The sequence below is a fragment of the Astatotilapia calliptera genome, chromosome 18 (genome assembly GCF_964374335.1).
Source record: "Astatotilapia calliptera chromosome 18, fAstCal68.1, whole genome shotgun sequence".
In the NCBI taxonomy this organism is placed as follows: Eukaryota; Metazoa; Chordata; class Actinopteri; order Cichliformes; family Cichlidae; genus Astatotilapia; species Astatotilapia calliptera.
Window position 1 is genome coordinate 6,623,484 of NC_137439.1, and position 144,179 is coordinate 6,767,662.

Genomic DNA, 144,179 nt, shown 5'->3' on the forward strand with positions numbered 1-144,179 from the left:
TCCATGAGGAATAACGTTTTCATGCATTATACAATTGTAGGACAACATAGCAGAATAATGATCCAAATAACAGAGCACAAAAAGCAACAGATGTGTTTAAACAGGAATGATCCATATTCACACAAGACGTGAGAAAAGGCCAAGCCTGCACATGTCTGAGTTTTCATTAAGTGGCATAAATTATCTGTCAAGAAAGTTAAATATGGATTTGAAAGGGTTTTAAAGTTATGCACTATGATGGCGTTTTAAGCTTGAATTTGGCTGAAGACCAGGGGTTATCAGAATAAGGGGTAGATTGTATGGTGTGTAAAAGATGGATACAGCCAGTGTGATGCCATCCATCAAGCTGAGCATTTCTTCTGTCATCATCATGTTTTGAAACTACATGTGATGAATGAGGGGCAGTTCTTACTGGGAAACCAAGAACCACTTATTTATGAGATAGGTCCACCCTAAAACATGCCCTCCGAAAGCGTTTAGTCCAGTCACAGTTCAAGGCAGCACAGAATCATTTTCCCATTGATTTGTAATACCAGGTGATAGTGGGGAAGTAGAACTCAATAAGAAATAAAAACAGAATCGAATGCAATCTCACAGACTTGCATTTCATATACAATAGAACACAGAAAACAGAACAAAAGTGAGAAATTGCACCATTTTAAAAAAGACTGGTGCATTTAAAAAGAAAGTAAATGGTACAAAAAAAGAAACAATTTGCAACTAATTAGATTGATTGTTAACTTGTCATTAACATGATTGGATATAAAAAGAGCTTTTTAAAAGAGGCAGTTTCTCAGAAGTAAAGATGGTAAAAGGCTCAACTATTCACAATGTGGGCTAAATATATATATTACACTTAATATATATATTAAAATTACACTGTGACAGTTAAACATCTGTATCAGTTACAGTTTATTAAATGTCAGGAGTCAGTTAAATATCTTCAGGGTTGAATGTTTTTGACATTTACGTTACAGCCTTGATTAACACTGTTCACTTCCTCAGTCTCCTATTTTCATTTTTGCCAGCTAAAGAAAATGTTATAAAGAGTCAGTTTCCCCCTCTGGAAGACCGTAGTTTTCATACACAACAACCAGCGATGTGAAGTGCTCAGTCATCACCCTAACAGGGACCCCCTCATCCAGCCAGCCTGTTCCCTCTCAATTAGCAGCATCTTTGCCTCAAGTGACTCTGTCAGCTCCAATCAAGGCAGCCCGTCTTCTCAGAGATGACTAAACATCCAGCTCGCCTCCTCAAGGCTGGGCTCCAAGGACAAAAGAGCCAGCACGTCAAGAAGACATGAGAATGGATAAAAGTGAAGAAAACACGGGGAAATTACTAAAAGCCTAAATATGTTTCTTTTTATGCATGCATGTTCCATCTCTGATGCTAAGAGTCATTCATTTTTAATAGGACTGGGATTTTTGGAAGTTATAGTTGTAAAACTGTAGTTCGTTATCTTTTTAACACTGGTGTTTTGTTAGACATGATGCTCACGGTAAATTAAATCAGTGTTGTGGCATGTTTGCACGTGTAGTTTAAGTAGCATACAGGGGAAATTAGCTTTAAAATATCTGGAACAAAGTTTCCAGACTTCTAACACAGTTTCAATCAGATTTGATTAATGCAGTTTTTAAGCAGTTATGTTCCTGTGACAGTTAAGATGAAAATTATGGGTCCTGCTCTGTTTATTTCGCTATTAGCACAGTCTAATCACCAAAGGATGTCCACAATGGCTTCTGAGTGCTGAGACGTGCTTCAAGAAGGACTTTGGTATATACAAATGCAATATTTATGATAACTCTGTTTACCCTCATAGCCAGGTATTAGAGTGGGATTTGGCAGGTTGGGGAATCCTGAAGCTGTTTTTAAAATTTGAGAAAATCATGCCTGGATGCTTTTCATGGCTGCCCTTTCTCATACTGCAGGGAACATCTGGCTTCAGATGCTTTCTCATTACTGGAAATACTCTCCCACTCACTAGGTGCAAATGAACCACATAATCAGCAGCGCTACTCACATATCGACACAATCCAACATCACACTGGCTTTTTACTATGGTTAAGGGGAAATTAATCTTCCTCCAACATTTACAGTCTGACGTATAAAGTATAAAGTTTGGCACGCTTTATAATCAAAACCATTAACAGACTAAAACTCAGACTGATGACTACTAACCTAACAGTAGCCCACTCTGCATTAGGTCAAGTTATATTTATTTTAAAGTACAACACCGTATGTCAAACAAAAAAAATTGTTCCCTATTCTCACAGAGAAAGAAACACACTAATAAAGTGGCTGGCTTATTAAAAATCTAAACTTACACCATTGCTTTTTCAATTTTTGTTCTTTTTTCCATCTTCAGGATTAAAGTTGTCAGACTATGTTAAGGTTCTCCGTCATCCAGGTCATGGTAGTCTAACAAGCTTGGAAAGAAAAGCGTCTGGACTAACTTAAGTTTCTTGAAGACGTTTCACCTCTCATCTGAGAAGCTTCTTCAGTTCTAAGAGCAACTGAGACAGAGATGTTCACATGTTGGACAGAGAGACAGATGGTGTGAAAGACTGTGAATGACCATCTTTGAACAGAGGCGGAGGCTTACGACACCAACTGTCTGACATCTATAATCCAGTTTTGGGATCCCTTCCCAGACGCCTTTACAACCGCTCACATCCTGGGTCATTTGATCTCAGGAAATCACATGATAGGGTGGGGCTAGGTTTTACCAATTGGTTCACCTGAATCCTTGGCTGATTGTGACCTACACCCGTTTTCACACCTTGGTTTGTGTGATTAGGTAGAGGATCAGCAGGTCTATGACCCTCTAGGGGACACTCCCATAGGCTTAAAATCTGGGACTTTCCACCAATAGCTCTTAGAACTGAAGAAGCTTCTCAGATGACAGGTGAAACGTCTTCAAGTTACTTAAATAAGTCCTAACACTTTTCTTTCTAAGCTCCTTAGAAATGTTTTTATGCATTTAACTGTGTTAATAAAGTTTTTTGACATTATTTTGGACAAAACTATCAGATTTTTGTGTCTATTCATCAAAGGTCTTGAGCCCACATTAAATCATAGCTCCTTAATGCCTAGTCCAGTTTGCATAAAGCAACAGTGCCATCTTTGTGACTTTGCTTTTATTTAACTCACAGACATGAATGCATGTCTGGTCCTGCATGTTGGATTGTTAATTGAAACCGGCAGCACTTATCGGAAAACCTCATCGGGGCTCAGGCAGCACAGCTGCAGGGCATTTAAAAGTTTGTAAATGTAGCTGCAGACGTCATTTTGGCCCAGTCGATGTTTCATACTGCTGTGGTGTTTATTCTTCATTACCACCCAGACAAATATATATAAGCTATTTAGTCATCCAAACATGATCAATAGATCCAGTTTGGTGAGTGAAATCAGCTGAAAAGACTTTAGCGCACGGCACTTGTATTCACGACTAGTTTCTTCGACTAAAGCGTGTAATCTACACACTAATTAGTTCAAAAAGTCCTTAAAGCAGAACATTCGGACTTTTCTTCAGTTGAATTTTAAACCTTTTAAGCAATGTTAAAAAAATCGAATCAATGCAACACGGCTCTTTACTCTGACTGTAAGCAACCACATATTGGTAGAAATTTTATTCACGACTGTTCCTCAAACACAATATACAATATATTACAAGTCATGGCAAAGATCATGTCATTTGCATAATATGTCTCTTCCATTTTATTGATCTAATATTTCTATTTCTTTGAAAGAATTCAGTATTTGTGTCTGAAGCATGAGATGAAATCCATGATGCATTACTCTAATTAAAATCTGTTACATGTGAACTTCAGCTAAGGAGTCAGAGTGACCACAGTTCACTGCCCATGCTGTTTTTCTCTTATCTGATGAGAGGAATTCATCCTAATTAGAGGGCAGATAAAGGACATTTGTTAGACAGCATTGTGTAAGATGATTGGACCACCGATACAGTCTGTTTGTTTTGACAATAATATCATTACTCAAACAAACATTCATCTTCATTGCAGCTTTCAGATTTTAGCAACGTATAAAAGAGCAGTTCGAGACTACATACCTTCACCAACACGAGGCAGGAACTGAGTCCGTCAGTCTGGATTAGCTTCTGATATTTCCAAGACATCAAGACAGTGTGCCCAATTAGAATTTTAATAACCCTTGCACTAAATATATATATGAAAAAGAGTGTAACCCAGGATTTCATAAGCTTGTTATGTGTTTACTTGATAGGTTAGTAAGCGTCCACTGTGAGAAACCAAAGTTGTTTTAAACAACTTTTGCTTTGTTCTGATCAACCTTCAACCGCTGAAACTTTATAAAAGACTAAATAAACCAGAAGCAACAAAAGCAGTGCACAGAATCTGTTTATTTTTTTAATTTTCATTCAAGCTGTGCTTCCATTTCAATGTCCTTGTCACATGTTCGGATGTCTTTTAAAAGAAAACAGTCACTAATTTCCAACCACATCAATCAACAATGAGCTGCAAAAGAGTTTTCAACAGGCTAAAAATAATAATAATTGCAACATTTGAAATGTGCTGAAGGAGAGACTGCTTTAACACATTTTAGGAATCTTCTTTTGGGCTTTGTGAACCACAATGGAGAACTGCCTGCTTATTTGGGTACCAAATAAGAAAACAGGTAAAGGTAAAGACCAATTCATGGTTTCTGCGGACTAAACTCAAACAAGCAGATCTGAACATGTTATGTGCACTAGCAAAGGAGTCTATCGTGAATATGGTGAAGGCTGGATATTTTTAAAGTTCATTATAAAATGTAGTATTCCATAAATGGATACCATAAAGTACACTCTTTGTGTGAGCTGAAGAAGCCAACACATCAAATTTTAACCTTTGATGGTGTAACGGTGCACAACCTGTTTTTTATGCGCAATATTGCTAGAAGAGACAGACACAACCACACACACAAATAGCAACCAAAAACAAGATGTGGAAGTGTCATCAATAAAATATACATGGTGGAAATTTATGTGGTGCAAAAACCAGGTTTTTATGTAAGTTTTTTGGCACATATTCCGTTGTTTCCCTCTGAGGACCCAAAATTTGGGCTGTGCATGAATTTCCTCACAGCTGGCTATGTGGCCTCTTCAACATGGAAACCATGAACTGGCCTTGAGTCAGACTCTAAAATGAATAAATTATAATAAGGCCAGTAGCTACTGTTCTCAGGTGGAATAAAAGCTTCCACGACATTTATACAGCTAGGCTCATTCCTGTTTGAGATGAAGACAGTATCAGCACTGAAGGGGCCACCAACTGCTGGGATACGCTTTAGATTGTGTAGATCAGGAGTCTCCAACTCCAGTCCTCGAGAGCTACTCTCCTTCAGCTTTAAGATGCATCCCTTTTCCAACACAACTGAATCGAATGATTGGCTTGTTACCAGGCCTTTGCTAAACTTGATGGCCTGCTGAAGAGGTAATTCAACCATTTCATTCAGCTGTGTTGGAGCAGGGATGCATCTAAAATCTGCAGGACCAAAGCTCTCGAGGTCTGGGCTGGTGTAGATACTATAATGGGTTCAAAGATTTTAAAAGTAGTTTTCAGAGTCTTTGAATCACTTGAGGCTATTAGTAATGATGATAATTACACAATTTGCAAGCTTTTGAATGGTTTTGGTTCAGATTAGTTTAAGGAAGAAATGGATAAAACCAACCCCAGTGACTTCAAATGATTTTGAACTGCAAACAAGTTTGGCCCAAGTGTCTAGAATTTTCAATGTAATAAATGTTACCACCCAGAAATCATGTTCCTATCATTGAGGGGACAGACAAACAAGCAATATTAAATAAAATGCAAATTTCCAGAGAGTTACATTCACACAGTGCAATGCTTACAATGGTAGCCTTTATCAATCATCTTTTGCATGACATTCATGGTGTCTAAGTACAAATACATGTGTTCAGGCGACATGATTCGTAGCATCACGTCAGTAAACATTAAATATGAATTCACTCGGCAAGTCAACACTGTGTGGTGTATATGGTTTTGTAGACTCTCAATCATTTGTAGTCACATAGATGTTAAATGAGTACTTGGTAACACTTTCATTAAGGCAACAGCTTTGTTTTGAAATTACAACTGAAATTTCTGTACAATTAAACAAGTTTAGTTAAATTAATCGACATTGATTTCAATAGATGATCACTTGTTTAAATCGTTATTTAAACATGACCAGGTACAGCTTGTTAAGTGGGAACATTTACTTATTTAGTTTCTGTTTAAGGACCAAATAATTTTTTGACAAAATCAGCAGCAGCTGAGCTAAAACCTTAGTATGGACACCTGTACCCACCTGCTACTAAAACTGTTAATAAATATCTTAGACTAAATGATTGCTGTGTTTTTGTTTTGGTGTGCGAGGACATTTCATCTCTCTTTCAAGACGCTTGTTGGGTTGAGATGGGAGTGTGGGATGAATTGCCTGGTGGGGTTCTCAAGACTGCATTCTAGGTTACTGAGACCTGGTGTTTTAAGCCGCCACCTCTGTTTAGTGCTAACTGTTTACAGGAGATACAGACGGCCTATTTTACTCCTGTCACAGACACAGATGAGTCTGTCCTGTTGAGCTGGCTCTTTATGTTGTACCATGCATCTGACTGGTTGTAGGTGGATGACAATGACGAAACAGAGGGATGATATTTCTTCACAAACCAAAAAGTAATCCAGTAATCCAAGGTAACTAAATCCAAGTACTTAAAACTACCATGAAGTGGATTACTAAGAAACTACAAAGACATGTTACCATGAAGAACACAGTTGTCGTTATCTATACTATTCAAACATGCTTTATCTTTTTGCCCCCTCTTTTTTTGTCATTTCCTTTTCTGTCCCTTTCCAAATTTTTAACAAAGCACCATTTGCACCATAGACAGTGAATCCATGCTGCAAGTCTGCTCTTTAGGCATCTCCCTGTCTGTCTAATAAGTTCCCATAAAATAAAAGCATGAATAAAATCCCCAAAATAACTCTTGAAAGAGTAAAGCATCATACATTACTAGTAATGTAATATATAGTATTTTGTATCATCTGCTGATATGCAGAGGATACCATAAAAATGTAATAAATAATAATCGCTTTAAAAACAAAACAGAAATTTCAAGACTCATCTCTGCCTCAGTGTTGTTCACCCTGCAAAACACATTGAAATAAGTTTGGACAAATATCTGATCTCCTTCTAAGTTCTTCAAATTTTATGGACCAGATTATTTGCTGCTGCAAGTATGACTTTACCTCGATGTTTATGTGTATTTTATTAACTATATTTTGTGACACAACGCAAGAACTGAATGCTGATTTAAAATATAGGGACACACACATACACTTAAATTAAAGGTTTGAAGAGGAAACTACTAAAAATAATTCTGTATGCCTTAAATCAAGTGTCACCAGAACTTTTTGTATTGTGCTGACCATTAAATACAACATGTTAAAGAAAAATATAGCACATTGCAAAAAGCAAAAGTTTTCATTTTTTCGCGTTTTGTCTTGACAAAATATACAATTAGAATCTACAAGAAATCACACGTTAACAGCCGTTTACCAAAAGCAATCAAAAAAAGTCAAACACTGAGGATTTCATGCAACTACCACAAAACACTGGTTGCATGAATAAAACCAACATAAAGTAAAACATTTCATAGTTACTTGTATCCACCAGGCACTTCTGCATTAAGTGGTGACGGCCTGGAGGTTCTTCTGCTGAAACACATTAAATGTGTTTTGAAGCGAATTTCTATCATATAAACCTCTTTTTATGTAAGTAATTTTAAAGACAACATTATTTCCCAACACAGGCTCTCACGAACACGTCATCTTGTTAATTAAATGACATCTTTAAAGTGCTCGTCTGTGTTGTGTCTTTAGAACAGGTCACCGAGCACTGTGCCAAAACCATCAGAGCATGGATGAAGAGTTTGGAGCATGCTCAGGACTTCTCAGTGACAGCAGTTTGTTGACTGTGCATTAAAATGAAAGTGTTTTGGAGAACAGTTTGGATTAAAATTGGTACAAAACAACCCTGTGTTTACCAATGGTTTTGTTTTGTTTTTAACCATAAGCCCAGAAACACTGAGCTCATGTGCTGACCTGGGTCAAAATTACGACTTATTCTTACCAGTAATTTTAAGTATCAAATGGGTGGGTGTGGCCACTGTGGACTAGTAAATGATTCACTGAAGTGACAAGTTGTCACCTTTCCCTGTATATTTGTAAAAAATCAATCATTAAAACTGACCTTTATGTGAAATGGTTCGAAAAAAAAAAACTAGGAGAAGCTTATTAAAAGAACAGCTAGAGACACTAGAAGTAAAAACCTAATGTTTAAAAAAATATTTACAAATCAATTTTTACAACTTTATTTTTTTTTTAAATTTACATAACCAAGTTTTTCTATTTAAATGATAATAAATGTACTACCTATGGCCTCCAAAAGGGATAACATATGCCCAAATTTGGGTTTGGAGACAGCTGTGGTAAAAAGGCAACAACAATGACTTGGTACTGGAAGCAAATGCTGTGTTAAAGTTGGGTTTGGACACCAGCATTTCTCACAGATTTTTGGAAATATTCCCATTAGGACCCAGTATGCAAACACAACAGCAACTGACAGGAGGGTGGCGAAACACAAGAGGCTTTAATCAGGAATTTGATAACTTAAGGTGCTTTAAAGAGTGACAGCCAGCTAGGAGCACCAAACAACAGGAGAACATTTGGAGGCTAAGAGTCTATTTTTCTAAGACAAACACCATGGAGAGGGAACAGATGGACTCAATCAAGACAATAATAAGAATAGGAAATTAAAAAAGATTGGAATTAAAATCGACCACATTAAGATCATTCTTTCAAAGCAGGGATTAAACTGAAACAGGGTGAGGAACAAACTCACACAGACACCTGTGATAAGGCTGGGAGAACACAGGAGGCACATGGAAAAGGATTGAAAACATATAAGAAAGAACTAAGGTGAGTAGTTTTGCAGGATTTAATGACAGGACTGTCACTTTGCTGCGTTATTGCATACAGCATGCACGTTCTGGAAACTAAATCCTGACACGGCTACCATGAGTTTTAGGTCAGTATCAAACAAAAAAGTATTGCAAGGTTTCCCATAGCCAATCTATTATATTTTACAACATGGCTCCAAAATGACAGCTGGTAAGACTGCAGCACAGTATTACCAGCGGTGTTAAATCGCACAGCAGGCAACAGTTATATAAAGATTTGTATACTGAAACAATCACCTGTTTTGCTTTCTGTTAAAGACAGCAAAAATGGTTCTGGGTTTTTTTGCATTTTTCGCAAGAGCCAATTTAAAGTCTGCAGCACCTAGATCATGCTGTTTCTATTACACGTATATGTTTGTTCAAAAATATAGATTTCAATGCATGCAACATTCAAGTATATACATTTTATATCTCATCTGTGCACAAAGTTCCAGGTAAAACAGTTTAAGGACGTTGCACATGTTTTTCTCTGCTCACGCAGCAGACATCATAGCATAAAGACTGCAAAAAAAAAAAAAAAAGGCTCTTAGCAGCAAACACAGTAAACCTCACTGGACAGATCTGAAAAGTTTTTGATCCACTAATGAGAAACTTGAAGGCTTGCAGAGATTTGTAAAGCTAAAACCAAAATCTGCACTACAATGATGTGCAGGTCCCACCCTTGTGGTACTTCATTTCAAAGTACTACTTTTTTGTATTTTCCTAATAACTTTGTAAAACTATTGGACCCAGGTCAATCTTAAGACTGCATTTTTTTGTATGTTTGTTTGTGTGTCAAAGACCTCGTGTTCTCACAGCACCGAGGTCTCTGTCTGCAGAATGGACTGGGTTCTGGAGTTGCTGTGAAACTGCACCATGTGCTGTGAACCGTTTCTGGAGGCGAAGGTGTTGTTGTGGCGATTCCTGCTCAGACGACAGTTCAGATACATGCTCCGCCATTTTCTTTTTAGCTCACCTTGAACCTTCAGGAACAGGTAAAATAAAAAAAATTTAATCATTTGGATCACCTAAACACCAATATAGCTAAAAAACTTGATCCAGTTAGTCAATGCATCTCATCTGCCACTTCTGGGGGATACTAAAAAATGGGAGACACAGCCGTGTGTGTGTGTGTGTGTGTGTGTGTGTGTGTGTGTGTGTGTGTGTGTGTGTGTGTGTGTGTGTGTGTTTAAATAATTTGATCCATTTGGTCCAGCAACATTTGGCATGATTATGTCTGATTATCTGTGTGATCATCTTATATAAGCCAGGATAAATCAGCCTGCTTAGTTGGTGGAAAATTCAGTTTCCCATTCCCCAGTTTCAGTTGGAGCTCGGGGTTGCAGAATGGTGGCAAGAAGAATGCTGTGAGACCAAATTTAGAAAATCTTTCTCAGCATTTGCATCAATGAGCACCTTCCACTTTAGGAAAAGAACAAGGAAAAGATGCTTCCTTGTTATTTTGTATCCAGTTGATCAAATTGCCTGAGTGGCATCTTAAATCTATAAATACTTTCCTCCTTTTTGATATCTGCCATTCATCTTTGTTTTTCTTCATATTCTCCATGAGTATCTATGGAGAACATAAAACTTTGCTACAGTTCAATCACTACCTCATTCCAAATATTAATCACACATATCAGTTACATGCACAGTAATTATTTGGGATCCCGGGCAGCTTCTAACTGATTGAGCGGAACTTCCTCCATCTGTCAAATTCACCACTCACCAGTATTTATGATAATGTAATGGAACACATCATGATACATCCAATGATTTTACATAAAGTCAAAAGGTGTGACAAATTCAGCTAACACAGTGTAGCTAAGTTTATTAATGAATGGAGTCTGACTGGCAGATAGAAGGAGGACACTCAGCAATCAACACTTTGCAGATTTTAATTTTAAACACTTTTTAATAAACGAATATAAGGAAAACACGTTTTAGCTCCAACAAATGTAATTTATTAAATGTTTCTATGAAAGTTTGACAAAATTAAGCAAAACAGGCACACTATCAGTTGAGTATAGAAACATTCATGGATAGATTTTCTATTTTGCCTCACAGAAATCACTTTCATTCAAATGTTTTACTGTTTAATCAATTTGGCTGCTCATTAAAATGACTAAATCCATACTTTGTATTTTATCAGTTCACCTGATAACTTACCTCACTGTTCAGGAAACAGTAGAGAATGGCCACGACCAGACCCTAAAAAAACAAACACTTAATGAAGTAAAGTTTTTTCAGAAAAGTTTCAGAATCGCTGCTTTAAAGGATCAATAAGGTGAAAGACACTTGTTCAGCACCTGAAAAGATCCAAGGGCAAGGTCAAAAAATATTTTATAATCTTCTGCGATGGATTCACTGAGAGTCACGAAGACCACATAGTGGATGCCAAACAAAGGAATCAGCAGGAGTGTGGATTTGGCCAGCCTCCTGAGAGAGAAACAGTCATATACAATTATTTTATGATACAATTTAAGAATAAGACATGATGCAATGTTTCTTTTAATTGTTAATTACAAGACCGATGCAATAAATCAGTTAAACATGGATGACTAGGGTGCCTAATTCGTCTGACACGGATTCTTTTGTAGGTGGTCCAAACATACTTCACCATACTCTGCTCACCTGGGCCTTGCAGCCTGTAAAAACAAGCCTCTGTATTCACTCTTTCTGCTGTCTCAGTGTTAAACATAAAAATACACCCAATGGTAATGTGAGGCAGTGAAATAGTGGAAAGATCTAAGGAGCTTGGAAAGAAAAGCGTCTGGACTTATTGAAGTTGCTTGAAGACGTTTCATCTCTCACTGAAGTGTCTTCAGTTCAAAGCGCAAATGGAGGAAAGTCACAGATTTATGTGGACATAAACAAAGAAGCCTGTCGGACTTTTTTAAAACTGAGCTCGAACTGTTCTCTTGAATTGAGATAACTCGCTGCATCTGCTGTCCAGGGTTCTGCTGGGAGGCTCACACCATCAACAAATCTGATATCAGAAGTAATCTTTCCAAAAACCCTTTACATCCCACTGCACCCATCCATCTGTGCTCTAACACCACGCTTGCTCATGAGTATGGATTTATTTCCAGGGTGATACCAAAGTATTCCCAAGCCAATTAAGCCAGTCAGTTGTAGTGTTTCCCACTTCTGCTCCAGGGTCTCCTCCTGGCTGGACATGCTTGAAAGTCCTCTGCTAATTTGTCTTTATTTATTATTTTATTTATAATATATGTTATTCTATTTCTTTGTGTATTTATTGTATGCACATTCCTCTTTTTGACTTGTCACATTTTTGTAGGACTTTAATAAATTCTTAAAACTTTGCCATCAACCTTCTTTTGTGTTGACATCTTCAGCACTGCTGCTGCACGTAGATCAAGGATCTGTTCACTACACTTTGTTGGCTGTTTGGCATCAGTTTGGCTCATTTAAGGAACTTTCTTGGATACAATTCCTATTTGTCTCTTTCACACTGTGATTATGAGTTCATAGAAAACCCCATATAAAAATAAATTGACATTGTTGGGCAAAGCCTTTCAACAGTGGAAATCTCAAAAAGTAAGAAAGAAAAGTCGCACTTTTCCACGTGGCATCGGGATACAAGCGGACAATCAAACTGCTCATGCAGCACACTCCCAAAGAAAACGGTAAAATCCTCTTTTCCTTCATCACTCCCAAGCTGTCAAGTGTCAGCTCAGTCTTCACCTACACCAACAAGAGATCCTGCAGCGAAACAAATTGGGCTTACCCACCACCTCTCGCCACTAAATCGTGGATCCCTGTGGACATGAAGAATACTTGACAGCTCAGCACGAGTAAGATTTCACCGGAGAGGAAAACTGCCTGAAGATTAAACAAAGCAAAGCCTTAAACAGACACTAAACTGCAGAGAAAATGTGGCTCCACAAAGGAACAAAGGTTCCCCCCCGTTTCATAAGAGCAGCATCCTGAAACGCTGTCTTGTCGAATGAGCGTTAGCATCACTCTTATCTCAGTCAGCAATACTAGAGGATAAAAAATGGTCTTGGTGTCTCAGATGATCATGTTTTATACTTTGAAGAATTTAGCTGACTCTTTTATCCACAGCAGCTTTTACTGACTGAGCAGGTGTCATTTACTTGATGACACAACAGTTGACACAACCTGTCACCTTTTGTTAACTTGGCTTCAAGTGCATGTTGGAAAAAAATGAAAATATAACAAAACGAGGATCCAGGAAGGCAGAGGTGCGGTTTCCTTTGTGCTCATGCATCAAATCGAATCCTACCTGTACTGTGATTGGTCATTGCCGCCCACGTCAGGACACCTCAGCTTCTGAACCAAGATCCGAATGATGCAGATGAACTGAATGAAGTTTACCTTGGGGGGAGTGAAAAAATAACTTATAATCCATAAGGGGTGATTTTTATTTTGCTGTGTTCGATAATTTGCCACCCACCAAATCCAAGAAATAGGAGGTCATGATATAAACGCAATTTAAAACAGGAAGGCCTTGTTCTAAATAAAAAGCAGCCTACTTAAGTCTTTTTTTTTAAAAATGAGGGATTTGTGTCTCATCATTGAACAGAGATTTTTTTTGCTTGTTAGGCAAATGTATAAAGTTCTTCCTTAAATACGTAAAAAAAACCAGACTGAACTTGTTTTCTGTTACAGTTATTTTCTGTTGTTTCAGATCTTTTTTAAACATTACAAATGGAAATATTTTTGCAAAAACTAGCAAAATATCTCTATCGCTGCATAATGCCATCATTCTAATGTTTAGTGTTATGTTTTTCATGCTAGCTAAAAGGCGATCATCAGAGAACTTCTAATATAATCTAGAGCTCCCGTTCTCTGGACCTCTGGTTCCTTAGGCGAAACAATCCAGAATGAATGGGATCCTATGGTGCTGTAGTCCAAACACAGACATTTTGGCAGGCAAACATTTTCCTCTCACACTTCTCATCATGTCTGTGACAGAAGAAGGTGACAAAATATAGTCCTGAGGAAAGAAAATATTTTCACAAGACTCTGTGCAGAAATTAAGAGAGTAAGTATCTGCCAGCTGGTCTGACCACATCTATAAAAACAGAAGTTTTGCTACTTTGTTGGTCTGGTGTATTTGTGTGTTAACAATATGCCGCAATCTTCTCAGGTTAACACCTTGAGACATGAGGTACTAACACATCACACTGCTGTTTTTGGACATTACACAGAACGCTTGGTCATGAGTATGAACTTATTTAAGACTTTCTTTCAGGTTTTAAAAGATCTTAAAATCAAAAGGCTCACAAACTCTAACACTTTAGTGAAATATACCGGGAGAAACAACTGTAATATCATCCGGTAATGCTGTTTGCTGTCTTCTTGATACATTTTATTTTTCTTCACGTGTAGCTGAAATTGGAAAAGGACCGATTTTAAAAGACTACTGTACTTTAAATACAGATCATTTCTGTAGAATGTTATGGAATAATTTGAAAAATATATGGATGTATCAATGGGAATTTAGAAAATCGTACTAGTGAGATCTGAAACATTGCCATAGGTTTCTAAAGGGTTTTGTATTATAGTCCAAAACCAGATTTAAAAAATGTGAATAAGGTCAAAGACAGATATTGTTTCACATGACGGACTTATTTGTTTTCCACTTTATGTTTTCAGTATTTGTTTTTTCTAATCAACCAGTTTTTCATTATAGGCAACTGAATGCTTTTTTAACCAATACGCAAAATCTGCAGGTAAAAATGAAAGCAATGGCTTACCATAATGGAGAATCCAATTGGTCCGTTGATCACCCAGTTGGGTATGGGTTGGTCATTTGTTTCCCAGCACCTGAAGGTCACACAAAAATATGAATGTAATAGTTATGTAAATATTATATATAACAGTAATAAAAAATGGGCATTTTAAAAAACAGAGGAAGTGCTAGTGGACCAATAAATGTTGAATCACTGCAAAAAGTACCATAAGATGGAAAGAACCTGGTCTTCACTGCTTAACTTGAGCACTAGTAATTTTTCTACAAATTTGGAGGAAGCCAGATGGTAATAGATCCCATCTTACTGACTCCTTTTGTGAGAAAACATAATTCTAACTCTATGTTTGATCTCTACTAATGAAGCTCATTTCTGCTGCAGGCAATCCTGTGACCTTCACTTAAAGTCCAAACCTTTACGTGGGGCGTAGATCAGCTAATAAACATTCCAGTTTATAGTGACAGTGTCAATATTATAACTGAGCCCCCAATGTGCCAATCAATCTCTTTTGATTTCACCTATGTAAAAAGGTACAAGTTTGAAATCTCAAAGTTCTTTTAGATAGATCACAATCCTGAATGACTACAGACTTGTCTCAAATCCCCACCACCACAACCATACCCCAATTAGGCAATGCTGTTAACCTGGCACTGCACTTCATCCTCCAGCACATAGACCTCCAGTAACTTATGTCTGGTTATTTCTGTAGACTTTAATTCCTATCAGACTCTCAGATCTTTAGTAACAGATCTCCCCAAGGCTGTGTACACTCTCCCCTGCTTTTCTCCTTGCATACCAACCGCTGCACCACCAGTCACCAGTCTGTCAAACTCCCGAAGTTCACAATAGACACCACCCTCATCAAACTCATCTCAAGGATATGTGTGAGGGTGCACTGACAACCTTATGACCAATTCAGAGACAACAGCCAGGAGCTCTGTGCTGTTAAATCAGTGGGGATGATTGGGGACTTCAGGAGGATCCCATGCCCAACATAAGCCTGCATGACTGCCTGGTGGATACTGTAGGTCTTGGGAGATGAAGACTTCAAAGTTGAGGCAAAACATCAGCTCCCTCATTACAAGACCACAGCAGAGGATGCACCTCCTGCAGCAGCTGAGGAAACCTAAACTCTGAAGTCAGTGCTGGGATACTCCAACTCCTCCTCCCTTGAATCACATCCTCTGGCAGGAGGCTGCGGTCCATCAGGACCAATACTGCATGGTACAGTTTCTTTCCATCTTTATCACTTTATTATTAATGTTAACACTCCCATAATCAGACCATTAAAATCTTCACAATGGACTCCATTGCATGCCGTAAATATTGAGTATTTTTACAAAATGTATATGTTCTTATGGTTCTTATGACCAAAACCATTTTGTTCATTTGGGTCAAACTCTTCACTCTCTTAAGGTCATCGTGTCTTTGGGGGTAAAATGACACATTTAAATATGACAGATTGTCCTAACAATTAAATATTTAAGCTTTCTGGATATTTGGATGGTATGGTTCAATGAAATAAAAGTCAAGGAAACTAAATGACTCACTGTTGTGACTTAGTCTCAGTCTTCTTCTTGGCTTTGGTAATGAACTTAAAACTTAACAAATTTCATTATCATTCTCCTCACACTCTGGAGTGATGTCCTTACTGTCCTTTGCTATCAGACCCTGCCTCAGTAATTGTTATAGACTTGTTTCAGAAGCTTGTTTTTATAGTTCGCCTACACGGCATGACTCATAGATAATGAGCTGCAGTGCCAGTTGCAATAACGTGCAACAAAAGCCAAACGCCACCAGGTTCCTGTGATGACATCTCAAAGCAAACCCTGTCAGCTAAATTATCCAATAAAGTGCACTTTGACATGTGAGATATTTCTCTTATTAATTGAAAAACTGGGCCCCCTTCCTGCATGGTAATGAATAACAGTCTAATCAATAAAATGCAATTTGAGGCCCTAACGAAAAAACAGAGGCAGTGGCTGTTGAATACCAATGCATGCCTCTCTTTAATGTAACTGGAGCTGCCTAACTTCTGTCAACCTTTAAAGGAGAATATAATAAACAGCTCCAGAGAGAGCATGACACATAGACACATGTCAACTTGAAGAAAAACAAATTGCAGACAGACATTCAGTCAGAATGTAAATCTATTTAGTAAAATATAATCCATGAATGTTTAACAGACTTTATATAGTTCATAAATAACAAACCTGGATCGCGTTTCTATGGTGATAACTCACTCTCTGATTGTTACACTTACCCCGTGTCTTCCAGATAAATCCTCGTTATCACCCACGCAGACACAAACACAGTGGGGATTCCTGTCAACAACCATGAAGTATAGAAAATATTATCACATCGTGTTTGCATTTCTTATTTTTTTTATTGCTAGTTACGATTTAATCTTTCTGAGTAAAGTAATGTGAGTTCCATCCATGTATTAAGACTCTAAACAGATTGCTTCAGTGTATATTAAGGCTTTTAATTGTTTGTTGATAAATTCCATCTCAAGCTCAAAACTAGACGGTGTTATACTGTCTTTCAGAGGAGGAAAAATGGAAATAAAAGATGAACATTGCTTCTGGAAACTAACAACCAGCAGGGGAGAAATCCTCTGTTTGGGAAAAGATGTCCCATGGGGATTACCATGACAGTTTCTCAGTCAGACCTAATCTTTTCTAACATCTGGTTTTAAAATACCAAGAAGGCAACAGCAGAAAGGCTCAGTTCAGTTATTATGCAACTTCACTAAGGTCTCTTTTCCATTAGTACCTAATAGGATCGCCTCGCCACGACTCGACTCGGATTAGCTGGCTTTCCATTACCATCGAGTAGCAGCAGCACTGCAGACCACGCCCCACCGCAGTTAGCTTCAGCATTAATGCACAGCTTTTACTTTGTACTTTTTCCCTAGCAACCAGAGGTTGTTGGTGGTTTGCCAACCAGTCTGTGTCCTTGTTTAACTGAAGCCAAACCACGTTGAGCATATATTAAGTTTCTCCTTTTCCTTTACCTTGAGCCATTTGGTGAACTTGTAACTTTTCAGTCAAGCATTATATCAAGTTTGAATCCGTAGGATAACAAATGTAGCACGGTATTGTTGAATTTGAGGGAAAAAACATTTGGCTTATTTGCTTAAATAGCTGCCTAAAGTAATGAGAGCTCTGATATCTAATCAAAATCATAACTAAGCTGCTAAACCTGCAGCTATAACAGAGTGAAAGCTCCCACGTGGCCATTTGACTCAAAATCAAATAAAGAATAAGAAAATGTACCTACCCCAGCCGATGAACATGTAGACAATAAAGTGTCGATTTTCCGAGAAAATGACAACCAGCAGAGTGTGGAGGTACAAACCCTCCACCAGCAGCCAGAAGAAGTTGGCCATAATGAAATACTGGAAAAACACCAGGCTGGCTTTACATCCCACCTAAAGAGAACACAGAAAGAGTACAAAGATGTTAAATAGGCTTTGTGTATACTTAAACTATATAATATCAGCCTTGACTGTACATCGCTGACTGTATGTGGTTAATTGTAACCATGAGCACAGTGTAGGATAATCATGTATTTATACTTGGTATTCTGATATGTGGGTATACATTTCCATTTTTCCACTGGATCTGTCAGAGAGTTCACCCAGAGCAGATTATGACGTCACAAGCACCGAGCAGATGAGTGCATAAAGGTCAGAGTGCCCTGACAATCAGGGTGAGTGGAGGAGGAACGTCATGAGGGAAGAGTCAGGCAGCTACTGAGGCAAGGAGAGTATCAGATGTCAGCTTTCTGCTGTCAGTTTATTAGCTGAAACTAATACAACAGTCATGAATTAAAACCCGCCTTCATGAAGGTATAACTGGATGATACTTTTGTGGTGTTTCTGGTTTAAAGCTAGTGTGTTTATCAGTCTGTGTAAAGCGCATCAGTGAGCATACATACATACAGAAATAACAGAAACAGGTTGCAAATTTTGTCCTTTATCTTTTGCCCGCCACACTGCTCTGAACAAGCTGCGATCTTCCTAAGTCGGGATTTATAACGTATTGAAATGACGCAAAGGGTAATGGCGCAGATCGGTGAAATATCCACCCTGTTCTAATCCAAGAGTATGACTGTTGTTATCCTGTCAGATGCATTTGGTGCTTTTTGCATTGACAGAAATATTAGCGATAACAGACTTCATCTAGAGGCAGAGAAAGTTTGCATCGCCATAGAAGGTTCGGAGGTGGCAGTTTAAGTGCCAAGTTTGCCAGACAGAAAACTCAGTAAGGCATACTCCTTTCTGGAGAAAAACACCCCTTGTGCAACATCAGCCCTGCAGAATGAAAGACCTGCAGTAAACATACTAGGAGTAGGTCTAAAATTAGAGTTGGTTGTGTCAGCCTGGGAAAATTGACATTAACATCACTCAAGTGGGAAAAGGAACATGGAAAATAGGCAATAACAAAAAAGTTGCAGAGTTACTGATGCCACACTAAAACATTGCAGATAAATATTTGGTTGATTGCATGAAAAATTAGATCAGTGCCACAAATCTATTCAAATGTTGACTGTGCATTGTAATATGGTTTTAGGTCATAACAGTTAATTGCTATCCAAATAGAATGATCTAGTTTATAGTAATTCTAATAAATCAGGCAAAGCACCCGGTAAAATACAATATCCTTGTCTTTGTAATGTCCAGGTTATTTTCATGTTCCAATTTTTTAAAGTGTACTAACGCAACAAAGTCGGAAGAATCTCATTCCAAAATGGGAAATCCTACTATCCAAGGAGCACATGGATGCAAGGTTAGAGCACACCAGAGCACCAATGCCAGGGATACCGAGTATCTGTGAGACACCTGTAGCTTTGACAACATTGTATTATCAATGCTTTGGCAATGAAACTGGGCAGCAATGCAGGCTTTTCTATACACATCAGTGCTGGGTAACTTATAAAAACAACAGTGTAACACTAGGGCATAGTTTCACATACTCTTGCTCACTCACTCAGCACAAAAGTGTCTATTACGCAGTGAAGATGGTGCACAGTTTGCCCCACGGAAGCTTTAAGGATTTTCAGGCTTTTGGATTTGCTCCCATGTTTGTGTGGCTCACTGTATATCCCGGGTGTATTAGGAGGACTGGGTACCAGATTACAACCTAACTCCTCGTGCGTTTAATGAAAGCTGCTCAGTGGTGCATGCAGTAAAGTTTTTTTTCCTCTTGTCCACACTTCTTCCTTGATGTTCCGCATGCTTCCACAGTTTTAGGACCAGAAAGCACGCAGGCTACTGGCCCTCTCAGCTAAGCAGATAGGGAGCATGCGTGACTGGCTGTTGTCTCACCGAACACATGAATGGGCTAACTGCCAGAAAATTCTGCAGAGCCACCTTCAGAAAATGATTACTTGAATCTGAAGAACAAACTGTCACAGCAGAACGTTTGACAGTTTGAGATGTTAATTTCATATCTGAAGCATGCAGACCTAATTCCCATTTATTATTTCATGCTTTAAACTTTGTCAGGCTTTACGCTGAAACATTTTTCCCGTTGTGACAGTTCTGCTGTTAACACATGAGTGTGTAGCTTTCTGTACTCAGTGCTGCATTGTTGGCTTCCCTCGGGATATGACTCTGCTCGCTGAGGACAGAGGTGGTGACCTCACCAGTGATGGCTGGTTTGAGCAGTGCGAGTTTCGGTTGAAGAGGATGTCGTCTTTCACCAACACCGCCACGGCTCTCAGAATGAAGGAGAAGAAGAGATTGAGGTGGATGTAGTTTCTGGTGCAGTGGAGCTTCCTGCAAACATGTTGGTAATGAAAGAAATGTAGCATAGTGCAGTAAATGTTAAATAAAGATGCTACTTTTTTTTATCTTAATGTTCTGATTTAATAATATTTTAGTATTCAGTCTTACCTGAATAGGCAGAGGATAGCGCACCCTGTAGTGAGGGCAATTAAAGACAGACTGTGACCCAGAGTGTACAACGTCTGCACGACCACGTAGAAGACCAGCTGCAGACAAAGGGGGAAAAAGAGCTTTTGTTAAATTATTAATGCATGTATATCATCCTTAACATATCACTAAACTGGGCCTCAAATTGAGGTGAAGATTGTGAAGCATATTACATTGCCAAAAGTATTTGCTCGTCTGCCTTCATGTGCATGTGAACTCGAGTGACATTCCACTCTTAATCTGCAAGGTTTAATATATCAGCCCACCCTTTGCTGCTATAACAGTTTCAACTCTTCTGGGAAGCTTTTCCACAGGGGTTAGGAGTGTGTTTACTGGATGGCTCGCAGTCTTGGGGTTGAGGTCAAGCCTGTCATGCTCATCCACAGCTTTATGGACCTTGTTTTTTTGCACTGGGGCACAGTCATGTTGGAACAGAAATGAGCCATCTCCAATCTGTTCCCACAAAGTTGGGAGCATGAACTCCCAAAAAACAACCCCACATCATGATCCCCCATCCACCAAACTTTACGCTTGGAACAAGTGCAGTCAGACAAGTTTTGCATCCACCAAACCCAGACTCATCTTGGACTGTCAAATGGAGAAGCACGATTGTCACTCCATTCTCCACTGCTCTAAAGTGCGTGGCAGCATGCTTCACATTGTTGCATCTGATGCTTAGCATAATGCCAGATGATGTAAGGCTTGGAATCAGGTGCTCAGCCATGAAATCTTATTTATAGAGCTTAAATATAACTATCCGTTGTGTTGCTGAATTATGAAAAATCAAAAATAACTGATGATTTCCAATGCACTTTTATGTAGTTTGAGGTCTTTTATGTAAGTAACACTTACATGTTTTTTATTACAAATACTAAAGCAACAGAAAAATAATCACATAATTCTTGAGGGTGAGATGGGAATGTTTTCCAGTTTTAGATGAAATGACTCTATTCAAAGGGAGATTTGTTTGGGCAGCGTGAGACAGAACCTAACACTCGGTGTCTCACACCAAAAATGTGAGAGTTGGCAATCCTGCATCAACAGCTGTCAAACTGCAGGCAAGTGTAATCACAATAAATCACTTTGATTTAACAGAAATTCTGGACAGAAACATACACAGTATGTGGCTGAATAAACAATGATAAAAGTGCTTTAAACAAATCAGTGTTTTGAAATTTGGCGTAGACACAAGTACTGACTAAGTGTGTGTTTAATTTGAAGATAAGATAAGATGTGCTTTATTCCTGGGAAATTCCAAACTAGCTCAATAAGGAATGATTTACCATATCAGTGTTACCATTCCTGATATTTGCATGCTTCACATGTGTTGTACTTATTTGTGTTTGTTTGTTTATTTGTTTATTTATAAGGAACCCCAATTTGTAGCATTATTTCTGTTCTGTTTTAGAGAAACCTTAGACAAGATAAGAGTTAAGATAATATATCATATTACAGAAACAATAATTCTATTAAATTCAAACTTAATCTAATGCTGACTGCTTTTATTATTATTTCAACTTTATTAAAAACTGTAGATCTGATGATATCAAATTTGCTCTGAGGAAGATTTGTGTCTAAATCAAATGAAAAAGAGGACGTTAGTGACAAGAGGGGGTGTGGTGGAGAGAGCACGGGATTAATAGAGACAGAGTGAGAGAGGCAGGACAACACAATGGGCGATTCAGCTGCACTATTCGTGACCCAAAACGGGTCACGAATAACAAGTGAACAGGATGAAGCTGCGGTCACACAACAGTAGCCAAAATATATGAACACAATGGAGGACAGGTGTTTCAATTCACAGCTAAGTTGTTCTCCGTGTCAGGAAAAAAGGCACCAAAATTTAAAACTGAAAACTAATTTAGACTCTGTGATTTTTAGAATCTGCACTTGTCATCAGCTCACATGAACTGGTGCACAGTTTGATCCATACATTTGTAAGAGAAACTGAAGCCCTACCCCATACCCTAAACTTAGCTAAAGACGTGGTGAGGACCATAACCATACACAGGAGGAAGAATCTAATCTCGAATGCTTGAAACACTCAACAACAAAACTAACAAAAGGCAGGAACAAAAGGGTTTGCACAAAACTGGCAGGAGAACCTATGAATCCAACAGACTAACCTAACCTTAAAAACTGAGGAAGAAGGAAACTGACAAAAGTTAAGGGCCGAGTTGGAAAAGCTGACAAGGCTGAAGAACGGATGATTTAACAAAGAAAACAAAGATTTTTTTTTTCTCCCCCCCTTTCTCACTGTCCCTCTCCCCTTCTGTTTTTCATTTCCTTCCTCTTTCTTTCTCCCTTTCCTATCTCTCACTCATGTCTGTCCCGTCTGTAACATCTGAAAATAAAATATAATAAATAATAAAAACAAAGGTCGATCAAATGGACCAATACGGCAATGCCACGATGATCCATTTGGCAAAGTAAATCCATTGGGTATCCTTGTTGGTCTTCAGACAACAATTCTGATGGCTAAAGAACCAAATGGGACAGGCCAAAAAAAAGAAAAAACAACAACAAAGAAAACGCTTTTTCCTTCATATCAAAAATGGGAAAAGGTTAAAAGATTTAGTTTTTTCCAGTTATTCAGGAAGAATACTGAGTATACTGAAAAGTACATTCATATATATTGAGTAGTTGGTTGGGCTCCTTTATCATTAATTATTCATTACTGTATTAGTGTGGCATCACATGGAGGTGATCAGCTTGTGTCAAAGCTAAGAAGGTATTGAAGTTTACTTTTATTGTAGCATTTAGCTTTTCTGTATGTTTGTCAGGTGTTTCTTATTTTCCTCTTGACAATAATCCATAGATTTTTCATGGGTTCAGTAACATTATAGTCAACAAACTATGTTGCGATAACTTTGGCACTGAATGCAGGTACTACACCCTGCAGGAAAAGGAAATGTCCATCTCCATAAAGCTTGTAAGCAGAGGGAATCATGACGTGCTCTAAAATGTCACGGTAGATGAATGTACTGACTTCAGATAAAACACAACGACCCGGCCACCATCAACACCAGCTGACAACTAGGAATGTTTAAAGTCCGGGGCCCAAATATCTCTTCCACTGCTTTACCACTCTTCCTCCAGAATCAAGGACTGTGACTTGCAGTCCTGTCTGTGAACAGCTCTCTGTGGACAGCCAGCCATTTAGCCAGGACCTTCTTTGGTTTAGCCTCCATATTGTGGGATGCAGTGATCAACATCTGGACAACTGTCGAGTCCGCAGTGTTCCCAATGACTGTGGTTGTGTGTACTGAGCTAAACTGAGAGATACATGACATTTACACTGTTTTAATTTGCTGAAACTCTAAATTAAATATTACAATAATTTTAAATAACAGAGGCAGGCGAACCGGCAGAAACAGAGAGACAAGACAGAAGACAGCGCATGCAGGAAACACTGGGGGAAAGGCTAATAATACTTCTATTGATTATATACAGCAAAAAACACAGGGTCAAAAAACTGAAACTCTGCAACACTACAAATAGTCACGGGAAAAACAGTTAAGTCAAGACTAGAGCAAAGACGCAAAATATTAACAAAACCCCAAATGTCAACATAAAGTACTCAGGACTACGAGATATTAACTGTATGAAACAAATCAGGTTTCCGATATGAATCAAGTAGCTACACCCCCCAACATGTTGTTGTTGTTATTTGTTATTCCATGTTTAGTAGTAAAACGTAGTCAGTATCTATCTCTGTGTCTATCGGCAATTAGGGGCTGGTTATCAAATAACTTCCTGCTTCTAAATACTGATAAGACAGAGTTGATTGACACCGGCCACAAAAATTTCAATACTTGTCTCAAAATTTTATCTTGAAAATTGGTGACTATGTCATAAATTGCAGGGACAAGGTTAAAAACTTAGGCGTGTGGTTCGCCAGGGTACTGTCGTTCGAATGTCATGTAAAAGAGACAACAAAGACCGCCTTTTATCACTTAAGGAACATTGCCAAAATCTGTTTTATCTAGCGACACTGCAGAGGTTCTTCTCCATGCATGTGTGTCTTCACATATCGATTATTGTAATGCTCTCCTTTCTGGGCTACCAAAGAAAGGTTTTAGAGGTTTACAGATGTTGCAAAATGCAGCTGCTCGCATTTTAACTAAAACTGGAAAATTTAAGCACATTACCCCTGAACTAAAATTCCTTCATTGGCTACCTTGTCAGGTTCAAGCAGATTTTAAGGTCCTGCTGCTCACTTCCAATTCTTTAAATGGTTTGGCGCCTTCATACCTCCCCGACCTTTTGCACCTTTATGTTCCATCCTGTCCTCTAAGAACTTTTAAAAGGCCAGGATTCTGGCCTTTTAAAAGTTCTTAGAGCCAGAAGACTATAAAAGACTATTGAAGAGTGTGGGGTTTTCTTCTCGTGCCCCATTTTTGTAGAACAACTTCCCTGAAGATATTAGACAGACATGCTCTGTGGAGGTTTTTAAAGCTGATTGAAGACCTACTTGTTCACCGTTTTTAAATTTTTATTATGTTTTTAACTTGTTATTGTGTTTTTAACTTGTATTGCTATGTGTCGCTTTTATTTATTTATCTCTTTATTTTCAAATAGCTGTACAGCACTTTGTTTGAAAGTGCTTTATAAATAAACTTATTATTATTATTATTATTATTATTATTATTATTCTGAGTCACTGCTTAAGGGGAATTTGACTCAGTTACTTAATGACGACACATTAATAGACATTTCACCCTAAAAACAGGAAAACTGCAGGTGGGTAGCAGCGATGTGAAACAATAGACAATTACAAAAATGGACGAAATCACTGTTGGCAACCCAAAATGGGTGGGAAAATACCAAATGATAGCAAAGATTACTGTTCCCAGATATATGACAGGTTCAATGCTTTAAAAAGTTACCAAGGCAAAGGGAGTTTGGTCCACTAGTGACTGTCAACTACAAGGCAACAGGCAACACAGCCATGGAGGAAGGGATTTCTGATCTATAATGCTGCCAGCCACCAGGGGGTGATGTACTGGTCTTGCTTCTGGTAAGCTGGCATGTCATCCCTAATATACTAATGCTAATTTTGCTGACATTCAGTTGGAAGCATTTTAACCAGCACTAAGCATCAGAACTTATTTCACTGCATCTTATAGTGGACTTGACTGTTTGTACTTCACAGCAAACTCTGCAAAAATCAACGTCATGGCGGCACCAAGGGAAATAAACAATGAAGCAAAAGATAATTTGAATAATTTGTTGAATAAACTTCATGAGTAAAAAACAAAGAGAAGAAAAGATCTGAAAGTATTTTATTTCTACTCTATTGTACTTTATGTGGTGTGTTTATCACCCACTGCTGTTTGGCAGTTATTTTATTCTCTGCAGTACATGTGGTCTGTATTCTCTGTAACCTCCTGACCTGCTTTCAGCATGGATTGCAAAATGGCTTGTAATGTGTCAGCGTTAATTAACTGGGTCAAATTCCTTTTACTCTGTAATTTAGAAAAAGGAAGCAGTGACAGGCGATTTGACCTTTTTTCCTTCAACCTAGCGAAAGTTTCATAAAAGCAAAGACCCAAGGACAAATTCCTGCAACGAATTATTTGTACAAGAATGAAAAACTGACAAAAGTGATGTCTTAGACATTAGTTTAACCCACAAGAAGTGGGAGGTGTAACACAGTTTAGTGTTTCAGGAAAGAACGTGAAAAACACCAGGAAATTCTAACAGAATTATAAAGTAAATAATGAAACAACAATACCAGAAAATTTACACAAAATGTGTTGTTGTGGACATGTAACTGATTACAAAGAAGCAGGTGGGTTTCATGCAGAAATGTGTCTGGTCTCTCTCCTCCTGCGTGATCACGAAGCACAAAATTATTATTTACAGTCTAATTTTAACATTCTGTTCATTTGTGGTCTGATTTTTTGGTGGATAAAATATGGGTCTTTGTGTTTGAGCACAGATGTGATGCAATAAGGCCTTTGTGTTTTGTAGAACCCCATTATACCCTTAGTGCTGGAGGAGAAAAGCGAGCAACATTTATTCTTGTTTGAAAGATTTTAGTATCTGTTGCATTACAAAAGAAAACAAAACAAATGAAATCCGACCATACATGGTCCGTCACAGGCTCCCACTCCCTGCCTCTCTCTTTTCGTCTCTCTCTCTCTGTTTGCGCTGTTATCTTGTTTCCTCAGAAAAAGACGCTGTAGGTTGAATTTCTTCCACTGGCTTCTTTCGGCAAGAACATCAAAGAGTGTTTGTTTGATGAGAAGCCAGGATGCCAGACTTCAGTCAGAAAGGGAAGGTCCAGTCCTGTTCGGGAGACGTGTCCCAAACCATTTATCATCACTCCTCCTTACCTCAACCACAACTGTGCCTCTTCACAGGGTTCCCACCCTTCTAGGAATTCTTTTTTTCCAGTGACACAGGGCACAAGAAGTTGGATGGAATGTTTTTTTCTCTGTGTAATAAAATGGACCATACCATGTTACATGAAGTTTCCCTTTTTAGCTCACAGCTGCTTTGCCATGCTGCAGTAGCATAACTCAAATCCTTGTTCATAAAAGTAAAAAGTGTTTGTTTTTATGAACACTGCATCTGCTAATCATAAGGAAACTGTTCAACATTTCTTCTGCATTTCATAATAACACTGACTTCAGTTTAAAATAAGTCATTGAAATGTAGATTTATACAAATAAAAGTATGTGAGTGCCTCTGGTGTCCGATGCCAAGTGCAAAATTAGATGTTTTTATAATCATGAAACTACAGTGACAGTGACTCAGGTTATATTACCATGAAATAATCTTGATTCTTGTTTCCCGCTGAGTTTCAAACCTGGATTGCTGCCCGGGTGCTGCCAAACTGCAGCAACAGCGAGCCATGCACGATGCACGATGCACTTCAGCGTGTAATATGGCTTAAATGGCATTTCGCTGCAATATCTCCAGTATATCGTAGACAGATCGGATCCAACCGACACTTGGGAACTATAAACAAAAACCTTTACTCTGTCTGGAAAAGCATACAAAGAAAGATATTTTTCCCCTTTATTTGGTGAAGTCTTGATATTTTAATGAAATTTTAAATAGACTCAGCTGAATGAAAGGTTTTTAAAATGTTATGGTTTGACCTTGAGTCTTTGTGAAAATCACAAGGACAGCCGGGGCACTACTTGTCTAGTGTGGGATGACCTTGTAATATAGAGATTTCTGTGGAAGGATCATCTTCAAAAGTAGATTACCTTACCTGTTGTAACACGTGCTCATGTCAATTTCTATAATTAGTGTATTCTTATTTAAAAAGGAAACTCTTATGTAATTCCTTATTTTCTTATTCCTTATTTTATGTCATCTACTTACTGTTTCAATGGCTGCTGCCCAAAATAAACTTGGACAAGGTTTCAAATATTGATGTCAGTGTATGTGCGAGTAATCCTTATGAGCCCAAACCTCAGACTTCTCTGAACACTAAACAGTTACAGACATTTCTTTTCTACTCTGGGCTCTATGTTAAATAAGACATCTCAGATACACAGCCCTGGCTGTGCACACAGACTTTCTGTTTAGTAAGGAAAAATGTATATGTATGTCACTATATGCAAATTTGTAAAACAGATTAATATCTAAATAGAATTCATTCCTTTGTTTGGACACAGCAAAGCCCAAACATCCAGGTGAAGAGTTCATCAGTTCATCAGCATTAAACTTGTATTTCTAAAACTACAACACTGACTATGTGTGAAAACGCTACAATAAGCCACCAGAAAAGATGCGAATAAAAAACAGGCATCATTTAGCTGCTTTCCATCTTTTTCTTTCTGTTTGCTTTTTCCCCAGTGAGCTGTAGTAAAACCTGTAAACTACTTTAATCAGTATTCCCATGTTCAAAATTCTCCTGCATACTTTACATTAAAGACTAAGGAGCTTGGACAGAAAAGCATCTGGACTTTCCCAGCTCCTTAGACTACAATGGCTTGGATGACTCAGAACCTTCACAGACATATTGCAGTTTACATTAAAGACACTTTTTTGGCAGCTGCCTGAAAAACGCTGGATTCTTTTTCCCTTTTTCAACTTTCAGTGAACAGTGAGAAATAAAACAGAACATTTCTCTTCCTTTATAAAGTAAAACGTCTTTGATTTTAGCTCAGTTTAATTACGCTGCAAAAAAAATGTATGACTTCTGTCCATGAGACATTCCCAACCTACCAAAGTGTTTTTAAGTGAGTGAATGTGTATTGGTTTATTTCCCCCATAGGGTTTTAGTCCTAATCCCTCTCTTGTTTGAATTATAAAAGCTCACTTTCTATTTATGTTTTGTTAAAATAATGTTAAGTTCTCAGGTCTTTGAACCCTTTCAGACACCTGCTCAACCATTTCTTTCTTTGATATGCAAAATGACAAAAAGAAGATGGACAGCTGATGCGACGACAGTGCCGCATTATTCCCGAGTACCTCTCTACTCCCTACTGAAGACAAGAAAGACAGAAAACCACAGCAAGGGAAGAGTGTGAACCGAGAAGCCGTGCAGAGCCAAAACTGAAAAGAGAGATGGATGAACAATTGCACAAGCACAATGGGCGATTCAGGATACACAGAGTCGAGACCCAAACTGAACCACAGAAGAGTGGAAGAAGAGGGGAGCAGCAATTACCACAGCAGAGGCCAAAAAAGGCTACACTCAACACACCAAAAACTCCAGTTTGGTGACCTGTCAGGACGACCCAAGCTGAACCTAATTGTAAAGGAAGTCATTTGGCATCTGTCCTGCAAAACTATTGTTTAATCAGCATTTCAGTAACTGTATTTCAATATGTAGTTAAAACCTTAAAATGTTCCTGTTGTGCAATCAATTTGATGTCTGTGTAGGATGAGCAGGGAACCTCACAGACGCCTGTTACCTCTTAGTTTGGTTTGGACTACATCAATTAAATAAAGTGAAGCTTATGCTCAATAAGGAGGAAGTGTAATCACTCATCTGCCTGCTTTCCCAGGCGTTAGAGTGTTTGTCTGTTCTTTACATCACTACCACTTTCCCACACTGGCAGTCTCAGTACTGACATCATTACTCTCATCTAATCATGTTAGTGCACATCTTCTTTGAACCAATCAGCTCAAAGAAGGCGTGCAAGACTAAGCCTAGTGTAAATCCATGTTCTCTATCATTCTTCCTCCCAGACTCTCATTTCTGCAGCCCACCTCCTCCCCATCTCCACCTCACAGACGCCTCAGTCAGAGCTCCATCCATCCTCAGTCTTCACCAACAGCATAAAAACTCGTCACTGCTGGAATTTTGTTTTGTCGTGTTGGGTCATTGGAACCTAATCCCCTTATCATGAAGTAAATCCTGTTCAATTCTTGCAAGTGACCTTATTGAAATAATATATACAATTCGCTGCCTTCCACTGTAACATAAGGAACTGGAACACATGCCTACTTTTTACTACACTTAGGGGTTGTACCGAGCGCAGTGCAACTTCTCCACTTTCCCAGTTGTTTGCTATGGCATTGCCAGGTTTTTACACTGTGCTAAAAGAACGGAGCATCTTTTTTAGCACTAAGTGTTTGGCTATTTTATTTCAGGTCAGCATCTAGTGAAACACTGCACTCCACATAATCCTCCTCCTCTGTAAATATCCATGTCTGCCCAGCTGAGATCCACAAAGTATCATAATATTGATGTAGAAAGTTCATTTTTTGATGATGAATCATTTGAAAATGTCCAGGGAGCGATGGAAGAAAAACAAGACGCAGTTAGAGTGAGCTGTTAGATGAAGAGCTGCAGGATATTGGCTGCATACCTCCAATTACTCTGTGCCATGCTGTTTGCAGACACATGTCCTGTGCTGTCCTGCTTGACTCCTACTAAAGTTGCAATGTTTTTCTTGCAATCATAAGAACGGAGCATCTTTTTTAGCACTAAGTGTTTCTCTTGCAATCATAATTTAACTGAAAGTCTGCCAGAAAAACAATTGCAATGTAATGATAACAAAGTTTCAGATTCTGTGCTCAGACCATGAAATCGTGCTGTACATGCACATGTACATGTACATCTCTTGAGATGTTTTGGGACTTTTTGACGCCTGTACATTACAGTTATACATTCACAAAAAGTGATTCTCTCATACTGAACGTTTCATCTGTGTGGACAAATTCACCACCACTTTCCTCTGCTTGAAAACAGAGCTAGATATAACTCAGAGGCGACAAGACCAAGTGTCTGATACAGCGATGGAGGCGTGCTGTGCAAAAGTCTTGAGCTCCTCACTTCACATTTTCAAGGAAAAGTGGGAAAAGGTGCCGTGATTTATTGAAACGTGCAAACATACATGGTGGTACAGTATATAAGGCAAACTGCAAACTGAATGTGCACATGTAGTGGAGACCATCTTAAAAAATGATTGTAGATGCCATGCTACAGGTAGATGGGATACCAAACATAGAAGAAAAAGAAGAATTAGCAACATGTTGTATCACCTTGTGGCTATTTTGTACAGATATGAATACAATGTGTGTAGAAATATTTGCAAACCACCGGCCCGTTCCTATTCCAAGATACCCAACTGTGTGAAATGCATAGAATTCAACCAAAGCAATCTTATAGTGGCAGTGTAGTTAAACTGTATGACCTGAAAGCCGTTCAGAAAATTTCCTACCTAGATAAATGGCTGCTATTATACAGATATTCTGGGAAACATAAAATGACGACCCTTTAACACCAAATTGCTTCTAGAGGAAGGCTAATGGTGTTTTTTGTCCATTAAACGACACAAAAAACTAGACAGCAGTGCGCGCAGACACCAAATTGCTCACATTTAAACACGTATCACTCTACTGTTGGGCATATTGACCTTTTAAAGAAGCAGTCTTTCACCACTAACTGGTGTTAATTAACAGCCAACCCCGCGGGCTTCGTCAATTAGGGGCCACTAATGGTCCATGTTGGGGTCGCAGCTTCTTTTCCTGTTCCACAGTCAGAATTCATTAACATCCAGGTGACATTTACGACACACAAAAGAACAAAAAGCAGCAGTTAAGATGTTTACTGTACCTTATCCTGGCTCGTGTCTGCCCCACACACACTGGTTATGTTTGGGAAAACATCAGACCATCCAGCTGTTGTACAGTTTCTGCTAATGTTACCTGCAGGAGAAGAAATGCACACACAACTCAGTCTCTCTTTAAGCATATTCAAAAATAAATACAGACCACTTTTTCCTGCTTTGTCCTTTTTTAGCAAACAGAAAAAAAAATGTAGGTTTCACTGTGTCAGGTTTTGCTAATACTTCCTGGGGTTTTTTGCCTCTGTTCTTTGATTTGAGCCCAATCAGAGAGGTCAGTCTTTGTTTGTTCTCAATGGTCGATGCTAAGAACCCCTGAATTAATGTGGGTGTCATTTTTATTTGTTTAACAATCCTTTGTTTCTGTAAGTTTTCATTAAACTTTGCACATAAAAACATAACCAAATGGCAAAAAGCAGATTCCCTCCTCACACTCCAGTCTCCCCCCACTGTCCAAACATCTGAGTGCTTTATGGCTAACTGCAACACACTCATCTTCAAAGAACACAATTTGCATTTTCTTTATGAACTCTGAATGCAAATCCCTGCAAAGACATAAAGTCATAGAAGACAAGAAATATGTACAAGACTCAAATGAAAATGTATAACTTTTTTTTTTACACCACATCAGGCTTGTTTGGTTACATTCAATTAAATTTAAGCACGTGAAACAGGTTTCAAAATAGTTGTTTGGTAGTGTTCTTGTAATCAGAGTGATTTATTTTACTTCACTAAATGTCATGAAGACAGAATTTTTGTAGACTGGTTGAGGGCTTTGTAAGCTTGTAGGTGAAATGGTTGTATGAAGCTCACATTTTTGAGTCAATTAAAAGCTTAATGCAATTCTCATTTCCCATTTGTGGCCCTAAGTGAAACTCGGTTTCTCATCCCTGACTTAATTCAATTTTAAGGTTTATTCCTGAGGAGGACCTTGATAGTTGGTCATCTATATTGAGTCTGAGCCAAAAATAAGAAAAACTGCTCATCTAAATGCACATTTAAATCACACCAACATCTCTAATGTCATCAGTGACCAATAATCTGACTTTTTCTGGGGATTCGCTGGCAGCGGGGCACCCTTAGAATTTTCTCTTTTTGTTAGGTTTGTTCATCCAAGCACTCCAAGCCATATTCACTCAACTCTTAACTGAGCAAATTTATGATGAATCACTCATTTCAGTTTGATAGAAGTATTTTGTAGCATATCAGTGTTTCAATGAATTTTAGTACTAAAAATGAGTGGCCACTGTGAAGTTGGATGCTAAAAATATCTTTGTAAAGCATGATATATGAGAGCCAGTCAAAATGATTTGTCATGTAGAATGAGAGGATAGTATAGCCTACAGTAGACGTTACACTGACAGATGCTACTGGACAGAAAGCCACATGAAACTCTAGAGGGAGCCATCAGGCATGCACATTCCCAAAATGTTAAAAATGGAAAGTTTGCATTACAAATGGTCACAAAATTTAGGTTATTGCTTATGTTCCCACAGTGTAAAAACACCATCAGTGTGTCTAAAATGAATAGCATGCACAGTGGACAGTGAACCCCTGAGGCAAACTTGCAGGGGGGTGCCAGTGCCAAAATCTCTGCAGTGCACGGCAAGTTCATCCTCCTTTTGTAAATTCCCAGTAAAAAGCACGAAGCATCATTTGTGCGCTGACTGGAAGTAACATCAGCATACTTCTGCCTCACTACACACTCAACAAACCCGGTCCACTGTATCACAGAGGGGGGAGACACAGTTGAAGCTAAGACACCGATTCATTAAGCAACAGTGATTTGCATGTACAGCATGATTACTTGCAACATTTGAGCTGCGTGCACTGCTGTGTTCGCTCTAAATATAACAGCAGTCTTGAACACAAGTGGTCACCGATGTGCAGAAGTCAGCCAGAGATGTGGATTAAAGCTTTGGCAAATACAGCATGCAGTTGAGAAAAATGGTGTGGGGGGGGGGTGTTTCAGATCTTTTACTGAAGTAAAAGTATTAACATCACACTGTGACAGCACTCAGCTTGTTTAAGTATAATGAGCACAGTGTGGCTGAAAAATAAAAAAAAATAAAGCTTTAAATGCAGGGGAAACGACTGCTTTCAATATTTGTATATGGATTCAACTGCCAATTTTTATTAAAGATTTACTCGACATTTTCCATCTAAACTCACCTTTACAAGATTTTTTTCCTTTAAGATTATAGGAAACGTGAAAAAAATCAGAAGACTCAAACTATTTATGTCTTCATGAAAACCAACTTAAAAATGAACTTCTCTTAAATAATAGTATAACTGAATAGACTCTACTTGTTCTGAGTATTTACTTGTTTGGTTAAATCCATAAAAGCATTCATGGCTCTGTCACATGGTGATTGAATGGTGACCGCGCAAAATCTATTGGCAACCACTTTGAATCAAAAGTCAGTTGCACAAGTTGTCTGGTGGGAGGCAACATGTCTTCAAACAACTGCAGTCCAGCTCAGACCGACTACAATCGCTGGTGAACGGGTTTGCAAATTAATTGAAGTGTAATTCATAAACTAAATTGGCAGCACGATGCAATCAGTCTGAGGCAGTCAAGGCAGCAAAGTTATCAACTGACCGTATTCTGGTTTTAATTCCTGACCCTCGGTCATTTTGCTGCTAATTTACCGTCCTGCAAAATTCTGTTTTGGTTTCAAATTAAGTTCTGAGTGGACTCTAAATAAAATAGATCTTTATTGTTACTGTTACAAGAAGAATGAAAGACAGTTTGGCATCTCTCTGTTAGCAGTATGTAGATTTTTACATTAAAATTCTTTTAGAATAGAGAGAATAAAGAGAAACCATGAAGTAGACTTAAAGGTAAAGAAATGTATGTAATAATATAAGTATATACACAGATTTGTACAAGTTATATACAGGTTATATATGCCATATAAAGGAGCAGTTGCAAAACAAGGAGCAAATCCACACAGGGCGAGGAAATCTACAGTTGTAGCTCATCAATCTTGTTGTTTAGTGACCGTGAGCTGGTGAGGAAAAGACTCGGAAAAGCCATTCTGTGTGGGTTAGCCCTTAGCTTAGCCCTGATTATTAATCTCTGGCTCTCTTCCACAGTGTTTCTTTTATCCCGTCTTCCTTCTCTCACCCCAACCGGTTGTGGCAGACGGCCCCGCCCCTCCCCGAGCCTGGTTCTGTTGGAGGTTTCTTCCTGTTAAAAGTGAGTTTTTCCTTCCCACTCTTGCCAAAGTGCTTGCTCATAGGAGACCATATGATTGTTGGGGTTTTCTCTATTTTCTAACTGTAACTGAAAATTAAGTAGTTGAACTGTGAATTTCTGTGTATATAGACAGCAAGTGATTTATAACCAATTTACCACAGTTAAATACAACATTATCACAAACAGACTACATTCAATTGTCAGTTTGACCCTATTTAATCACAAACTGATATCAGACTGACAGACACCAAAGTCACTTTGAAGAAGTTCATTGTAGTAATTTTGGTCGTCTCCAACTGTTGTTTTCCATAGTGTGACATTACCATAATTTCTAAACTGATGGTGAGTTGATCTTGATTGAAATACTTAAATAATTAAATTGTCTGATGAACAGTTTTTTTAATGGCTATTTTTGATATCTGAGAAACTACACAATATTCACATTTAGGAGGCCATAAAAAACATAAAATATGTTTTCTTTCAGTTTACTGATCAGTCATCTAAACAGTTGTAAAGTAAAGTAAAGTAAAAAAAACAGGCTTCTAAGATTGGAGACATTTAGTGTAAAAGTGGGGTAAAAAAAATGACAAGCTGGAACAAAACTGTGGGAAGAGCTAGGTGACAAATCTCTGTTGGGTCGGGTGTTTTTAAATTTTTCTCTTAAAATGTTAAAATTGTCCACCAATTTTATGGACACTGACACACCACTCAGTTGTGTAGTTATGTCTCAAGTACAAGTGACAAGTTGTCATTTTTTTTTGTGCACGTTTAATGTTGCAAAGTCATTTATTTTCTGAGTTATTATTGTTTTTCCCCCTTTTTTTAGTTCTGTTTACTTAGTTAAACTAAACCTCTCGCGATGCTATAATTAGCAGTATGAAGGTGAGCTGCCTAAAATTAATGTAGACTAAAAGTAAATAAAGAGTTTCTCTTTCAAAGTTGAATTCATGGCTTTCTCACTGGTTTCGTTTAAATGACAGAAAAAAAGTATTCGGTAACTCCAGGAAGGATGTCTTTACCATTTCAGTAAAACGTAATAACTGTAGGGTGTCTGTATCTGTCCCAGACAGGGGAAGCGTCAGGGTGAGCTTTGGCTCCGAACAAGCCGCTGGGCGCTTGCATAATGTTTAGTCATCAATGTAAATCAGAGCACACTCAGAGCGGAAACCCAAACTGCCATCTGGTCACTGGCTGGAAAATCTGATGGATTCAGGAGGGAATCCACTGACTGCACACATTCACACAACTGGGAGATGAACAATGTCAAACAGGGACAGAGAGCCTTGAGTATTAATGCTGAACCCATCTGGTGAGTGACTTAAGTGCAGCTCTAGATAATGTGAAAAGTTATCTGCAGATATTTAAGCCTGGTATCATTATATCATTATATTACAGGAGCAGCCTCATAGAAAGTGAACAAATGGAGGAAGAAATTCTGTACAAAAAGAACAATTTTTAAAAGGTCTGCTTCTCTTCATGCTCCAAATTTCATTGTATGTTTTTTGTGTGAATGTTTTTGTAAAGCAGCTGCAAAACAAAAGTAATGGAGCAGAAGAATGCTCAAGTAATATATAAACACATCAGTTTTTACTTTAACTCTGATGTCTGTGTTTTCATGGCAGTCCTTCAGTGTAAGGGGAGATTAGGACAAATTGTTACCCATACACTCTAATGACAAAATTGACCTCAGTAAGACTGAAGTGTACACTCACAGAAATCATAACAATGGTTTAAGTGAGTTACTGCATTCCAGTGTTATGTTAATATAAGACTATAGTCATGTGATCAGCAGTTTAGGCAAATAGCTACCAAAATTTGAACTTTTAAATGTCATTTTTCCTCAACTTATTTATCTGCGGAAACACAAAAACATCAGTTAAAGAGATCCTTTACATTCATTTATGAATTAACCGTACTCACCATCTCTGCCAAACACAGTCCTGAGGACTCGAGGGCAGGGGATGGTCACGGTCTCTCCAAACTCCGCTCGCTCCCAGCATGCTATGCTGTCCCAGTCTCCTTTGCATCCAGGGCCTGTGAACGGTGGGTGGGTAGTTAGGTATACAAAGATTATTGTAATGTGTCAGATAACGATATAAAGTTATAAACTTTACTGCCATTGGTTGGCTGTGCTGCATAAACTGATGAGAAAGAAAATTAACTGAGAGATCAAGGAGGCTTGGAGACAGTCTTATCCAGGACAAACTCATTTCTAAAATCTGACCAATACTCAGGGAGGAGTTTAACAACCTTAACCTTAAGCACTTTTCAGGTGTAGACCCATTAAGTCGACTACAGATAGGTAGACAAACTGAGTGGTCACCATTGCATAAACATGTTGGTGTTTCAGCCGGATTTGTTAAGAAACACTGGTAGACATACAGACCACAATACTGGAGGGATACTGGGGTATTCCCAGACCAGCCAAGAGATGCAATGCTTCCAGGATGTCCTGGGTCTTCCCCAGGGAATCCTTCTTCCAAATGGACATGCCATGAGGTGCCCAGTCAGACCTTCAAGCTACATCAGCAACAGCTCTACTCTGAGCGCCTCCAAAATAACCAAGTTCCTACCTTTTTTTCAAAAAGTGAGTTTATACACCCTGAAGCTCATTTCCACAGCTTGCATCTGCAATCTGTCACAACCAACAAGGTGAGGCTGCAAATGCAGAGTGATTTGTCACTCAGCTCATGCAGCTTTGTCTGCATAATCGGTCAAGTCAGTCTCCCACTCTGGAATATCTCTCCAAGCTCTTAAGCGTGAGCCTTAATGGGTGTGAAAGTGCTGATGGCAAACTGAGCAGTCATATCGGCTTTTTAGCAACAGATGAATGGAGACGGCGTGCTTATTAAACGCACCCCTCCTCCCCAACACCCCTGCTAAACATCCATGCTGCATGAGCATCACACACACACACACCTTTTAATACAATAACATATTAAATCTGTTTTTCTTATTAACTTGTTTGTGTGACTAGAGGGGGTGGATATGAGCTTCTACAGAAATAATCCTCCTCTTCTCCCCGATTGAGTGCACCTCTGTAAACACCTTCATCCACAGTGAAACAAGACAGAAAGAACATGAAAATTTGAAGCTCACAATTTTCAATTTGTTTTTTCTTTTCATATTATTTCCTGTTTCTCATGTTGCATTGTTCCATGCTCACTTTCATATTGGTTTTATTTTTTTCTGTATTGCATTTAATCCTTTCCTTTGATTCTTTATTTCTTGCTATGCAGTCATCTTTGAGTCTATTCTACATTTATTTTCTGTCTTTAATTGTCTTATCGTCACATGCGTTTCCTGTTTTACTTCCCCTGTCTTTTCCTTATCTGTTTTATTGTTATGTTATTGCAGCATATCATACAATATTTATTTATCCTTCTTGCCTTCATGTCATATTATGACTTTCTCTTTGTGCAATTGTCTGTTTCCTGTTAAAAGACTCACTTTTTCTTATGTGTTATTAACTTCTATATTATAAAGGTTTAAAACTCCAGAGATGGGAAGGTTTTCAGGTATCTGTACTCTACTTGATTATTTTATACAGTATTTTACTGTCATTACTTTGGTCCTTATCATACGACTGTCGTAAAAGACAGAGATCAAAGAAACATATTCAAATGAAAAATCATATAATTTATGCATCAGTAATTGTACCATACGCAGGGATTCAAGTGGGTCAGAATCATCCGGAACAGCATTGGAGGTGCAGAATAAGTTGTGGGTGTGGCACAATCTAGCTACCTAGAAGAGGAGGTAAAATCAACCACCTTCAATGTGAACAGAAACCAGAGCTCGTTTTCTTCTTTTTTGCTCTATTTTTCTCTCCTGGTGTTCAATGTAACACACATTCAAGCTGAAAACATTCAGTCTAATCAGAAATTAATGTGAAGGAAGTTTCTTGCCCCTTAATAAATTATTAAGCGACTAGGAATTTATTAAAGAATTATTATTATTAACATAGAAGGTAAAGGTTCAGCAGTCCAAAATACTTGGCGGAAGAGCTGCTTTTTGATGAATCAGTATCAGTTTGTTTTTTTTAACGCTGTTCTTTTACTTTAGTGATGAATGTTTGTACTGTTGCCACCTCTGCTGAACGCATGCCCTGGTCTCCCGTGTATGGGTCCTTGATTCTGAAATGGTTACATTTCCTTCCTTTGTGAATTTGGCCTAGCTTCCAAATGTAGGAACCAAAGCTTATTCTTGTCAAGACCTCTCTGTAAATAATCTGCAAGACGAAAATGCTAAATTCAGACACCATCCTTCCTTTAGAGTACTAAAAAGAGGAACAGCCAGGGGGTGGAGGGGGTGACGGTGAGAAGAAAAGTCGTAAAAGATGGGAAATAACAGACAGAGAGAGCAAAAGAGGGCAAAAAAGGAGAGATGAAAGAGTGAGAGAACAAATGTCTTTGGGTAAAATGGCTCAAACACAGATTTGAACTCATTGGTGCATGAAGAAAACTCCATCTACCCGCTAAGTGATCCATCCTTTCTCTGAGCGCTTTCATAAAAACACATCAGAGGACCAGTTTTTAAGTGACCAGGCGGCAAAAGCACAGCAGTACACATCTGGAGGGATGTCGTCTTTCTCTGCTTTATGGTCTTTTTTTTTTTTAATTTCCCAGTCAGTACAAAGTAAAGGGTGACTGAGCCTTTTGGATTTCATGCAGTGAGTTTTTAAAAGTGACTTATGTATAAGTGGGTAAATATATTCCATTAACCTCCTTCAGTTACAGACATGTTTTGAAGGAAAACTTTGCTAAAACTCCATTTTTGCTTCAATTTGACATGCAAAAGTTTCCAAATACTCGCAAATGTCAGAGTTGGTTGGCACTTTATTTCAGACAATTTTGACACAAATGATGTGTTCGGTGGTGGCCAAGTCAGTGAGGGATCACAACATGACATTATAGACTTTGTGATTTCAAGCTGCCCCTGATGAAAAATGACCAGTGTGAAAGAATCTGTCATATCTTTGGTTTAGCATTCAAACCCACAAGCTCAAGTTGACTTAGAAGAGGTTTGAAGTTGTCCATCTAAAGACTGAGTGTCAAAAAAATGAAGATGGTTGAAAATATACATCAAACTTGCTGTTGTATCCAAGTTTATTTGATTCATGCTGCACAGTGTGGCTTGCAATAAACTTGCTGAATTCAAAGTGCCTGAGGAGTACTTTGCACAGTTTTCCATATTTTCCATATTTCATATTTGATACATACAGTTTTGTTTTAATTTGTCAACTGGTTCAATAAACTATTTCATTTCATGTGGCAGTTTGTTTAATGAAGGCAGCTGAGGCTGCACAACCTGAAACAAACTGAGTCTGGTGATTGGTCACTGCAGCACACACAGTAAAAGGCTCATTGCCCCAGGGTGGAGGTCTGAGCAATACATGAGACCCTTTCTATTCCTTCTATAAAGCTCCTCCCATTCTGACGTTTGAAACATTTTAAAAATCGACACATGCACATGGACACTTTGCAATAACGTACACTTGCAACAGTCCTGATTATTACTACAGTTTTACTTATAATCGGTTCTTTGTTATCACTTAGATGATTTAAGGATACATGTAAGCAAAAGCAGCATATGAAACTAAAACAAGAAGTATGAAAAAATAGTCATCACTCTGGAAATGGTCTTCTTTTTTAATGCCTCGTTCTTTAGAGAGGTCGTCACAGCGGCTATATCTGCATATCTGATGCCCATCATGATACTGCCATCCCCATTTATGCAGACTTGGGACCAGCAGTGGCTCATGTCCCCCAGCTGACACAGCCACCCATGTTTGCTGACCAGGTTGAGTGGAAGTAACCCAAAAATAGGCTAACTAACGCTGAGGATAGACACTAAATATGATGACAGACAGAGGGCAATCATGTGTATTACAGTATATATTATTGAAATGTTATTTAAGGGATCAGCATAGACCTCAGAATCAAATTAAACTTAAGGTCAATTTAGAAACATTTTTGCTACTTTTAAAGGTCAAATGTGAGATTCTTGGTTTTCACCAGGGCTGAGCGAGTTAAATGTCAACTGTTTTGTGTCAAAACATTAGCGGGGCTACAGCATCAGATAAGATCCTTAGAGATTAGTTATAATAAAACTGCTCTCCCCAGCAGATTTGACCCCGCAGAGGTTTTCAGCCGTGTTAAATCTTTGTTCTCGTTCGTGTCATTGAGCTTTAATTAACACAGCAGGAGCGTCCAAACTCATATCACAGATGAGGAAAGTCAGACTCATCAATGCTGTGCAAACTGTTTTGGGCTTGAACATAACAAAATAATATTTTTATGAGCTTTTCATAGACAAACTGTGCATTATGCATGCAGACTTTTGTGCATTTTAGACATAGATGCGTAGTTTAAACTTTAATGATGGAAAGGGAAAGTTTGCTCAAGATTTTCTGGCTAATAGAAACATCACTGGAGACGTTTCAAATGTGCTTCTGTTGGATCTGGTGACTTTCACTGAGAAGATGGTACACTGTGGTCATAAGGGATGGACATCAACACGCAGGTAGGCTATGGTGTTGGTACTTAGGGGCTCAAAGTATGTCAAGAAAAGCAAAAAAAAGCGATGGAGATTGATTGCGTTACACCACCAAAAGCCTGTCTCTTTAGTACAAGGCGGGAGGCCTCCATACTTTCATGCTGTTTACAGAAAATTCTAATAGTACTATCCGAAAGTCGCAGCACAAATTGAGACTCATGGGATCAGGAAATATTACCTTATATTGTCCAGTTCGGCTGATTCTTTACGAACCGTAGCCTCAGTTTCTCATTTCTTAGCAGACAAGACTGCCCGTGTCAGCGATTACCCAGTGACAATCGGTGCGGTCTATTGCTGCTGCTTCAAGGATCAATGTGTTGCACATTCAGAGATGCTCTTCTGCAAACTTTGGTTGTAGCAAGTGGTTGTTTGAGTAATTTTGCATTCCTATCAGCTCAAAGCAGTCCTTCTCTTACAGCTGATAAAGTATTTTTGCCACTTACCTGAAAGTTTCTATTTTTTGGAGGATTCTTAGTAAAGCCTAGTGACAGTTGTGCTGGAAAATCGTAACATATCAACAGTTCTTTAATACTCGGACCAGCCCATCTTTCAAGTCACTTACATCACCTTTATAGCCCTTTCTTATGCTTGTTTTGAACTTCATCAGCTTGTCTTGACCATGTCTTCATACCTACATCTGTTGAGTCGCTGCCATGTGATTGTCTGATTAGACATTTGCATTAATGAGCAGAAGAACAGGTGTACCTAACAAAATGGTCAGTAAGTGTATGTGTGACGTCGGCATCATTCCTCGTATACTTGCTTGCACTTTCCCAGTGGAGGGGGTCTTGATGCATTCTCAATCATCCAGGAAAGTAAATCTCCAAAAGTTGATTCTGTTCATCTGGACGTTGCGTTTTGTGACGTCCAGATGAACAGAATCAACTTTTGGTGATTTCCCAGTGGAGGATTGAAAGGAATACCCATCGGATTATTATTCTTATTCTATTAAGACATTTCATGACTCGAGAAGTAACAATATTGGGCTTTTTTTTTTTTTTTTTTTTTTAAATAGCAGCATAAACCTAGCTTAGGTTCTTCACAAAAATGTTCACCTGTTGCTACAGAATCAAACCATTTTTAAATGTAATAAAATGATCCTGCCATTTTAAATGACACATGCAGAGTTGATGTTTATTATTGTTTAAAAAACATCATTATATACAGGATGTAATGAGACTGGATGAGAGTGCCACCCGTGCTCCATGCATTAGAGTTACACTGTTGCAATATGATGTTGTATAAATTGCATTTAAATAAATTGTACACAATATAAAAGAGGTAGCTATACCACATGTATCCCTGCCCACGGCTATTGCACGAATCATGGTATTGGCATGTGAAGTGACATATTGCATAAAATATAATAAAATATTATAGAGAGGAGTGACATGTAACTCAAACATGTGGCAGGGGAGGTGGGAGCAGACTGAACAATACTCTGGGATCTAGAGAAGTAGAATTTTGTTTCCAGTGTCTCGGAGAGAGGCAAGAGGACAGCCAATTATTTTTTAGTCCATATCGATGACCTTCTGTAGACCTTTTTTTAGTCACCACTGAGCATCCAGCATACCACAGCGCACCACAATGTGAGGCAGTATGTTAAGACACTTCCTACTGTGGAGCGGTTAAAGGTCACCAGAGCTTTACTTCAGGATTCTGAGAAAGTGTAAGAGTTGCTGCGCCTGCAGACCAGGAGAGACTGTCTGTTCTGCAGATTTCCAGGAATTCAAATCTGTGGTCCACGCAGTCTCAATTCATCAAGATGGGGAGGGGGACTATCCTGCAGCTGAGTTCTTTTATTTGTTTATTTATTTATTTTAATTTTTGGTCAGCTTATGGACCTCCTCTCTCTAAGCAGACTAAAGGAGGAGTCGGACTAATATTGATATACTTCAAAATTTGAAACACGTGTGCTACAAATGTTCTGACGTTAATGGTACTGTATATTATTATAACATCTGACACAATTTGCATAGAAACTACTCACTCAGAACATTAAAATACATCACCAGATTTACTATGTTGTATTAAGTATGTCCCAGCTGAGGTTCAAACACATAAACTGTCTCCATCTGTTTACATTTTTGACTGCGGTGGCCGGATGACGGATGATTCGACTTTTTCACTATCCCTCACTATGTTTCATGTGGCTCAGGGGCGAAGAGGTTAGAGATTTTTATATCACCAACTCTCAGTCCAGTATTTCTCATTATTTTTATGTAAAAGTGGTGGATTTTTCTTTATGGATCATTAAAAACGCTTACTTTACACTTAGTTTAGTTCAACAAAAATATATAATCAAAAGCTCTTTAAAGGCTTTTCTCTTCAATTTTCTCCCGACTCCTTGTACTTTCTGAGCTGTGAACTTCATCAGAGGACCACATTCGGTGTATTTTCTGTGGTAATTAGCCTCTTTTGCAGATGGGCACGTAGGAAGATAAAGTCTGGGTGAGACCAATCAGCTATTTTGAAAGCATAAGTCAACATTTGGGAAAACTGCTGAGCTGCTTTTATATGCAGCACTGATGAAAAGAGAACAGAACTGTTAGCCTGGCCATGTCCAAAGTGAGGTCATCAAGGCAGAAGTCTTTGTACACAACCACAGAGGACTTCAAAGGAAATCAATGCGTGAAAGAACTGAAGACTTTCAGCTTTAAATCAAGGGGTATTACAAAAGTTTTGCAGTTTAATTCTTAGCTACCAGTCAGTGTTGTGTACATATCCAAAACAGAGGCTTGTTCTCAGTCGGTTCAAACATTTTTCAAACCTGCTCCTCTTGACAGCACTATTATTAAAGACCACCAGAAGCAATATCTTACGATCTTCAGACAAGAGACCCGACCAAACCTTGAGGTAAGATTATTTTGTCACATCAATAAAAGTCAAGCTTGTGTTGTAAATGATAAACAACAGCGTCCTGCAGGATCCTTGGCAGAAAAACTTACACACAAACTCATGTAATCAAATGATAATGAATTAATAGCAAGTCTGGGTTTCAGAAGAGCGCTTGGGTGTTTTTGGAGAAAATGTTTTTGAAGAAAATGCCTCGTTGCTGTCACAAATCACCCCTGACACTCGTCTCCGCCCTGCTCCACTCTCGTCTTCACCTCTCTTGTGAACTGTCTGTTGCTTCAGATGTTTTTCCCCAAGCGTTTAAACCTTCTCTATGTTCTACTCTTTGCACGTTTACCTATCTCAGTCTAATTTCAGGGTGTCAAAGCGTGGCCCACAGGCTAATGGTGGCACTTGTTAATATATTATTATAGTAAAAGATTTACTACTGTGTTTAACTCTAAGGATCAAGAATGAAGAAGTGTTTCTCTTTTGTTGAACCACCACAGCAGCTCCCTGAGCAGCAGACGTCCATGGTTATCATCCTCTGGGCTAAATCTGGTCATTGCATGCATCAGCCTCTGTGGATTCAATTACTGTGTTAAAATTTTCCTCAAAACAGAAATTAAAGATATTTCATATGGGAAACTGCCCTTAAACAAAACTTTATTCAACAGTGAGGTTAATAATCATTACAATCAGGACCTGTGAGGGGTAAGTCTCTGTTTTCTTTTTTGTTTTGTTTGATTCAAGTTTAGATGGATAGTTGGCCATTTCAACACTATAATTGAACCCGCAGGCACTGAGGCTGCAGACACTTAACTAACTTAATTTATTTAAGTTAAATTTTAGGTAGCACAATGTGCCACTGGAAGAAAATCAGCCCTTACAAAAATAAATGATTATTTGTCATTTTTATTGTAGATCACAAAGTAACCCAAAAGTTTGAGCAGCAGTCTATACTTCAGGATAACAGGCTAAATTTGTGATTCGTTTTTTTCCTGAATTTGGCAGAAACAATCACACATCTGTCGTGATTTAATTCAGGAATGATTTCGTGTGAATCCATTCCCAGCTGCAGAGATTGCACAGATTTTCAGTGCACTCGGTGAAAGCTAAGTGACCTTTACGAAAGCTTTTCATGTTGTGTAGAAAACATGGCTGGACAGAAGACAAAATATGGGCTTAAACTGTGTTATGAGATCTAATCATGTTCTCACATGGTGTGATTACATGTACACACTGTATGCAGGGTCCTTCGTGCTTTTGCATATCAGCCTTCAGACTGCAGGGTTTACTTTTGCAAATGTTTTCTCTTTATCTGAGCCTATTTCAGTGGAACAAAAAGCAAAACTTCAACTTTATAAAAAGAAAATGAATAATTATAAAAGTTCATTTGAAAGTTTGACTCAAAGCAAACACTAAATTACTGATAACCCGATAGCTAAATGCCTGAGGGATTTCCTTCTAAGGACCGCCAGGAGAACTGCTGTACTAAACGCTGCATTGGAGCTGGAGTTGTTCAACTACAATACAAGAGACACACTATATAAGTAGCTGAATGATATCAATGATATGAATAACTTTTGCAAGTGGAACCCGGTTAGCTTACAAATAAGGAAAGGAAGGACAGGAAATTAGCTGGTTAGCAATAATTTTAGTTTCATGATAAGAATGAAGGAATTTATCACAACTATAGATATTTAATCAATCCTGGGCAAAAAATCAAAAATATAAAATACAAATAAATTCCAAACAGTGACGTTGCCACAGCTCTTTAACATTTATACCAATCATTAAGCTGCGAATACTCGCTGCAGCAAGAAGTGTCACCAACAGGCAAAACCTCAGTATTAGCACTTGTATAGAAGAAGATGTTTCCTATACCAGTCAAAACCTGAATCAAAGAAATAAGAGCTGCCACTACATGAAAGCACAGTTTGCACCAGCAGATGTGACTTCAGTTTCTGTGTCCTCACCATTCAAGAGGGCAAACGCGGCAAAAATAATTGTCCCAGAAAACAATCTTGGAAATCGTGCCAGAGGTCAAATAGACCAAAAGATTCCCCCCATCACTTTTTCCTAATAACGTTTCCTTCACTTTGAAAACCTTCATAAAGAAAGGAAAGGAGAAATTTATAAAGACTTAGGGAGGAAAATGCAGTGCACCAAGACTTTACTTAGACAAGGCTCTTTGATGTGACAGTGAATGTTCTTGATGAGGGTCTGCTATGCTGAAACTTTGTCCCAAGTATAAATTACAAAGAGCACATCAGAAACTTAACTCCATTGGCTATGATGCTGTTTGATATCACTCACATACAGAGGACAGCCTGTAAAAATAACATTTTATTTGTAATGTTAAAGAAAAGTCTATAAAACGAGATGCAATGCTTGTCACATTCTCATCCCGTCTGCTGACATTTCCTCTTCCCACAGGAGACATGATCCAGTATAACTCCTGCCTTTTAATTAATGACAGTCTTAAAGGCTGGGCAGTATAGCAATGTGCAAAACTAATGCAAAGTGAGTTATGATAAACCTTACATTCATGTTGACCATCTTAAAATAGATCATAATCTTTATAAAGCTTATTTATATAAGCTTTTAAGCTTATATAAGCTGATTTTATTACAGCAGCATGACACTCATAGTTCACCTTTGGGTTTATCAGCCTTTCACTGAAGGTTCATAACCTATCAGGATGTCATGGCTTATAAAACAGAAAACACTGTTAATTAACATCTACACAATTTGTGCTGCTTCCCATGAATTATCTCATTTTCTTTCCTTTAGTATTTAGAGACTCGGTCTGCAGAGTGAAAGCTTTCCACAGCCACAGGTGTTAGCAAACCGGTGTGCATGAATGAATACGCAGGATAATTAGATCAGTTGCACCAGATGTTGATCCCTAATGCAGTCAGCATAATGGATGATCGAGGGAGCTAATTTTGGTATTTCCTCAAACACCTGTTGTCGGGGGAAAGGCAACGTTAGCATGAGCCATGGAGCCACAACGGCCACGTTAATGCTTGAAACAAGCCAGATTTAAAGATTCTGTCCAGCTACACAAAGTTTTTCCAAGTTACTGTTAGAAGATATCTGGTTTCTAACAGTTGTGCTTTGAGTGATTGTGACCTTTATAGCTGCTGTTGGCCTGCTTCTCCCTCAGCTTCTTTATGCACTCGGCCTGGTCTCTCTCCACCTCCAGCAGGAAGTTACAGGTTGGATGTCGGCCGTCAACCTGCAGTGGAAGCAATAAAAAGAATACAAATTGTAGATTAAATATTTAGGCTATGTCAACCTTAAAACAGTCTGAGAGTGTGAAGGAAATCAGGTGTCCATATCAACAAAGATGAAAACTGTTATACACTGTCTTTAACACATTTTCTTACACACGTGGCAACAACTATATTAGCAGCTACCAAGAAACTTTTTGGAATTTATTTGCATTTTCTTTTTACATCCATCTGACAGAATAATGCTTTAATGGCAGACAATCCCCTCATGTCCACTGTGCACGTGCAAGCAAGCTCCTGCATATACACAATCCAGATCTGCTGCTGCTTAAGATAAGACACTTGTAAATAAAACTACAAGGAGCAATGAGGACTCTGGCACCTTGGTATACGTCACGCTCAGGCACGCTGTGGTTGAGGAGAAATGCCAGCGGATCGTGTTGCAGTAGAGGCATCTCATGCAGTCACTTTAATGAAATTTAATTGACTGTGGAATAAATGAGTTATTTATCACTTTGTGTTCTCATTAGGTGGCTCTGGAGAATTTCCAGTTATTATTTGTCATATTGCTTCATATCACATCTGAAACCCTCAATGAAAATGTTATGCAGTAAATCTTTATATTGTCAGCAAACATAACTTCCTGTTGTCACTAGGTGGCACCACGACTATGACTAAAGGTCAATTAGTTTGTCTCCTTACTTTTCGCAGTTTTGCATTGTCAGCATAGCTGGACTGGCCATCGGGCCGATGGTGATTTTTCGTTTTTACAGGTCTAAACAATCGAAGGTTTGTCCAGATGCTGGCCGATGTGTAAAAATAACTCAGTTGTTTGGTGGTGGCTATGGCGGCGCTTCCACAGAGGCCAGCAGGTGGATGAGGGAAAGGGGAGGCAGGAGGAGCAGAGACCCGAGGCGGCCGCCGGTCCGAGTGCCAGGTGAACTGAACTTCAGGTAAGAAGTTATGACCTGCAGTCCATCTGGGTCAGATATGAACCAAGTTTAGGTGGAGTTTATTTTCGTTGTGCTGACTTCTTACAGTCAGTTACAATAACTCGTACTGCGTACTAGCTAGCATGACGGAGTTTCTATACAGCTGGGCAGGTGCTATGATCTTACTGATAGTGAACTTTATTTAATTCATAAGGTTAGTTAGTAGAGTTGCCAACCGTCCCGTACAAACATAATCGTCCCGCATTCAGAGAAAATATTAACTAACTATTAACCCAATTAATTGGGTCCACTCCTGCCTGCACACAGCCTTCACATAACATATTAAGATCTGAACTTTATTTAGATTACTTTTAAGGTGGACGTGATCAACCTGTGAGGAGTACATCAAAGGATTGCTACAACTGTCGCACATAGATAGTTTGTGGCAAATCAGATAAGGCGGTAAGTTGTTGGTGGCTTTGATCAAACTGCTCGGATCAGTGGATTAAAGTGTAAAAACTGTCATTTCATTAAATATCGTCATACATCGTTTATACCAGGACCAGATTGGACAATGTATGTCTGAATCACTGCAAATTTTGTGCTGAATAATCAGAGGTCCCAGAGATGTTTCTGTACATTGTGGGACGTTACATGTGTACATGTGTACCAAATTTCAATTCAAAGTATGTTTCTCAGGCATATTTTACAACCCCCTTGTGCAAAACCCATGAAATGCATGAATATCACCAGACCTGATATGTGTGCAAAATTTCATGATTTGAGGCCATGGTTATGCACTCACAAAAATGGTAAATGGCCTGTATCTGTATAGCGCTTTACAAAAATAACCAAAACTAAAAGAACAATGACCATAATGACCATTAGCAGATTGTATGAATGACTTATGTTTCTGAAATAATTGTGCAAACTTCTCACTTAAAATCCATGAATCCACATGGTAGGATTTGTAAAGAATTTATTCGTAAATTAGGGTGGAAAATAAGTATTTGGTCACCTCAAACAAGGAAAATCTCTGGCTCTCGCAGACCTGTAACGTCTTCTGTAAGAAGCTTTTCTGTCCCCCACTCGTTACCTGTATGAATGGCACCTGTTTGAACTCATCATCTGTATAAAAGACACCTGTCCACAGCCTCAAACAGTCAGACTCCAAACTCCGCCATGGCCAAGACCAAAGAGCGGTCGGAGGACACCAGGAAAAGTATTGTAGACCTGCACCAGACTGGGAAGAGTGAATCTACAATAGGCAAGCAGCTTGGTGTGAAAAAATCAACTGTGGGAGCAATCATCAGAAAATGGAAGACATACAAGACCACTGATAATCTCCCTCGATCTAGGGCTCCACGCAAGATCTCATCCCGTGGGGTCAAAATGATCATGAGAACGGTGAGCAAAGATCCCAGAACCACACGGGGGGACCTGGTGTATGACCTGCAGAGAGCTGGGACCAAAGTAACAAAGGTCACCATCAGTAACACACTACAACGGCAGGGAATCAAATCCCGCAGTGCCAGACGTGTTCCGCTGCTGAAGCCAGTGCATGTCCAGGCCCGTCTGAAGTTTGCCAGAGAGCACATGGATGATACAGCAGAGGATTGGGAGAATGTCATGTGGTCAGATGAAACCAAAGTAGAACTTTTTGGTATAAACTCAACTCGTCGTGTTTGGAGGAAGAAGAATACTGAGTTGCATCCCAAGAACACCATACCTACTGTGAAGCATGGGGGTGGAAACATCATGCTATGGGGCTGTTTTTCTGCCAAGGGGACAGGACGACTGATCCGTGTTAAGGACAGAATGAATGGGGCCATGTATCGTGAGATTTTGAGCCAAAACCTCCTTCCATCAGTGAGAACTTTGAAGATGAAACGAGGCTGGGTCTTCCAACATGACAATGATCCAAAACACACCGCCCGGGCAACAAAGGAGTGGCTCCGTAAGAAGCATTTGAAAGTCCTGGAGTGGCCTAGCCAGTCTCCAGACCTCAACCCCATAGAAAATCTGTGGCGGGAGTTGAAAGTCTGTGTTGCTCGGCGACAGCCCCAAAACATCACTGCTCTCGAGAAGATCTGCATGGAGGAATGGGCCAAAATACCAGCTACTGTGTGTGCAAACCTGGTAAAGACCTATAGTAAACGTTTGACCTCTGTTATTGCCAACAAAGGTTATGTTACAAAGTATTGAGTTGTATTTTTGTTATTGACCAAATACTTATTTTCCACCCTGATTTACGAATGAATTCTTTACAAATCCTACCATGTGGATTCATGGATTTTTTTTTTCACATTCTGTCTCTCACAGTTGAAGTGTACCTCTGGTGCAAATTACTGACCTCTGTCATCATTTTAGGTGGGGGAACTTGCACAATCGGTGGCTGACTAAATACTTTTTTGCCCCACTGTAAGTCCATCCATCTATTTTCCTAACTGTTTATCCAGTGCAGCGTTGCAATGGGCCTGGAGCCAGTCCAGCAAAAATCCACCCTAACATAAAATAGGATGGTAGCGTAAACTCTATGTGCAGAGTTCAGAAGACAGTCATTTTACAACACTGCCAAAAACTGATATTATTCCAAACCATTTGCAACATTTATTTTACACAATATGTTTGCATTTTTCTTCACATTCGTTAGAGATGGATGAAAGTGTTATAAGCTCATACACAGAGGAGAGCGAGGGTTATGATAGACAGATGAACAGAAGGTCAAGATAAGCTGCTTAAACCAACCAGCCAGCACTCCCTCTCTTAATATTTGTGTGTGTTTAAACAGAGGAGAGGCACATGAATCAACAGCGCGTAAATCCTGAGGAGGAAATTGTGATCGAGCCAAACGGCACATGACAAATGAATAACCATCTTCTATATTTTAAGTCATAATAGCACCTGTAATCAAACATGTTCTGCACTGTGTCTGTGTCTGATCTGATTTTAGTAGTATCACTGACTCATGTAAACTCCACAGCCTCGTTACTGCAGTTACACGAGTAAAGTTCTTGCATCAACAACACAGAAAAACTACCATTAACAATTAATTTGTTGCTTTTACTGAGTCAGCACAAATAAAACACTTTAAATTTTAACACTTGTGCAAAGTTTTATTCATATCACTTTGAATATAGATTTACCTCAGAGTAAAATATCCAATTCAAGTATTTTACGACTACGTGTCATTTCTCTTATTTTGCTCTTTAATAGGATCAACAGTTTTTAAACAGCTCCCAATGTCCATCACTCAATCAAAATATCCCATAGAGGCTGCAGCTTTTTATCCCCTGGCATGAAGCAAGGCTGGGCATCATCCAGACAGCACACACAAGCATGCACACAGACTTACACAACTATGAGCTTGAAGTGGCAGCTGAACTGCGATTTGACGCATCAAACACAGAATATTATCCAAATGTGAGCAATAGATTATTATTCAAAAACAAACTCAGAGATCCTCAAAAGTCTCCTGTCAAACCAAATTAGCTGAGATGAACGCAGCTAAAAATGAACGTGGGAATGACGGACGTGTTTCAGAAAGTTGTCGGTAATGTGACTAAAACCAAACACTTCATTTACTGGACAAAGGGTGAGGTCAAACACACAGAAACATTTGATATGTATGTAAAGGTGGAAACCAATAAAAGTTGTACAAAACATAGTAAACGCTTGAGTATTCCCATCAGCATGCACTATTTTTGTCTTTGACAGTTCTTACACCTCATGAATGAACAAATATACCAGAAAACACACAAATAGAAAGTCTTAGCTTAGCAGATTAGCTTGGGTGAAAGACCGAAAGTTTAGGCACACAACGATGTGTGCCACTGGTAAAGTTTCTGGGCTGCCTTTCCTCATAACAGCCATCCCTCAAGATTTTCTCCATTTAAAGCAATGCATTATTAGGGATTGTAACATCGAGTCATTTTACTGAATCAGTAGACAGTTCAAAAACATTCCCACACCACTCGTGCTGATGAGTCCAAAAAAGGAAGAAAAAAGTCCATGAGTGACGAAACCTTTAACTTTTTTTATTTCACTACGTATCTTTGAAATGTTTTTATATTACATAAGCACTTTGGCTAGAAAATCCAAATCCAACATTATGTTAATTTTGTAAATCATGGTTCCATGTAAACACACAATCAAGCAGGATATGATGAAAGGTGAGGCTAGCTTGGTACTGTATGAGCTTGTAGTGTCTCTCAGTTATCAGTAAGCTCTATATTACAGCGGGTTATTTAATCATTCCTAATACCAACATGGCAACAGTGACAAGGCTCAGCTTGAAGCTTCTAACTAATGGGTGATATCAGGCAGCACATCATTTCCTTTTTCATCAGAGCCTTTTTGCTTGCCAGCAGTTGTTTAGGTAATGGATAAACTCTAAGAAATGGATATACACCAGACTGAACTGTTGTTACAGCTGCCAGCAAAACTGTCACCTATTTACATCTGAAAAAAAATGATTTTAATGTCCGGATGGAGACATGGTTTTGGTTTGGTCTTCTTCGGTTTGTCTCTCACACACTCAGGTAAGTCGATTTATGTCAGGTGTTGCATTAATGTGCTCCAACCAGAACCGCTTCTTCTTCCATTTTAGTCTGCCAACTCTTTCCTCTCTGCTTTTTCATCTTCTGAAGACATATTAAAGGTACAGTCAGTAGCAGGTTTGGCGCCCTGGGCGAACACTCCCTCTTACTCTTCTTATATTTATTGTTTGTTTACTTGCACTGCTGTAACTGGAGCCTCGTCTCGTCTCTCTATATACTGGACTGTATGTAGCGGAGATGACAATAAGGTTTACTTTGACTTCAGCAGTGAGCAGGTGCACCGAGGGCTCTCGCGCTCAATTTTCGTGTATAAAATTTAGAAAAAACATCGGTGCAAATGATAAGTCTGTATCATAATGTCTGGTGTTTTCGTTGACATGTCTAATCTCCTGACAATAAGTAATCACAACAATATCGCCATGTTTATGCACACACATCAGAGGTTACACAAAGTTTATGACTGTGCATCAATTTGTTGGGAAGACATAACCACACACTAAATCAATGTATATTTACGACTACAATAAATAAGCAGTAACTATCTTACTGGACCTGTAAGGTCCTTGTTCCCACACCTGTCTGAGAGCTGTGCATGGACATGCAGCATGAATAGCATACTTTACAGCTAGGCTGACATATTCATCATAGTTGCTCCAGACAGTTCAAATGCTCCATGTTACAGAAGTTTGTATGTATGTCGGACAAATGCTGAAAACAAAAACTCCACTGGATGGACGGGGAACACGGTGACACCTTGGAAATTTTCATGTCAATTTCAGGCTAAGTGCTTGTGACCTTCATTGCAGGGCATGTCAAATCCAATAGCACACCATTTGCTCACTCACTTACTCAGCAGGCTGGAAAGTATACAACAACTAGACAGTGCGACACAAAGAAGTCGAATTAATGAGTTTACCGCGATGAAGATACAGCAGAGTCTGGACATGCTGGGCAGCCAGACACAGAAAACAATATGTGCACGTGGTTTAACATTTCTAACCTCACATAGACCCATGGTGTGTTATCTTCAAAAGTTTGCAGCATTTTAAAAAATTTCTTTAGGACAAACTTAAAAGAAATTAGAAAACACCCAAGGTTTGAAAAGAGGGGCCAGTGCTCAAGTGTCTTAAACCTGCTTTTATCCTGTTTGTTGACACACATCTGCAGTAAATCACATTTTTTATTTTATTTTTTTCCTTTGATTTCCTTTCCTGCCTTGTTAAGACGTAAGTTACATTTAGTTCGTTCGTATCCCATTAGCCTTGTTTGCTAAAAGCACATATGCAAGCAGCATAAGAATAGAGGAAATCAGGAATAAAGAACCAGACTTAATACTGTTTTATCTTTGCAATTGATATCGATGCACCTACATCCACAAATTAAGCTTTGGGAACAAGGTCAGGTGTGACTGAGTAATCTCTCGCTAGCACACATATTACTCTTCCTATGGAAAGTGAGAAATAAACTCCTCGTGTTTCCCTCGGTCTCTCTCGTCTCTCTGCCAGTGTGCAGAGCTTAACATACTTTTGTTGTAATTTTTGGTCCACTGCACACTAAGTGATTGGTGTTAAAGCCAGTGGATACATGCACTACACGAATCAAGTGCAACATAAGATAAGATAATGTGAGATAAAATTATTCCTCTAGGAGAAAATCAGCAGGAGAAAATTGATTTATCTACTACTGCATCAACAGGAGAAAATGTTAAACATCACAGTAAAACCCACTTCAGTAAAGTGTGCCAGCTATCTTTATTAACCTGATCACCCTGTGTGTGTATATATAAAGTGTTGTCTTGCCTTTACCCTTTGTCATGATGTGTGTTATCCTGCCTGGTGTCGTCTCCTTCTGTTTCTTCTGTGACTTCTTCTGGTTTTGGCTTCATGTTTTAGACTTTATGCACTGGCGGCTGGCCTAAAAAACGTCTCTTCTTGTGTTAATTCACTTGCTTCCTGCATCTTATTATCCTGCACATTATGACAGTCCAGTTCTTTTGCTGATTAGTCCTCAACACAAAGCATTCTGTTTTTAGTGCTTATTAGTTTTCCTGGTATTTGAATGTCTGTAAGAAATCTCACGCCACCCATCTCGCTGCTGCGGTGATATGTCAATAAAAGCTCAAACTGAAAATGTAGTGCTGGTGGAGTGTGAACAAGGCAGGGAACTGGGTGCCAACTCATTAAATTGATTGGTTTCATTTTATATTATAAGTATCTTTGTCCTTTTAAGTATATTTCACTGAGGTAATGTTATGATTTAGCAATGTAAAACACTGAACTGAACTAAGCCCTGGTGACCTGTTTTACGTCCACTAAGTCTCACGGCAATCTCACAAATGTCTCATGAAATATTTGGTCTGGACCAAACGACACCACTATCGTAACTAAAGCAGACACCACCTGTGTTATAGCAGATGCACTAATTGGTTCGATGACAGCTGCTTCTCCACAAAGCTGCCTCCAGCATGATGCAGATCCAGAATCTACTCTAATCGGTAGATGATAATGACTAACTCAAGTTAGCCAAAGGAAATGCAAACAAGGGCATTACTCTTTCAACACACAGCTCTGCAAACAGCAAACAAATTGCTGAGGTAGTGTCTGAAATTTTCATAGGATATTTGATTTTTCTTCCACTGGTTTGATATTCTCTGGATTGTCCACGTGAGGATCTTAAATCTGCAGATCATGGTTGATGAACTTATTTTATTCAAGAGACAAAGAATTCTGTCCTTTTTGATGTTCTTTCAGCAAAAGGATCAACGAGAAAGTTCCAACAATACAAACAAGCACAAGGAAGTGTTTGAGTAAAAACCAAAAAAAGTAATGCAGAAACACTTCTGTATATAAGTTCTGGCATAAATGAATAGCAATAAATAAATAAATAAATAACAGCAAGTGAATTTTTATTAAAAGTCTCCTTTTAGTTAATGACAGAGCTATCTAAATGCTAATGAATCGGTCTTATCAGCTCTTTTTCCTAATGTGTTTTCGTGCTCTGGCTTCAATCAGCAGTGATGCACACCACTAGCTGGCCACCATCAAATGAGCTTTAGGAGATGATGATGCTGCCCTGAGTTTACCTTTACTCAGTTTGATTTTATGGCAGAGGTTGGCCCCAAGAACGAGCGGTAAAAGAGCTGCAGTGACAAAGAAAAGAAAAGAAAACTAATGAAGTATGAGAAACTCCCAGAATCAGCAGCAGAAACTCCCCAGCAGGCTGTAAATACAGTGGGGGAAATAATTATTTGCTAAAAGTTTGCTCATTTGCATAAGAAATAAACACTCTAATTTCTTTGGTCGTTTCAATTCAACCAAATTTCAGAAAAAACACATTACATAAATGTTATAAAGCAATTTGCATGTCATTGCAAGCAAACATGACTTAGTACTCGGTGGAGAAACCCTTTCTGCAAGCACAGCAGTTAGACGTTTCTTGTAGTTGGTCAGCTGGTTTGCGCATATCTCAGGGGGGATTTTGGACCACTCTTTACAGCAACTCCAAATCCTTTAGTTTTTTGGCAACTCAAGGTTTTAGCTTCCTTCACAGAAGGAAGAATATAGAACTGAGGTCTGAAAACTAGGTAATAAACCCCATGACGTCAATGAGCCTCTTCTTTAGCCACTTCTTTGCTGTCATATAGGAAGAACCATGCATCATCTTTTCTTTTTCAGGAGGTTCTTGTATGGTACATGGCCTCGTCCAATGGCTCCTTAAAGTCACCCTTCTCCCTTAGCAGAAAAAAAACTCCAAAACAATGTTTCCACCTCCATACTTGACTTTTGGGATGGTGTTCTTTGGATCATATTCAGCATTATTCTTCCTTCAAACACGTTGGGTCAAAAATGCCCTGAATTCAATTTTGGTTCATCTGACCACAGCCCTTTCTCCTACACCTTCTTTTAACAATTTAGATGCTTATTAAGCAAATCTAAGATCGGCCTGTACATATTTCTTCTTGTATGCCCTGCAAGATTTCAGTGCATTAGGGCGTAATGTGTTGCTGATTGTGTAACTGCCTTCAGCTCATTAACAAGCTAGTGATCATTATCACCCAATGAAGTAAGATCCTCAAGGATGCCGAACAGAGGGTGACCGATGATCATTTTATATTTCTGCCACTTCAAAATACAGGGAGTGCAGAATTATTAGGCAAGTTGTATTTTTGAGGAATAATTTTATTATTGAACAACAACCATTGTCAGGGGTAGACATTTGTTCAAACACAAGTAAGAGAAATGAGACACTGTAGACCGACTCAGAGAGTATTAGAAACGTGCGCACGGGTGAATGTCTTGAGAAGACACACACACCGAGTGCAGGCTTGCTTGCTTTATTTATAGTGAAAGTCAGTTACATAGTACTTCCTCTTTTAACTGAAAAGGGAGAGGTCAGGCATTATCTCAGCTTATCTGACCTTGCACACATACACTGAAAATAACAATGCAGAAGTATATCATGCTTATCTGACATCACACACTGAGGTAAGGAATGCATTATGTTCTCTTTAACAATAAGCTTGGTTATGTGAAAATATATGAACACACAGAATATAAGGCACACTTGATTATATTGTATTATAGAGATTTGGTTATATTGTATAATGTAGAAAAATCTCTTAACAACCATGTTCTCAATGAACCCAAAAAACTCATTAATATCAAAGCTGAATGTTTTTGGAAGTAGTTTTTAGTTTGTTTTTAGTTTTAGCTATTTTAGGGGGATATCTGTGTGTGCAGGTGACTATTACTGTGCATAATTATTAGGCAACTTAACAAAAAACAAATATATACCCATTTCAATTATTTATTTTTACCAGTGAAACCAATATAACATCTCCACATTCACAAATATACATTTCTGACATTCAAAAACAAAACAAAAACAAATCAGCGACCAATATAGCCACCTTTCTTTGCAAGGACACTCAAAAGCCTGCCATCCATGGATTCTGTCAGTGTTTTGATCTGTTCACCATCAACATTGCGTGCAGCAGCAACCACAGCCTCCCAGACACTGTTCAGAGAGGTGTACTGTTTTCCCTCCTTGTAAATCTCACATTTGATGATGGACCACAGGTTCTCAATGGGGTTCAGATCAGGTGAACAAGGTGGCCATGTCATTAGTTTTTCTTCTTTTATACCCTTTCTTGCCAGCCACGCTGTGGAGTACTTGGACGCGTGTGATGGAGCATTGTCCTGCATGAAAATCATGTTTTTCTTGAAGGATGCAGACTTCTTCCTGTACCACTGCTTGAAGAAGGTGTCTTCCAGAAACTGGCAGTAGGACTGGGAGTTGAGCTTGACTCCATCCTCAACCCGAAAAGGCCCCACAAGCTCATCTTTGGTGATACCAGCCCAAACCAGTACTCCACCTCCACCTTGCTGGCGTCTGAGTGGGACTGGAGCTCTCTGCCCTTTACCAATCCAGCCACGGGCCCATCCATCTGGCCCATCAAGACTCACTCTCATTTCATCAGTCCATAAAACCTTAGAAAAACCAGTCTTGAGATATTTCTTGGCCCAGTCTTGACGTTTCAGCTTGTGTGTCTTGTTCAGTGGTGGTCGTCTTTCAGCCTTTCTTACCTTGGCCATGTCTCTGAGTATTGCACACCTTGTGCTTTTGGGCACTCCAGTGATGTTGCAGCTCTGAAATATGGCCAAACTGCTGACAAGTGGCATCTTGGCAGCTGCACGCTTGACTTTTCTCAGTTCATGGGCAGTTATTTTGTGCCTTGGTTTTTCCACACGCCTCTTGCGACCCTGTTGACTATTTTGAATGAAACGCTTGATTGTTCGATGATCACGCTTCAGAAGCTTTGCAATTTTGAGACTGCTGCATCCCTCTGCAAGATATCTCACTATTTTTGACTTTTCTGAGCCTGTCAAGTCCTTCTTTTGACCCATTTTGCCAAAGGAAAGGACGTTGCCTAATAATTATGCACACCTGATATAGGGTGTTGATGTCATTAGACCACACCCCTTCTCATTACAGAGATGCACATCACCTAATATGCTTAATTGGTAGTAGGCTTTCGAGCCTATACAGCTTGGAGTAAGACAACATGCATGAAGAGGATGGTGTGGACAAAATACTCATTTGCCTAATAATTCTGCACTCCCTGTAAGAAAACCAGCAGTTGTCACTTTCTCACCGTCTTCTAGCCCTCTGCATGTCTACAGTCTTCTCCCTGAAGCCCCTTGACAGCTGTTTGGTCTTTGCCCGCGGTGCTGGAGAGGCTGGATTGGAAGAAATTGATTCTGTGGAGAAGTGTGCTTTATATGCAGCTTCATCTGTAATTGATTGATTGATTGATTGATCTGTGGAAACCAGAATTCTTCCTGGGTTGTAAGAATACAAATACTTATTTCAAAGGATGAAATGCAAATCAGTTTGCAACTTTTATGTAATTTGAGTTGTTTTTCTGGATCTTTGGTCGATCTGCTGTCTCACTTCATTAAATTTAAAATATGATAAAAATTAGAGACTTGTCATTTCTTCGTTAGTGAGCCACTTACAAACTCAGCAGGGTGATCAGATAATTATTTCCCCCACTACACTAACTACTAAACACAAGCAGAAAGTTAAGATGATTTAAAACAATGTACCAAGTGTGCTGTCACATGACTCCTCCCTGTCCATTCTGGAACATGGAAACATGGAGGAAAATTCAAACAGTGAGCAAAATGTGCAACCCAAGCAGCTTGCACCAAATAACAATAACGTGTCTGTTGAATTGACATATATTTGGCTTTAGTAAAGACAACATTGAACAAAAAGATGAAAACAGAAAGCCCCGTATTACCAAAGGTGATACCACCAGTTTGTGCCACACTTGGAGCACAATCGTGTAACAGAAAGAAATTATCCCAGCTTGTGAACTATGAGCCTGAAGTCTCAGAGTGAAAGTGTGATAAGCTCACAAAGGCCCTGTGGGACTTCCAGATACAGACTGGTGATGGCTAACCAACAGGACATAGAAGTGATGGACGGATGGTTTCAAACCCGCTGTAACAGCACTGTGCATCAGGACTGTTCTTCATGCTGCTTTGGATGTCAAAAATAGCTTTTACTTACCTATATTCCTTTAACTTTTAAAATATCTTTCGCTTGGCAAATGTCTGCAACTAATGCCTAAATAAGTAGCAGTACAAGGGAAAAAAATCCTGAACTGATGATTACATGCCATTACGTCTTCAGATGGACATGATTTATGTCCAAAGGACAGAAAATACGTAAGTGGGTACATTTTTACCGAAGAAGGTAGAAAAGGCGACAAAACTAAAAATGTCTTCAAAATAATCCTCATAAGTGTATTTCTGAAATCTACTGATGTCTTGATGCACTCTCTCACCAACTGTGTGCTTTCTGTTAACGTCATGAAATTAAAAAAAAAAAAAAAAAAAAAATCAGCAGCACAGTTTAAAAAGGTGAAAAGCTGAAGAACAAACTTAGCATTTCCCCTGATAATGTCAGGTGAAAAAGAACAAAAATGAGGACTGTTTAATTACTTATCACGTCTCTTTCACTCATCCCAAGCAGGAAATCATGTTTAAAACAGAAACGTCAAAAGGAAGAAAGATTTTTAAAGTCAGCTAGAATAAAAAAGCCTGGCTACTTCCTACACAAACTCAGACTTCTTCCTCACCAGGAGGGCAGCATCTCTTATCGCTGAAGCAATTCAAACAGCACTTTCATTAACTGTCTGATCCACAATCAACCTGACACTATTAAATGCAGCAGCCCTTATTATAGCTTGAATAAAGCTTAAATTATCTGTCAGTTCATCACTATGACAAAACCCTTTCATGCTGTCAAACTGTTTTCAAAATATTACATTGTTTCTGAAGACATTAATTGTTGCTTATTTATTCGTTGTGTATTGGTTGGCTGAGCGGAACATTGTTACCATCCCTCTTAAATAGCTACATGTCCTGAATATGCTGTCAGAACAGGTCTTACTTGGCCAGGAATAATCTCTAATAAGCCTTTCCACCTTAACGGTGTGGCTGCTACTGCCTAACCTAAACCAGGTTTCACGTCTCACCACCAAAAAACGGGAGCCTGTTTCAGAAAGTAAGCGCCACAAGTCGACAAAAAGTTCAGAGCCACCGACAGCAAAGACCGACAAATGCTGAACACATATTCTGTCTGCCATCATTTTCTTTTCTCAGCTTCAGCCAGTGAAGGGAATATAATAATCAATTCTCAAATTGTGGGTTGGTTCTCAAAAGGCACCTGAGATAAAACCTGCTCTGAACCAGCAGCACTACAGTACTCAGACCCCAAGACATTAGCAGCAGATCTTTTACATCCTGCAGTCTCTCAACACTCTCTGCACACTTCATGGTTTGTTTTACCTCAGACTCAAGTTGAGATTCATCCCTGATAAACCAAACACATCCCGGGACCTTCACCTCTTTTTTAGTTTGGCTGGAACAATTTGATGAATGGACTGGTTCTTATATACTGTAGTGCTTTTCTACTCTACCCGAGCACTCAGAGTCTGATTCACCTCTCATTTACAAAAGCACATTTTTTCCCTATGCTTCAGAGCTTTCTATTTAACATACACATACATACTCTCATGGATGCATCGGAGAGCAACTTGGTGTTAGTACCTTGCCCATGGATATTTGGCATGCAGACTGGAGCAGCCAGGGATCGAACCTTGTGACCTGCTCTGCAGTCACCCCAGTCATCTCAGACACCATTACTTTACCAGTTAAATCACCTGAGACTGTGCTGCTGTATGACATGTTGCTGATACCTGAATCACATTTCTCACGTTAGCCTCGACTAACTGTGATATCAGACATTAACAAAACGAAAACTGCGTTTGTGTAACAGCTGCCCAAGATAGTCCTAAAACACCGTTCACAGTCCTTATCAGAGTCTCTGTGTTTGTGGCCAGCAAAGACTATTAAAAGAAAGGGTTCACGCAGTGCATCCAATTAAACAGATAGTGGAAAATGTTGGATTGTGGTTTCCCTTATCACAGTAATCACACTGCAGGGGAGACTCACAGCTCAGTCAAGCTTCTGCGTTTCTCACAGTTTACTTGATAACATCTCACAGTTACATGTGACATGGGAGCTTAATTTTAATATGAGTTGTGATAAGAAAACCAAATAGGTCTCGACTTCAGCAGCTTTTGCTAAAATCACATTATACAGTATAAATCTAACTGGGTCTGCTGAAGCTTCACAGCCTCGGTCACAGGCGCTCTGCAGGGCAGGTAGCACCAAAGAGGGAGCAGGCTCCCACTCATTTATTTCCAACTGCCCCAAATGTATGTTATATAAATAAAACAAGACCCTGTAAGAATCTGCAGAAATCACTGCTGACCTCTGATTTCACCCTGAAGCAAAGCTCCAACCAGGCTTCACCATCTGCTCCAGGGTTGCTCCGTCACTGTGATTTTAACGCCACTGCCACACGCAGCATTCTCACTCAGCTTTTTATCAGTTTTTATAGTAATACCAATGAACAAAGTGCTAATCTGGAATTTAAAAAAACATTTTCTCACATTGCTTTAGGTGTTAAGTACCTTTTTGCATTATCGTGCTGATGGAGTGCATTAGATACAATTAACTGACACTGTACATTATGTACACTCATATACAGCATGCATTAGGTCCCTCCAGTGATGCAGCAGTTAACACATTTGTTTGGTAAGTGCAAGCTTGTTGGTTCAATTCCAGGCAGAGACACAAATCTGCTTTAGGATCGTGTCAGAAAGGGCATCCTCAGTAAAACTGTGGAGCTTCTTACTGTGGTGACCATTTGTGGCAAAGGAGAAGCTGAAAGTAACTTTCTATACTGCAGTTTGTGCTATTAAATGTTATCCATCCATCTGTTTGTCTAGTTCAGGGGCCTGGCAGCTTATCCCAGCTTTCATTTGGCAAGAGGCAGGATACACCTTGGACAAGTCAAGAGACACACTGTGGCCAATCACCAATGAGCACCTCGTGCATGTCTATAGACTGTGGGAAGAAGCGAAAGCAACCAGAGTGAACCCACACAGACACGAGGAGGACGAGGAAAGACCCCAGAGATTTGTGACTTGGACCTTTAACTTTGAGTAGTAGTGACAGGCTTTGGATCCAGGCAACTAACAATGTGATCACATGATATGCACCAAATCTGTGAGGAGAACTGTGATTCAGACCATGGATTGCGATTCTGTTCTGATATTATCCTCTAACTGAGAGTATTACTGAGAACAAAAGCAGGAAAAAAATGTGTTTGGGACAATAAACAGTGTTGATCCTATTTAGTTCTATTTAACAGATGCTCTTATCCAGCCTGGTTTACAGTTGAATTTTAAACCAGATTAAAAAAATAGACTGCAACGCTCACAGCGCAAAAGCAAGTGCGGGTCAAAAAAAAGTACAAGGCGAGACAAATAGTGCATTTCATATGCTGGTGTAGATTCAAGGTGGTGTTTCACGGAGAAGGAAACAACCCAGCTTAAAGCAGGGGGAGGAATTACAGCACTATGCTTTTTCATAATGGGCTATGCCTCACTGCTCAGCTGTGGCCCAAATACAAAGACAACAAACAGTTCTCTACAATGAGATTAAAAGAAGGGTGAATCACTTCAAACGCCACTAAATTAAGGGTTTTCTGACCATATTAATTGTTTGAGATAAGTTTTGAAGAATCGTCTGAGGGATCAAGAAGAGCAGAAAAGACTTTCTATTATCTCACCTGCAGGTTTTCCAACTACTGTTCCACTGAATGTAAAATGTTGCATTTTACTGATTTTTAAAAGAAAAAGAAATAAAACTATGACAGAGACCTTCCAACTTGAACCTTAGTCAGAGACACTGAACAGAAGGGGTGGACAAATGGATAAACCAAACAGAGAACGAATTTCTGGCAAAACAACCTCACATCAAACGCACATAAGTCTGTGTCTTCTAAAACTTTCACTGTTTCTAAAGTCATTTTTGTGCTTTGTAAAGTCTTTCCAGCTACGACCCAGTATTAACAATTTCCCCTCTTTGTAGCGCGCTATGAATACGAAATTAAGCAATCAAGCTGTGATTGAAGTGCAAAGATTTAGCTTCAATTCAAGGGTCTGCCAAAATCGGCGCAGTGACAGTTATGAATTATAACCTTTTAAAAGTGATGCAACTTTCACTGGGTCCAAAGTGAAACACAAGAAAAGCATTTTGAAATCTTTTTTGTCATCAGTGACTGAACTCTATAAACCATGGATGTCACGAAAGTCTTGGTTTTGATGCAAACCTTTGGTCTTTTTGGTCTTAAAAAAAGCTCTTAAGTTGCTTCCAGTTATGTTTTGGGTCATTGTCTTTCTGTTTCTTTACTTGAAAGCGCCGTCGCATCAATTTTTTAACAATCGAGTGAATCTGAGCACAAAGTATGACTCCTTCCACTCAAGAATTCATCCTGCTATCAGCAGCCACATCGTCCAACACCAGTGATCCAGCAATCGCTGATCCGGCCTCTCTTTTTACCTCTTTGCTCTTTTCATTTTCTTTTCAGCCTAATGAAAGCCTCCTTCACTTTATATGATGCCTATTTGCACCGCATATTGACAGGCACCGTGAAAAGCTAGTGCATGCACAGTCTTTTGCTGTGCTCGCTCCTCCTGTGTGAGTGTATATCAACAGCACGCTCAGGCTCTATGAGTAAAGGCTTCCTTACTTCGTGGCTTGTTCCTATCATTTCCATGCGCCTCTCCTCCTGTGCCCCAGATTCCTCTCATATGTCACCCAGCCAGCCAGAAAGCCAGACCTCCTGAAAATCTCTTCACTGGAAATTAACCTGCCTGCCTCAGACTTTTCCACAGTAAGACCTTGTTGCCCATCGTCTGATTTGCTAATAAAATACCTAAACTGATACCTACAAGTCCACCTTCTACATCGTTGAGTTATTCACTGCGACTTTCCCCATTTGTGAAATTACCTGCTCCGTGTCACCAGATCAAAAAAAGCTTCAATATGTGGAACCACAAATACCTGAAAACACTATTCGTTTTAACGCATCTCTTTGTATCTTCTGTCTCCAAACTGTAAATGTTACAATTTCATTTAAATGTCACACCACACTTTCGCTTTGTGACACCTTACAAAAATATTTTCTTCTTTATCTCAACAACCGTGGAAAACATAAAAGAGGTTTATGATCCCAAAGGTGGAACACAATTCTGCTATTTCTCTACTGAAGAGAAAACAGAGTCAAACGCGGCGCGCTGACAACAGGATCCGCTATCGCTACACAGCCTGGCAGTAAAATGTCAATACATTTCCATATAAGAAAGAGCAGCTGCAGCTTTCTGTTTTCACTGCTACATGATCGGATCATGAGTCACTAGTGAGTCATCCGGTTTGCCTCTCTGAAAAGACCACCAAGCACCTCAATTATCACCTAAGCACCAATAATTAAGGCGCAGCTTACAGCATCCGCTTAGTGGACTCTTGTGTGCACTGCTCTGAGGTTTAGATGCTCTAGGTTTTCATTTCTTAGAGACAAAGCACTCAACTATATTTTAAAAAGATAACAGTGATAAGGAGACAGTTACACTTTTATAAAAGAATATATTTGCTAAATAATTCAGCACTCTAGGTGAAAGAGGTTCACTGTGATTCAGTGACATCACTACTGGTACAGCTGATGTCACTTCCTCTTAAGGGTGATAGTTTTTTCATAATGCACGCTCCCAAACTAATCTCACACTTTTTCTTTACTCATTCTGCAACATTTTCTCAATTTTTCAGCATCCCTGCTGTTTCATCAGTAGAGAATGACTCCTGGTGGTAGAAGCCACAGCAAAAATCAACCCGTGGATCATCTCACGCTCACCTTCATCAATTCATCCATCCATTCTCTTCCACTTAACCAATTCAGAGTTGAGGGGAGAGCTGGAGCCTATCCCAGCTGCCACAGGGCAAGAGGCAGGGTACCCCCTGGACAGGCCACCAGTCTGTCACAAGCTTCAAGCCATCCACAGTTGCAATCACACTCACACCTACAGCGAATTTAGGATCACCAACTAACCTGATCCAACTAACTTTGGACCTCCTTGCTGTGAGGCAATAGTGCTAACCACTGTTCAGCTAACCTCTGATGTCCTAAAAAGAAATTCCCATCAACCAATTCCCAAACTCCATTAAATAGATGTATAAAAAGAAGTATGATGTTAATGTAAGTTGAGGTGAATGAATGTTATCGCTGTCTATAACAATCAATTTCAACAGCAGGTGCTCCACTTGTTTGCACAAACAAGCTTCTTCTCTGATTCAGTTCAGTTTTATTTATACAGCACCAAACCACAACAGTCGACTCAAGGCCCTTTAAAATTGTCAGGTAGACCCTACAATAATGCATACAGGGAAAAACCCAACATTCACATGAACCCCTATGAGAAAGCACTTTGGCGACATTGGGAAGAACAAACTCCCTTTTTTTTTTTTTTTTTGCGCCTGTCCCGTTTGGCTCTTTTGCCATCAGAATTGTTGTCTAAAGGCAAAGAAAGATGCCCAACGGATTTACTTTACCAAATTGACCATCCCAGCCTTGCCATAATGGTCCATTTGATTCACCTTTTATTGTTTATTTTATTTTCACTTACTGAATATGGGACAGACTTGACTGGGGGAAAGAAGGGGAGAAAGAAAGAGGGAAAGAGAAACAACTGAGAAGAGGGACGGGGGAGAAGGGCAAAAGACAAAAACCAACAGAATGAGCAGAAAAAGAAAAAAAAAAGAAAAAGAAAAAAATGCATATATCAATCACCTGGGTCACCTGCTGAGAAAGAAAAAAGAAAACAAGCAGAGGAGAACAAGAGTAATAGAATAAACAGCATCACAATGATATATGGGAATATGACAGTAAATACTAAATATTAAACATTATTGTGCAGCACATAAGATCAACAGAACACAGTGTGCTTTGAGGTAGGAGCCAAAAAGGGTGTAGTTTGTGGGTGTGATCACCCGTGTGTACACCTGTGAGCATGGACGCGCTTGTTTTTTGTTTTTTTAAAAGGTTCCTTCATGTAATGATCTGCTAGAGGGTGTGGGGGGGGCCACAGCCCCGTCCTCCAGGGCATGAAGCAGGTATGGAGGAGATCAAAACTCCAGACATCCAGAGGCCCCCAGAACACAAGAGACCAAGGAAGACCAACAGAGGGGCAGCCGCGCCACTGTCCCAGGGGGAGTTGCAGTGACGCGCCCGTGAGCTCCGCCGGCAGCCAGCCGTGCCTGAGTGACCGAGCCCCAGGCCGAGAGGCCGGGGGCACCCCACCTCCGAAGTGGCCCGAGCGAGCCCCAGGCTCCAGGCCCCGACAAGCGGCCGCCAAGGAGTGAGCCGGTGTGTACCTGGACGCCCATCCCCGGACACAAAGAACCACCAACGCACCGATGTCTGAGGGAGTCCGCCACTGGCAGGGGAAGTGGTGGTAGGGGGAGATAGGCCTCCAAACCTTGGAGGGCCTAAGATGTCCCCAGAGAGGTGGCGCCTGACACCCAACCTGACATATAGACACAGACATACAGGCACACACATATACAAACATCCATTCCCACCCTCATGCTCTCATATGCACTTACTCCACACTCAACCGACGTGGAGACAGACATAAAGAGACGCTGTACACACGATCACACTCCCCAAGCGTACTCTAAGCCCCGGGTCTAGGTACCCTTGCCCCTGGAGGGGGGGAACTGCACCCAGACCCAGGTGGTGTTACCCTTTTCCCTGCGGTGGGGGGAGGCAGACCGCCCCGACTCCGCAGCAGCAGGGAGGCCCCACACTCCAGACCGCAGTCGGACGGCCAACTCCTCCTCCTAGCCCCCCCGCTCCAGCAGGTCGCAGAGAATGGGGGTGAGAGAAGACTCCAGACCTCCCTCCACCCGCTCATTGTAGTGTTGATGCATGTGTGTTCTAAGGTGCATTTAAAACCCAGGAGGGCATGGAGCTACCTGCCAGAGAGCAGCAGGTAAGCGCATGGTCCCTCCTGCTGGCCCTCAATGTCTACATGTATTTAACATTGAGAGGTGGGCAACGACGCCAGGGGTGAGGTGTACACCCTGATGGTACTTTGGACTCCGTGTATCGTGCCCACCCCCAAGATCCTATATGTATGTGTAATGAGAATGTGAATGTCTAAGTTGTGGGATAAAATTGAGGCAGAGGCAGCCAGAAGGGGACGGGGGGGACGGGGGGGGTGGCCTCCTCTGCACCCTGGTGACATACCCCTACTCCAAGGTCCTGTGGTTGTGGTGGAGCGGGAAGAGGGAGGCAGCTGGAGATGGGGAGGGAAGGAAGGGAGGGGCAAGTGACCCCTCCCTGGGGCCAGCTCCCCGGCTGACCCCAGTAGGCAAACTCCCTTTTAACAGGAAGAAACCTCCAGCAGAACCAGGCTCAGGGAGGGGCGGGGCCATCTGCTGCGACTAGTTGAAGTGAGGGTTCTCTGATGAACTGCAACCTCCAAACTAACAGTAACAGAAAGTTCTTGGGTTTGAAGAAGGACCCAGTCTTATCATTTATGTCTACTAATCTTAATTTTGCTGTTTTATACAGTACTGTGTATCACTTAGTGTGCTGTACTGATAATGTTGAGTCATTTAAAGGCTGTTGAGTGCCAAAAATGGCATTTTAATTGTTTTCAAGTTGGCTGCTTTGTAAAACACAAGTTGGAAACATGTTACACCCACAAAGTTTGAATTCACAATTCTGCAGCAGTTTGTATTTTTAGATATGTTCAGTGAGATGTTATGCTGATGAAACATCAAAGCCATACTTGAATCTTGTGGGGGGTGTTTGGGGAGAAAAAAAGGCTTAGAGCAGTTTTTCTGTCTCCTCTTAAAGAGCTTTTTTTTTATTATTATTTTTTGTTTTTGTTGTGTTTGTACTTTTTCAGAGGAGTGTGTAGGTTTTCTTACTGCTACAGTGGGAGTCGGGCTTGTATATACACCTTCTTTACTGATGCTTTCATTGCTGGTTGTTGAAAAGAGATGCTTGAATTCATGGATATTAAAGATCTAATTGGATCAATTATTTTATGACAGCACTGAGAGCACAGCATTGTGGGTGGGGTGTGGGTTTTGTGGATGCTGAAACTTGCTGATCCCCCTGGAGGTGGGCTCTTATTCGCCCTATGTCCTCGATCAGCCCTGCCAGCTCACTGCATAGGTGATCACATACAGCAGGTGCTTAGGACTGTCATTTGCCATTCACAATAAATAACACACACTTTGTGAAGAACATGAGCGTGCTTTTGAGGTCAATGCTCAAAAAAAAACAGCGTGAGCCTACTGGATTCTTTTGGATCACATTCACATCTGTAGTGCGGTTCGTTTATACATTTGAAGTACAAAATAAAACATATTTTATGATGTATCAGTTTCTGCGCTCACATGCCAGGAGTTTATTTGTCTGCTTGGTTTTATTAATTTTGGCAGGTTAAAATGCTGTAATTCAAGCCATGGTGCAGACTAAACAAGTGACCCAAGAGTACCAGGAAATGGGACTCTTGAATTTCTTCCATTTGCATGAAGCATAAATACTCATACATTTACATTTGTTCACGTGTATTAGCTTGTCTATGATGATTAGCCTGTAGAAAGAGTTATCTCAAATCATTTGCATTTGAAGGTCAACTGTAGTTAATGAAACTAAAGAGAAAACTGTAAAGGATGGTTAGACACAGAGGACAGAGGTAGAAGGGCAGTAAGTCTTGAAACACAGTGTACCTCAGGATACTGCCAAGTGAGGGGGGAAAACTTTTGCTGCAAAGAGTGGGATCTTTTGATCTCATGTATATGTAGATGAGAGTAATCCCAGCTGTGTCGAAGGACAAAATGTTTTATTTTGGTCTTGGAGTTTCCCTAAAATTGACTAGAAGAGAACAGTCTGATTGATCCAGCTGAATGTCTCACTCAACCTCTCCTTATCTATGCACAGCTTTGCAACTCCCTTAACTCTTTATGGCATAGATTCAACAAGGTGTTGAAAAGTATCCTGAAAGATTTTGGTTCATATTGACAATAGCATCACATGCTATTGTCAATGTGCATGCTGCTTATTTCCAGTTCCACCACCTCCCACAGGGGCTCTGTTAGAGTGAGATCCTGTGATTGTTGAGGACAATGAACTCATAACCATGTTCATAAAACCTGTTTGATACAGTGCATTAGCTGATGTCTGAAAATGAGTACACTCTCGTCATAAATGGATGCACGTGGTCAGCAACAATAGTCAGGAAGTGTTTAACAATGATCTTGTCAAAATCAATGGAATTATGGACACAGTCAGATTTTGATTCAGCATACAATACCATCAGGAAAGCCTTCATTTTTCAGCATGATCCCAAACACACTGATAATACAGTAAAAGCATACCTGGATAGAAAAACGCACAGTGGAACACTTTCAGGCGTGGATTATTCTCCCCAGAGTTGCAGTCGCCTTTTTTGCTGCCTTGTCTAAACCATGCTGTTCACAGTACTAGTGCTTTGTGTGTTCTGGGGAATTAGCAAAATATAAGTATAGCATCATATATACAATACTGTATATATAAGTATATACAGTATTGTATATGCTAGTGACTAAATGCAGGATCATGATACAGATACAGGCTGTTACTGGGATTTGTTGTTCCTCTGATCTCTGTGTTAGTAGCGAGTGCAAATTTCCCGTAGAGTCACAAAAGTCACATTAGTAGGAAATGTGTCAGGTCCAAATAAAATGAAATTATTTTTAACTGTCAAATGTCAGTCTGTAAAATAATGAACTGTTAAAACTGTTAATGTTAAAATTCAAATTATGACCTGCGAATTGAGTCTTGACTAGAAATGCTTATTATTAATCACTCAGTATAACTCTGACAGTCGATCTTTCAAATGAACACATTAGGTGCGATAAAGTGCGGTATGAGGTCTGAGCAATATCTGACTCTTAAGTACAGGCTGAGCTGATCTACAAAGCCTGTTCACTTGCTTTTAGTTCCTTTGTACTGAAGCTGGCAGTAAATCACTCACAGGGTGTCGTGAGGTTCCCCACCAATCTGGAGCTGAACAGCTAAAATGAATATTTGCAGCCCCCAATAAAGAACAAGGGAAAAGAAAAATATTTTAACACTTGCAGAAATAGTATTTCTGATATGTCCAGAAAATATGAAACTGTACTAATAATCTTTATTTAAATAAATTGCAGTCTGTGTCTCTCTTTTCTTTTTGTTGGAAGTTGATTTAAACATAATGTAAGGAGTCTATTAATCTCTGCTTTTTGTTTGGTTTGGGATTTATACCACAATGAAAATAATGTTACTTTGAACCAACTTAGAAAAATTACTCTAATTTGATAAATGTGTTAGTTTTACTCAGACTAAAATTCTGATTTGATTGAAACTCTAAATTTCTATTTAAAATAAGTCAAAAAATATTTATTTTATTCAGAATTATTAATGTACATTGAAAAAACAAAAAGATAATTTAAAAAAAAATTCACTTTGGTAAATTGAATGAGTTACAAATACATTTGTCCTTTAGACGTGTTCTGATATAAAATGTTGCTCAACAAATCTTCACAAAAATCTATTTTATTCCTTAAAAAATTCACCACAAACAAAAGCTATAGTTTTACAAAGAAAGCCAATTTCTTTAAGGTGAACCCAGATTTTGTCACAATGAATTTGCGAGATGCAAAGAAAAATTCTCCTTTGAAGAACCAAATGTAATATGGTGCATTTTTACAACATAAAGCACTGAACTCTGCTATTTACAACAGTTAAAAGTATAACAACTGATAAGTTAAAAAAAAAAAAAACACACCAGACAAAATGAAGCAAAAAGCTTTCCCTTCCCAACCCCCACCAAACCCCTCTTTCTAAACAATTCAATTCAGCATATTTTTGAACTTCTCACATTTAAACATTAGACTGGTAATGTAACAGCTATTAACATTAACATTTCTAACACTACGCAAACATGGCTACCTAAATTAAAGGAATATAATACAAATAAGCTATAAAAGACAAAAAAAAAGATGTCTCTTTGGCTGATCCTGGGTTTGTGTCATTTTCTTTGGTTCGATCTCCGTGAACAGCTTCTGCAGTTTTTCAAAGGTGTATTTGAGCTCTCTAGGTTGAGAGTATAAATCCGTCCAGAACTCGTGTGCATGTTCACTGCTGAGCGAGGTGGTGGACACAGGAATCAGTGCCGAGCAATGCGAGTGGCATCGAACAGTCACGCGACACGATCGCCTTTGACTTGAAGTACATATTTACTTAAGGACAAATTGTCAGCTCCATACGGTCGTCCTCATTCTGGACGATCTTGTGAGCGGCCCTTTGAAGCCAGACTTTAAGGAACGGGAGTTCTTGTACTTGAAATGGCTCAGGAGTGACGGCATGTGGAACAGTATTACAGGGTTACTCCATCAAGGACTCAGAGAAATCCTTGCCATATAATGCACAACCGATTATCTCTCTTATTACAATGCTAGAAATTATTGTTCATTGTTGGAATACAAGTGATTTGATGATGTATAGAGCCCCACAGCATGACCTGGACAAAGCAGCACAACAGGTGTCTGCTGCCTCCAGATCATGTGTTAGCCCTTTCCATCACTGCTCAGCCTGGGACACTTTCAATACTGGCTGAAGAAACATTTAATCTTTCCCTTCCCCTCCAGACAGCACTATGTGCCATGTAATCTTGCTTCTTGGAAGCCGGACCAATTCTCTCATGTTCTGTTGCTACAACTCTGAGAAACATCCACTTAGAAGTACGTGAATAAGCCCGCAGCTGGAAGTCCGACCTTTCAGCAAGCTATAAGACATAAACAGCAGACTGTTTTCATCATACAGCTTTATTAGTTTGCCATTATCAAAAAGGAAAAAAATCCAAACACACAGTCCAAACACAATTCTGTTTTCCCAAAAGTCACAAAAAAAGATTTTGAATTAACGTACCGTACTGGCCACAGCTTATCTGTCACGCAGAGATAACCACTGCATTTTTTTGGAGACCTACAAAGTCTGCTTTGGGACGCTGCAATGGCATAACATGCAGGTTTATCAGTTTTGCATCTTGTTTTGTTTATGTTTTCCTCTCTCATTATTCATTTCATTTTCACTCACTTTTTACCTTCGCTCACTGCTTATGTTTAGGTAATGAAAGGTGCTCCTTGATGGTTAGGTGCTGAAATGCACTTTATTAGGTTTTTTGACTAAAAGCTACTTCATTAGGGTTAGATTGATAAAAGATTGTGGACTGGATTAAAACACTTCAATAATAGCATCCCTGCACACAGAAAACTGACAGACTTGGGAGTGACAGGCACGTCTTACAGCGCTAACCCAGTGTGTCATGTGCCACGACCAAAGGACATCTTGTGAGACACGCCGGCGGCTTGGAAAAAACTGCATTATTCGGTCAAAAGATTCTGTGAAAGCTGATTGAGGGAAAATCAGCTTCACATAAAACACCAGCGAGGGATTTCAGTTCTGATACTTTATTCCCCACGTTCCTTAGTTAGCTCTGAGAAATTATCCCAAAGAAAGAAGCTTGTGATATTTTTTTTTATTTTCATCTTCAGCTTCCATCTTTACAAGCTTCATTATGTTTCTGCTCCACGCTTGCCAAACACCATCTGTCACTCAAACAGTGTGGGCTTTGATCTCGTCTTCTACGGCTTTTCTCTGCAAAGTATGGGCATATTAGAGCTGGATATATCCAAACATTACTTGCTCACCCAGCATTAAAAAAAATTCCCTGATGTTTTGTGTTTGTGTTTTTTTCCTAATAATATAAAAGAATGTCAACAGAAATGAGATGAAGTTTGAAAACCTGCAGTGCAAAAGTTTTCTAAATGAGTCCTCCTCTGCTACGAGGATGAACTCTCATCAGACTATAGCACGACTTTTTGCACCCCAGGGTAAATATCCCTGGTTGGATCCAGTCATGTTGCAGTCCAGACAGATGAGCTTAATATACCACTGTGGCCTTCACACCTGAGTCCCTGCTGTTCTCTCGTGCATTGAGGCTACTGAGAGACACGCACAGTATGAGGAAATGTAGGAAATACTACCTCATCAACTCTTTATTATTCTCTTGAATTTTCCATCTGTCACGTTGGTGTATTGATTCTAAGTCGATGCCAGCTTCTTGTTTTTACTTTCTTTTCCCACTGCTGATGTCCGTGTTTATCTGCTCACAGTATATTCTGTACAAACCTAACATCCATACAACCAACATATTTACTTCAAAGGAACTGATTTTTACTCAGAAGGAGAAAAGCATTCGTGAGGTTGATATCTGTAGCTTCAGTTACATATAAACTCTTATTAGAGCTACAACCAGGAATATTCCATTAGTGGCTCATATACTGATTAATCATTAATCCAATTATAATTTTCAATCCACTTTAGTTTACTGTATATGAAAGAAGATAACCATCACTTTTAGAAGTGGAACTAGAAAAACTTTGGCATTAGGTGATACCAGACTGATTGATTTTAACTGATAATTAAATCTTTTTATTTTCTCAGAGATATTTTTATTAGATTGAAGCAACAAAGAAAAAGAGATACAAACAGAATTATTACACGACAAGCAAGTAGATTTCAATGATTGTTTGAGCTGACATAATAGAATACAGATTAATGACGCATTCACATATCTTTTAATTGCTTTTATCAGTTTACCCCCTACCCATACCACACAGTAGCCCCATCCCTGAAGCCAGGTTGAGAAAACAAAAACCAAAACAAGAAACACCGCCACAAATACAACAGGACAAAACAGAACAAAATAAAACAAACACACAAATAAATATAAAAAAAAAAAAGAGAAAAAAAAGGAAAGAAAATCTACATTATCAGTATTGGGGGTGATTTACTGAGAAATGCTGGAGGTCGGTTCACAAGTTCTTCAGGAATTGTCCCCACAAAAAAACTTATCACTGGTATTACTAATCGCATAACAGATCTTTTCAAGGCTCAGATAGTACATAAGGTCCCTCAGCCATTGAGCATGGGTGGGCAAAGGAGCACCCATCCATCTTAGTAGGATCGCACATCTAGCCAGAAGAGAGGCAAAAGAGAGTGTGCCACACTGTGACGAGGTCAACCTTGCATCAGCCTCCCCACTGGTGCCAAAAAGCACAACTAATGGATTAGGATCCATATGGTATCCAAGAATTAGGGATAAGGTTTGAAATATGTCTGTCCAGAATCCTTCAAGGCTAGGGCACATCCAGAACATATGGATAAGGGGGGAAAAAACTTTAATTAATAAATTATGAATCATTTCAAAAAAATCTTTATAGCTCACTTTTTTAATCTAAGTGGATTAAATTGACTTTATATCACCTCTTGTTTTTGTGAGATTAGCCTTATTTCCTGAATGCTACCAAAACAACCTGCACCACATGCAGAGTTGTGGACAGTTATCCTGGCAACATCAAGGTCATTCTCCACAGCTGGAGACATTGGGTGAAAACAGAGAGTATTCTTAGTGTGAACATAATGTTCAAACTGTAAATAAGTGGAATGAAAAATGAAAATGTTTTCTCAAAAGCCCTGAAAGAATGAGCACAATTTACTGGTTTGTTTAAGTATATTTCATCTGATACTCGTTTGGCACACTAAAGTAAGACCATGAAAGTTGTGCATCCCTCCATTTATGACTCAAGAATCAGCTTTATGTCAACAATTTATTCAGAATCAAATTGCAGCTTCACAAATCCAAATCAGACTGAAATGAATCTGATCCAGTTAAACTCAGACAACATGTTTTATGATGCAGTACATATCCTGGATCTCTAGTTCATGATGGCTAAAGCAGGAGGTTTTTGTCTATTTAAGGGAAGGAAAATGCAAAATTGCACTGATGCAAAAAATCCTGTTTCTATAAGCAAAAAACAACAGACTTGCTCAAAACCCACCAAATACATTAAAAGCATCGCTGCATTTTCAGCTGTCATGTATAACATCAGTCACCCACAGTAATGTATAAATATAAGGTTTGCATATTTAGAGAAAAGCTACACTGATTTAGACCAAGCTCCAGTGACTCTATTTGGGCTCATTTTTGTGAGGACGCAAGAATAAAACAAACTAAATTCACGTTAAAAGCCATCAGAGGTTGAAGCTAAAACCCAGCGAGAGGAGCTGTTGTGTATTTGGAGTGGCAGCATTTGTCTGTCAGATGATTAAACTGTGGCATTTGTTTTGTGTGATGTGAACATTTTTACAGCTCCATCTGCTTTTAGTCAAAGGAGGAGGGGGCTGCTGGGAAAAGAGCGAGAGCGCACTTCCACTGTTTATCCTGCGGGGTGGATCCACACAGAAGGGCAGATAATGTATGAGAGGCAAAAAAAAGTGGGTTAATATCTGGAGGATTCCTCAGAAAGAACAACATGAAGTGAGAGATTATGTCTACAAATTATCTTCATTAATGAAACTCTACAAAACAGCTTCAGCAGATATGAGGTTTAAAGCTACAATTAATGATTATTCTAATTATTAAATGCCCATAAAAGCACGATTAATCATTTTTGCTAGGAAGAAGTCTGCAAATATTAATATTTATTTATAATTCCCCAGATTCCTGATCAGATTTTTTTCCAATTAACTACTAATTAGAAAAACCCAGCACACTTCCATTTAAAAAAAATGACTTCATGAAATCTGTCACTAACCCAGCAAATACTCACATTACCTGCTATCATCATCAGAAATGTTATTTAATGGTTAATCTATGAAAATATACCAACTCAGTTCATCAGCCAATTCATTTATCATCGTTTGAGCTTTAAGAAGCAGATTTTATTACCTCGGGTTAAACACAATGACCTTACTGAGCATAAAATCGATTTAATGTCACATTATTCTTCATTTGAGCTGAAACCACCTTATTTCAAAGAAATTGTTTTGTCTAAAACTTGTGAAAATATAAATTCATTGAAGGAAACGTAAAGGCATAAAAACTCCACAAAATTAAAAAATAAAAAGCTTAACACATCAAACGTCAAAGGTTAAAGAGAAGTTCATCATAAAACACTCGCTTTTCTTGTTTCAATATCAAACAAGTATCGAATCGTACTACTGTAATGTCAGTTCGGACTTCCTCCCCACTAATTGGTGCAGTTAGAGAAATAATCGATGAGTAATTACCCATCAGTGAACAAGTCAAAAGATAATTTCAACTGAAAATAATTCTTCAGCTCTTAGAGCGCTGGTGACCGTTCTCACACCTCTTCGTGACATTGAACAGACCATACAATGAATGAAGCTGACACCGTAACTTTACAATCACGAATCATCACGCTCAGCAAAAGGCAACAAAATACCACGAAGGATAACCTGTCATACAACTTTAAGAACATCTAATAACAACAATGTTATCAGCGAAATGTGACCGCAAACTTTTCCTCCACCAGAAGGCTAATCAGCATCAAAGAGTGCAATAATAAAATATAAGCATCAGCTGTTAATGTGGGAATACTCAGTGTAATTTCTTATATCGCGGAAGTCTTCAGTATGTGAATCATTTAGAAGCACTACAGAAAAAAAGACTCACCGTGAGCGGACAGGTTGACAGACACAAGGTGACAAAGAGCAAACTTTTCATGTTTACTCCTCAGCTGGAAGCCAGTGAGCTGTCCTAACAGGAGGAATTTGGGTTAAAACACTTCATTTAAACTCCTGTTAAGAGTTTTGATCCGGGTAAAAAAACAAAAAAAACTTTAAACATTTTTTTATTCCATGAACGATATCGAGAGAAAAAGAGCCCAGTCTGCAGTGTCCTCTAACCACGCTGCTCGCTTCCACTGAGCTGAATGTGCGGACAGATCATTTACCCGCAGCTGACTTCTACTGTCAAGTTCACAATCGCATGGAATCACATTTCCGGTACGGGCTTTCAAAATAAAAAACAATAGTGTCACAATATCTGATTCTCACGGCAAAAGCTTTTCTCATAATCAAAAAAATGTCACATACACTTAAATGCCACTTCATTATTTACACATTACTGTGCTATACCCCCTTTTGCTTTAATTCTTCTTGGTCTATATTGATGAGATCATATCACACCAGTGATGAGAATCTCCTGTTCCTCCACATCCCAAAGTTCCTTAATTGGATTGAGATCTGGTGACTGTGGAGGACATTTGAGTCATGTTCAAGAAATCAGTTTGAGGCGGTTCCACCTTTGTGACATGATGCCGCATGCAATTGCAGGCAGCCATCAGAAGATGCATACCCAATCATCAGCATTGGGGTTGTTACTCCAAAAAGTTACATAAAAGTTAAGTAAGTAATTTGTTACACTACTCGCTACTCTGTAATAGGAGCTCAAATGCACTGTCACATATTTATAACTAACAAAGTAAACTTCAGCCTTCAGTCTAACACGCCAACATTAATCGGATGCGGAACCTTATACCGGATTGAGGAAGTTGGAACAGTTGGTTGACAGGATGGGATGGGTGCTCTCTGGCATCTCCTGGTGTAGGTGTCCTGAAGTGGGGGGAGAGCAATCCTGCAGCAGCGTTCTGCTGTACAGATCACTTTCTGAGGAGCTTTTTGGTCCTTAGCACAGCTGTTCCCAAACCAGGATGTGATGGTGATGTTCTCTGTGAGGATGCTCTCCACAGCGCCTGTATAGAAAATCCTGAGGATCTCTGGAAGTCAGGAAGTCCAATCAGATTTTTAAAATACTTAGATCAGCCCCACTGGTATCAGTCGCTATGCCACATCCAAAGTCACTTGAATCACCGTTTTTAACCATTCTGATGCCCAGTTTGAACTTTAGCAGGTCATCTTGAGTTGTTGCCGTGTAATTGTGTCATCAGATATTTGCTAACGAGGAGCTGAACAGGTATACCTAATGAAATGGCAGTGAGTTTATGACATCTAAAAAGTAGTATTCAAATTTTATTCCATTTACTGTTTGTTTTCTGTCTTTAATGAAATATACTCAAATATAGGTGCAGAAAATAAAACACATAAACATGGCGTTCCCAAAGTGTACAATTACAGAGAGAATCACAGGTAATAGAGAATTCTAAGGAAAACAGTTGAACTCATAACAGAAGCTCCACAAAACGTAACACCTGCCATCAATGCGATGTCGACTGAAACACATGGAGGAGGAGGCAGAGAGAGTTCGGGTACAAGGCCACCAGCTGGCAGCTAACTGTTCTGATATACTGTGATTTAATGTCCACTGACCATTAGCTTACATAACCGTTTCCTCGTTCTATTTTTCACATTCTCTGTCCAAAGGAGGACATGCATCTTGGTTTTCTGTCCCTTTGTGTTAGGCCTGTGATGGACTGGTGACCTGTCCAGGATGTACCCTGCCTCTAACTCTATGACAGCTGGAATAAGCAACAACTCCCCCCATGACCCTAAGTTTGATAAGAGCCTATTTTGCAGTGTTAAGAAAATAATTCCTGCCACTGCGTTATGTGCAGTATTATCATATTTATGTTAATCATATGATGTCCATATTTCATTTTTAAATTGTGAGTACCAGAATATCATGAAACCCATAAAGTAATACAGAATTAATCACATTCATAAAAAGTTGTATATAGCACTACTCTTCACTAACTCGCTAACCTGTGACGAAGGGGCACAAGTACATTTTGTCACAAGTTAAAATGCCTGTAATTAAGCTCATGCTCAATCAAACATGGGGGGGTCATCAAGCATCTGAATGGTTCGCCAGCTCTGAACCTTGCTGAAAGTTATGGCAGAGCTGAACAGCACTGGGTTGTGAGCGCACCACAGCACTAAAGGATGTCAGGTCCTCAGTCGTGTCACTGTCATGGAGTCAGTTTATGACAGCTTGGTCAGACACATGCATGTTAGTAGTCCACTGGAGGGTGTTTTGTACGTACTGCTCCTTCTGTTCTATTGGTCATAAAGGAGCAGATACTGGTCCTGCTGCTGGGTTGATGCCTGTTCTCCTGTAACGGCCAAGCTCCTGTTCTAGTAAAAACATCGTAAAATTTCATATGGAAGGAGGTGGCGTACCTTTGCAACCTTTTCATGCTACCAGTACTACAGCACATCATACATATATATATTATTCTAGTACAGTTGGTGTGGAGCGGAATAAATAGCTATTCTACTCTATTTTATTGATGTCATGAACTGGTGGAAATTTGAGAATGGGACCCAAAAGCAGACTCAATACACGAGTTGAACTATTTACAAGGTTTATTTAATAATTGGGAATTTGAACAAGAACATGGTTAGAAACTGAAACTTAAACAGGGGACCTACAGCCGAGGAAGGTTGAAAGCGGAGAAACACTAAAACACAGGGAGTGCACAGAGAGCAAAGTAACTGGGAGCTCTGCAACAGAGGAGAGGGAGGTTACCGGGCAGGAAGGCGAGAGAATGACCAGAGGTGAGTACTGCCGTGGGGTGTGCTTACTTGCAGACTGCAGGTGGTGAATCCTGGGGTAGGTGTCTCTGAGAGTGTCCAGTAGGGTGAGCACAGTGAAGGAGGATATCCAGTCTCAGAGGAGTGGCGATACACAGAAGGGCAGTCAGGTGAATATGAGGTCAGTATGGAAGTCCTTAGTTTGATATCTGACTGTAGTAGTTGGAGCAATTCGGACCAGCACTGACAGGAGGAGAATCTGGTAGGAACTGAGGACAGAGAGCAGTATTAGATACAGGACAGAGGACCATGGAACTCAACACTGGGAAACCAAATTACTACCAGAGGTAGTAAGACCAACTGGTGATGAGAAGCAGACAGTGCTGGTTTAAAAATCCTCCTTCTGGTTGTTCCTGGGTGAGGAGCAGGTGAGGCGCCAAAAACCCCACATTGGAGGATGAACCAGCAATCTCTCGCACACCTGAAAAAATCCAGATGCTCTCGCGGAACATGACACTTGAGTAGTGTACCATTTTTTTCCTTGTGAAAGTAACACACGCACACTCTGTCACAGGAACCCTCGATCTGTGGGTAAAAGGCAGCCGTCATCCCCGCCCCACATGGGCGGAGCTATCAGCTCTCTCAGAGTGGTAAATGGGCTAGTTGTTAGTCTTGCTCTCATCGCATGTTCCCTGTGTGTAAGTCTATTTCTCCTGGTATCTCTATTGACTCCAACAACCCCTGATCACTCCCTGACATTCACCTTTTCAGGAACACCATTTCTCCTGCTATGGATTAAACTCACCCACCAGATCACCACCACTCCTCCTTGTGCCTGCCCACCCTCTCATCAGTAACTCCTGGATCCAAGGATTCTCCTCCACCCCCCTTGGTTCCCGGAGTTCCACTTCCTTCCCTGAATTCACTGCTCAATCAATCCTCTCCTTCTCTAGATCCAGCCAGCCCTTATGCTGCCTGCCTCCACTCCACTTGCCTATCTCTCTCCCAGTTAAAGTCTTTTCCAAGTGACCCTTAGTTTCCTTTTGCACATATTTAAGAAATTATTGTTTTTCTCGGTTTTTTGTTAAAGTAAATAAAATATCGCAAAGCTTATTCTGTGTCCCCCTGTCTTGCCTGAGTCCTGCACTTGACTCCAACAAAGTTTGAAACTATGACAGACTCCCTTTTAAAACATTAGATAACTGGACCTAATCCCAAACATTAATTCTTCTGCCATCCAAATGACTCAGTGTTAGAAATATTGCCTTGGCTGCTTAGTAAAAGGCTTTGGAAATAATTTAACACCAGAATAATTTGGACTGACTCCAGAATAAAAAGTTTTAAATTCACAACAAAGACATTGGATAATTAAGTAAGCAGACTATTTTAATTCGTGTCTGTTCTTTAGCAAATTCCTTTCTTCCAAATTATACTATTAAAAAATCCACATTGTGAGAATGAATTACTTGAATTTGACAGCTTTTATTATATCGACTGTTTCTAACAGCAGGGAACAGTTTGTTCATCAAACAGCTCTTATGTCTTTTTCTTATATTTGCGTCTGTTTCCACTGCAGTGAATGGATGTTTTTATATAATACATTTTCAATTCACACACAGACTCACAGCTGCACTGGGTAGTGATTAAACAACTTTGTCATCATCTCACAAATGATGCTCCCACAAAGTTTGTATCCTTTACTACTACAATTTTCATCTTAGTTCTGACCTCTGGAATCATTTATTTAAGTCTACGGTGCTGCAGCAGCACCTTGGTAATGGTTTGTCCCATCCCAAAACTAACTAAATACTGTTAACCGCTGTCTTCAGCATTAAAGCAGTGTATTCTTGGCCCATATATTACCTCACCTCACCTCTTTCTTTGTGTAGATTACTATCATCATTAAAGAGTGGTGTTCCAATAAATATGATATCAATAAGCATCACAAATGCCCACTTAAAAATAAGAATACTGTGTTTGTTCTTTCTGCTGTTACCAAGTGGGGAAAAAAGAGCTTTAGTCTAAATCTGGCTGCCTTCAAAGTGCACAAGAAAAAAAACTAAGAGGTAATAATAATAACAACAACAACGACAATAATAGTAATAGTAATAATAACAATAAATTTTATTTGAAAGTGCCTTTCAAAACACTCAAGGACACTGTACACAGCAGAATAATAAAAGCACATAAAAGCAAGCAGTTTTCACAATCATAAAAGCGTAAGACATAAAACTAATTTAAAACAAGAGTGGAGAGGTTATGTGGGATGAGTTATTTTGAACCAGTGATTTTTGAGTTGGGACTTAAAGAGAGAGAAGGAAGAGATATTTCTTAAATCAGGAGGTAGGGAATTCCAGAGTCAAGGAGCAGAGCAGCTGAATGCCCTGCACCCCATAGTGGCAAAATGGGGAGAGGGGACAGAGAGAGAAAGAGAAGAAGATCTGAGACACTGAGATGAAGCGGTGATCTGAACCAGATCAGAGAGATATGGAGGGGAGAGATGATGAATAGCCTTAAATGTGTACAAGAGTATTTTGAAATTGATGCAATATTTGACCCGGAGCCAATGAAGCTGCTGCAGGACAGGAGGGATGTGATGATAGAAGGGGTCCTGGTCATAATACGAGCAGCAGTGTTCTGGACACGTTGGAGCTTGTGGATGGAGTTTAGAGTAAGACAAAAAAGGAGAGAGTTGCAGTGATCGATCCAGGAAGTAACAAGGCTGTGAACAAGAATGGCAGTGGCATGTGGGGTGAGAAAAATTCCTGACCCCCTGACCTCAGGAACATCAGTTCATTCCCTCTTTTTTTTCTTTGTTTATTAGAAACAAAGAAAAGTTTTGGTTCAGAAAAACACAGAAAAAGAACAACACTGACTCTTGATAGAAGACGCAATATTCAGTGGCGAGTACTTTGTATATCAATCAATGACCTCCTAACAAAGAGGTTGCGACCCTTCAACCTTCCTTATTCACAAATTATGTAACATTCAGCGTTCGCTTGTCTTTAAATAAAGACTTGAAGTGAACTGTGAACACTGAAACCGTTTGGAGTTTTTTGTTTATATTTGTAATTAATTGGCCCTCAGTGCCCACTGTGAAGTGCAATTCACAGGTCCCCCACTTCTCTCACTACCATTACAACAGTGACACTTGCAATCAGGTATCTTTTCATCCCCATCACATTTTTGTGCTGTGAATACAATCAGAGCTATAGAAAGATGTTGTGTGACACACAACAGGCTAAGCAGAACAATGGGTCAAACTGGGGCCTGCTTGTTCACATGTGAAGAGGATAGTGTGATCCTACCAAACTGCAAAGTCTCATTACATCCATTCATCTTCCTCATAACAACTTGTAATGCTCTCATCCTACTTTTACTTCTACTGGATGGATGGATAGATGGATGGATCTTGTGTTTACATTTAGCCTTTTCTGCAAAATATTAAAAATGTCATCCCCCTTTTTTGTCAGCTGAGAAAGATAGAAAATGACTATGAGCAATCTGCTCAGAGTGGTATCAGCACGTCTCCCCCAGTGCATCTCATACTGCCCATTTCAGTGTCTGCTCTTGCTCCCCCTTGTCAGACCCAAATGCACAACAAAGGATGGTTTTGGTAGAAAAGAAGTTCACAGGCAGCAAGCTGAGCCATAATACAGAAAACAGGCACACGCGAAGCATGAGCGAGAGACAAATTGCTTGAAAGCCATGGCACAAAAAGAACCACAGTCAAAATGGCAATGTGAACGGGGAGCACCAACCCGTCCCTACTGGTCGCTTGTTATGTTGGTTTCCACCATGGAAATGTGGATGTTTCTGAGTATAAGAGGAGGATACTTTTCATTCATGTTCTGTAAACAGCTCCTTTATAATTGCAGCGTTTGTTTTTCCAGTGTTAGAAGTGGGTCGAGACCGTAGCTAACGTCATATACACCGCCTGACTCAGATTACTACAGCTCTGACCTTTTAAGTGAAATTAGTTTGGTGCCTCTGACCCTCCCATGAAGGTACATGGATTTATACCCCACCACCAGAGGGTTTGAGAAATTAATCATAATAGCAAAATGGCAATTTGGGCGAGAACAAATGTCGCAGTGTATTTCAGCAAGAGGAAACTAAATAATTTATTAACATGGATCACCCTGGATCAGCTGCATGTGTTTTTTTATTACCTCAAATATAAAAGAAATGTCAATTTTCTGCATGTCTAAGGTTAATTTCTATATCTGCTGCAATAAAATGTCTTTCCAGTTGTAGGTTGCTTGTTGCCATATTTTCTATGCTACTAATGATTGGAGTGGTCACATTCTCTACATAGGTATGGCTAATACATATGCTCAGTGATATGATAATCACTGAAATAAAAAATAAGTACTCTAAATACAGAGTTTGACATTCAGCAGAAAAACTGAAAACTAATAAACTCTGGGAGAAAAATAATTTTTGAAACTTTATTAATATGGTTAAACTTTAACTTCAAATATTGAGTGTTCTTCACTGTATACTGTAATTGGGATGGACGTGTTTTCCTCATTTTGTAACAGCCAGGAACAAATGACCGTCCCAGATAGTGTAATGACCCCCATAGGTTAAAACGACAGCAACCAATTTTGCTGTTTCCAAGAAGTAATTTTGGCTTCATCGGTTTTGTGTAGCAGATGGCTTTAATAATAATTAACATCCTCTTGACACTCATGCCAGAGGACACGAGTCAGAAAATAAACATTAACAACAAATAACATTAACAACTGTAGTTCTTACCAGAAAGTGGATCCAGAGCAAAATAAAAAATGTGAGATAATAATAATAACAATAATAATAACAATCACAATCATTATCATCATTTATTACATACAAGCAGATGATTTTATAGACTGGCATGGCAGCTGCTGTCAGTTGTGTAATCATGCTTTCCCTGTTTCAGTGGTCCTCTGTGATCGGTCAAGGAGGGCTGAGCTGAGCTGAGCTGAGCTGAGCTGAGCTGGAGCAGCAGAAAAGGAGCCGGCTAAGCCGAGCTGACGTGGCTGAAACAGCCTCTGTTCTGTATATACATACACACACATATATATATTTAAATATATATATACACATATATACATATAAACAAAGGAAAACTCGCACTCCAAGTGCAGTGACGTCTGGTCTGTGTCGTACCGAGGCCTTCCTACAACAACAAACCTGTTATATGCTTACGTATTGACTGCTATGCCGGTCCAGCTTGGTTGCTGTGATGTGTAAAAGGAGCTCCTCCTCTTAGTCATGGAGAACATTCTTGTTATCCGGTCTAGAAGACTGGCAAGCACGACAGAACACACACACATTCCCCTCCGCCACTGAAAGTCCAGTTTACAGCCAGTCACAGAGCTGGACTTCCTAATTAGTTTATTCATTCTGTTGGTGTTTCCTGCTCTGCTGCTGTTCTCCCAGCAGACCACAGCTAAGTACACTGCACCTGCCACAGCTGACTGATAGAAACTCTCCATCATTCTGCTGCTGAAGCTGAAGGATCTCAGCTTCCTTAGGAAAGCTGAGCCCCTCCTTGTATACTGCCTCTGTGTTGATCCACTTCAGTTCAGCCTGTACTGTAGTGTCTGTGGGTACTTGTACTCCTTCACACCACCAACATCCTCCCTCAGGAGACACATGGGCCGTGTAGCTGTACTTCTTGAAGTCAGTCGCTCTCTCAGGTCTTTCTCACATTCAGAAGGAAATGATTTCTCCCACACCACTCCACAAAATCAACCATTAGTGCTCTGTTCTCCTCCTGCCCATCACTAATACATCAAACAGCAGAATCATCAGAGTATTTCTGTAGTTGCTATAACCTGACATACTAGGATATGAGGCAGACAGACATGGAGACGGAGTAGATTTTAAGCCCAGTTGCATGATGGGAGACAGAATTAACTTTTGATTTTGAGCCAGATATTTTATACATAATGGAACCGAAAGAGTTAAATGCTGATAAGTTAGCTGCATGATATTTTATATATTTCCTAAAATAGCTCCTGTTTTGTAACCATTTTTACAAATTGGTCCAGTCCATGCACGAGTCCTGACAGAATCACAAAGTTCGGCTTTTATTGTAATTCCAGCCGGAATCAACACACTAGTTTTGTTTCGTCCTCACTTTTTTCCACTGCACATAACATTTACTGAAAGTGTGTTTAAAGGTCAACTTTAAAGGGGAACTGTCATGCATTCAGCTAAAGTGTGGCTTCAAACCTCTACGTCTGGATTCAGTGGGGATTACCAGAACCCCCCCCAATCCTCCATTATACATACACTCACAGCTGTGTACATGGTTTCTACCTTGTATAGTGAGCTAATGAAAGCAGAGCCAGGATGAAGTGGCACATATTTACACAAAGCCGGGGACCATCGGGAGCTCTGCTGTGAGCAAAAGTATCAACAGTGCATTACAACCAGCAGGCACAAAAATGTAAAACAGCCATCCAGCTGCTTCAGCTGCTTTATGGCTTGTGTATAATCCAGATATTAAACAGTTTGGCTTCACAAAATGTGCCTTCCTGATACAGATGTGAGGGAATGCATCATTCTGTCTTTTAATTTATTGTTTCTTTTCTCTTTTTTTCTTTTTTTTACTTTTAAAAGCCTCTCTCCTCCTCTTGAAGATTTTAGGCCAAGGTTCAGTGGAGCTCACCAAAAAAATGATGTGATGTAATGATAAAAACTGATTAAAATGACAGTGGAATTGAAAGATTTGCTCACATAAACTGTTTTTAATGTAACAGGATTTGATTAAAAGATAAGATTATTTCAGGCATGTTATTTAATGAAAATAGGCTTAATTTAATCAATCATTCATGTCAGTTGTGAACTTTGCATTGATGTCACGATGCAAGAGAAGGACTGAAGGACAAAACTTCATAAATCAGAAGTTTTAAATTCATGAACAGCCATGCTTATCTGTTATGACCCACTACCTGCATTCCACTGTATCACATCAAATCATCTACTAACTAGTTTCTTGAATTCAACAAGGAGTTCACTGTGCTCAAATGGCCTCCTCAGTCAGCAGATCTCAGTCTAATAAAGCACCTTTGGGAGCTGATGGAACAGATTCACATCATACATGTACAGCCAACAAGTCTGCAGTAACTGCGTGAAGTCATCATATCCATATGGACCAAAAATTCTGAGGAATGTTTCCAGCATCTTATTGAATCTATGGCACACAAAAAAACGAGGCAGTTCTGAAGGCAAAAGGAGGTCTGACCCAGTGTTACATAGGGACACAGAGCTTACATGCATTAGTTTTCTGTGTGAGTTCACAGAGCGCGTGAATGTGCAATCTGGTTTGGAGTGTGCATAATTTTCTCATTACTGAAAACAGCACAGAGGGTTGTTATCTGAAAACAGACACCGGTTTTGCATTTAAATGCAATGATATATATTCTGTATGTGTGAGATGAAGGCTTAAAAATAAGAAAGAAAAACACATTTTTCCCTTCAAGCTAATGGAACAGTTTCCAAAATTAGAAATTTTGTGCAAGCACTGCTAAACAATAACATGTAGCACTATTCTTGGAGATAACAGTGTCCAACGCTCCATACGCCCAAACACCCAGACACAGGTATCTACCAAGTCAACATAATGTTTCAGCCTCCAGGCACTGCTTTCAGCAAATTCCCAATCACGTGTTTATGTTTCAAGCGATAAAACTCTGTACCAGAGAAAGGAATTATGGTTCCAGCAAGAGTAGAGGAACAGGCTCTGTGACAGTTTTATAACACAAGAATGTAGGCAGAAAGAAAACAACTCTGGAGACCTTTGATAATTTACCATCTCCTTCCAACAACCAATATTTTGTTTCTTTTAACCATAACAGCAATTATTCCTTAACCTTTAAGAAAGCTTTTTTTTTCCTTTTTTTTTTTTGGCAGCATTGGACCAAAATGGAAAAATCTTCATAGGAAGAAAAAGGTCACATGCTGCTGCTGTTCTCCTACTGTTCTTTTCTTTAATTAAGAACTGCCACACGGGGTATTGATCATGAATTCTTTTTGGGTCACAAACATTTTTATTCGTATTCCTTTTTTGTGCTGATAATACAGTGGTAATATCGCTGTGTTTGGCAGAGCATATCGAGGGTTCCAATCCGGGTCTGGACTTGCTTACAATAAGAAGACCAGGTGATTGATAGATGTATTTTTTGTCTGCTTATTTTGTTGTTTTTTGTTTTTTGCCCTTTATCCCCGTCCCTCTTCCCCGCTGTTTGTCTTTCCGTCTTGCTTTCTCCCCTTTCTTTTTCCCTTTCTTAGCAAGTGAAAATAAAATAAAATAAAATAAAATAAACAATAAAAGGTGAATCAAATAGACCATTACGGCAAGGCTGGTATGGTCCATTTGGTAAAGTAAATCCGTTGGGCATCTTTCTTCGCCTTTAGACAATAATTCTGATGGCAAAAGAGCCAAACGGGACAGGCAAAAAAAAAAAAAAAGAAGACCTTATTGACCCAACCAAAAGGTCGCACAGTAATTATTCATAGAAAATATTCTGTGAGTACAGCTGTGTGCGTGTGGACTGCTACCTAAAGCTAACTTTAAACTTAACCTTAAATAAATGATGTTTTTGAAATTCACCAAGAAATCCCCCCATCTTTAGTACTGTTATTAAAAACAGACTATTTCTGCAGTACCTATTTTTTCTCAAGGGGAACTTGGCTTTGAGCTTGAGCTCCTTTCCTGCCTCTTACCACTTTTCTTTCTCCAAACCTGAACGGTGCACACAAACAGGATGTGTATTGCTTTGCTTCAGTGGAGTTGCAAATTGCTTGTTTCCCACCTTCATTTTGAGAAGCACATTGTTCTGCCTCGTTTTCATCATCCGTGTCTGCCATCACTCCGGCAGCAGTCGAGAAAATGAAATGAGAATAATGACAATAACGGCATATATACCTTTTTTTCATGGAACGAAAAATGCTCGTTGTAATGTCTCAGTTTACTTTGGTCTGCAGTGACCTAAACTGAAGAGTGGCTCTTGACCCAAACTAAAAGGGGTCTTTGCTGAGGTATCCAAACATCAGAGTGCACGTGGGAGATGGACTGTGAGACACAACATAATCTATTTTATTTATATGGATTTCGTTGTAAGAAAACAGTGGAGGTCATAAAATGTCGACAGAAAACTCAGGATAGTGTATCATTAACCTTCTGATGGAAAAACACTTATGTGGGTTGTTCTTCTGAGGCTTGAAAACAAGCCCAAGACTAGGTGCGTGTATACTGCCTATAATAAGGATGTTCACTTGGCCAACATGCACATCAAGTTGTCAGATCTAGTTACAGCCCAGTGGCAAAACTAATCTCATTACCAATATTGGCTGAGAGAGGTTGGACTCAGAGACTTTGTAATAAATATATAAACTCATGTATTGGTATCAGATTAGTGGTGGGGACAATTTCAGGTAATCACGAATTATGCCCAGTCCTGAAAAAGACACCAGAGCATGACATTGTCAAAAAATAGCGATAGTCTGTGGATCTGCGTCACCTCCGGGTTGACGTTTTGTACAAAGTGTCACTCACATTCAGCTTACCTACACCTTATTCAAAAAATATCCTTTTGTTTCAGCCAAATGTGATTCAGTTCAGTTCAGTTTTATTTATATGGTGCCAAATCACATCAATAGTATCTTTCATTTATATTTCTCTCTACGATAAAAGAGAAAACTTATTTTGTTGATATTTCTTTTCTTTCCTTTTCTTTATTTATATCTATTTACTAACCTTTGCTACTTTCTGAGCATTTACATATTGTTTCTTTATTCTTATTACTTTTTTTTTTTACTTTTTTTTAATCTCCTCTAATATCCCTGCAGACACAAACACCTACACTTGTGAGTAAATGGAACGTCTAATTAAAACCCACTTCTTTCTGTTTGTTTATCCTGCCGCATTTACATGTTCTTTCTCCTTCTTCACGTCTCTCCCACTGGACTTTATGACTGTCATGCATAATTTAATACACCTTAATAATGTATACATCATTAATGCCATATAATCAAGAAATAATTGATTTATTCATTACGAATTATGAATGCAACATAAATGTTGGGCCTGTATTACATTAATGTGAGAGATTAAATGAGATTTTGTTCGTATTTCTCTGACTGATTTAACAGACTTTTTGGGATGAGCAGTTCTTAGTTAATAGAAATTAGATGACATTTAAACCTTTTCTCATTTAATGCTACACACACACACACACACACACACACACACACACACACACACACACACACACACACACACACACACACACTTCCAGTTACAGATGGATGGGCAATAGCTAACCATGGTTTAAATATATATAGTATAGTATATAGTATATATTTCTGGTTTATATACATACAAGCAGAGACAAACAAAGGAAGAAGGTCATAGTGATAGATGTAGCTATAGAGAGTGAAAGCAACATCAGGAAGAAGGAACACGAGAAGTTCAAGAAACACCAAGGGCTGAAAGAGGAGTCAGAGAAGATGTGGAGATTGAAGTTAAAAGTGGTCGTTGTGGTTATCAGAGCACTTGGGGAGTCAGACCTGCCCCTGGATTCCTGGGATCCAGCAGATTCCAGAAACGACAGCCAAGATCTTTGTGCATCCTTTGTGAAGAGCGCAGTCGTAGGAACAGGAGATCTAGCAACCCTCAAGCTCCCTGACCTCTTACTAAGGACCTCAGCTTGAAGGACAAAGACTCCCCACAGCGCGAGTGGGGTGTTTGTTTGTTTGTTTGTTTTATATTATATTCAAAACACAATCATATGCAGACTCAACTTTATGGAATGTCCTCCAAGTGGCTTTAACCTGGTTTTACTGTTTCATGTTAAATGTTCATGTCTGGGGTGGCTGTAGCTCAGACAGTAGAGCAGGTTGTTTATTGATCGGAAGGTTGGTGGTTCGATTCTTGGCTGTCTGGTATCTTGGCCAAATATCCTTGGGCAAGATACTAACCCCAAATTGCTCTTCGATACATCCATCAGAGTATGAATCTGTGTGTGAATGTTAGTTAGAAAATGTGCTTGGGTGAATGCACAAGTTGTATAAAGCACTTTGAGTGCTCAGAAGAGTAGAAAAGTGCTATATAAGAACCAGTCCATTTACCATAAACATTTAAACTAATCATTTTCAGGAACACTAGATAAGGATGGCAGGAGATGAATATTGTTCCTACTTTTCTTTCTTTTCTTTTTTTTTTTTTTTTTTTTTTACAAAATCTATGATATGTATCTTTTTTTAATAAGCTTTCTTCCTAATTTATGATCATACAAAAAAAAAAATCCAATAAAAGTGATTAGCTGATTTCCCATGTTGAGTACAGTTTGTTTTTAGTAAATGACATGACAACATTTTTATTTAACTTTATGATTTTCTTTTCTATGTAACTTGTGTTGTAGGATAATCTGGAAATTTCACTAACTGAAGATTGACACTGAAAAATGCTAATTCTTAAGATAAGAAAAGAAAAGTGAATTTAACTTTTTATCACCTGATACCAGATTGTCTACACGTGTCTCTACAGTAGCTGTGATGCTTCAGTTTACAACACTTTCATGACCTCTAGTGGAGAAATGGTTTCTGTCTGCTGTAGTAGGCACTGAGAGCAGCGACGAACTGTACAGGTAAATTTCTTCCACTACACCTCATAATGCTGCTAAAACTATCTTCATTTATCTGGGCAGTTTTCTTACCTGCTCTAAATAATGCTGACTAGTGATGGTTAACATGGGTTTAGACTATAAGATTACTATAAGGGATTGCCTGCTGGAAGATGAGCACATCTGCTATTTTAGTGTCGCATCTGGTTCATAGGAAAAAAAATACATACAAAAATATATCAATGAATTATAAGAGAAAACATAGTTTACATCCTTTTATTATGGAAATTGTGTTTGCTTCCATGCAAAGGTTAGGGTGACTAAATACATTTTTTTTAGATCACTTGTGCTTATCTCAAAGTTGGAATACTGGAAAAAGACATCTTAATGGTTTAGATAGCAAACAAAATTGTTATGTTTTTCTATTTTTTATGGATTAACACAAAGATATTTTAAAATTCATCCATCGATACATCCATTGTGTGAGCAGCAGTCTAAGCAGTGACACCACTGACAACAAGGTAATCCTAAGGCACAAGGATGCCAATCAGTTTGATGAATTTCCACCTTATTGTAGGGGAGAGCTTTATGCACCTGGATAATCCCAGGAACCATATTGTTGTGGGCAATTTACACCTGATTGGTGCGCCCAGCCAAATTGGCCCTGGAAGAGAAACCAAAACAAAGAGTGTCAACAATATGGCTTGTGGTATAAGTCTGCAACACCAGATTTTTGCTTGGAATATCAAGTTTCAGAGTGCATTATTTACTTAATTTTTATTTACATATCTATGATTCTCATGGCATAAAAAGCTTAAAAATGATATCTCAGCTTTGTAACACTTGTAACACTTCGTAACGCTCTTCATCCTTCTCACCACCCTAAGGAAGTTTAGTGTTCATGTTCTCTTCACTGCCATCATGCCATTAATGATTGTAAATAATGCAGTTATCTTGATCATTTTGAAAGCGTCTAAATCCATTTTCTATTAGTGTTCATTTGATGTCATCAAAGGGAAAGGTTGTCTTATAAGGAAGTCCAATGGTCTTGTGGATATATACAGTTATTAAATAGTACCATGCTGTCTGATTGCATCCATAGCCGTATAAATGATTATCTACAACAGGGGTCGGCAATTCTGGGCACGCGAAGGGTTAAGTGATGGCACGAGCATAGCTGGACTGGCCATCGGGCATACCGGGCATTTGCTCGGTGGCCGCCGGTCCGAGTGTCAGGTGAACTGAACTTCAGGTAAGAAGTTATGACCTGCAGTCTATCTGGGTCAGATATAAACCAAGTTTAGGTGGAGTTTGTTTTCCTTGTGCTGACTTTTTACAGTCAGTTACAATAACTCATACTGCATACTAGCTAGCATGACGGAGTGTCTATACAGCTGGGTGGGTGCTATGATCTTACTAATAGTGAACTTTATTTAATTCATAAGGTTAGTTAGTAGAGTTGCCAACCGTCCTGTAAAAAGACGGAATTGTCTCGTATTCAGAGAAAATATTACGCGTTTGGTGTTGAGCTGAAAAGGGACGCAGTTTGTTCCGTACTTCAGCTAGAATGGAAAAAGACACAAAGGTGGATTTATTCTGTTACACTGCACAGCTGCCTTTTCTCTCATTCTTTCCCCTCTCTCTCCTGTTGCTACTTCAATCTTGAAACTGATCAATGATCAGCTGATCGGCTTTTCTCTCTTGTTTGTTTATTGCCCACTTTGCGCCAGAAAGAGGAAACCGCCGGATGTCCCGCTAAACAACAGCAGCATGTTTAAGCTTGATCAGCTGTTGTTAGAATGTATTTAATAACCTGCTGGTCATGATATCTGGTGATATCAGGACATCTGGTGAGAGGGAAACATGCAGATGAAACCAGGAGATGTCCTTACTGAATCATCAGAGCTGAACAGGTGATGGAGAAACAGGTTTACCTTTTAGGTGACATGGGTGAGAGGGATTGTAATGAATGAGCTCTCCCCCTTTTAGTGTCTGGAGTTGGGAAGGAGCAGTGTGTGTGGTGTGGGGGTATACCTGGAAAGCTGGCTTCCTGGTTGAACACAAGGTGTCGAAGCAGTGGGAAACGCTGTGGGTCAAAATAAAAGAACTGCAACTGACAATTGAACACTGTGTGGGTCCTGATCATTTCACAGTCAGGTTACTAGAAGGCTGAAGTGTTAAAATAGTGTTTCAGTAAGTTATAACGTAGACCTTTGAAGTGTAATTCAAGTAGAACATCCACATGGATGGAATGACTCAAGGTTTCCCATGAAAACATTGCCTGAAGCATCACACTGTCTCCTCTGGCTTGCATAGTAAATCATAGTCTCAGATGTTCCTCAGTAAAGAAAACACACCACCATCCACGTGGTATAAAAAAAAAGGTCAAACCAGACCTTCTTCCTTTGCTCCGTGTTCCAGTTCTGATATGCTCACATCATTGTGGCACTTTGGTCTGTGGACGGGGATCAGCATGGGCACCCTGACTGGTCCACGGCTATGCCCCATACACAACAAACTACGATGCATTGTGTATTCTGACACTAGGGGGTATCCCACAAGGATGCCTTCCCCTTACCCAGTATTGACAAGTCCCTTGATGCTTTGTCAGGTGTCATCCTGTTTTCAACTTTGGACCTTGCAGCAGGTTATAGCCAAGTCCCCTTCTGTATTCCATTTAGGTTGTTTGAGTGGAATAGACCCTGTGCACGAGAAAATGCTAACTTCCTGGTTTGAGACCGGATGTAGGGTTGTACATTTCCGGTAGCTTTACCTTGCGGTCAATCGCTACTGCGAAGATATACTCCAAAATCATGTCCAAAACTCGAAAACGGAAAGATCGCGTTAAGTTACAAAGAGCAGAAGGTGGGAACACTCACCACTGTTGTGTCATAAAAAAATCTAATGATCAATTTTGACGTTTAAACAGTTTAGATCGATCAGTTGTTTACATCACTCAACACAAGCAGAACTGCATTACTGCAGCAGAAGACACATCATCCACATTCAGAAGCACATCTCTGTATAGTGACTGGTCTTATGATTTAAACGGGCAAATGTTCAGCATTCAAACTACAGGTGAAGAATAGTCAAACCAGATGTTTCCCCTTTATGTCGATATCAGCTAGTCAGGTACACACCTACACAGCATGTTAACAAACCGTGAAAAAAGCCACACAAAAAGTTAATGATTGCTGGTAAGGGTTTCTATACATTAGCATTTATGAAGGGTATGTTGTGACTTACCTTCAAAACTACAGTGGTCCCTCGCGGTTCACCTTTCACCTCACTGTTTCGCAGATTTTTTTAGTGCAAGTTTGCATGCCTTTTTTTTTTACATCACATTGTGTCCTGCGTCCTGATCGTTGCTCCTCCTTGATGTCTCTCCTGTACAGTACAGAATCGCTGCATGGCTAGCAGTGTGACTCTGAAGTGCAGTACTGTATGTCCACGATGTCCACGAAACGTTTTGCACAGTCAAAAAATAAAATTGGCTCCTTGATTTCACCTATCGCTGGTTATTTTTAGAACATAACACCCGCGATAAACGAGGGGCCGCTGTTTACAGATACTGAGAAATATAAAATTTGAATCCCTTTTCTCTTTTGCTCTGAGGCGCAGAAATGTAAATCGCTGCTCGATTCATTCATTTGCTTAACTTGTTTTGGACCGTAAACAAGGCGCGAATAGGACACCGGAAACAAAGCTCCCCACAGGAGTTTCCACACCGGAAGTAGCATATGCTAACGCGCACATAGTCTATAATGCCCTTTTAAGTTGTGTAATGCCCCGAGTACATTTCAGAAATTAAGGGACAGCATATTTGGGGACCAGCAGTCATTACTGCTCTACTTGGAAGATGTCATTGTGTTCTTTCTACAGTGGAGGAGCATGTGAGTTGTTCTGGGCCATCTTCAGTAAGAAGGTCTCAAAGTAAAGTTGGAACAGTGTTCCTTTTTTCAAGCTATTTGTGTGTGCCTACAGACACTAATAAAATAGAAACCGTTTCTAAGTGGATTTGAGTTCCTTCTTTGGCTCTGCAAGCTACTATTGCTGTTTTGTTGAAAGATTTGCCTAGTTGGCTGCTCCTTTGCATTGCTTAATAGCTGAGCTGACTGGTACTAAGTCTAGGAAACTCAAGAAGGGTTTTGTCTGCAGTATGTTGGGGGAGATTAAGCACTTTTGGTGAGGTTTCCTCTTATGCATTTGAGGGTAAACACCGGAATTTGAGCATAAAACCCCATTTAAGTTGCAGCGAGAACTGCAGTGCGAATCTCGGGTATCTGGTAGCACCCCTTGGGCACTCCTCCCTGGCCTCTCCGAGTTGCCTGTCTTTAACTGCATTAATCAATTAATTTTGTTGTTTTTAAGCAATATCTGGTGTTTTAATTAAATGTCTTGTAGTCTGCTACTTAATTTTCAGTTATTTTTGTTTAATGAGTGATTGCCGCGCCTCTGTCTTTGTCAATAACAAACCTGTGTGCCTTCGCAAAAACTTTTGCACTAGTTAATATTTCCTGGGGTGAATCCCACCCCCAGGTGGCGTTGTCGGCACCTTTTAGTTGCCTTTTCAGTTTTCTCCTCCTTGCAGCCACGTAACGTTATACCTGATGGTTTGATATATGAGTTGGACTTAGACCGGGGAGGAAATGCCAAGGAGGGCTTTAAATCTAGATTAGGCATGTGACACTTTAATAGTCACTATTTTATACAATCACTTTTCTCTATATATACAATGATAAACCAGCGTTGAACTGACAAAAAAATCGCATCACTTTATCTGTGAGCACTGTATTTATAAAAATAGAGAAAGTAAAATGAATCAGAATCAGAATACTTTATTGATCCCTGGGGGAAATTATTTAATTAAAATGGTCAGTTCAACATGCTAAACTAAATCTGTTTAAATTTTATTTTCTAAACTTGAATCTTATCATTTAAAACTAGTTTTCTTTCGATGTCTGTGGTGGATTTTCCGCCACCGGGTGGCACCCGTGTCTGCTGCTGTGCTGTGCAGTTTGAAGCTCCCTCCCTGAAGGAGGCTGACCTCTTTCCCGCGATGACAGTTTCCTGCAGGCTTGCTGAGGCGGACTGCTCGCCCTCACAGTAGGATGTGCTGACGGGGAGCAGGGTTAGAAAGAGTTGAGCTGCTCGGCATGCAGTGGACGAAGCTGACAAAGTGATTATTAGTTCATTTTTCAAGGAGCAGCGAATGTCGCAGGTGGATACCGGTGAGTGTGACGCTTCCTTGGCGGTAAGGGAAGAAAAAGAAGTTGTTTTTCGTTGGTGTTTGATGCACGTATTACTGGTAGGTGAAGTCCTAGCCCTAATACGTGTCACTCTGGGGCGTCAGACTCCATCTAAGAAATGAGGATTTAAGACTTGCACTTTTTAACAGTCAAGTTATGTGCGTTTTTATGAATCGTGTAACTACACTCTGATTTAATCATTGATGCTCTTTTATTCGGCTCGCATATAGCCACATAAAATAACACATTTAGCAGTAAAGAGTGTACTTTAATGACGCCTTCACACTTGTCGGTGCTAGCCACTGCACTGTGTTTTGGCAGCGCAAGGCTGAAGCGAGGACGGGTGAGGCACTTTTCAAAGTTGAAGTACTCTCGTAGAAATGCGAGGGGATGCAATGAATATATGCCGAATTAAAGAGTGACTCTAATTGTTTTGCCACAGGTAATGAATTCGTTTCTATCTAAAGCGTACTCTCCCCCTGTTCCTCAGAGACAAAAAAATGGCATTTTTGTAAGGGAGTTTTGTGCAAGAGAAAAAGATAAACGACAGCTTAGCCTGTAGTCTGTATTGATTTACACTGCAGGCCAAGAAGAAGATTTTCTTGTCTTGTACAGATTTGTTTAACGGGGATTAGTTTGCAGCTTTAATGTATTTTTCTGTCATTTGCATCCAGGCTACTACAGCCTGCTTGTTGAAGGGGAATTAAGACAACATGGATCCTCTGGAGAAGGCCTATTACTACTAAATCGGGCATTTTTATATATATACCAGCGCTTTACATCAAAATAAATGTTACTCTTTTTATACTTGGTCCGAAAACCTTCTAGTGTTTACTTTTGAACATAGAAATCGTGGTTGTTATTACTGGATTCTTTTCTTTCACCATCATTTCTCATCCAGTTCTAAATACTAAAGTCAATTCTTAATTAAAAGAGATGACTACATAGCAATCTTGGTGTTCATTTGAGGGAATCATTTCTCAGTTTCATGTAACACTGTCAAGCTTAAAGTTGTTTTATTCCTTTGGGCATAACTTTGTCTCCATTCATCTCTTATAATTTGGTTTATGGAGATGGAAATCTTGCAGCCACAAGGCCTTTTCTTTGTAGTATTGTAGTAAAAAAAAACAGTTGGAGCTTTGTCTGCTTCTGCCTCTGTAGCGTGTGAATAAGCACTAACATTTTCTTGTAATTTACTGTTTTTCCAGAGGGGAAAATGAGTAACAAGATGGACGGTCCAGCGGGAGAGGGTGCCAAAGCCAATGGGCCCATTGCAGCACCTAACACCCCCACAAGTACAATGGGCCCCCCTCTGTCCCCAGAAGAGCTGGCCGAAGAGCAGCAATCATCCCTGACAGATGTCACTCAAATGTGGATTAACTTTGCCAAGACTTTTGCCCTAATATTTCCTATCTACGTCTTGGGATATTTTGAATTCAGCTTTAGCTGGGTTCTGATTGGACTTGCAATGCTTTTCTACTGGAGGAAGAACTATGGCAACGGGGACTACAGGATAAACCGTGCCTTAGCGTTCCTGCAGCAGGAGGAGAAAGCGGTGAAGCAAAGTGTGCCAACCACAGAGCTGCCACCATGGGTATGTACCGCAGTGTTGTTGTAGTCCGTATATTATCACAGTCTTGTTATGGTTTATTTGCTTTCCTATTCTCTCAGGAGTTCTCACAGTCAACATCAAATATAGGATGTCTGCCAAGATGGCTGACATGGATGACTAATTTCCCTGCAGCTCTGCCCACTGATTTTTTGTTTTGTTTTGTGTTCTTTTTGCTTCTTTACTCAAAATACTTGACAGACATCCCAGCTCACATGCTTGTGTGTCCAGTCAAATTAAAGGATCAGACAAACGCCCTGTAATTTCCATGTTTGGGATATTTTCTGAAGTCTTGCGTGCAAGATGATACAACGGTATTGGCATTTGTTTTTCTCATAGGAAAGACTGCTGCAGTTTATTGCAGATTGGTTGACCAGAAGTTTAAGCCATAAAGTTTAATTTAATTTCCCTTAAATTCCTGAGCATCAATAATAAAATGCATAAAAGTTGCAAATAGCATAGATTTTATTGGCTGAATCTCTGCTAGGTCTTCATGAAGGCATCACTTTTTTGCTGTCTCCTGTGTCCTGCACATCACCTACATATAGGGCAGGTTGTGCACACATTGTCTGTTTTTGCTGTTTGTTGCATCACCTTCCAGGAGGTATTTCTCAGATTGTCCATGGAATGATCAAAATGGCATCCAGACTGCAGCATGTCTGACATTTGAAACCCTGACTGGGCAAAACAAATTTTGTTGCTTGTTAATGTTGGCCTCATAAATAGCCCCTGGAAAGGTCACATTCTGCCCTTTTGTTGACGGTCCACATCATCAGTCCTAGGATTTAGTCAGCATTAGGCTCATTTCAGTGTTTTTAAATGGCCAAAGAAGTTGGAGATGTCAGTCAATTAATCTCCTACGTGTGACTTCACAACCCAGTGTGCCCCTGAAGCTTTTTAGGAGAGTCATCAAACCTGTTCTATTTTTCAATTTCTCTCTTCATTCCTGAGATGTTTGGTGTATTTGTCTGTTACGAAATTAGTGTATAAAAGCAGGAGGCAGACTGACTGCACATCTTTAACACAGCTGTCATTCTCTCCATTTACTTGATCTTTGCTTATAAAATGTGACATTACTATTTCCCATTATACCAGGAATGGAGATTAGTGTTGGGCATGTGCACACAGGTTCCAATGAGAACTGAGAAACGATGTGAACTCTGCAAATTTGTTCGTTTGGCCCGAGGTGGCAGATAATCCTTAAGAGCACAGTGTTCTCCCATGATGCTTTTTCTTTCGTTTCTCATTATCAAGCTTAACGAAATCCATAAAAAAAACGTAATATCACAGTCTGTAATTTCCTTTACTGCAGAAGGTCACATGAAAGCATCGTTTTATGTGGTCATAATGTTGAGAGAATATCATTTTTGTTTTCGTTGATTGTCTAGTTTGTCAATGTTCTTTCTGACGTCTAGTATTCTTTTGGGTTAAAAATGTCATAATGTACTTCAGTTCAATTCTGTTTTTATTATATAGAGCCAGAATAAAATCCTGATAAAACCAAAATATTAGATGGGCAACAATCTGATGAGACCCTGTGAGCAAGAATTTGGCGATGATGGAGAGGAAGAACTTCTCTTTAACAGGAAATACTCTGTGGTAGGACTAGGCTCAAGGAGGAGGAAAGCTTTTTGTAACTACTCGTTGGTGAGATGTTGGGAAAACAATGACAGAAAAGCGACTGATTTTTCTAAGAAAAAAATCAATGGCCTGATTAGCATATTGAGCACCTTGGTGTGTGTCTTTGAATCCTGATGAGGACTTGATAGATCTCTGCACTGCATGCTCATCCTGTAGTGACTAATCAATCCTTCTTTTTGACTTTCCCCCGTTTTGACTGGGGGAAATGATTAAGAAAAAAGTGTCATGCTGACCATTAAATGAAACCATAAACTTATTAGAAATGTGATTACTGAGGTCATCGATCAACTGAGCCAAATTCATGCCTTCCCATAGACCTCTGTACAATTAGACTTGTGCAACCAGAGGAGTCAACGCCTGCTGGCCATGAGAATTCATATTAAGGGACTTTTTACATTAGCTTCATTTTTCAGATACAAAAGCTCTGGCCATCTTGTGTCCAAAGTTTATGCTAGCAGACCGTGGCTGACTTACCTAGCATGGGCTCAAGGATCGCTTGTTAGCTCAGAAAGTAGTAGCAGTAGTTACAATATTACGTTCACTATTAATAGTTCTACATGAAGATAAGCTCCACTCTCGTCTGTGTTCAGCCTTCCTTTCTCCTTTAATACAACAAAAAGAAATGAGGCGTATCCTTCTTTGTGTGTTAAAGTACGAAGCAGGTACAAAAATAACACAAAGGAATTGTCCAATAAATACTAAAGCATTTATCCAATTCTTCAACCCTGTTTTGTTTATAATAAGAGATTAACAGATAGCTGTCACTTATTGTTAACAGTAACAAACGGTCACACTGTATACCTGTGTTTTTCCACACTTGCAAACTGCACAATTCATCAGCCATCCTTTCCAAGGCTTCTGTGATTTGAAACCCGCTGACACTGTAGTGAAGAGGCTTCTGTTTTTCTGTCACATTTACTATTATCGATGATGATGCCAGAGTAGGAACTGTAAGAGGCTGAGTCGATGGCAGGATGCCAGGCAGACCCAAACACGGCCCCCCTCCCGTCACAGAGCAATCCATCAACACAGCCATTGTCACACAAAAATGATGCCCGGCAATAACAATAGGTGAAAAATAAAAGCTTACCTGCACGCAGAAAGATCAGTGGATTAGAGCAGCTGTGTGGAAACCGCATGTTTTCTCTGTGTGACACTGTGGAACCTTTAAGTAACTTTGTGTTTAAGAAGAAAATGTGAAACCAGTGAAAGGATGTTAAAGTATTTACACGTCCCAGTGATAATCGGCATCAGTGGGACATAATCAGCTGTGAACTTTGACCTCTGAAACAGACACGGTCTGTCACTGCCTGTCATACAAGACAGTTTATCTACGTCACCTATGTCACATTAACCTCCAAACTAAATGATTAGGAGCTCACTGTGAGTCCTGAGACGACATAGAGGAAAAAAGTGAAACAGTTTTCTTAGGTTGTTCTTTTCTCAAAGGACAACATTAAATCTTCAGGCTGCATTATTTAAGCAGCAGACCAAAATCTGGGCATGTAAGAAACTAGAAACATGGGTTGTTTCTTTTTGAGTTGATCAATTGTTAATTTGTTCAAGTATTTCTGTCAGACAGGAAGAAAGTCCTGCATCAGCCCAAGCTTATCGTAGCATAAATAAGTGATAATTCAGGGTGACTTGGTTCAGCCTCAACTATAAACTTCATCAAAAAGTTTCAAACCTATTCTTAAAAAATCTAAAGGGTGTCTGTCTCTCAAATCCAAACTGGGAGTTGGTTCCAAAGAGGAACTGATAACTGGTAACTGAAGGCTCTGCCTCGCATGCTTTGAAAGCAAAGTGTCAGAAAGGCACACGGGAGCAAAGATAACGTGAACTCTTGGTTATTTAAGTAGGGCTGCAACTAGAGATTATTTAGTTAGTACATCGAATGACCTTCTCAAAGCTGAAGTTGATATATTCACATTGCTTATTTTGTCTAACCAACACAACAAAACATGGATATTGGAAAAATGTATCAAATCTTCACATTTAAGAAGTCTGAGTGTTCTTGGTTAATCGTTGTTTTTATAAAAGCAGCAAACCTGAACCTCAGTAGTGAATTAATTTAATAGTCAGTGAAATAGCTGTGATCATCTGTGAAGTATAGATTTTGTTGGAGCTACTTGTCTACTATTTCTCACCCTCCTAGGAAATATGCCTGGAATGAGGCTTGATAGGCAGTGTGGGCACCAGCTCATAGTTAGCAGGCCAAGAATGCCGGAGGATAATGCTACAGTTTTATCTTTCTGAAGACAAACCAACACCGTTCACCTTGTTCTCTCAGCATTGTTGGACACAAAAAGATGTATCTGTTGTATCAGGGCTTTTGGAGTTTACAGCAGAATTTAACTCAGTCAAGACTCTGAGTGAGACTGGATTTTAAGAAGCAAAAGTTAAGAAGAAAATTCAAGATAAATAAAAATCAGGGTTTATGATTATGTACTTCCAGTACAGTGAACCTACTCTTTCAACTTCCTCTGACAACTGCACTCGACTCCTATGAGGATGTGTACAGTTTACATGTGTTATAAGCATTACCAGCTATTTTAAACAAATACTCACCCTTTTATATTCTGTTGTGCAATATTAAATAACTCCCAGCGCATAGAATAAACTTTGATTCAATGCAAAATACTCTCATAACAAACTAAGTTATTAAACTTACATCAGAGTTTGTAAATTGATCAAATAACAGGATATAAACCTATTTCATTTGAGGCTGTTGTTTTGCGACTGGCTCTGAGTTCTAACTAGTTTTAACTCAGGCCACTTTACCTTTTTTTTTAGTTTCTTTAAGATGTCAATGTCCAGCTGGGTGACGTTGATTAAATTGTCTGATTAGATTTTTGGGGATTTTTTTGTCCTCCTTCCTTATCATCCACTGTGAATGTAAACAATGGCAGAAAGTGATACGACAGTACTAGACTGATGCAACAATACTATCATGTGTGCTTTTGAAAGACACCACATACCGTTTTTTGTGCATTCTTAGTACTCCATTGTCCTGTAATCTCTTCATCCACATAAGCTGGAAAATCAGATGTTTTGTTCTTCTGCTGCTTATCTTTGCTCTGCTTTTCACAGTCTGCAGCCTCTAAAGCTTTGAATGTGATTACTGAATGTTAAAAGGCAAGATAATTTTATTTTTGTTTTTTCCTGGACAGCATCATTCAGAAATCATTCAGCAAAATTACTTCAACATGATCCTGCCACCAGGCCTAAAATATTGTTTATTATTTAGCAGCCAGTTTATGGTCTTTAATCACATGACAATCAAAAGGGGTTGACCTCAAACACAGACATCAAAAGTTCAGACTACTGCTGGCTGCTTTTAAGATGAGCGCGGTGATCAAAGGAGAGGTTTGAAATGCCTGTCGCTACAGCAAAGAAATTAGGTCAGGGTGGTAAACCGACAGGCTGCAGGTTTAGGACAGGCGAACCAAATTCCTGTGGAGATAAAGACAGAGCTGATCTTTGAGTGTCCGACTCGGACCTTTGCTTACCAAGCTGATAATGTGCATTATGTGTTTTAAATTGAATCATGCTTTCCTCTGATTGGCTGACTGCCATAATTGATTAAGTATTTAAGATAACCAAAAAAACCCTTTTTTTTTCAAGCCAACATGCAAAACAGTTGATGATTCCATAATTTCATGTGTGGCAGTTTTACACTCTTAACTTGATATTTATGACTTAATCCCACTATTTCACCCTGGTATTTGTTTCCTGATATTTTACAGTATAAACCATGAACCAGGAAAATAAGTCTAGAAATAATAGTTGGTGGAGTCACTGTTTATGTGATGGAAAAACAGCAGGGATAATAGCAAGTGACGTTTCTGTGTTTAACCATATTAAAAATATCCCCCTGTGTTTGACAGCACACATAGCAAAGAGTAGGAAAGCCAACTGTGTGTAACTAAGTGTAAAGAGCAGTCTGAGTGTTTGACAGCGAAGAGTTGAGTTTTGCACTCCTGATTTGATTGATTTATTACATTTAAGTTGACCAACGTGAACAGCAGCGGGGAAAAGGTGAAGCCTGTAGGAATCAAAACACACAAATGAAATCCAGCAGGTGGGGTTGTTACTGAGTGCTGAATAAAAGCTCATGTGTCCATTTTCCATGAGAACATCAAGTAGATAATTTGTGTCATCTTCTGGTGTTTCAATCCACATACCAGCAGTAATGTGGAGTCGTGGACGGGGAACAGAGGCTTCAGAAAATGACTGAGCTGAAAAGAGATGTGCACTTAGAGAAAATTATTACTTTTCTTTTTTCAGGCAAAAGTCATAAACTGATGTAGCTGTAGAAGCAAATACATCTGTGCAGCCAGTTTCATGGCAAAAGAGGGTATTTTATGATGCACACCCTAGTGAAGGTAAACCACATGATCAAAGATCGTCTAAGTCTTTGTGTGAAGCTGTTAAATTATCAGAGTCATGACCAATTGAAGCCAGAGAAGAGGAGCAAAGAGAGACGGTGAACAACTACAAGAACTGGCGAGAACAGGCACAAGTTATTGATGTGAAATGGTGGCGTGTACATGACTGGGAGTGAAAAAGAGGGGAGTGCAGGACAAATGTTGAGTGTGCCATCCAGCAAACTGAGCCTGCAACTAAAACACGGTTCCATGCTCACCAGTTTTAAGCTTATTCTTAAAAGCAGAGAGAGCGTGTCTGTGTCCTGAATCCAAACTGTGAGCTGGATCCAAGGAAGAGACGTCGGACAGCGGAAAGAAACCACAAGTCAACCTTCACTCTTTGTAAAACACGGTGCTTGGTCTTCAAGAAGCGATGGAACCTGGCAATTCAGGACTTTGTATGTGAAGAGAAAGATTGTAAATGCAGAGCCAGAGACGAGAAGCTGATATGACACGTATATGATCTCTTTTTCGAGTCTATGCTTTTGTTTTGTAAAGCAACCTACGCTACTATCAACTGGAAGCTTGTGAAACAGGTTGTTATGAGATGGCTGTGGAGTTGCTTACATGTCAGACTGTAATGAGAGGGAATTCGTTTGCATGACTAATGGTATGATTTTTATATACTGTGCAGTACTCTGGTTATATTTGGCTTTTTTTATGGAGGTTGGAACCATGCTCATGATTTGTGGTTGGGTTTGAGTCAGACGAATTTGGCTGTGTTGGGTAATTCCTGGGTGGGACCATGAGTATGAACGTTGTGGAAAATTTCAGCCAAACATCTTCTCTTCTTAGTCCAATGTTCCAGTGACCTGGTTTAATGCAGCCCGACTGCATTCTGCCTTTCAAAACACAGACATAGGAAGTTGCTGCATTTGCAGTGTAACTGTTTCCCTCCGTGTCCCAGTGGCTTTCTTCTCCTCCTCCTCCCTCTCTTCATCTGTGTGTGCTCATATGACATGGGATGGGTAGGGATTCCCTGTTCTTTTGAAGTGCCAGAGGGCGGGGCTGTGCTCTGCAGCCCAGAACGAAAACAATGCGAAGGAACAGAAAGGCCTCGGCTGCTCTGCCCTGATTCAGGTGTCTATAAGGTTTTATTTAGTTGTGAAAAGAAACATGAGGTGTTGTGCAAAAAGTGCGAGCGTTTATCTCAATCTGGGTGCGTTTGAATCTGCATATTTATTGCAGTCGTGAAGGAAATATTTACCCTACCACCCCTAATGATAAAAATGAATGCATCGGCCTTGTTATTGTTATTCTTTTAAAATATAGTTGGAGTAGAGAGCAGCACTGTCCAGTGGATTGGCTCTCTATTTTTAAGAAATTAGAGAGCAATGTTGACTCGATACAGACACGCAAATGAATTAGACCTGATCAAAGCTGAGTTTCTGAAACCTGCAGTGAACATGGATACTTTTCCTGCTTTTAGATATTTAGACTCTTGTGATTTGCAAAAACACTTCCGCTTGTGTAGAAGTTTATCAGAAAACTGATCTTACTTACATTGACTTTATGGGCTAAATTGCTATATTCAGGTCAGGTACTAGTATCATTTGTAAATTATGGTCACTCTGAGAGTCAAAAAGGCGGATTATCCAGGACTATCCTGGCTAACAGTTAGGTAATCACTTGCTTACAGACAAAATTTAACAGCAACAAAAATTTCTGTGAAGCTGAGTGACATACAGGCAATATCGTGCGTTCGCCGCAACCCAAGTTAGGATATTGTTGATGACTACAGAGGGGCTGTTGCATGCTGTCCTACAGCATTAAAACTGAATGCATATATTCCTCATGATGGCCTGTTCTGCTCTCTCAGCCTAAATATAGCCGTCAGTGGAGCAACTGTCTCGTCACATCCACCTTTCGACATCTTCTGTCGTGTAAAGAGGACATGACTAAGCACATTTTCCTGTTTTGTTGTCACCTTATAGATGTGCAGAGTCACAGTCTTCCCACTTTTTATTCTTTTTTTTTTAAATTATATCCACTTTTTTTTTTAAAAATTTCAGCCAGATGGACCCAGAGCAAACGTTTAGAATTTTCTGCTGTAGAAGGATTTTTTTAAAATATATTTTTTGTTTCATTTTTTCTATCATTTTTATTTGAATTTGTTACTCTTTTCCCACACCTCCCCCTGCTCTCTCTCACACAGACATGCTTTGTGTTTGGGGTGTGGCTGGGGAGGAGTGTCAGGATTTCCTAACAGCTGGTGCATAGTTGTGCTGTGAGTCTCTTCGCCCATGTCGCACATTTTGGCATGAACACGCACACACGTGACGGAAGGTGACGCTCCAGTCTTCTGCTAATCCTTTGTTGGTTTTACAGAAGACCTGCTGTACAAGGCGAAAGCCAAAAATGTTGCCCGACATCGGATCCATGTTTTTCTTGAGTATAGAGGGGCAGGGTGACAGGAAGCAGAACTGCAGATCAAGATGCGCAGGTCTGTGCTGGTGTGGGCGTATCGCTCCAGGCGTATAAGATAAGATAAGATAAGATAACCTTTATTAGTCCCACACGTGGGAAATTTGTTTTGTCACAGCAGGAAGTGGACAGTGCAAAAGTTATGACGCAAAAATTAGAATACAATAAGAATAAATACAGTACACAGCTGTACAGAATAGAATAAAATAATATACTATATACAGTAGAATAAAATAGAATAAAAATATACAATAAGATAAAAATAGAATACGAATGCTATATACAACTGAGTAAAAATACAACGATGCCAGAAAAGATTATTGCACTTAGTGTTATTGCACATGAAGCGCAATCCAGGAAGGCCTGTTTGAGAAATATATCCATAAGATTACAAAAATATTGACAGACACTGCTCAGTATAACCTCTCAGACAGGATTTGACTGGAAGTCTGGAAGGCTTACAGCAGTGCTAATTTTCATCATTGGATTATAAGTAATGATAATGCAACATTTAGACGAAGCGGGATTTGCTTGTTTGCTGAAAGTCTTACTGAAATAAATGAGGACTCGCTTATTTGATTGCTGACATTTAGGGAAACGGTGATCTGTAAGCTGTCAGGAAACATGTTTTATTTACTGTATTTTGTAACTGATTAATTGTTTTAGCCATTTTTTGAGGAAAATGGTTCTGCTTAGACTAGATTTCCTTCCATTTTTAAAAGTGTGCACAAGTTATCCAGTACTTTGAGAACCCGTAGGTGCTTATTTGTAACACCAATGAATTGTGATGAAGTTACGATTAGTGATGGCTCTTATTGGTGTGTCTGTAATGTGTTAGTGCGATGAAAAGTTATGAATGCATATTTTCCTCATGATGGTCGGTCCTGCTCTTTCAGCCTAAATATAGCCGTCAGTGGAGCAACCGTCTCATCACATCCACTTTTCAACGTCTTCTGTTGTTTAAATGAATAGACACTGGGAATCGCAGTGGTCCAAACTGTCAATGGAAACTTTATCATTATTGTGATGAGGTTTATGATGGTGTTATCTTCCACATGCTAAAATAACCCCAGAGTTTATATTAGAGCTTGATTATGGTAAAAAAAAAAATTACAATCATTTTCTAATCCCCCATCAACTCGCCGTAAATCACTTTGTTAATTATTGTTTGATCTTTTTACGGCAGTCTTTCTACTTTAAATATTTTACTTGAAAATCTAAAAAGAAAGTAAGTAAGAAGGTGTTCTTGTCCGTTAAGCCCATCTCACACATGCAGTTATCACTCCTTGGCAGCTTGCTTCCACTGTGGGACGTCTACGGGTGCTGATGGGGGTCAGAGGAAGCCCCAGGTGGCAGAGGACTTGTGCACCATTGGAGATTTTTGTAGCAACAAAGTTTTACACCTGTATTCTTGTGGAAATTTGAACAACTGCCAGTAGTAATAAAATAAAGGCCTTTACTTCTCCAAACCTACTTTGAGTACCTGGAGCTGGATGTTTTGGTCAAGGACTTTTTAATTGGCCTGGTCCCAGTTTACTCTATGGAATGTTGCTGACTGTGTTTAACTTTGAGTAGAGGACTGAGCAGATTATCAGCTCCTTCATGCATTTTTGAAGTGCATGCTGCTGATTCAGGGGATTTAGAGAGAAATCTGCAGGAAGAGCACGCTGAGGTCAGTCGTTGGGAGTTTCTGGTGACGTTATACTTGAAACATTCAATGAACAATCGTGAAAGATCATTTTCCTTCCGTTACCTGGACCTTGTGCTGCCATTGTTGCTCTAAAAGAGGAAAATGTTCCCAGTTTATTGAGGAAATAAATATGTTTCCTTGTTTTGTTACTCTCTAGAGAACTCTGCATTATTGAATACAGAATAAAAAAACATTTACATAAATTAAATGTTTCTTCTTGTTACAAATAAAAGGTTGTATTGCCCTTTAGTTTCAGTCCTCAGACAGTCTTTCCCACATTCCTTCTCTCGTGATAGTTTTATGCTCAGTTTTTTTAGTACCTAACCTAATTTCCTGTGTAATTCATATAAATGAGGGAAAATTAGTAATTTGCTGTACTTTCCTCACTCTCTTATCAAGATGTCCAAATCTAGATTTTTCTTTCAGTTATTTACCCTAAAAGTAAACTCTGCTTCCTCAGCTGTTGGCTTTTTATTGGCCAGATGAGTCATACTTTCCTTTTTTTGTCTAGTTCCAACTCTGTTGTTTTGGTTTTCTGTCATCTGCCAAGTTGCAGACTGTTTATGTGACAGATGTGGTTAGCGCTGGGACTAAGGAAAGAATGGCGCAATGACATGTCAGGGCCATATTTGGAGCAGCTTTGCCTTAAGTGTAACCTGGAATAACTCGCAGAAAGACACTGTCACCAAAAACAAACAATGATTTGTATTTCACTTACATGTAAAGCTCCACTTTAATCCCTGATGGAGCGCTTTGGCCTAACTAACAATGGGATGCAGTAGCAGTATTTTCTTTCTATCAGCCTTTTGCCTGCTTAGCTCATAATGGCATCTTCAAAGATGCTGATGTTTCGCTATCCATAAACCCCACAGGAGTATTGACTTTTTGTGTTTTAGTAATTTGAGACAGGGGGCCCGGTTCTTAGAAACCATGTGACATTCCAGGGGAAAGTATTCAAACAACACTAATAAAAAAACCACCAGAGAAACAGTCATTTGCATTAGTCACATGTTGTTGTTGTTGTTGTTGTTGTTGTTGTCTTTCCATTTTCTATACTAGCTGCACGCCTGCGCTGACATAACGAGATTAACGCTGACAGCACTAATTTATCTTTTAAATAGTTTCAGCTTCTTAGTGGTGAAAATCTGCTTCTTATCTTTGTGTTATGTAAAAGAACACTGAACATAGTTGGTAGTTTGCGTTGTTGATTGAAGAAAGAAAGACATTTGAGGACGTCATCAGAGGCTAAACTGAGATGGACTTTTCACTATTTCCTAATCTTTTTATGGCGCATGAAATTAATCAGGGAATTCAGAACCGATTTATCAGTGCCAATACTGCTGCACTTCTGTCATGTGTAAATGGGATTCTATACACTTGGCAGTAAATGGTGAGCATGACATCAAGCAGGTTTAGTATAAAAACAGAAGTTTGTTCACGTGGTTCATTAAATGCAAACAGAAAAATGGTGTCGTCATAGGAAATGCAATCCACAGTGGGATGGTGATGCCATCATTAGCTTTTTCAGTTGTAGGATGCATGACTGCATGGTCATGGTGTGCAAAGCATGCATAACTTGGATAGCTTCTTGGGCCACGTTGGGCCACATGTGAGACTCTGTGACTCTGTGATGCTTCTGTATGCGACACATGCAGCATTCGGTCATGTCTCTGTACCCATTTAGATGTTTATAAAGACACTCGGCTGTCCCTTTAAATTTCTGTGAAGGCTTTCATGTATTTAGATGTTCATTTTTAACACAAAGTACGTATGGTTCGCAGGTCATCTATGCTTTAATTTGTACAACTTTACATGTGTGAGAAACAGTTGTGAATACATCTACTTTAAGATCTACTTTAAGTTCAAAGACAGATTTGTCTTTGAACACATAACAATTTCAGTTTTATTAAAAATATCTTAGAAACTTTTGGAGAATCACAAGAACATAAGCAAATATATGTTTTATGTCTTAACTCCTCTCTTAGCTGTGATGTTTGGTCCTTGACTTCCTGAGTAGGATCAGCTTTGGTCAATTTCATTTTTCAGTGAAATGGACTTTGATCTTTGAGCATTCAAATACACTTAAATGCAAAACACTGAATGAGGAAGCACATGCAAAGACAAACCTTTTATTTATGCTTGTGCTTTGAGCCTTACCAGCCTGTATTTAAATGGACTTTGTTTGTGGCCCCTGCCACTCGTGTATCTGCCTCGGGCCTGAGTGTTTCTCCCGAATCCTCTCAGCGTGCCCATTACGTAACACGTCTGCCACAGTCTACTCCCTGTCCTCCAGAAGTCCTTTGATGCTGCTGCACTGACATCCTGGTGTTCGGCATGTCGCAGCACTTAGCCTCTGAGTTATATTTTCCTATGAGACATCCATCATTTGTCAGAAAATGATACTGCACTTAGTGAAAACATACAGCAGCCACTTTGCCAGGCTGCCAGCATGACTGGCTGGATGGCAGTACAGGTCTGTCAAGTCGGGTCTGTAGCTTGAAGTCGGATCATTTCAAGCCTAAAATGATGAGTGCATGCGTCTAAAATAAGTTGAAGTCTAAGAAAAGAAGTGAAGCTAGCTGGATTTTCCCTTTTTCCCATACCTAACGGCAGCAGCAGTGGTAACTTGAGCTGAGCTCTCACCGTGAGCAGTGAGCCCAAATGGCATCTGCTGAAGACATTTTTGCTTTTCTTTTTGAAGTACAGGGCTCAACAGTTCCCCATCTGCCCAACAGTAGCCACCAACACAGCTACTGAAGAGGCCTGTGAATAGACTATATATGATACATACTAGGGCTGCCACAAACGATTATTTTGATAGTCGATTAGTCACCGATTAATTTTGCGATTAGTCGACTAATCAGATCATCATCCATTGAACATAAAACGTACAGCTTATTGCACCAGCATGCAGCTGCTCTTATATAACTATCATTAGCTTACAGCTTTAAGTGTTTAAGGTCTGTGCTAACTAAAAATAAAGACAAGATGATAGTTTATTAAATTTTAATGAAATTTGCAGATTGTTTCGGTGAAGTTTAATAAACTCCTTGCTATCTAGAATATAACAGGACACTGGAGTATATTCTCGAGCATCTCATACTTCTGATAATCAGCTGTCTGCTTGATGTTTATTCAGCTGTGTAAAAACTATAACTTTAATCTCAGCCAAACCGATTTACTCAGGAACAAATAAAATGCTAAAGAAAGCCAAACAATAACAACAAGTTATCTAAGTGAGTTATATATGTTTAACCTGAGTAGCCAAAGACGGTGGTGGGTTTGAAAACTATTTGCCGGGAGTCCGGTGTTCTCACGGCTCTAGTTAGCCTAGCCCCCGGCTAGCTATCGAGCTAGTGGGTAACAGACGTCTCCGAAAACGTCGGAGCGCTTTTGAAAATATGTGGCGTCTTGATAAACTGAGCAGATATTTGAGGTTTACACAGCTACATTCTCGCCTGAACATATGTTAAATGTTTATTTTGTGACCCAGAAAGAATAATAAGAGTAATATTAAAACTAACTAGCTGCCGCCATTGTTGGAAACTGAGCTGGGCTGCGCTATGAATTCTGGGACAGGGTTACTTCTTCTTCTTCGGGGTTTAACGGCAGCTGGCATCCTTGTACATGCAGTGCTGCCATCTTCTGTTTCAGTCCGTTATTACACTCTTAAATTCTACTACTTATTCCTGCGTCTTTTGGGATCTTACAAAGCTTCAAACGAGGCGTCGACTATTAAATTAGTCGTCGACGATTTTGATAGTCGACGTAATCGTGACTAGTCGACTAATCGTGGCAGCCCTAATACATACATAGACATAGGCTGGATGTTTGGTATTTAGCGGGGTAATTGCTAATGCTAATCCATTAAGCTTATTATTCATATTGTGTTGATGGGGTGTGTCAGTTCACTATAGTTTTTTGTTTTTTAGATGTTTTGCAGCAACTCGCACAACATCTTTCTGTCTCTGTGAGTATTAGAAGATCTCAAGGCGGCAGCACAGTTCTGCTTCACTTGGATCTGGAAGGTGAACAGTTGTTTGTAGGCTGATTCATATTGTGGAACATGTCACCTCATTCTGCACAGGCATGTAGACGTTTGAAAAGAGGGCTGAAAGTGCTGACACGGTCTGTGTTTTAAAGTGTTTTCTTGCTCTCCATGTAATATTGTATTTACTAGCAAGTTAGTTGTTAGGAAGAATCCCTAGTTATTGTAGCTACTCCAACGTCTCAGCTGTGATGGGATGAATTAGGATGAGATTCAGTGCAGATGTTCATGTTCCCCAGAGGAAGAACTCTAATTACTTTGATGGCTTTTCATCTTGTAAACAATGATGTACACATTGATGGTTTTCAGAGAAATGTCTGTTGTAGCCAATTGGTTTGTTTTCACCTCAGCAACTCAACTGAAGTTCTATCATGAACAGTTCTTTGACATCAACACCGATGAGTGAAAAGTGGAGGTGTGTGTGAGTCTTTACACGCAGCATCAAACACTTCATTACGGTGTTTTCTCTGTGGCTCGCTGCTCTGCCAAGAGAACTGGCATGAATCAGTGGGAAAAGTACAGGAATGTGAGGTAACACGATGCCAAAACAAAGGTACGAGCTGTCACTGATATGCTGCAAGAAGCCTCGTTGTAAACTCAGACCTGCACTTTCCTTTTTCCTTGTTTGTTTTTGCACCTTGGTGTGATGCAGTGCAGCTCAACAGCAACATTAAGCTTTTAAAATTGAACCAGCGCATCGTTTAAGCTTACAATTTTCTGCAAGCGCTTTATGTTTAATTTAAAATGGTTTAATTTGTTTTTGCAAGGTTTACTTCATAATAGAGGTGGGAATCACCATACATCCCACGATACGATATTATTGCAATTTTTAAAAATATTTTGCGATATTCAGATTCTGTACATAAAGGTAAACTTTATCAATATTCATTTTATCTAATATCAAAGTCTCGCACTCAGGCTTTCTCTCATTTCAGTCAGTTTTATTGTTGACAAACTGAACGGTTTGTATTACAGTCTAGTCCAACTTAACTGAATGCAACCATCTGGTACAATTATAGCTATTCTGAACTATGCAATTTGTGAAAACTATGAAGCCCCTTCAGCAACTGAAGAATTTGAAAGTAAATTAAAACAAAATATAATTTTACATTAAATAAAAAAGTTTTAAACTTAATTAAAATAAAACATGTCTTAAATGAAAATAAGTAAACTGTCATGTTTATTGCTGCCATAAAAAAAAGTTAAACACATTTGGACAGTGAAGGAATGTCAGGAAAAAACCTTTTTTGTAACAAAATATCGATTTCTGCTGTCCCTGTATCGATACATTATTAGCAAACAAAATATCACGATACTACACAGTATCGATTTTTCCCCCCACCTCTACTTCATAAGCTGACAAACAGGAGTGCTACAGTATGCTTCATAGTTACTAAACAGACTGAAGCATTTCCTGTAATTTTTTTGTGGCCTGACCTTTGAACTCCTTACTGTTTATCTCCTCGTTGACCTTTGACCAGCAGCATGTAATATGTATTTTTTTACAGGTTATTTTTTACAGTTTCATTGCTTTGTTTTCTACCTTGCAGCCTAATGTAAGAGCCTGTAAATTCATGCCACAGATTACAGTAGTTGTGATGTAGTTTGTGAACCAGAAGTATAGAAACAATGCGTCCTCTATAGTAATGTCAAGAAACGGAGAGGAGACACAAATGAGGGCACGCCTAAAGAAAAGCATGACCTTTCCATTAGAGCTGTTTAAATAAATGTAAATCGTGTTTTTAACTGATACATTTCCATCTTCTATTCCAGGTCCATTATCCAGATGTGGAAAGAGTGGAATGGCTGAATAAGGTATATACACCTCTTTCTTTTTTTCTTTATATTATATTTAAATTAATTTTTGTGCTTAGACACCTACTCGCACACCGCCTTACATCCTCAACAGTAGTCTGCCAGCTAGCAGAGGCAGACAGGCAGGGTTTATAAATAGGATCTGAATCTGGAGCTCTGAGAGACCCTGACCCAGTGCTTCCACCTCCCCAGAGAGAGACACGGAGGTGGGGAGAGCGTGAAGGAGAGAGATGCAAAGTGAACTAGAGAGGGAGAGAGAGTGAGTCTTAACATCAGAAGAGCACCACTTACTGTAAATGTGTACAGGTCCTTCCAGTAAAAAGGTAATGGATGAAGATGAGCAGGAAAATATCTTTTTAACATCTGTTTATGGGAACACAGAAAATCATTTGAAAGGCAAATAAAAACCAGAGGTATTCTCCTCTAAAGCAAAGAAATGGCCATAACTTACCTGTAACATGGCAATCAATAGTTCTGATTATCACCACACAGATGGGCCCTTTCATAGGAGGATGGAGTGAGGGACAGCCAGGGCTTTGGTGGCTTACTCTTTATTGGATTCAAATGTCTTCTAAAGTATTGCTAAATGTTTCAATAAATGTTAAATTAGGATATAAAAAAATAATTTCTTACAAAGACCTTCATTTATTTAGTAAATGTACTGTAAATGTCACTTCATTTATTAAATGTGATGGTCACCAGTGAATGTATGTGATGGATAATTACTCCCTCATTTCCCTCAGATTAGGATTTTGACATGTAGCTGCGTTGCTCAGCTCAGGCAGATTAGATGATTTTACATTTTTCGCACCCAAACACAGAAGTGAGGAGCGTGCTCCTGTACAGAAGCCTGAAAAGTCATGTCGTCCGCTGCCAACAGATATCGCTCAGTTCATTGCTTCTTCATCTGGATCAAATAGGTCATAATGAGCAGAACTTTACCTGCCATAACATCAGACCTCTGTGAACCTTTAATGCTCCTGGTCACTGTAATCAAAGGACGGTTTATAGCAGTTCATAGTGTTCACCTGAGGGCACAGAGCATTTTTACACTTTTAGAGGATTTTACAGGGAAGTTTGCACTCATAATATGACTCATTCATTTCTGTGGTAGTGAAATTTCTGAGTGTGGCTTAGTGAATGGATGTTAAAGCAACAATCTGGTAACTTCTTAAGGCATCCGTAACGTTAGTGTGTATGCTTATTAATGCTGACATATTCAGTGTGTTTTGTTATGTGACAGGAGACTCGGTTACACTTGGACTCAAAATGCTCGTAATAATTAGAAGTGTCGTGCAAAGTTTGAGTGCATTATTTCTCTCGCTGTGATTGCACAAGGAATTTTTGCGAGGTGATATTATTTTAATGCGTCAGCAGCAGCAACTGAAGGTCAGGTGAAGGAGCAGCTGAGAGTAATTGCAGGGTGGTTTCTTTTATCCCGTGGACTATAAAAATGACCTCGTTTGGCAAAGGTGTTGGTAACACAACACTGATGATAAGAAATACAGCTGTAAGATATATTTTTGATTGATGTTTACCTGCAATGGCTGTGAGGGTATAATATTATACAGTGTGATGTAATATGATGTAATGTGAAGCAATACGTTTTATTGCCCGTCAGGGGGATTTCAGATTGGGCACAAATGGTGCAAATAGCTGCACATGTAGTTACAGAAACACAGGAGTCTTGGTAACAGCTTCTCAATTGCAGTAGTAAGTATAGACAATCTAAAGTATGACAAACACAGTGACAGTTTAAAGTACACCGATCTCTGCATTGTTTGTCATTTGAACTAAATTGGTATAGTGCAACAAACACACAAGCGTTTGCAGAGAGATGCCAGGTAATTGTTTTTCACCAGGTCTGCTGTAAAACATGAGGCTTGTCCAGCAGCTGCATGCATCAGTGCTCAGTGACTGACTTCAGGCTGTGGGCTGAAGGATTTTGGGCTGTGGGATTTGGATGTCTTGTATCTGTCTAATTCTTTCTCCCACATGATTTTTCTCTTTTCCCTTCCTCAGACGGTGAAGCAGATGTGGCCGTTTATCTGCCAGTTTGTGGAGAAGCTGTTCAGAGAGACCATCGAGCCGGCGGTGAAGGGCGCCAACCCTCATCTCAGCACCTTCTGCTTCACCAAGATTGACATGGGCGACAAGGTGACAAGATAAGAACACAGTGTTGTGAATGCACTCCAAAAGGCCATGGCAGGACACTTCTGTAATCTGGGTTATTCGTACTAATACACCAGCTAGCACTTTGTTTTATAGGCTTTTATTGCCTGTAGAATAACACTTTTATTTTTAGATGTTAGCTTTGTGGGAAATCCTGGAGAATTAGTGTCATGGACGTTTTAGGCAGCACCATCTGTCACAGTGTACGTGTTCAGATCTTTTATCGCATGTTTCTATTTGTGACTCCTTCGTTGACTCGCATGAACTGATTTAATCAGAACTGGAAAGTTTCTTCGCCACGCACCCAGATTTACCTCACACGTAGAATTATGCAGAGCTAGTAAACATTAAATAAAGCTTTTACTGCAGGTCTGATTTCCGTTTTGTCATGTCCTCTGTTTTTTTTCTGCAGCCGCTGAGAGTGAATGGAGTGAAAGTTTACACAGAAAATGTGGACAAGAGGCAGGTTATCATGGACCTGCAGATCAGGTAGACCGCTCAGATTCATTCATTGTTGAATTTACTTGACTTTGCCAGTGATGTAATCTTAATTGCACTTGTTTCTTTCAAATTATGACTTCTTATGTACAAATCTTAGCGTCAGGCTGTCGTTTAAAACCTATAGTTTGTTTAATTTGGTCTGAATCAGTTGATGAGTTTTTAAACTCAAGTGGTTTAGTTTGTTGTCACACAGAGAAAACTCGTTACTTCAGTAAATGTTTATTAAAGTGCTCATTTTGTGCGCTTCCTTTTTCTCAGGATCATAATTGGTAATAATTGTCAGTTGTATTACCTGATTGGAACATTTCCACGCACTCGTTTTTTGAGCCCATGCAGAAATGCTCACTGACACATCAAATGTAGATTAAGTCACCGTCAAATTAGTCAAATAGATTTGGATGGTGGAGGTACAGCACTCTCATCGGTTTGTGTGTAAACTTGTCCTTTAAAATCTGAATAAATGCATGATGAGTTTTTTATTTTTATCTTCATATGAATACACACATGAATCCCCTTCTACGTTCTTCTCGCCCTTCCTTTCAGTTTTGTCGGGAATACAGAAATTGACGTGGACATCAAAAAGTACTACTGCAGGGCTGGAATCAAAAGTATACAGGTACGAATCCAAGATAGATGCAACATGTTAAGGTCAGTAGTTGTATGGCTATTTATCCCATATAAAGACATGAAAAATACAAAGTCCGTTGTCACAACACTTTCTGCTACAAATGGTAAATGGCCTGTATTTATATAGCGCTTTACTAGTCCCTAAGGACCCCAAAGCGCTTTACATATCCAGTCATTCACCCATTCACACACACATTCACACACTGGTGATGGCAGCTACATTGTAGCCACAGCCACCCTGGGGCGCACTGACAGAGGCGAGGCTGCCGGACACTGGCGCCACCGGACCCTCTGACCACCACCAGTAGGCAACGGGTGAAGTGTCTTGCCCAAGGACACAACGGCCAAGACTGTCCAAGCCGGGGCTCGAACCAGCAACCTTCCGATTACAAGGCGAACTCCCAACTCTTGAGCCACGATCACCCCAAACAACGAGTCCCTCCATCTTCTGCTTTTCCAGTTCAGGGCCCAGTAGGAGTATAGATAACCAGTGTAGATGATCAACAAACAGTCACACCTACAGCCTGTTTACTATAACCAGTGACCCTAACATGCGTGTCTTTGGACTGTGAAAAGAATGCCAGAATACCCGGAGCGAACTCATGCGGACAAGGGGAGAACGTGCAAATTCCACAAAGAAAGGCTGGTGGATTTAAACTCCGTGGTGTAAGGTGACAGTGCTAACCTCCACACTGCTGTACCCAAAACTACAAGTCCATTAATTCAATAGTCTGAAAACTGAAAGTGCAAAAACTGAGACAGGAAATCAGTGATGTTATTTATTTTATTAAGACCTCCTGCATGAGTCATCACCGTTCCCTTGGAGTCCAATGACGACTCATCCAGTAACTTTGGGCGGATGGCCGTTCCTGGGAAGGTTCACCACTGTTCTGTGTTTTGTCCATTTGTGGTTAATGGTTCTCACTGTGGATTTCTGGAGTCTCAGAGCCTTAGAATTTTTTTTTTTTTTTACATAGTAAATTTTAGGTGCCAGGAACAAATGAATGTCTGGAAATTCTCCCTAATAAATAAAGTGGCTGATTTAATGGACATAAAGTTGTTATTCAAGTTTGATCCTTGAAATAGTCCTAGTGGTAGCAGAAGTAGTAACAGTTTCTAAAAAAAACAAATGAATGAAAAACTTAAAGACACACACTGTACCCCAGCGGTGACTTCTACATTAAGTACTGACCTCTGCGGAGAAAGTTAATTGCATCATGTGTTTACACAGAACTGATAACGAGACGTTATCCACTCAGCTGTTGGCACAGGATCAGACCATATTTGCTGACCAGAGATCAGAGTGGAAGAGAAGACCCAAAGATTTACAGAGAGAAATGGCTACGTGTACGAAGCCCAGTCGATGTTTTCCTTTTGTGTTTGGCTCAGATTGTAGAGCTTCAGTCCCCGACGGTGTGTCAGCATTTCATAGGCTGCTGAAGATATAAGTAGTTTAAATGGAGAAGATGTGAACTGGGAGCTTATCATGCTTCATGAGTCATTCGGGTTTACTCTCCTCCACTCGCTGGCTGTCGACTTATTTTTTTCTTTTCTTTTTTGCTGTCACATCTTTTATTTAAAAAGGTATCTTCTTCGTCCCAGCGGGCCTCTGATGGAGCATTATCAGCTGCACATGACTTCTAAAGCATCCTCCTTCAGGGAGAAATGAGCTGCAGGACGGAAAGTGGTATAAACAAGAGGCTATCTGCAGTCTTTCCGCTGCACGTCCGTTTCGATGTGCAAAATGCTGGTATTTGATTACTCAGAGCAAGCTACAACCAAATTTGGTGCTACAGACGGCCAGTCTGCATGTCTGAGGTTTGAGTCACTGCAGCCTCTGAGAAACCTGCATCCAAAATAAAGAAACATTCACTTAACTGTGAAGTTTGTGTTGCAGACTTTCTTCATTCTCAGGGCCTCAAAATTAGGATTACAGTAGGCTTAATGATTACAGTATATGTGAGTCTGTTAGTACAGCCGATCTAGTTATATTTTGTGTTCTTGCAGGAAGTGGGAAATAAACTCGCTGGTTCTTTTTCCCTCTTTCACCAACCGTGTATTTTGAGCTGCTGTTCCACTGTTCTGTGTGGATAACATTACATACACCCAACCACCACCCACGCCTCGCGGATGAACACAACAGAAATCTGAATAGACTCTGTATATATGGTAAAAAAAAACTATATAGAGACATTATTCCTCAGTATTTTACAGATTTTTGACTCACAGTCTGAAATAATTGCTGCTCGTTCAACAAGAATTGTCAGAATTTAATCAAATTTGTCTCTTAATGGGTCGTTGCCCAATTTGTGTTCACTGTGCATTTTTACCACAGTATTGATCCGATTCTACTCAAACTAATGGGTCCTCACACAATATTCATTGTTGCTGGTGGATTTTGGTCATTATTTCTCGTAATGCAGCAAAACGGTAACAAGAAAACATCACTTTCTCTCTACTTTAAACATTACAGCAACCTGTGATGGATTGTGGGCTGTGAGTGGGGGGAAAAAAGTCAAATTGAATGCAAAACACAAACAGGAGAAGAAAGACCGTCTCCTGACTGACAATCCTGTGACTTATTATCCCACCCATCCATTCACCTAAGCTGGACTTTGTAGATCAACAGAATCATGTTTTAGGGCTCATCGATGTAACCTAGACCTGGGGGTCATCACAGGCTAAAAAACAAAAGACTCATTTGTGATGTTTCTTTCTTTTTCTCTGTTCAGCTTCATGGAGTGATGAGAGTGGTGATGGAGCCGCTGCTGGGGGACATCCCTCTGATCGGAGCCCTTTCTGTCTTTTTCCTCAAGAAACCTGTGAGTACTTTAACTTTTGGCAGCCTCTAAAATGCTTTCAGGTTTTGTTGTTTCCATTATGTTTCCTGGTCAGATTTTTACATTAACGAGTCCCCAAATGCTTTGTTTTCGTTGCGCCTTGATCTGCATTGCAAAAAAGGGAAATATCAAGCTTTTTACATGAAAACACACGCACACGCAAACTTTGAGCTAATAACTTGCAGAGTTCTAGCATACCAGCACCAGCTGTTATCACTGAGATCTTATTGGTTTTCTTTGCCTGATGGTGGTCCTGCTGGTACTGTGCACTCTGCCACCTACCACAGCGCTTTTCTCTTCAGTCTTCTTGAAGGCAGCCTAACTCAAGCCCTCCTTTATCAGTGCATTCCTTCTCTTTGACTGCTGCCTTCCTTCCTGTGCTTCAACACGGTCCCTCTTCTAGATTCAGTCTTTGATGGTGGCACTCAGAGGAAAAATATTTGCTATCATAATCTTCAAATAGAAATGTGAAATTGCCCCTGTCTCAATAAACATACATCTTCAGTCTGGAATTAGTAGGAGGAGGCTTTTGTGGAGTTTTGAACTAAACGCTGAAGCTTGTGGTTCAGATGTGAACCAGGAAGAAGTCAGGGCGGTTACAAGTGATTTTATCTCTCTCTGCTGTCAAACAAGGTGTGGAGAGCTCAGGCAGATCTTTGCTGACATGGAACATACATCAAACAATAAAGAGTTTCAGATGAGGCCAGAAAATGAAATCAAATTTTTGATTTTCATAGATGTTTTTGTGCAGAATTAGAATAAGACTGTTCAAGTCTGTCAGATCATTTATGTCATCTGCATATGTGTGAAGTGCCCTGACAGGGTCCCTCTTCTAATCTTTTACCACAAAGGATCTAACAAAAAAGGAGCGACTGCTGACACATTTATTATGACATTGTGACATCAGCGTTGTCTCTTGTAAAATGTATTTGTAGGACTTCAACTTAGAAACTGGCTTTTCTAATAATTTACTATAGAGATGTCCTAGGGCAAGGAGCCAAACACTGATACGCAGTGTTCACTTCAAGCATATAAGGTCAGATCCTGTCTGTCAGGAAGCTTTTCACCTCTTAAGGCATTTTAATCATTTTCCTTTTCAGGATGTTTTAAAAATCCTTCCTGATTGAGTTGTATTGTACTTCCGGATGTAATGAGTGTAGTAATGTGTAACGTGTGAATTTACACAGTGCAGTTTTGTAAGTCAAAGCAACAGATCACTCGCCAAATTTGTCCTCTGCTCTGTAGTGTCGTTTATCCTCATTGATTATTTTGCTATAAATTGCCCAGTTCCAGAGATGACGCCTGCCCTCTTTTGATGATCATGGAGCTTGATGACATTCACTACAAAAACAAATCCTCAACAGCTGTGTCTCTTTCCAAGAAATAGTGACCTGATTATTCAAATAAGCTGTTCTGTGTAAGAACTATTGTTTTTCTACAAGCTAGCTATATGCATGCTGCTTTGATTAGCAGATGTCGACAGTAGAAAAATGGTTTCCTCCAGCGTGTGGTGGGTTTCAAGTTTCACCAATAGTTAAAATTTAGGAGGAAATATTTCCCACCTGTAATAATCATTAACAATGAAAATATGAAAGAAATAATGAGAGAATCTGAAAATCCCGCCCACTGTGCAGGTTTTCTCTTCTCTCTCTGTCTCAGGCACCGCTCACCTGAAGCACAGGTTTGCATCTGTGCATGTAACGCAATGATTGATTGTTAATTTTGACCCGAACTAAAAGTGAGGCAGCCCGGGAGTTTTTTTGTTTTTTTTTCCCATAATCCTGTTTTTTGATATAGCAAAATATTAAGTAAGTTCATATTAATGGCAGATTTTATAAATAAATCTTCACAGATTCTGACAGATTTGTCTACATTTGAAAGACATCTAATAAAGGCCCGTGATTGGCCGGTGCCTCGTGTCATAGGGTAGATTTCTGTTGCTTTGTTGCGAATCAGAAAATTGCAATAAATACCTTTAATTAATATGTATTTCCTGGAATCGTTAGTTAAACCGCTGAGTAGTAGCAGCAAAGAACTTTCTTGGCTTGTTAAAAATGTCTGTCAGTTGTGCTTCCAGACTCAGACTAGCAGCATTGCTTCCACAGCTATAGATGGTATATTGGTGTTATCATTACACCTGGTCGATAACAACCCTCACACTGACGGTTACCTGCTGCTGTACTGCCACAAATAAACCAACTCGTCACACCGAGCGTGACGTTGCTGATATTTCTTCACTGTTGTTGTTTCTCCTTTCCGTTCCTCCCTGTGTGCCACAGTTGCGTTGTGACAGGTTGCTTGGCTCCAGGCGTGACAGCTGTGTTCTGACAATGCGGCTAATCAGGAAACTGAGCATTGGTGTCAGTTAGTATCAACCACCAGCCACCTCTTTGTTTTGGTTTATTCTGGTGTGTCTCGTGCCTTTGATTTCATCAGGGGCAAGTTTGAGGCTTCGTGTCGGTTTAAATGTTTGTATTCATCGCACGACGCTGCACAGGGCAGGGTTTGTGCATTAGTCGGTGCACCACTTTTATCCAGTGTTGTATTATCAGGTCAATATATATGCATAATAGAAACATCCAAAACATCATCAATGTTCAGATAATAAAGCAGACTTTATTAGTATTGTCACAGATTTAGCATCTGACATTGTGAGCAGGTTGACTGCAGTTGTATAAAGTAATTGTTTTATAACAGAAAACATATTTTAATATAACTTGATTGAAACTGGCTTCCAAGGGAAGGTTATTAACAGAATTGATCAGTTTTCTTTGTATAATTTTTTTTTCTTTTATTGCAATGAAACATAAATATAAAACTTCCAGGAACTGCTCGCCAGCTTAAAAGTGCAGCAGACATTTCAGTAACTGTAACAACGAATACAGTAACTGTAACATATCATTTAGCATGCACTTCATAGTAGCTACAGCAACATTACTGAATGCCTAAACCCAACCAAACGACAAAGAAAGTGTAGAGAAGTTGTAAACTTTAAAATGTAAAAATGTACTATTGTGGGATATTATATGGACGTCGGTCAGCATCGGTAAATCAAGCCAAAAAAGGTCATCCGTCACATGTGAATATGGTGAGAACAGGAGTGGGAGTGCGTTTGACGGCTACAGTTATATTTAAGTGATGTTTTTGCCTGAGCCACATGCTGTCCAAAGTGACATCAGACCTGTCCAGCGTAACTCTAAGGGCTGGTTTTACATGTTTTACACATGTAGATCGGTCAAACCATCCAAACAGGTCCTCGAGTGACGCAGCGCTTTGACACAGCAGTTTTAAATAGCAGCCACTCTGACTTTGGCTGTCCTGACATAACAGGACAAAAGATTGTGGTGGTTTCGGTGAAGTCATAAATCATGATACCCGGCAGTATTTCTATTTATCTGCTATGAACGGTTTGCTTCTACAGCAGCCAGCAGACGTTTTTACTTTGAATGAATCAGATTTACAGTACTGGGCTCTGTTGAGCACAAGGATAAATCGCTGATGTGTTTCTCTGCTAAGAGAATGTAAATGTGCTATAAAGTGTGGGTAGTGGGCGACGTTTAATAATTCAAAAATGGTCCAATAACCGAGGATGGGCGGTATTTTAGCGCAGGCACAGACTTTTTGATGGGCGGAGCAATGCAATCATGCACGGACGGACTTGCATGTTTAGAATTTAAACGTTTTGTTTGAAGGGAATATTTTACCTTCTTTTTTGTTTGTTTCAGTATTAAAATAGCTACTTTTGGATTCTTTATTTATCTAATTGACATGCGCCAAATTGCAAAAAAGAGATTTATCTTTTATGTTCACTGGAAGAGACATTTTGATTTTTAACTTACTTTTTGTTTAATTTTGTATTTGTTGTTTGGTCGAGTGTGTAAGACACAGAAACACTGGAACAGCCTGTAAACACGGTTGTAGTGGAAAAAGGAAACCAGTTTCTCTTTGTTTCCCTCCCCACCATTGTGGTTTTTGTATTTAAATAAAATCTTTTTGTTTTTTTCTGAACTGCCTTTCTTTCTTTCTGTTATGAGTTTGAGTGCATGTATTGCTGCTGCATTTGGGTGCAGTCTGAGGAGGGTGCATTGGTTCGCAGCTGGAAGAGGGTGCCATTAAAACAGCACTATTAATTTTTTCCATTGATTGCCTCTCTTAGCTTCAACCAGCATTATTAGCAAACTTACTCATTGGCAAATAAATAAATAAATCACCCTTTAAAACAATCGTCGAAAGGCTCAGCCTGTCATCAATAGTGGATATATTCGTCCAATCGCCCAACCTTAGTAGTGAGTGATGCCGCCTGAAACTGAGTGACGCTGTATTCTTCATCTTCTTTTTTTCTATACCCGAAATAACAGCTTAGCAGTGTCCACACAGTAAGTTGTGGTTAGTAAGACACCATCTTACGATCAGATGAAAGTAAGGGCAGCTCTTTCTCACACTTCACACAAACACCTCACTGAAGAAACCTGAAGAAACGTTTACTTTTTCAGTCCGAAGCTGATACCGTGGTTTTGGGTGTTTGTCAACATAAAGTATCTGATCCGAAACCAGTGTGAGAACAATAAGCTGTATTTCTCATTTTAAAGAAGAGGAGGGGAATATTTCCTGTCTCTGTAATGCTGTGTCTGTCTGTAATCATCCATCTATAAATTCGTTCCACCTGCCCAATCTGACCTGTGCAGGGTGTACCCAGAGTGGAGATTAGGTCATCTGTAATCAGATTTAACTTGTTTAAAATGAAAAGTAAACACAGAAATGCTTTCAACAACTATATTTACTGAATAGCAGTGAACAAAAAACAATTGGAACATGATAAATGCAATAAAGAAAACATATAATTTGAATTCACTTGAATTATTTGTGCTAATTTTTTTTCTCTGTCTGTGGACCTCACATTGGCTTTTGACACTGTTTCCACCACATCCTCCTTGAAAGTCTTAAACATTGGGTTGGTGTATCTGGAACTGCCTTAGAGTGGTTCTCCTCATATCTACATCACCGTTAAATCCTCTATCAGGGATTTAGGTGTCACTTTTGACTCGACTCTTACATTGGACGGGCACGTGAATTCTCTGGTTCGGTCTTGTTTTTATCATTTAAGGAATGTGGCTAAGGAATGTGTTTTATCTCTGAACTGGAGATTGCTGTACATGCATTTATTTCCTCACGCTTGGACTATTGTAACTCTTTGTTTATGCGTCTAAGCAAAGGTTCTCTGGATCGTCTGCGGGTTGTGCAAAACGCTGCAGCTAGGCTTTTGACAAAATCCTCTAAGTGTTCACATGTGACACCATTGCTATCTCAGCTACACTGGCTTCCTGTTGAATTTGGAGTCCATTTGAAGTTCCTGGTCTTGACTTACAGAGCTGTGCACGGACTGGCACCAGCCTACATCTCTGATCTGATACAGCCCGATGTCCCCAGCAGGTCCCTGAGGTCATCTGATCAGGGCTTACTTGCTATAAAACAGACTAAGATGAGAACTAAGGGTGACAGAGCTTTTGCCACTGTGGCCCCGAGACTGTGGAACCGTAAGAACTGTGGACTCAGTAGTTGTTTTAAAAAAACAACTCAAAACTCACCTTTTTAAAACTGTTTTTCATAAAATTTGTGCCTGTTTTGTATTTTCTGTTTTACCTTTTATTATTTTTTTATCTTATGTTCATCACTTTGTGACTCTGTCTAGAAAGGTGCTATATAAATAAAAACAATTTTTTCAAATTTATTTTATGTTGGTGTGAGTCTCTGCATTGCTGACATTTATGGTAGCACAAGTTTCTTTTTCTCTATTTTCAGTTTCACTCAGAGAAACTGAAAATACTTCCACTGTTCATGTGGAGTGGAGCAGAAAGGAGGCCGATGTAATGAAGATACTTTATATTGAGTCTATGGCAACTGATGATATTAATGCAAAACAACCTGTTCGATGGGTGTCGAGGCCAAAATAGCAAAGAAAAGAGAGAGAGAGAGATGAAGGGAGAAGCCAATGGGAATCGACTGTAGTCAACATAAATTTCTGCAAACACGCTAAACACACGGATAGCACATCAAGCATGAAACACCTTTAAACTGCAGATGCACAGAAACAAATGAAAGCATTTCAGTATTCAGTCCAGATTTTGTGCATTCATAAAAAAACGATAAACGAGTAACCTTACACCTACACTACGCTGTAGGTTTCACTCAGAGTGAAACCTACAGCCTGATGCCTGCATAGAAACCCACAAATAGCAGTTGGATGACACTCAAATCAGTTGTGGTGTGAAAATGAATTCTAATGAAATGACCTCCTCAGCCAGTGCAGAGAGCAGTTTTGCATGTTTGCAGACTGTGTTTATACTTTGCTTTTCAAAATAAAATAAAAAAACACTTCTGAATCTTTTGCTCTTTTTTTGTGATTTCATTCATTTCTAATGTGTTCTTTGAAATCCCCCAGCTGCTTCGATGCTCTTCCTGTGCCAGCCTGGCAGAGCATTGTTGTGGTCCACCATGTTCTACATAGAGCTAACTAGGCCACAGAAAGACATGCGTTGCTGTTAATCATTTGTCTCTTATGGTAATGACTCTGAAAAGAAGAAAAGACGCACACCTTTGAAGTCTTATTAGGTGTATAATTAGATTTTTATCCATTTATTGTTTAAATCAGTTTTACGTTTGTAAAGCGTAGTTTTGTTGCTTTTATTATGACTCATTTCCTGTTATGTGTACATATATCTTACTCTGTGCTAGAACTTTGCCAGTTTCTCACGTCAGTTTTCCCTCATTGCTACTCAGTCTGCTTCTGATGTAATGATGTTAGCCAACATTTCACATTTGAATCCTCTTTTATAATCGTCTTCACAGTTTCCTTATCTCACAGATACTGACCCACTCCTGCAGACGCACTCTTCTCCCCTGACACTAAAATATTATTGCTTTTGTTAAAAGTAGCATGTAATGATTTCCTAATAAGAGTCTGTGCAATGCAGTGCAGTCGTGTGATAGTGAACACTAACTATCAGTGAGCTGATTGTCGTCCCGAAAAACTGAGGACAGAGACTGGTCCTTGTTACTCTCTGAAAAATCAGGTTTCTAGATCAGTGGTTTCCAAATGATGTGCCTGGATTCAGTTCCACGTGTGCGATGGGATTTTGTAACTGCTAGGTCTCTGAGGTCAGCTGATCAATGTTTGTTTGTGGTACCCAGGTCCAGACTAAGAACTAAAAGAGGCTTGCTTTGGAGGTTGTGGGTCCGAGTTGTTGAACTTGCATCTGTCGGACTGGTTCAGACACTGTTGATACCTTTAAGAAGAAACTCATGATCCACCTGTTCAGGTCTCCTTTATGTCATTTTATCTGTTTATTCCATTTTAATTGAAAGCGTTACACAGATACATTTTAAAGCACAGCAGTTGTAAATTCATGGATTCATTTACTGTTTGTATTTTTTTTTCATGATGGTTGGATCAGAGTCCTCCTGGTGGTAGACGGCAAACAATTTTGGCCTTAATGATTCAAAGTGTTGGCATAAATTTTTTTGTAGGGTATCACATCCAAATCATTATCTGGTATTAAAGAGACCAAAGTGTGTCATCAAGTATTTCCATCACAGCTGCTCCACCTCTACCTGTCGAGTCTTGGGCTGTCCAGTTGTGGTAAGCCTGCGCTCGCTGTAGCCTTAGATGGATTTTCTTGGATGACGGGTTAAACTCTAACGTATCTTCTGCTCTTTTATTCCATCCATCTTGACGTCTGATGTTGCAGTGAGAGGACCTTTTCCTTTTTATCGAGGTTTTCATTAGTAATTATATCTTGACACACCAACCATCATAGCATAGCAACAGATTTATTTCAATCTTTCTGACTAACGCTGACTTATATGACCTGCTGCATGATTTGAGGATTAGATCATTACATGAATAAGCAGGCGAGTGAGTGCACACACACAAGTACTACCACTGGCTTCATACTACTTTACTTGGGCGTGTCAGGAATGTGGGGTTAGAATCAAAGTGGTTAATTACTTCTCCTTGTTATCTGGTTATTCAAGAAACCCAGTTAAAGTTCCAGTACAAAAGCCTCATAACTGGGTTAGAAATCCAGGTTGAGCTCTCTTTCTGAATATGAGAGTCCTGGCTAACGCCCTTTGCGACTCTTTTGTGGAATCAGTTGCTGTACGACGGGAACATGTTGCCGCTTGCATCAAGGGAACATGCTGGCAACCTGCTGTGTCATAAAAACACATTAAATAGCAGTGCCTTCAATAAAGTTTCTGTTTGCATTATTGGCTCTGTTGTTTCTGTGCAGCTGACCGGCTCATACTTACCAGATTATCTTGAGTAAGATAAGAAAGTTTCATAGTGTAAATAATGTGATTACTGTTCTGTACAGTTAGTCTGATTCATCTGAAGCTTTCATACATTTTTATCCCCCATCATAGAAAAACACACACACACATGCTAGCATACACACGCTAGTATACAAACACCATGTTAGGCTAACAGCTGACATATATGATCTTGTCTAAATTTAAACACACTGCTTGAACTTCCTGTTGTCCAGATGCTACCTGTGTTCGTATCATTTTCTAGATAGAAATGACTGGTAACTGTGACATTAGCAGTAATACACATTCAAAAAGTGCAACATGTTCCAAGGACATTTACAGCAAGTGACATTTTACTACACAATTTATTTATTGTTCTTTCCTGACTGTTGGAAAAACTAAAAAGCAGAAACACAGGGAATTAAAACGGCTTGACTGTTTGTTTTGTGGTAATGAGTAAGAGGAAGTTCGCTGTTTGTCAGGAGTTTGTCAAATGTTATGATGACATTGATCTCTTTTATTAGCTCTTATAATGTAGACTTAATGTCTTGCAGCTAATTATTTGTTAGCATAAAGTAATGCCTGCAGTCAGTGCTGTGTGCGTTCACACGGGAAGCATCCGTATCGATTATATCGACTGAATTTAGAGCTCGGCTCCTTGGCCGTTCCCGTCTTTGAGGAGAAGATCTCAGAGAGACTCTTTATTGTTTCAGCATCTACATCGAGCTGCTTTGGGCTGCTCCCTTGTCACACATTTGATTTGGCAGTTTTACACCAGATGCCCGTCCTGATCTGACCCCCCTAAGGGGGATATGTTTCTCCAGCTGCAGTCAAACTAGCAACCTATCAAGAGTTATCTACTGCACTGTGGAAGCACATGATTTCAACATCTGGCTTCAACATCTGTATGAAATGAAAAACAAAAGTATACCGTTAAGAACTGTCATATAGTTGAAAATTGTCTGGTTTATTATTTGGAGAAAAAAGAATAAATCTGTGGTTTTGCTGAGATTATATTTGGGTATTGACTCATTCACATTTTTTAATTTTTATTAAAATGTTCACATTTAGTATGGCACAAAAAGCTTTTTTAAGCACTATAAAGCGTGAGTGCAGAGGGAATTTTTAATCATATTTCCTGAAAATTCTTAGACTTGCTGAACTCTGAAACCTTCAAAAACCCAGTCTAAACATGTTCTATCTTTCTGTGTCGTCACATTTTCATCAGGAAGCATTGAGGTTTTGAAAACACCAAATGGCCTTTTGCTTTGTTTTCTCATCTTCTAATTTTCTTGTTAATAAATCTAAGTCTAAATTGTAGTATTTGTCTGTTTTTCAGTTGCTGGACATCAATTGGACTGGGCTCACAAATATGTTGGACATTCCTGGTGTCAAGTAAGTACCTGCGGATAATTATTTATAAATAAAATCGGTGTGATTTTTGAGGGTGTCATGCAGTGTTACAGGCTGGATTGACAGTTATTTGCATTACGAAAGCAGGAGACATTCTATAAGTTCAGTTCAGTTCCAATAAACTGGAGAGACTGGCATCCCCACACTGCAGGGAAGGGTTTGTTATGGGAGAGCAAGATGGCTAAAGTCAAATAGAGAAGTTCGGTCTTCTGATTGAATTTTTTCAAAAGCAATGACTGTCACACGCAGCGATGAATCACAGAGCAATGACTGCTGTCCCACTGAGGCATCGTAATAGTGTCACTGGATGTTTGAGGCTATTTGTTTCACCTAAACTGTGTTCTACTGGAACTATTCTGTCTCTCATGCACAAGCACGCAAACACGCACCTACCGTTCTCTTCCTGGTGGGGGCGTTGTCACCCACCATGATTCCAGAGTGTTTTGTGTAGCTCACATGCTGCCGCGGAAGTTGTTGAGCATGATAAATGTTTCATTCCTGTTTTAATGCCGTGTAAACTTTAATTCCTCGTCTAACATAAAAACCAGATGTGCATTATTATGACATATTGTGAGAATTGCTGGGCACGTTATTTGAGATGATTTAAGAGTCTGTGAGTTAAAGTTGGATGCTGTGGGAGCCGAGAGCGTCTAATCTGTAGTGAGAGGCAGAGAGATGGCTTACCCACCTTTAATAAAACCCAGTTGCTTTTCACTGCTGTGTTTTGTGAGAAGACTTGTTTTCCTTTTTGGTTTCCGTTCAAGAATATTTTCCTTATTCTGCTGAGCTCATGGAAATATTAATTGACCTGGACATGACGCAAAGATTTCAGCTTGCTTCCAGCTGCAGCAACTGCAAAATATTAGTGTTTAACACAAAAACAGGAGAAATCAGACCCTGAATCAGCTATTAGTTCCTTTAGAGTTGGATTGTTTATTAAAATAGCTGTGAAAACTCTTATTTTGCAAAACTGTGGGGGGAAAAGGCACAAATTAGAAGTGTAATTTGGGCAATTCAAAGCAAACTGCTTTTTTATGGGAAATGAAAAGTCTTGTAACACATAATCTTTTATTTAGTATTCATTCAAGATTCATGATTTCTCTTTTCCCAGCTGCCTGGAAGTATGAGCTGAAAACAGACACAACATCAAAGTCTGGCTGAACTAGGATCACTTAATTTTAAATCAGAAAATATCTCACTTTCGATGAGTTTCACCACGTTACAGTTTTGGAAGCTCAAACATGCTGATCACTCGGAATCACGTTAAAGAGACACGCAGCCCGAGCAGGCTCTCGGGCTCTGATGCTCAAACTATTACGTTAAAAGCAGGATCGCAGAATGGATTATAACCATTCATTTTCCTCTAAGTGTTGATATTTTTAGCTGTGTTATTATGAAAGGAGACCTGCCACAGACAGAGATGGGATGTTGGTTGGATTTGTGGGAAGATTTTCCAGACAGGAATTCTTTTTTGCATCTTTAGGGACACAGAGAAGTCTTTGGTTTCTAAGCTTTAGGTCTTTTATTCCATTTTAAAGGGAGCAAATGTGTTTGCCAGATCCAGCTGTGTGGTCATTTGTTCCCTTAGTTGAGTGAAATAGATGTTCAGCAGAAAAAGACACTGAAATCTTTATCACTACATGTGCTTCATTTTATGCTTGTCTTTTATGCCTACAATAACTTAACTTCAGAGAAGACCTTCAGGTTGTTGCTTTAACTCGTCTGCCAAAGTCGATGATACGTGATGAAACTTTATGTGAAAAGTGTCTCTGATGCATTAGAGGATTTTTATTTTATTTCCCCCTTAAAGTCAAAATGTAACAACAAACTTTGTCATTATTGACTTTTTCTGGTTTGTTTTGCCTTTAGCTGAAATTGAATTCACAGACGTGTGTAACCTTAGATGAAAGTAATTGTCAAAACTTCTTCTTATTTTAACTACCAATTTGTATTTTTTACAAGAGAATAATCGTCCTAAATGTTAATAAGGTTTGTTAATGAATTTTACAGCCTGTGAGCTTCCTGCGGTTTGTGCTTTTACCTTTTGCAGCAGTGGAGAGAGCTCAGCTGAAAGCAAAGGCACATGAACATGCTTCATGTTTGTACAAATGTGAGCTGACAGACTGAGGTTAATGTAATAAGCTAACACTAATAACAGTGATCAGTGATGCAGGTTATTATCCACTTCAGGTTAGTATTTAACCAGGCTTACACGAGGCTCTCGTGGCGCTTCCACCACTTTTACGAAAACGGCATGAAGAGTTATTTTGACTTTTTTGACTTGTGAAGGCAACAAATATAAAACCACGTCGTGTTGGCAGAGAAACAGACAGCAGAGTCCAGCCCAGATCCTAAGACCCGAGCTCTAATTGTCTCGCGCTAACATTGTGGTGTGTTTGCTAGATGGCGTTTAAAGCATCTTCTGTTTAGTTCGGCTTCCAGGTTCTTGCTCTTGTCCGATGGTGTTGCCTTTTAACATCACTGTGCTATTAAACGTAAGTGTACAGTAAAGTGTATATAAAGGGCTGTTAGGAGCCTTTATGCTCTTGATGATTTGATAGTGGTGCAGCAATTTTTTTGTCACACAGTGTGAGAGTGCATCAAAGTGTGCTTCAGAGAGCCCAGTCTTTATAAAAGTCCATCCAGTTGTTGTTGGGATGTCAGTCTGCACCAGTGTGGGTTTTTTTTTTCCCCACTGACTTTTAAGTTCTTGAAGTTCGCTTCATTTAAAACCCTTTTTAGAGCCACAGCTCCCTGCCCTGCCTGCTGTTAGCACACTGCTAGCTGTGTTGTTACGCCTTCATTGGCATGTTGCTGCTGGCTGGTGGTTTACTATTTGTTGTCAGCAGAGAAACACTGTGGTTTCCAAATAACTCCACCCTGTGAAATGTAACTATCCTTGTTCAGCAAGTTCAAAGAAAGTGTGTGTATGTTTGTGCACTTTTGTGTGTGCACGTGTGTGTGTGTGTGTGGTGATTGAGCTACAGACCTGCGATAGCCCCACCCACCTCTTCCTGTGCGTGAGGGCGCTCATATTTCCTCACTGAGTATTTGCATTTAGGCCCGAAACAGTAGGAAAACCTGAGGTCACCCCTAGCTGCTTCCTTTTTGAATAGCAGCATTAATGCCACACACACACACACACACACACACACACACACACACACACACACAAACACACACAACGTTCAGTCTATTACCAAACCGAGCTCCTTTTATAGGGTTGATGGGATGTGTTGAAACTTCATTGAGTCTTTAAGCATGGGCCTGGCAGCAGAATTGCACCACTTAATCTCATCTGGAGACAGTTATGTAGTTAAGCAAGCAGCTCAGGAATCAGCGCGTCGACACTAAAATCAAGTTTGCGCTGATGTGAAATCCCAGAGTAAAGCTGACCCAGAATCAGCTGCTCCAGAGGATTAAGTCATCCCTTCTGAAAGCAGCCGATGCTGTTCCTTACACAGGATGCTGCTGCCACCTAGAGGAAAGAGGTCAAATATCAAAGGATGATCCATACACAGTATTTAGTTTGCTGTCAAATAGAGATCATTTTGGCTTAATACAGAGGAGGTGATTGAACTTTTACTATTCAGAAATTCAATAAGAACATGATTCCTCCAGAAACGGTGTCTTGATTACTCCTATCTTAGAACAGTTTTACCTGGAGGTAGTTGCCACCAAACAAATAATTCCTGCCAAGCAGTTGCAGCTCATTCAGAAGGCAGAGCCTTTCTGTCTGCTTGCTTCTGCACAGGAAAGATGGTTGTTTGTCTTCTATTTATTTGTTAGCTTTTTTGTCATCTTTGCATCTGAGGATTACTTCAGAATTTATGTTCTTCATAATCAGTGTGCCGTGTGCTTCTTATGGGTGTGGCTCAGATATGTGACAAACTGTATGGTCACCTGACTCTGTCACATATACTTAGACATACCACAGTACTGAATCTGTACACAAACAACAGCTGGCATTTACTGCTGTCTCAGTATACTTGTTGGCTGTTTCCATTCTGGATGGGTAAAGATCTGTTTTTCAGCCACTAAATGCATTTCTGGAACCAGAGGGAAGCATGCCTGAGCCCAGGGCCTCGCTTTGCACAGCTGGATATTTTAACACAATATAACATCAGTTTTAATGATTTCTTACATTTGTTCGTCATCTTCCCTCTCTCCTTCTCTCCCCGTCCATCACTCTGTCAGTGGGTTATGTGACAATCTACTGCAGGACATCATCTACAGCTACCTGGTGCTGCCAAACCGCATCGACATCCCGCTAGTGTCAGAGGCCCAGATGGCTAGACTGCGCTTTCCCATTCCCAAGGTAACACAATGCAGCCAAGTAAATTATAGCTGCTAAAAAATATATAAATAAATAAATTAAACGGGTGAATAAATCTGTAATTTAGATGATTTCCTCAATGCCCTCAGAAGCTCTGATAATAATCTTTCTGTGTCCTCAGTGCATCCTGAGAATCCACTTCATCGAGGCTCAGGAACTGCTGCGTAAGGACAAGTTCCTGGGAGGGCTGGTCAAAGGGAAGTCGGATCCGTACGGAGTCATCAAGATTGGGACGGATCTCTATCAGAGCAAAGTCATCCACGACACCGTAAACCCAAAGTGGAACGAAGTTTATGAGGTAAGCTTCAGAAGACGCTGCACGGAGTCACTGGTGACAAGATTAGAGTGTAATATTGTCCGATATCTTTTTTGTTTTGTAGGGTTGTTGTAACATATAACAGCATTTAATATGGAGGTTTTTTCAATCTCCTGATTCCGTTGAGTTTTTAATTAATAAAGGTAATATAATGGGTGCACATTTTCGGCTAAGAAAGCTATTTCCGCTGGATTTTACATGTTATGCTGCCCCAACTGCACCATTAAAATACATAAACACATAACATGTAGTGACAAGATTTAATATTTAATTTTTAGATTTTAAAGAAACTAAAAATCAAGACTAAATGATGGGTTGGGTTTTTTTTGTTCTGCGCTTTAATATTTTGATCAAAAAAGAGACCAAAGATAAATCTGTCCATGAGTTTGGTTTTTTAGGATGTGATTTAAATATTTATCATGTTCATCTGGTTTGATTTGTGAGCCACCGAAACATATTTTATTTATCTGTTCCCTTCCCTTTGTCTTTGTGGAAGAGGTGAATGAGCAATAATGATGAATAAATGTTTCTCCTGACAGTAAGAAATTAGTAACTTCATCTAATTGGATGTAATCTGTTGTCTTGTTTTGATCTGGCACCAGCAGTGGACCTGCTCAGTACAAAGTCAATGTGTTTCCATGCAGTCTGCAGCCGCGCCTTCTCGTTTGTTTGTGTGTGTACTGTGTGTGCAGTATGTAGTAATGCAGTTTATTTTCAGGCCTTGGTGTATGATCACTCAGGGAGCAGTATGGAGATTGAACTGTTCGATGAAGACCCTGATCAGGACGACTTTCTGGGAAGGTAACGCTGCTTCTTAGGCTGGATTTTAGCTGAGTCACAGAAGACTGTTTTAAAACGACAGCTGTCAATTTAGCGTTTTACTTTTCTAATTATGTGATGGTTAAATAATTATTCATCTATCAAGTCAAATGCAAAAACAAATTCTTCTTTAGTGGCTAAAAATAAATAAATAAAAGTGTGGTGCTTTTTCTGTTTTTCTAACTTCTTTTTTTAAGTATATTTGTTATTTTTGAGGATGCCACCTTGGCTTGGAGAAAGCATAATGTTTAGATATTTTCAGCTTTATTTACTGTAGTATTAAGTTGATGACTGGCGTTCTAAATTGAAACACGCAATTCATATTTAAAGAAAACTTCTTTAAAAAAATCTTATCAGTGTTTTTCTCACTAACTTTTACTGTTTGCTGTTTGATGTGATTCGTAACAGGTTTTCATCAAAGGACGAGGCCTCTGAAAGCAATCGCAGCTTTCAAGCCGAATCCTTGGTGGCGTTTAATGAAAGCAGCGCTGCGTGTCTGAATTTCATTTCCCACCAGACTTCATTATTGCGCAGCGTCACGACACAGTGTGTCGTGTGCTGTGATGAGTCAGCTTCATTCTGAAACCCTCTGTGAAAATTTAATCAACAGAAGGCAAAAATAAGGAAATTCCATCAGCAGCTTATATTTATAACTAATTCATTTTTTTCCCTGTAAAAAATGCAAACACCCAGACAGTCTTTGATAAATGTGAATTGCTGATATTATTTAGGACTGGGCGTTTGGCAAAATGAGACATTTGAGGATATTACACTGCGATTTTAAATTTTATTTGTATTTAAATTCTTCATAACTTGTTTTTCCAGTCTTGCAATCAACATGGCCGAGCTCCAGAAGGAACAGAAGGTCGATGAGGTGTGTGCTGCATTCAATGCTTTTGGCACGCTGCTGGTTTAAAGTAACATTTCAGTCGTTTAATTATCCAGTTAGCAATTTTATTCACTTATCACATTAGACTTTAATGCTGTTTTCTTGTTTCTGCACATGCAAGTGGAAACTCTTGGGTTTTTCTTTTGCACTTTGTAATAATGTTATGTTTTTGTAAGTTTCAGTAGGACCCTGATGCACAGGCATATGATGTCATTTGTTGTGTTTTTGTTTGCTTTGCATTATCTGACATCACAATAGCCAATCAAACTTAATGATGTCAAACAAATAGATTGAACTAGTGAATTTAAGTTGCATTTTTTTTAAATTAAGAATTATTTTTATAACTTGCATCATTTTAAGTAATTCAATAAAAAGTAAATGAGTGATGATATTTGCTGTAATTACAATTTTGCTCTTCCTGAAATATAACAACAACTTTTCTTCACTTCAGTGGTTTCCATTGGAAGATGTGGCTACAGGGAAGTTACACCTCAAACTGGAGTGGCTGTCTCTGTTGTCCACCCCTGAAAGGCTGGACCAGGTACAGTCGCCAGAGGGAGCTTAAATCCAGCACTCCATTTACATTTTTAAACTCGCTATGTGAGATGTTGTCTTGCTTGGTTGGAACTTTAACTCTGCTTGAGCCTATCTTTGCGTTTTTCCTCCCAGGTGCTGTCGGGCATCAGAGCAGATCGCAGTCAAGCCAGTGACGGCCTCTCGTCTGCGGTGCTCATTGTCTTCCTGGATTCGGCCAGAAACCTTCCGGTGAGTCGACCCGGCCGAACGTCGCACTCATGAACAGCAGCAGCGTTAATTTACTCAAACAGAAATTAAATCCTAAATGTATGGAGCTGAAAGACGAGGATGATTATGTTGATATAGCTGCTCTGTTCATTGATCTAAGCGTGTTAAAGCTCAATGAACCAGTGTTTGCAGTGTTTGCTGAGCTCTTAGTTCTTCACTGGGATTTTGTTTTTTCTGCAGTCTCTGAGATCAGTTTTATGTTTAATTTTTGCCTGTATCACTTCGGCCTCTTGCTTTTCTGCTTTCTGAACTTTTTTCTGGTTCTTCTCTCTGTCGTAATATCTGTTGTAATAACCTTAAGCTTTTCATATTTTTTGCAAGCACACAAGTAAAAATCAAGCTCTGAAAAGTTCATGTAAAAAGCTGAAGATTGAAAATTGCTTTGGAAGAGAAAAATTGTCTTTAAGTCAGAAGAGCAGAAGTGCTGCTCAGTACTGACTTCACCTCCAAAGCTCAGCAAAGAGTTTGAGGTGAATGGTTTATAATATTACTCAAGATCTCCATTAAAAAAATAAATTAAACTACATTTTATATTCTAAACATATTCAGCATATTTCCTTAATGTGGTAGTTTTACTTTGTCGTCCTACACAGAGAATACCATTTCAAATTCCCTGTACGGTGGAAACATACATGAACTCACTCGCTGTTTGTGACAGGTGGTAAAAAGCTAACTCTGTTAAGAACTGTTCATTTCTGACTTCTGTAGCACAGACCTGACCTTCCTCTTTTCAGCCTCATCTTCTCTGCTTTTCCTCTTGCTTCCTCACCTCCTCTTCCCTCTGAAGAGTGTCTTCGAGGGGAACTTGGGCTCTGGCTACTTAAAAGAGAGGCGCGCGTCGGGCCTCGTGTTTTGCGAGAACACGGCTTCTCTCTATCGGAGCTTATTTGTGAGTCCGCTGGCAGTTTTCTGCACCCTGCAGTGTGAGAATGGCATGATTAGAGAGCTTCCTTGTTTGTTTGCCTGATGAGCATGGATCCCTACGTGTGCTTGGGTTAGATTCCCTAATATAATTATTGTTTGTTAAATTGTTGTTGATTGGTTTGACTGATTCCAAAGCTGAGGAACATGAGAAAAGGGTTTGGCTGGAAGATGATCAAAACCACAATGATGGTTTATATTTAAGGCCTGTCAAAAGCATCCTTCCTCCACCATTATTGTGTATTACAAGATATTAGTGGTCTCGCAGAATGAGTAGACTTATGGTACATTGTTTCTACTAATCAGGTTTCATGTTCTCTTCACCGCAGCTAATTCAGTGTCTCAACGGCTCATTTCCTCCTAAGAAGTAAGCCATGCTGATGTTTTTCTGTTTGGCTGCCGACACAGATTCCATTTTATCAGAGCAATTGAGTTTTACTGTAAAAGGGTAAACAAATCAATACTGCTCTGTGGATACTGTTAAAAGCTATTCAGTCTTACTCTGTGTTCTGCAATGAGACAGCATAAAAAACAGAAAATAGTTTGAACCATTTCGATGTAGTCTTCTCGAACACATCAGACATCAAAAGTTTAAATTTAAGTTCATTTCAGTGCTCACAGACTTGATTTAGTCCAAAAACAGGGGCAAAGTTACTGATCTCAGTTGTTTTGAAGTGTGTAAGGAGGAAGGCATGCATTTTGACCACTGTGAGATTTTTAGGTTAGGGAGGCTGAATTCTCTGTGGATTGCTTCCCTCCATCCTTCCTGTTTAAGCCCATTGTGTGTTCAGGTTTTCCCCTTCCCATGTGCCCACTCACTTCAACTCTGACATCACAGGCCAGAGCTCCACAAAAACCTGAAGCCAGTGTGATTATTTTTAAAGTAATGCACAGACTGTGTAATGGTGAATGCTAAGATGGCATTTAATTTATAGTAGACATACGTGTCTCTTTTCAAGGAATGATAATGTGAAATGTGAGAAGCTTCTTTTCATATGTTCCTGCTGAATTCAATCTTTTATCAATACAATGTGTAGGTGTGGCTGTAAACGATTTTTATTTTGGGTCAGTCCGTTCGGTGAGGCCTGAGTGTTTTGGGGAGATCTGAAGATGGCGCACTCAGAGTAGCCTTTAGCTGAATCATCTCATTCATCTAACTATTGACTTGACCTCAAGGGTTTGCCTCAGGGTCCTCCTGTTAGAATTCGTGAGGCGTCTTTTATCGGATTTTTATAGATAGTAATGGACCTCATTGGAAGAAATGGTTAATTATAGAATGAGGTATAAAAGATCTGAGAGGATAAACTTCAATGATCATAGGTTATCTGTCCTTGATATCAAGTATCTAACTGTTATTGCATACAAACAAAACTCAACAATAACCAGGTTTTATAAGATTGACCAGTAAAGGTATCAGCATGTGTATATCTGTTAGTTTAAATGCCAGATAAGCGCACACCCCTTGAGGGTTAGGGGGTAGTTACATCAAAGCCATTTTATTCCTACTGAACCTTCATATTTCTAACCCAAGCTCATCCCAGGGCGTAACATATTTATTCTGTCCATGGTTGGGCTGTTAAAGTCTCTCACTAATTCCCAAAACCTGACGCATGAAGGCCCACCCTGAGCGTAAACAAGCCATCAACATGATGTTCGATGACAGCCTTACAGTAGCATGTACAGCTACCCTTCCTTTTCCCCAACAATGCTTCTTCTGTCTAAATGAATTGGTTTCTGTCTTTGATGTAGTTGAAAGTTGAATAACAAGGATGCTACATTCTGTTTTGTTGCCATTTCACTCCATTCTGTTCTTGCTCAACACTGAAACACTTTTCATTGGGTTTGCTGTCCATGGTCTTAATATCATTGTTTTCGTTCCATTTAGAAATCTTTATATTTGTTCCCCAATCATTACTATATCACAAATCATCTGACTTTCATTTTTCTCTGACACCCATGTATTTTCTTGTCCATTGTATCCACTGACTCTTATCTAATGCTGTGGTATTTTCACTAGAGTCCAATCAATGTGTTTTGGCTGATATTTTTGCATAATAAATGAACTGTAGATCTAAACATCTTTTAGAATCCTCAATATTTCATTAAAACAGAAAAAGACATGAGTTTTTAATATCCAAACTATTTAATAGTGTCTAAAAGTAATGTTATATCAACGCGGTTAATAAAAAGTTAAATGTTTTCATTCATCGGTGTATGTCAGCCTGAATTTGCTGTTGGTTGAGCTCTAGTTTTAACTTCATGTCACGGTTTAATTGGGGAATAACACTAACCATGTGATCATTCATGTTGTCTCTCTGTCTTTGTCACTGTGCGGTGCATCCCGATACATCTGGTGATGCCGATGGTGTTGATGTGCTGACACCAATCCTTCCTCCACCTCTTCCCGGCATGCTCCTCTTTTCCCAAATAACCTGGTGGTGTGTGTCTGTGTGTGTCTGTGTGTGCTGTTGTTCGCTCTCTCCTTCCTTGTCCCTGTGGGAAAATCAAAGCGCAATCCGTTAGAGTTCAACCAAGCGGGGCTGAGGAAGGGCTCGGTCAGTAAGGCCATCAAGGTAATGCCACGGCAACCAAGCACACCCATCCCGATCAGACACTGAGGGGAAATAATATAAAGGAAATACAGTAACGCTTATGCACAATGTGACCAAAAGTATGTGGACTCCAATGTTTTGTTTGAGAAAAGTGTCTTAATTGTTGTGAAATAAACAAAAGAGCTCGACAGATTGCCAGTGGATGTTGGAGTGTCTGTTTTGGAAAGTTACAGATATGGTTTCTCCGACTGTAGATGTTGATAAATTCGATGTCAGACATCAATTTGGGGGATTTCTAAACAATTTTTTTTTATGTATGTAGCTTTAAGGTTGAGGGCAATGTTATGCTGAATAAGTGGAAAAAATGAATGCTGCCATTAAGTTAAAGAACGCTCGCATTAGTCAAAATAGCATTGTTATATTACTTACGGTCATGTTTATTTGCCGTGTGGCTCTGTTCTGTAACCTCTGGGCATTTCTGCCCCTACATTTGGCAACCATAAAGTCAGGGACCCGAGCAGCAAGATCCCCTCACCCACAACAGTTTGACATTGAAATGTAAGAAATGGTGAAGCTGGAGATGAGGTGGGTTACAGAGTGGCTTGCAGAAGCAGCATAATGACAATTCACCATGAGAGAATTGCAAACCAGCTGAGCCATAAGCTGATGCAAGCTGGCACGTAGATTTACTTTTATTTAAATCACGCCATATCACAACGTTGCTTCAAGGCACTTTGTATTAGGAGATAAAACCTCAGTAATCCGATGAACAACCACTTGGTGACACTGGGAAGGAAAAACTCCCTTTTAACAAGAAGAGACCTGAGCACAGGGAGATGGGGAAAAGCTGCTCTACTGGGATTTCTGCTGAAACTGAAGATAAAGGGTGTCCACATACTTTTGACCATGTAGTATATGAAGCCGTTAAGCACATTCAGGGAAAAACGTCTAAAACTTAAAATACTGATCTGAGTAGTCTGAATTTGTTTCTCAGTTTCCCGTTGCTACAAGTTTTGCTACTGATAGTTATTTTGTAGTTCTTCTAAAAGTCAGAAGTCACGGCTGATTTGTGGCGATACCCTTTACCAATCCTGTGGATACTGTTACTGATTTAGACACTCAAGACAACCTTTAGGGAAAGTTGTGGCAACCTTAAACAGTCAAGGAGTTTATTTGAAATGGTCAACCAAGCTCCAAGAATTGCATTTAAAATATTTACAGTGAGACTAACATGTCTGTTGTGATGGTTCACAGACCCACTATTAAGAGCTTTCACTGGAACTACTTTCGCCAGAAGAAAATAGTTCCTGTTTGAAGTGATTTGCAAAGAGGTCTGTGGGGATTTTCAGCAAAGACATGCTTCTTTTAAATATTTTAATGTTACTTTTATTGCTGTTCGCAGACTAAATAATCACATCAAACATCTAAAAATCTGGATTGTTGTATTAAAACTCATTAGGTCATGTTCGCATTAGGAAGTGCTGCTGTAGCATCCAGAGCAGCTTCACAACTGATCATGTTTCCTGTTTTTAAAACTCATTAACAAACTCCTCTCATCGTGTTTGTTGACTAAAACCGATTCTAACAGCGTGTGCTGTCAATAACAGCGTTGTTGTCTGAGCTACAGTTGAAATTTTTTTGGTTTCTAATCTTTTCTTTTACAATGATCTGGTGTGGTTTCTACACTAACTGGTTCTGGGCACTTTTACCTGTTGTCCTTTTTTTTTTTTTTTTTTAAATTCCTTTCTTGAAAAGTCACAAAATGACACTGTGTGAGATAGAAATTAATTTAATCAGTGGAGTTCAGTGTCACTCCTTTTGTTTCAAACTGAAGTCCAAAGAAACACTCTCTTGTTATATATAATGCTAGCATACCCAGTCCAATATTATTACTGTTTTTTTGTTTGTCCTGCTGTAGTCTGGTAAGAAGGTGACCAGTGATCCCAGCCCGTTTGTCCAGTTCAGAGTGGGACACAAGTCCTACGAGAGTAAGGTGAGAGCACGTAAAATCCACATTTGGTTGATTTATTAATTTCCCAAGATGCCAATTATGAAAATTGCAGCAATTTTTTGTACATAAAAGACTGATAAATGAATTGAATCAAAGCTTTAATAAATGTAAATAAATGTACGTTCAGGCTGTGATTGGTTCACAGCACGTGAGCCCTGTACCTGTACACTTGCTTCTTGACTTTGAATGTATGATCCATCTTGGCTTGATACTTTCTTCTTCTCTTCCTTTCTGTCTGTTTCCAGACCAAGTATAAGACTCATGAACCGTTGTGGGAGGAAACCTTCACCTTCCTCATCCACAATCCCAAAGTCCAAGAGTTGGAGGTTGAGGTATGAAGACATTCAGCTGATTTTATAAACAGTTAAATGCTTATAAAATGGAATATATGAACTGTAACTTACATTATGCCTTAAAATAAAACTTCATCACACTTAATATTTCAGGTGAAGGATGAGAAGCACGATTGTTCACTGGGGACATTAACACTGCCCCTGACTCGCCTGCTGGAGGCAGAGGAGATGACGTTGAACCAGAGGTTCCCTCTGAGGAACTCTGGACCGAGCTGTACCCTCAAGATCAAAATGGCTCTGCGGGTAAAGGAGTAATGATTTTTTTTCCTTAAGGATGATTTTTTCAGATCTAAAATGATCCAAGCCAATTTCCTTTGAAGCCATAAAGCTCGCCAGAGACGATGCAGG

At 39.4% G+C, this 144,179-nt stretch overlaps 2 protein-coding genes and 1 long non-coding RNA gene across 6 annotated transcripts in view; 1 reads left to right on the top strand and 2 right to left on the bottom strand.

Annotated features, from left to right (window-relative positions):
* Positions 1-8,650: 8,650 nt before the first annotated feature.
* On the bottom strand, positions 8,651-78,396 carry LOC113010435 (vasoactive intestinal polypeptide receptor 2). Its single transcript, XM_026149467.2, has 13 exons — positions 77,628-78,396; positions 47,477-47,582; positions 36,866-36,979; positions 31,734-31,825; positions 20,663-20,760; positions 20,413-20,545; positions 18,043-18,193; positions 17,024-17,084; positions 14,767-14,836; positions 13,290-13,381; positions 11,329-11,458; positions 11,189-11,230; positions 8,651-10,002 (listed from the first exon to the last, which is right to left on the bottom strand). Exons 1-13 carry the CDS (start codon positions 77,676-77,678, stop codon positions 9,832-9,834), a joined length of 1,311 nt encoding a protein of 436 aa, XP_026005252.1. The 5' UTR covers positions 77,679-78,396; the 3' UTR covers positions 8,651-9,831.
* Positions 78,397-92,329: 13,933 nt separating this feature from the next.
* LOC145421962 (uncharacterized) lies at positions 92,330-101,852 on the bottom strand. The gene is made up of 3 exons (XR_013903332.1): positions 101,657-101,852; positions 94,102-94,153; positions 92,330-92,731 (listed from the first exon to the last, which is right to left on the bottom strand). It is a non-coding gene; the product is annotated as an uncharacterized LOC145421962 (long non-coding RNA).
* Positions 97,131-144,179, top strand: part of esyt2a (extended synaptotagmin-like protein 2a) — a 50,539-nt gene continuing 3,490 nt past the window's right edge. The window contains exons 1-19 of one of the 4 annotated variants that reach the window (XM_026148859.2): positions 97,131-97,298; positions 98,525-98,910; positions 114,929-114,970; positions 116,993-117,127; positions 117,555-117,631; positions 118,187-118,259; positions 121,003-121,092; positions 130,757-130,812; positions 135,028-135,148; positions 135,288-135,464; positions 136,201-136,283; positions 137,127-137,175; positions 137,642-137,731; positions 137,860-137,955; positions 138,782-138,883; positions 141,426-141,488; positions 143,386-143,460; positions 143,724-143,810; positions 143,925-144,074. In XM_026148859.2, coding sequence (XP_026004644.2) covers positions 97,280-97,298; positions 98,525-98,910; positions 114,929-114,970; positions 116,993-117,127; positions 117,555-117,631; positions 118,187-118,259; positions 121,003-121,092; positions 130,757-130,812; positions 135,028-135,148; positions 135,288-135,464; positions 136,201-136,283; positions 137,127-137,175; positions 137,642-137,731; positions 137,860-137,955; positions 138,782-138,883; positions 141,426-141,488; positions 143,386-143,460; positions 143,724-143,810; positions 143,925-144,074 — 1,971 coding nt within the window. In that variant the 5' untranslated portion in view covers positions 97,131-97,279. The remainder of the gene's footprint in view (positions 97,299-98,524; positions 98,911-114,928; positions 114,971-116,992; positions 117,128-117,554; positions 117,632-118,186; positions 118,260-121,002; positions 121,093-130,756; positions 130,813-135,027; positions 135,149-135,287; positions 135,465-136,200; positions 136,284-137,126; positions 137,176-137,641; positions 137,732-137,859; positions 137,956-138,781; positions 138,884-141,425; positions 141,489-143,385; positions 143,461-143,723; positions 143,811-143,924; positions 144,075-144,179) is intronic. The other 3 variants (XM_026148861.2, XM_026148862.2, XM_026148863.2) reach the window with 3 other exon arrangements.

Bases quoted from the DNA above. Each gene is read 5' to 3' on its own strand.
- LOC113010435 (XM_026149467.2), bottom strand. From the start codon at position 77,678: ATGAAAAGTTTGCTCTTTGTCACCTTGTGTCTGTCAACCTGTCCGCTC. The intron at 11,231-11,328 runs GTGCTGAACAAG...TTGTTTTTTTAG, and splicing joins TTGCCCTTGGATCTTTTCAG to GGTCTGGTCGTGGCCATTCT. The intron at 10,003-11,188 runs GTAAGTTATCAG...CTGTTCCTGAAG, and splicing joins ACTGTTTCCTGAACAGTGAG to GTTCAAGGTGAGCTAAAAAG.